This window comes from Astatotilapia calliptera, chromosome 5, assembly GCF_964374335.1.
Source record: "Astatotilapia calliptera chromosome 5, fAstCal68.1, whole genome shotgun sequence".
Classification (NCBI taxonomy): domain Eukaryota; kingdom Metazoa; phylum Chordata; class Actinopteri; order Cichliformes; family Cichlidae; genus Astatotilapia; species Astatotilapia calliptera.
In genome coordinates this window covers 20,898,541-21,042,719 of record NC_137426.1, presented here as the reverse complement: position 1 = coordinate 21,042,719, position 144,179 = coordinate 20,898,541, and the positions used below count along the sequence as shown (strand labels likewise).

General features: G+C 40.0%; 6 protein-coding genes across 8 annotated transcripts; 4 read left to right on the top strand and 2 right to left on the bottom strand.

The window, feature by feature from the left end:
* Positions 1-5,083: 5,083 nt before the first annotated feature.
* On the bottom strand, positions 5,084-14,069 carry LOC113022511 (RNA-binding protein 5-like). Of its 3 annotated transcripts, none has more exons than XR_013909271.1 (24): positions 13,961-14,069; positions 12,892-12,941; positions 12,642-12,810; positions 12,385-12,528; positions 11,249-11,318; positions 10,873-10,946; positions 10,100-10,183; positions 9,947-10,007; positions 9,783-9,848; positions 9,032-9,192; positions 8,832-8,929; positions 8,567-8,654; positions 8,151-8,268; positions 7,965-8,068; positions 7,723-7,843; positions 7,499-7,590; positions 7,196-7,390; positions 6,961-7,110; positions 6,673-6,744; positions 6,406-6,585; positions 6,145-6,219; positions 5,933-6,054; positions 5,678-5,807; positions 5,084-5,497 (listed from the first exon to the last, which is right to left on the bottom strand). XR_013909271.1 is itself a non-coding variant. In XM_026167977.2 (24 exons), the coding sequence occupies exons 2-24, from the start codon at positions 12,906-12,908 to the stop codon at positions 5,372-5,374; spliced, it is 2,496 nt and encodes an 831-aa protein (XP_026023762.1). In that variant the 5' UTR covers positions 12,909-12,941; positions 13,961-14,068; the 3' UTR covers positions 5,084-5,371. The 3 variants fall into 3 exon arrangements, 2 of the variants coding, with proteins under 2 accessions (XP_026023762.1, XP_026023768.1); XM_026167977.2 differs by having other exon boundaries at positions 5,933-6,033; positions 13,961-14,068; XM_026167983.2 differs by having other exon boundaries at positions 5,933-6,033; positions 6,673-6,741; positions 13,961-14,068.
* A 1,082-nt stretch (positions 14,070-15,151) lies between these two features.
* On the top strand, positions 15,152-22,944 carry emc3 (ER membrane protein complex subunit 3). Its single transcript, XM_026167984.2, has 9 exons — positions 15,152-15,409; positions 15,798-15,965; positions 16,057-16,114; positions 16,218-16,311; positions 21,234-21,338; positions 21,443-21,524; positions 21,640-21,719; positions 21,848-21,930; positions 22,030-22,944. The coding sequence occupies exons 2-9, from the start codon at positions 15,811-15,813 to the stop codon at positions 22,156-22,158; spliced, it is 786 nt and encodes a 261-aa protein (XP_026023769.1). The 5' UTR covers positions 15,152-15,409; positions 15,798-15,810; the 3' UTR covers positions 22,159-22,944.
* Positions 22,945-25,201: 2,257 nt separating this feature from the next.
* usp4 (ubiquitin specific peptidase 4) lies at positions 25,202-35,894 on the top strand. Its single transcript, XM_026167976.2, has 22 exons — positions 25,202-25,478; positions 26,741-26,868; positions 27,032-27,162; positions 27,247-27,373; positions 27,468-27,613; positions 27,983-28,044; positions 28,176-28,310; positions 29,191-29,305; positions 29,419-29,592; positions 29,703-29,861; positions 30,130-30,354; positions 30,541-30,624; positions 30,748-30,842; positions 30,949-31,131; positions 31,310-31,536; positions 31,646-31,843; positions 31,941-32,011; positions 32,091-32,206; positions 32,285-32,434; positions 33,811-33,914; positions 34,268-34,356; positions 34,514-35,894. The coding sequence occupies exons 1-22, from the start codon at positions 25,327-25,329 to the stop codon at positions 34,634-34,636; spliced, it is 2,994 nt and encodes a 997-aa protein (XP_026023761.1). The 5' UTR covers positions 25,202-25,326; the 3' UTR covers positions 34,637-35,894.
* A 1,217-nt stretch (positions 35,895-37,111) lies between these two features.
* On the bottom strand, positions 37,112-38,840 carry gpx1b (glutathione peroxidase 1b). Its single transcript, XM_026167985.2, has 2 exons — positions 38,411-38,840; positions 37,112-37,791 (listed from the first exon to the last, which is right to left on the bottom strand). Exons 1-2 carry the CDS (start codon positions 38,624-38,626, stop codon positions 37,441-37,443), a joined length of 567 nt encoding a protein of 188 aa, XP_026023770.1. The 5' UTR covers positions 38,627-38,840; the 3' UTR covers positions 37,112-37,440.
* Positions 38,841-39,601: 761 nt separating this feature from the next.
* fancd2 (FA complementation group D2) lies at positions 39,602-53,059 on the top strand. Its single transcript, XM_026167975.2, has 44 exons — positions 39,602-39,696; positions 39,914-39,974; positions 40,142-40,276; positions 40,364-40,431; positions 40,523-40,629; positions 40,754-40,814; positions 40,944-40,996; positions 41,105-41,183; positions 41,301-41,425; positions 41,509-41,596; positions 41,677-41,781; positions 41,872-41,972; positions 42,089-42,200; positions 42,323-42,358; positions 42,922-43,068; positions 43,168-43,302; positions 43,389-43,520; positions 43,663-43,767; positions 43,895-44,004; positions 44,112-44,166; positions 44,443-44,562; positions 45,289-45,362; positions 45,460-45,603; positions 45,706-45,806; positions 45,903-46,018; positions 46,165-46,273; positions 46,370-46,468; positions 46,573-46,667; positions 46,749-46,904; positions 47,003-47,119; positions 47,373-47,501; positions 47,585-47,703; positions 47,827-47,937; positions 48,248-48,378; positions 48,469-48,568; positions 49,648-49,770; positions 49,889-49,982; positions 50,083-50,154; positions 50,296-50,334; positions 50,423-50,497; positions 50,885-50,959; positions 51,064-51,210; positions 51,293-51,397; positions 52,695-53,059. The coding sequence occupies exons 2-44, from the start codon at positions 39,914-39,916 to the stop codon at positions 52,779-52,781; spliced, it is 4,353 nt and encodes a 1,450-aa protein (XP_026023760.2). The 5' UTR covers positions 39,602-39,696; the 3' UTR covers positions 52,782-53,059.
* Positions 53,060-54,484: 1,425 nt separating this feature from the next.
* tex264a (testis expressed 264, ER-phagy receptor a) lies at positions 54,485-129,965 on the top strand. Its single transcript, XM_026167974.2, has 4 exons — positions 54,485-54,983; positions 67,162-67,383; positions 119,534-119,705; positions 128,598-129,965. Exons 1-4 carry the CDS (start codon positions 54,726-54,728, stop codon positions 128,960-128,962), a joined length of 1,017 nt encoding a protein of 338 aa, XP_026023759.1. The 5' UTR covers positions 54,485-54,725; the 3' UTR covers positions 128,963-129,965.
* Positions 129,966-144,179: the final 14,214 nt, after the last annotated feature.

The window sequence follows — 144,179 nt, the reverse complement described above, 5'->3', positions numbered from 1 at the left end:
GACCCATCTGTCAATGTGCAGAAAGTGGAGTACACCCTGGACCAATCTGCTGAAGGGCAAAAACAAGGAGGCAACTATTCATCCCCATGATCAATTCGGAGTCTCAAACTAATCTAACCCCGTGCATTTCTTTAGACATTGGGAGGAAGCCGAAGAACCCAGAGAAACCCCACAGAGACACAGGGAGAACAAACCCCACACAGAAAGGCCCAAGACTGGACCCCACCCAGCCCAGGGCCTTCTTCCTGTGAGGTGACAGTGCTAACCAGTATGCCACCCTTGGATTAATAACATATCAGACAAACTTCAAAGAACTGGGCATATTCATAATAAAGCTTACTAATACAAAGATTTGACCTTACTGATGCAGAAAACTCTAAGAAATGTTTAATTTCCACTTACAGACTAAATCCCACAGGTACATAAAGTGAATAACTATTAATAATTTGGAGGATGACTTCTAGGTGGCTTGAAACTGGCAGAAATGGGAGAAAATGGCAGAAACACAGAGGTTGGAGAAATGTTTTCCTAATGCTGAAAAACTGTGAGTTAATAAAGTTATAGATTATATCAGGGGTGTCAAACATAGAGAAGAGGCGCCTCTTCTCTATGTTTGACACCTATCCAATGTGCATGGTTTGGAAACTTCAGAGAAAGCTGCAGTTGTGATCTTCATTTATTTTATTTATTTACTTTTTATTCCTTGAAGGCTTGCAAAGTTCATTCATGGACATTCATGCTGGTTTAATTAGTGAAATTAGATTTATTTCCCCTCATAAATATGAATGAATAGCTGAATTATATAAGAATAAATATGTATAGCTGATTGAAGGATGGTTTCCAATTTATTCAACAGAGAAGCTCATTAATACAAATAGTTTTCCTAATAAGGCGATATTTGTCTTAATAGAGATTAAATTCAATGATTAACTCTATTAATTTTACTTTTCTGGCATTTTTTTTATCCACCAGTAAAGCTTTACACAACATCAGGTCACTCCTAGAGAAGGTCTTTGCTCAGGCTGCACTCGTAAGCTTAGACTGGTTGCCAGAAATGTTTAGCCTGCATTAATACGTCTCTTGGGGTGTTTGTGAATGGACAAGTTGTTGATTCAGTGTAGTATTTTTTGCAAGCTGAGGTTTCACTGTGATAAGATCTCAATCACTTCTCAATGCAAGCCCCTGTGCTCCAGACACTACAGCCTCAGGGGACGACTGCTACACTCAGCAATTGAACAAATATTGACACCCTTACTACACATGCACATAACTTTTGCTCGTGGTGCAACATGCAGTCAACACTGGAGCATCTGTCAGCTAGAGCAAACACTGTAAACCACTAAAACGACGATAGCATCTGTGGGGACTTGGAACACAATCGGTTCAATTCTTGTTTGCTGACAACAAACAAACTGCCTCAAAGCATTCTGAAAGCATTCCCCGCTTACAACAAATTATAATATGACAATTTAGGCAAAATAAACAAGCTTCGTTCTGCAAAATAATTTAAAAAAATATCTCACGCGAGAGCTCCAAAGTTTAGGCTATATCTGTTTGTTTGCAGTCTAACAGCCACAGTTTTTAAGATATCATGTTCAAATTTTGTGTGATGGTAGATAACAATAAGAGCTTGAGCTGATTTCACTGTGGTGAACATCGGGTCACAGTCAAGGTCACACAGAATGTCAAAGTCAGTAAAAACTTCTGTTACTCACAATTTTTTATGGGCCGCCTTCAAACTTCATAACAATATACTAGGCCGTAGGGGGGCATGAGTACCTAGGCTGGCTAACCATTGTTCGTGTGTGTGTGTGTGTGTATTAACACATAACTTGTGTTCGTGGTCCAGTTAAACCCAAATCAGATTATAGAGTCACATTATGAGGACGTGACTTCTTCATCATGGGACCTAAAACCTCAAATGTAAATCTTTATATTTTACTATTAAATGTTAAATCTAGGTTTAAAGGAAGGCTCTGGGGCTTCGGTTACAGCTAAGGTTAGAACTATTTTTTATTTTACTATAAAGAATATTGCAGCACAGTTTAGGTTTACAAGATTACCAGAAGATTTCTAGAACAAAGTCCTCTGGACAGATCTGGACATAATTAATGCACAGTTCCATATCTGATCAAAATCAAGCACAAACACCTCATAGCAACTGTCAGCACGGTGATGGAGGCGGGGGGTGATTTGGGCTTTTTTTGTAGCCACTGGACATGGGCATGTCTCTGTCCCTAAGTCAATACAAACCTCTCTGTATTTTAGGGTCAGATGTGAGGCAATCTGTCTGACAGCTAAAGCTTGGCTGAAAGTGGGTCATTCAACAGAACAATGAGCCCAAGTACAGACGAAACTCTACAGCAGATTGACTGAAAAAGGAAAGAATCAAGGTGTTGTAATGGAATAGTCAAAAAATAGTCAAAGTTCAAACCTCAAGCCGACTGAAATGTTGGTACAGGATCTTAAGAGAGCTGTGCATGAGCAAATGCCCACAAATCTTACATTTCAAGGAAAGAGGGCCGAACCCCAGATTCTTCCACAACGATGTAAGCCTGAGATAGGGCCTGATACAGTCATAGTAATAATTAATAAACATAATTTTAATAAACACGAGCACAAAAGAGAAGAAGACATCCCTCAATGAGTTGAAACATTAACTTGTAATTTATTCCTGCATACACAATTTTTGTCATCTGTATTGTGTCACTTTGAAAAATATTCAGGAGGCGCCCCTGCACGAGCTTAAAATTATTTATGTCGCTTGGGAGATGAGATATGCCAGCCTTATCCTCACAATTTTATTGAGCACAAATGTGGCGACTGACTGTGTTATGCAAAACAGCTTAGTCAACTGACACAGATTCTGGTAAGCTGAGCCAAAGACATGCTGAAAACTGAGTAGGCATTCACAAGTGTCCCTGTGAGACGGTGAGCACGGTTTGCTCTGCACTGCAGTATTAATCAGCAGGGAGATCAGTGCTGTCATTCTGCTACTACAGGGTCACTTAATCTGCACTTTTTGGCTGTCAGTCAAGAGGAAACCTGGGAAGATTTGGCATCTTTCCTTTTTGTGCCACATGGTATGACACATGGAATCATCATTGTAGGGATCGTGGAAGAGGATTTAAATTTTGCCTCTAGCTGCACCATTGTGACCGCTGCATTACGAACCAACACCATCTTAATCCTCCTCTCCCATCCCACCCCGTGAACAGCAGTATGCTGAGGACAACCTCCATGTTACTGCTGAGGCAGACGTTGCTATAAACAGATATATAACTACAATTAATGCATTTCACACCAATTTCAAGTTTTCTTTTTCTGGTTGTTTAATTTATGAATGAATGAAGGAGTTGGCTCTAAAACTGATGCTGACCCCTAGTGATGGGAATGAAAGGGAAGCTTTGTGCAACAGAGCCATCTGCACAGCACATGTAAAACAGCAGTATGGTCTTCCTGTGGATTTTGATGTGGTGAATCCAAATGGTAAATGGCCTGTATTTGTATAGCGCTTTTACTAGTCCCGCCTAGGGACCCCAAAGCGCTTTACACACCCAGTCATCCACCCATTCACACACACATTCACACACTGGTGGAGGCAGCTACAGTTGTAGCCACAGCTGCCCTGGGGCGCACTGACAGAAGCGAGGCTGCCATATCGCGCCATCGGCCCTTCTGGCCAACACCAGTAGGCGGTAGGTGAAGTGTCTTGCCCAAGGACACAACGACCGAGACTGTCCGAGCCGGGGCTCGAACCGGCAACCTTCCGATCACAAGGCGAACTCCCAACTCCAAATACACATAGATGATTAGTTACTGTTTCCATGATTTTTGATATCACATCTAGGTATATTATTTTAGTAGTAGAGTTTTAATCAATTAATAATAATATGGAAGCTCGTTTTTTTCCCAACGTTTTATGGTCATGTTTGTGCCCTAAAGAGCATGCTTTACTTTACGTTACAGCTTTCCTGCTGCTATAAAGGTCAAATCAAGAATTAAAGATGGACAGACGTTAAGTCAGTCTGGAAATGACATTTACAAATTGAGGAACAGTTTCTGAATGAACACTTCCACTTTTGACTCATTGACTTTTGATCTTAGAACAGATTTGCCGGTATCATGAAAACGAGACACAACCTTTTTAAATTTTAGCATCTCATAAAGTCTCTACTACTTAATCTAATTCTGAAGCACTTTGGCTGTGGACAAAAGCTGATAAGCCACTGCTTGATGATACCCAGAGAAAATCCCAGCGTAGGAATTCAAGACATGAAACACTTTTTATCATTACAGAAGAAACACAAAGTAGCACACATCCGTTGTGGTGGAAGAGCAGCCTGTCTTTAGGAAAAAAAATTTTCTTCCTGTAAATATTAGACATTTACTGAGCCAAACGCACGTAGCAAAGCATCCTGTGAAGTATTTTAAAAAGACTGGCAAGAAGAGCAAGAGCAGGTGAAACCTGCCAGCCATAAGCCCCTCCAGGAAAGAGGATATTAAGGAAGCCAAAGAGAGTCTGGCAGAAATAATTGGCAAACTGTCCAGTGGTGGTTCAGAGAAATTCACCAGAGCCAGGGATCTGTTTAATACATGTATGCTCATTTCTTTCTCCAAGCTGACACGTTTATGGTCTCTTCTCATATGTTTATAGGAACGCAGATTGATGGTTCTTTATAGAAATGTTGAGGGGTTTTTTTAGGACGGTGTTACCCTGTGAATCACAGAGAGGATTGTAGAAATAAAAGATGAACTTTGCACAACAGGAAGATCACCATTTGTCTTGTATATACTTTGACAGCTCAATAAAGCCCCAATGCATCCAACTCCTACATAAATTCTTGAGCATGCAGGGATTTACAACACACAGTTAAAAATAAAAGTGCAGTAGCTGATGTTAAAGTGGTAAAATTAACTCCAAATCGACTAAGAGTCTGTGTCTAGCATTTAGACCTGAGCATAGTAATTGTCAAATCAATGTGGGACTAATAGGTGAGAGGAGCTGACTACACCACTGCAGATGCAAACATGACAAGAATAACCCTCATTGATCAGGAGAAAAAAGAAAAATCACACAAGAGCTTGTGCAGGTTTATTTAATCACACTGACTCTTAGAGGTTCTCACAAAACAAAGCTTCAGAGGTTCTACATCATTTTTATGTACAAACAATATACAAAATGTACATGTAAAGTGCACTGAAAACAAACAAATCTAGCTTTAAAAAGCTAAATTTTTCCTAAATGAACAAGACAAACTCCAGTTAAAAGTTTGTACAGGTGGAAAAATCTCCTGTATGTTATGTGTTCAAATCCTTTGTCCACATGATAAAGATTTCAGAGCACAGCACAATCACCTTCCTCCACAGTTCACTCCATCTCTGTGAAGCGTGCAAACATGGCTTTACGCACAGCATCCTTGTAGGTGTCAGATGGTGAGAGTTCATATGAGCTTCCTTTAATGCCCAGACCGGTGCCTTTGGTCCTCAATGAAGCCTGTTAGGAAAAGCAAAGACGATTATAAGAGATGACATATTAGACACAGGTGCCCCTCAGGCAGCAGTGCTAATTGCTATGTGGGCAGAAATTAGCACGTTGGCGCGCAGATTCCATCTGTTAAGAGGATCTGGCCAGCAGACAAGGGGTAGTTTGGAAGACAAAAAAAAGTCTGCTCACCGAGATGGGAACGGTGATGCCTTGTTGGTGACGTCCCAGACCTTTGCCTTCCTGCCAGCCCATCGCTTGCAACATCTTGCTCCCGATATTATCACTTGTTAAACCGTCTTTAGTGGGCTGCTCAAAGTTTCTGATGATGGTGAATTACAGGTGTTAAAAAGGTCCAATTCACATAAAAATAATGAGAAAAAGGAGAAGATATTACTAAAAGTTTTCATAGACTGTTTGCTGTGAGATTAAACTCCTCCCACTTACACTGTTGGGCTTGGTGCTTTGTAAAATTTCTTTTTAGGTGCAGGAGGTTCAGGAATACCATACTTCTCCCTTCTTTCTGCAGCTCTATCTCTGTATTTCAGCTGTTAAAAATCACAAGAAAACTTATGTTCTCATTCAAATTTCTTTCTTTTTTTTTTTTTTTTTTTTTTTAAATAACAGAGACAGAAAGATGACATTGTAATGCAAAATACCTCAGCCTCCTTCCTCTCCAGCTCTTCCAGCTCCATTTCTGAAAGCTTAGCTCTTCTTTCAATTTCCAAGTTTTTCTAAAAGAATTAAAAGTAATTTCATGGGCGAAACGCGAGAACAAAATAATCACTGGCACGAATAAATGCAACCTCCATTTCCTGTGAGGTACAGCATGTGAGCTCCATTTTGCTTTGAACAGATGGCGCAGCCCAGAATATTCATAGCTGCTTGCACATTAAACACCCGCTGTTTGCCATCCTCACCTTGTGTAGGTCAGAGAGCTGCTGGTGACGCAGCAGAGCGTCTTTGGTGGGGAACTGCCGCCGACACAGCAGACACACCATCCTCTTCCAGTCGGTCATTTTCCCCTCCTCATCGGCTGCTCGGTCTGAGCCGTTGTCATCTGGGTCGCTATCCCCATTGTAGGCAGCGACCAAATCACTCTAACATGAAAACAGACAAAAGGAAAAGTGTTAAAGGATTTATTTTTACTAATAAACAGGAGAAATAGCTGCAAAGTTACAACAAACCTTAGACGAAATCTCATCCTCAAGCTTGATTTGTTCAGTCATGAGGGACGGCATCTCAAAGCTTCCGATCTGCTGAAAGGAACCAAATGAAGCCCACGAGTAAAGACCCACAACATATATAATCTCATGATTAAAAGATATTCAGTGACTCGTGACGATAGAAGGAAAATGTACTTTCTAAATATAATATTCCAAATCAGTGTGCTTCTCCAGTTAGAACCTACCCGTACACCACTGCACTGATCCAAAGCACATCATATTTATTCTTAATAGTTACTGTTACACTACCTTCTTCTCGAAGAGGAAGAAACCTGCATCTGCAGCAGCAGACTCTTTTCTGTCTTCATCCTTAAAAGATCCTAACCCTTGGGCAGTACTCTTAATGCTTTCTTTTTGCTTATTTAAGCTTTTTGCCCAACGCTCCATGTCCTTTGCAATCTGCAATTTAATAATGCCAAAAACATTATTTCAAAGACGACCTAACAGCTATTAACAGGATCAACATCTTGAGAGCAGCACTTACCTGTTGTGCGGACTTGTTTTTGGGCTTTTCTTTCTTCTCTTTGGCCTCTTTACCGCCTGTGCTTAAAGAGGTGGCTGCAGAGCTCGCTGTGGACGCTTGTTCTGTGTTTGTGCCGGATTCACTCAGTGCAGGGATGTACGCCTGCTTCTCGTTGTCCCAGTAAAGGTACTGCTGAGTCTCTGAGTTGTAGTAGTACTATTGATGACAAGCAGAAGACAAAAAAATGTGAACAGTGTATTTAAAATAAATACATATGCTGCATGGCATGGGTTCTGCACATGCAATAAGATCAAGTGCACATACTTGGCTGCCAGGATCATAGTACAGGCCAGTCTGTGGATCGTAATAGTAACCTGAAGACTCATCGTATTGGTACATGGAGGTGTCAGGAACAGCTACAAAAACAAAACAAAAACATTGAAATAGAGGCAGATATGAAGCAAAACCTTTTTTCTATCTTCAGTTTTATCATCATCATCTCTATCACTCACACACAGAGGAGTATTTCTGCAGCCAACTCCTCTCACCTGTTGTGTTAGCAGTCGATCCGGCACAGATCGTTGCTGCAACAGTGGAAGATGCTGGTGTTGTGAGTGATGTGGTGCAAACACTAGCAGCCTGTTGGGCTGCAACAGCTAGTGGATGTGTCTGAGAGGTAGGAGAGGGGGGAAAAAAAAACCCTGATGAACATTTGGATTCAACACAGACAGAAATCACATTTGAGTAGCATTTTTTCACCCCAAAGACGCCACATTAATACACTTCCTACCTGAACAGCAGGCTGACTGATTATGATGGGGTGGTAGACCTGAGCTGCCTGGGATAGGACCACAGCTGTAGATGCGGGGATCACAGACGCCATTCCTGGAGCCGCTGGGGAGAGTGATGATGAAGTCAAGAATCTCAACCTCGGAATAAAACCACCCCAAATTTTTGCGAGTGATTCCTTGTTTACCTCCAAGCAATCCATCTCCAACGACAGGAACCAGTCCTTCAGGCTGCTGTGGCCACATGTTTGCATAACTCTCTGGAAAAGCGATCTGATCTGAAGTTGCACCTGAGCTTTGCTGCAACTGAAAAGACAAAACAGATATGTGACGTCAGAAACAAAATAAAGCAACCCAAAGTAGAGCAACTGTATCAGCATAATGCAAATAAATTAGTTAAGTCAATAAATCCTTTCCTGGATTTTGATGTTAGGCTCCACTAATCAAGTATTGTTTTAATTGACAATAAGATATAAGAGTCCATGTAATTTTAATCAGTTCTTAATATCGACAATATCACTGTAGCTTTTTGGTCCATTTCTTTAAATCCCTCAAGCCATAGAAGCTCACGTTTTCTACTTAGACATGGTACAGTCTATGGTACCTGACTGGATGACCACTGAGCAGCAGCAATGGCTGTGCTGGCAACAGAGAGAGCGCTGGCTCTGATCCCCTCAGGCGGCACTGAGTCTCTGGGAAAAGAATTATGTGTAAATTAAATATAAGCTAATGCAGAATGAAAATAAGACCCCGATTTGTATTTTATTATATTCTAGGATCTCAAAAGGTATGTACAGTATATGATGAATATATGACGAATATAAAACAGGCTGTCTAAATATATGTTATGTATGTGCGGAATTACACACTTTCTAGCACTTTTGGCAAAATCCACGCCGACAGTTTTCCCATCCAGTTTCAGAGGTGGCTGAAGGCTCTGGAGAATGGTGAGCAGCTGAGAAGCCTCCTGTAGAAAGACATAGAGCCACACTGTCTCGACACCTCCGCTAGAAACACACCAACGTACACTATAAAGTCATACTGACTGCTGAAAAATAAAGCTACGCACCAGCGGGGATGAGAGCTGGACAAAGGCGAAGCCTCGGTTCTGTCCCGTTTGCTTGTCTTTGATGAGGCGGACGTTGTTGGTGGACAGGTTGGCGTGCGGTGCCAGTAAGTTCAAAATTCCATCAACAGTAGAGAGAGAGGCAATGTTCCTCAAAATGATCGCTGTGAACAAAAAGAAAAGTCATCAATGTCTCTATGGGAACGTGCAATTTTTCAGTAGACCAAAAGGAAAATCAAGAATATATATATTAAAAATGCTCTTAAAAGGCATCAAAATTCATATAAAAACTACACGCAGACATTATTTCATTTATGAAATGTGACATAACTTTGTTTACTGCCTTATTGCTTCTGTATTTATTTGCCACAGTATTAATTTAGTTATTTTAATGTCTTCCCCATTCTTTAATATCTAATTATATTACTACATATTTATTACTTGATAGTATTACTTTCAGAAAGATCAGCTAAGCGCTTCAGTTTTTCAGTAATCTCCCAACTAAAAGCAGGCGTTTGCTCCTGACACTGATCAGCAAAAAGCTGACCTCATGACATCACACTCATTCACATGAAAAAGCAGAAGTTGCCTCAAAAAAGTGGAACTTAATTACTATTAATTTAAAAAGAAATACAGAGAATACATAAAACATGATTATTAAATAAAATCTAATAACATAAAGATGATTACATTTATACCAAATACATTTTTTGTTTTGCACTCTTTCTGTCATCGATGAAAAACAAACACTTACTGTCTCCACTGTATTCTCCTGGCTGTTGGCACTCGACATTTAAACCATTTACACCAGTAGAGTCACCTACAAAGAGCAATGCCAAAAAACATCAGGCAGGATATATAATGAACTGCTCGTTCTCACAGAGAGACAAAAAACTCATCTTAAGGGGGAAAACTCACCAACTTTTGACGCGCCACACCTGAAACACTTCAGCCTCTTCCGAAAATTGTACAGACCACACTGCAACAACCGTCGATTGTGTATTTTTGTTACAATAAGCAAAAAGAAAAAAAAGAGTAATATTGTGGGATAAGTTCAAAGATAACACTCACAGCATTGCAAAGCCAGTTTTCAAACTTCTGTTTCCTGTTGCTGTAATGCACTGCGATGGTTTTCCCCTGGATCACCAACTTGTTCTGTGAAATAAAATAAAGACAAACAAACAACAGTTACACCAAAATACGACACGTCTGAGCCAAAGAGGCAAGTGCTGAGATCCCAGTGCTACCCCACCCAATGAGTGAGAGCAGAGGGAACAGGAAAGAGTGGCTAGGTTTTAACTTGTTGCTTAGATGGGGGTGTCTCAAGGACAAAAAAAAGGAGCAGAGACGGGAAGAGAAGTTCAGAGAATGAGGGATTGAGTGTTTGGGACCGGAGTGCTGCCAGCCCGTCCACATCTCACTCCAGTCTTCGGATAATAAATGGAGATGAGAAACTATCAAAGTGACAGAGCTGGAGCAGAATGTGCAAAAAACCCCGGGGCAGTCGGTACTAAACAAGTCCACTTGCTAACAGGAAGCAAACTCTCCCTCTTTTGTAAGCTTTAAGAGAATAAACTTAAAATTTGTAAGAGAATAAACCAAACAAATGTGCATTTTTACAGTGGTGTTCACAGAAAACAAAAATTCAATAATGCTGCTATGAAGCATCACCAGATGTGTGATATCTGAAATACTACATCTCAGATATCACAGATCTATGATCAAGATTTTTTGGCTAAATACAAACAAATTGGGCTTTTTGTAAAGTGCCATCATTACTGTACTGGTTAATTTGGGTTCTAATCTCCAAGAATATTTCTAGACTTGGTGATTGTTGAAGCAACCTGATTGGTCTCCATCCATCGGGTAGAATCTTGCAAGTGATAAAACTCCACGAAGGCGAAACCTCGGCTTATACCTAGAGACAGCATTCAAATATAGACGGGAGGCGTGTTAGTCAAAATGCTTTGGTGCAAAATTCAAAGTTACAATGGGCTTGCATGGCGGCGGGGATGTTTACAACATCATGATGGTAGAATTTACATACCCTTAACTTCTTACCTGTTCATGTCATTAAATCAGAATTTCTATATGACACAAAGAACCCTACGACAATATTTAATTTTCTTTTTCCAGGGGTTGTAATAAAATAGGAAAGATGGGTTTAAAGATCAAGCGCGGAAAGGAACGAGGAACGTTCCTCTGAAGAGTATCGCTCACCTGTCCTTTTCTTCATCAAACGTATGTCCACAGGCTGTGGTCCCTGTAGCTGCTCCAGAGCTGTACGCATCTGCAAAACAGAAGCAGACGTGAGACTCATCAGAACACAGATCTTCTTCCTACTTACTGTTTCCTTACTTAAAACCATCTTTCTGGAAACTGGTTGTGAACCATGAGGTACATGTTCCCAATTTAGAATAACCAGTTAACCTAAGCCCAATAACTGTATGTCTTTGGACTGTGGGAGTAAAAAGTACCTGAAGTACCCATAAAGAACCCACGCAGACTCATCATGAAAATGAATATCATGGTAATTTTGGGCTTTTAAATATTTTTTGGACTCTCCTTTTTCCAGGGTCCCAACCAATATAATTTAAATAAATTTTAGCAATTCTGCCAAGAAAATCGGTCAAAAATTCAGTTGGAATTATAACAGAAGCTTGTTGATGGCTTTCAGAAGTGTCTGGTGGAAGTGACATCTAGTGAAAATCTAAAAGAAATTCAAACTTGTGCACCAAAGTCGTGTATAAAGTTATTCAAAATGTGTGCTTTACAATCATTCCACCCTGAATGTTATCGGCTCAGCCCAGCATATCCTATCACAATCCAACATCATACAGACTTTTTACTAATGAGCAGGTAGTTTACAGACTTACTAATGTCTGCGTTGGGAATGTATGTTCTCACTTTCGCCTGTGTCAAGTGATGCCTGGTAAAGTTTAGGGCAGTTTTTAATCTATTATTTGACACATTGTTGACATATTTGACACATTGTTGTACTTACCAACAAGACACTATTTTTTTTTCCTTTTCCCAGTGTATATTAATTATGACAGATGTCAATCCCCCTCTCCAAAATGCTCAGATTAACACCTGGATAATTCCATATAGGGAAGGGAAAGATGGCAAGGTGCACAGTTGTACACACACACACACACACACACACACACACAAAGGTCGTGAAGTGTTGCTGATTTCTGTGCCAAAGTTTTACACCCATCCTGTGACAGTTTACAGCTTTGAACTTCTTGCAAGAGATTCCTTACAACTCGTGAAAAAGTTATATGATATACAGTTTGGTGTGTTTTTTCCTTTAAAAAGCATGAATGCCACTGAATGGTGAACTGTGAGCTTACATCATCTTCTGTGACGTGGACAGGGAGCCCCCTCAGCATAATCGTTTTGCTCTCCTCCTCCTGCTCCATTTTGTAGTCCTGCTCTGGATATTCACCATCATATTCGTCATCAGATCTGCTGCTGCTGCGTCGTTTTCGGCTCCTCTGTAAGAGAAAAAAATATATAATAATGTGATGTTTAACTTCAAAGACAACAAATTCAGTATCACTCTGATCAAGACGTACTTCAAGCCGCAAAGGAATTCTTCTCCACTTACCTCTGGGCTGTCTTGGTCCCTGCGTTCATCACAGTAGTCTTTGTACCTATCGTGGACCCAGCGTCGATCATAATCCTTTTCCACATCTCTGCTTCGTTTTCCATAGCACTCTGAATCGTGTTTGCGCATATCAGAACCATATCTTCCAGTACGTTCACTACGACTAATCCTGCAAAAGCACCAGAGACTTAAATATATGAGCACATGTTCAACGTGTTCCTGACCATCACAAGGATTATGCGGACTTCACCTTCTATCAGTTCCCATGGTTTAGTACAGCACAAGCGTTTGTGGACAATTCTGTGGAAAGATTTGGGGGGGAAAAAATTTTTTAGTACTAACTGTTACTAACCATTTCAATCAATGTTTCGTGCAATGGTGTTCTTTACCTCTAACAGATCATGGTTCAGTGAGGATATATTACTAGTTTTTCCATTTAAAAAAGGAATATTAAAACTTTTTGTAATGTACATATAACCTACATAAAAATAATATCGTTTTTCATGACTATGATTTTCTTTTCCAATTAATTATACATTTTGATTTGTATCCCATAGAGTGTAATAACAGTTGTCAGCTTGTCTCTCTCATTTATCAAATCACATTCTGGTGAAAATATGAAGTCTCCAGAGACACTGTGGACCAAATATATGTCACTGCGTTACACAGACTGTGGATGGAGTTTGCTCACGGGAACAGAAACGTTTGCCGTCAAAAGATATAACACAACCCTCATTCTCGCACTTTACATATGCGGTCAATAGGCTAGATAGTTTGTGTGTGTCTGTTTGACATAAAATATGTCTCACAATTGCAAAGAAACACATAGCATTTGATACGTCTAACCACTTTAACGTTCACTTGTAACATAATAAAACAAACGTGTAATATGTTCATTACACGTATTACAGCTAAGCAGAAGTAGTTTCATACTTAAAAAATATATTAGGAATTATTCCACTGTAAAATGGGTCAACTGACCAGCAACATAAGAGGATTAAGTAACTGGCGTTACGTAACATGAGTTGAGCTACGCTAAAGATGAAAGGCAGCCAGAGATGTCACAGGCCTGATCTTACTCATAACTGCAGAAACACAAAGCACATAATATGGAGATTAACTGAGGACATTAATTGTGTAATTATATAAAACAGGCTGATTTTGTACTTTGCTTACAGGCGCTAACACAGCAAGGTCACTTTAGGGCTCGTTGTATGCTTGATTGATACGTCTCGTGGATGCTGTAGCAAAACGTAAGCTTTATATAAATAAATAACCGGAAGCAGATATAAAATGCAGTTTTTGTCAGTTTTACATACCGTTTTAATAAATCACCCCCCTACACACGATGACAGCTTGATACTCAAAACCTTTCTAGAAGCTTTTCCACTTGTTCCGGTCTGTAGCGACAAGAGTCTTCTTCGTTTTGACTTCACCTTTTAAGAGCACTAAAAAGCATTTAAGTGAGCATTACCGCCACCTACTGGTTATGATCCTTTACAACAAGGTGTCCCCTAATGCGGTGCATTAAAACAGTAAAATCGGTTTCTTTTTTTGTTTGTTTGGGTTTTTTGTTTTTTGCATATTTTGCATACTTACATGTTTCAGATCAGCAAAAAACAAACAAACAAAAAAAGAATCTGACAAACCAGAGTAAATACAAAATACAGTTTTTAATTGATGATTTCATTTAATGACAATGCAGAAAAAACAGACATTCTCCTTCCGGATTTTCTGGTAGAATTCATGGCTTCATAAATTACACCAAGTTGGCCTGAAGCAGCAAAGCAGCCCCTGACCAACAAACTACCACCACAAAGTTTGACTGCTGGTACGATGTCCGATGTCCTTTTTATAAAATGCTCTATGATAGGATGTAACATGACTTAAACCTTCTTTTGTCTCATCAGTCTACAAAATATTTCCCTAGAAGTCTGGGGAATCATCAAAATGGATTTGGAAAATGTGAGGTGAGCCTTTGTGTTCTTTTTGGTCAGCAGTGGTTTTCTTCTTGGAACTCTCCTGTGGATGTCGTTTTTATGCAGTCCCTCTATTATTGTTTAATTATGAACACTAACTTTACACTGAACTTACTATTTATCATTAGGCCAGGTAGACTTGGGTAACCCCTTTGCTTAAATTAACAAAACCCTAGTTTAAAGACTGAATTTTGTAATTACTCTGGTTTTATTTTTGTCTACTATTAACATTTCTTTGATGATCTGACACATTTCAATGTGACAAATATGAAAAAAAGGAAAGAAAAAGATGAATTGAGGGATTGTACAGTGCTGTGAAACAGTATTTGCACTATTGCAAGTTGTCATTGAAGACACGAAAAACATGAAACAGGAAAATCCGAAAGACATATGTTAAGCCTTAAATAATGTAATAATGTAATATAGTAAATAAAAAGGTTAACCATAACCTTTCGGATGTGGTGAAGGATGACATGCAGAGGGTTGGTGTGACAAAGAAGAAAAAGCAAAATGCAATGCGTACATCCCCGCGAGGTGGCGCTGCAGTCCCAGTGATTGCGACGCGGATGAGCTGCAGAAGCAGAAAATCTTCCTCATTCCCAGAGCCAACGCAGAGCAGTGGTCACAGTAGTGGATGCGAACCGTTAGAAATTATATAAGTTATTTAACTACCTCACACGGTGCATGGGGTGTGTCTGTCGCCGCTGGGGAACACACTAGGAGCGGCGGTTGCTGTGCTGAGACCACTGGCCAGCTCTCATCTACAGTCACCCATACATCCAGAAGCAGGTAGCCACCCGGCTAATGTTAACATTAGCACTCCGCTAGCGTCAGCTTTCTTAATCCACATAGCAGTTTTATTAAATAAAGATGTTGACGCTTTCAACATATAGTTACCACACAGCGAAGATGAACTCAAATGGTGTCGTTTAACTGGATTTTCTTAGCTCAGTGTCAGTCGCTAATGTCACGGGCGCTGGCTAGCTAACCGGAGGACCTGACAGCCCATCCCTCTAGCGTCAGTCTCAGCCCGACTTCAGCTTCTCTTTTATTTATTACAAACAAAAGCATGCTGGTGTCTTCGGTTAAGCAGCTAGACTTGTTTTCTGTTTGCCGTTCTTATTTTTGCTTTGTTGTTGTTGTTATTATTTATTTAATTATTTATTTTTCCTGTCAGGTAACCAGACAGAATGGCTGAGCCGGAGCTTCTGCTGGACTCCAATATTAGACTTTGGGTGGTGTTGCCCATTGTCTTCATCACTTTTCTGGTTGGGGTTATACGGCATTATGTATCTATTCTCCTTCAAAGTGACAAAAAGCTGACATTAGAACAAGTTTCTGACAGGTGCGTCATACATCATATCTAATTATAAACCGAATCACAAGGAGGAAAATCAATGCTGAGCTCATATGTGTGACTTTTTCTTCAAATCCAGCCAGGTACTTATTCGGAGCAGAATTCTCAGAGAAAATGGAAAATACATTCCCAAACAGGTAGGCTGCCTAAAGTGAGTTGCAAAGTTGAGTGAGAACTCCAATGTATTTGTTTACTTGTATGTGCTTTGACTATATCAGTGATTATTTCTGTGTGTTTTAGTCCTTTTTGATGAGGAAGTTCTACTTCAATAACCAAGAAGACGGATTCTTCAAGAAGACCAAGAGAAAGGTTGTCCCACCCTCTCCAATGACAGGTGAGACTTTTTTCTTTTCTTTCTTTCTTTTCTTTTTTTTTTTCTTTTTTTTAAATAAAGAGCAAGCTGTGAAATTGTAACAACTTCTAATTTCTAAAAGAAAAAGTGGTTGTTTAGTATGTGGCTGAAAGACATGGGACACGAGCAGTGTTTTCACAAATCTTTTTAATAACAGATTCTCAGAATTTCCACTTAAAGCTACGGCTGAGTCCTGGTAAAATAATTCATAAAGAGTCTTGGCTGATTACACAACTCCTTAGGTGGAAAGTGAGTTAGGAAGAAGGTTAAGAGTTTCTGAGGCAGAGGAGGAGAAAGTGCTGGAGCAAACCAGAACAGCACAATACAAATTTTTCTCTTGCCTATTATTATTATTATTATTATCATTATTATTATTATTACTACAGTCCCAATCAAAAGTTTAAGACCACTTGATAGCAGCCTGTTTCAGTTAAGCATTGTTTTCAGTTTTGCATGCTCAAAAAAAATGTTTAGTCTCACTCCCATTTCTTGCATGTTGAAGCTCTACTTGGAACCTTGCTAAGATCCAACCATACAAAATGTTTTTTTTGTTTTTGTTTTTTTTGCCTTACACATGGTCTTAACCCTTGTGTGGTGTTCATATTTTTGTTACTCAGCCAGTGTTCATGGGTCTGGTGGACCCGCTAGAGTTTTGGCTTTCCAAATTAACACTATCAAACAATTTTATGTTAAATTACTCAACAGATGTTTACTTCATCCCAATTACAAGCCATATGAACAGCAAACATGGTTAATTTTTTCCCTTTACCTTTGTTAGATCACATTTATGAATTAATGTGCTTCTCGTTTTTTGGGTTTTTTTTTATAAAATGTTATAAAAAAATAAATCAGTTATAATCAAGTGGAGTGAGTGGAAAGACACAACACATTTACACGTGAAGCAATATGTTTCACAACTAAATGGGATCAGCTGCTCATCAATGGTGACATTAGGCCCAGGGTAAAAAACAGGGGGAGGTGGTGCACACACTTATCCCACACTGTCCTGATGGCAGCTAGCTTGTCTCTCTGCCGTCGAGCTGGTCTGTCGTCTCGGTTATCAAAACGGATAATCCTGGAAATTTTGTGGAAGTTTTTTAGAGACATTGATGCACGGAAAGGTTCTTGCCAGTTTCTGCATCCCACAGGGATTCTGTGGATTCCCCTTTGGACCTGAAAACTCCTGCAAGGATAAGAACCCCAAAGTAGGCCTTTGGGGTTCTTAGATGAATTTGGTCTATCTCCTTCCACCTCTCTCCAAAAACACACCATCCTTCTAGATTACTGCAATCCAGAATAATTTTCTGGATGGAATCTGGGATGAAAAGCTCAAATGAAGACTTGATGTCCTGCACATGAGTAACTGTCAGCCGTGTTGGCCCTGGCTTATCACAGTAACAGCTCTGCAGGGTGGCTCATTTCTTGGGCAAGAAGACCATTCAATTTCACCAGTTATTGACATCCATATTTCTTCACTTGCTGTCTGGTGGGCTTGTTCTGGTCCTGGAGCTGGCTGCAGATGGGGTACTCGTCTTCGTTTTGTTACTAAATGGTGCTCAACCTCATCCTCTTCTTCAAAGTCACTGTCAGACTCTGAATTTTCAGAAATGTGTAATATTCTGAAACCTCTTTGTCAACATCATCATCCGAAGCCCCTCTCTCTTCCAAAATCAGTTGGATGGCCCTCGCAGCAGATAATCTTTTGCCATCTTGATCAGTTGTGATAAAGAACCACACTGGCAAAGTCTTATTTATAGTATTATGCCCCTAATTTGCAGGAGGGACAGGGTATGAGAAAATAAAATTTGGATCCCTCAAGAAAGAGGGTAAAATGTGCGGGAATGTAAGAGCAGACGGTGTTGATAGTTGAATTTTCAACAATGTTGCAACTTTGTGCGTGAGCAGGAGGGGAAGAAAACACTATCAGCAGCACCAGAAAGGAGGAAGACAGAGTATGGGAACATAGGACCTACACTTTCAACACTTTTATTAGGCCTGGGTCCAGTGGACCCGATCACCTTGTATGTAATGTAAATGTGTGGCGGGAGGTACAGTATGAGGTCATTGAAAATTAGTTCGGATTTATGTTCTTCACAGAAAATAAGCCAAAGCCAATGAATTTCAGGTTGAAAAAAATAATTCATTGTTTAATTTTTCTTTTGAAAAAAACTGAAAACGGGTCTCACAGACCCGAACACCATACAAGGGTTAAATTTTTTGATCGGGACTCTATTGTTGTTATTATTATTATTTATTTATTTATTTTTATTATTAGTATTAGCATCAGAGATGGGCAGTTTAGCTTAATTGTCCATCCCTGCTTTCAAGGTTCAAACATGACATCGGGGGGGGGGGGGGGCAGTAAAAGCATACTGAATGTACAAAGCTGTCATACCAATATTTAAAGTGTGTTGATTGATTCATAACATCAGATGATGTGGCTGCAAAGAGCATTACTACTTGTCTTGTAATGTAATGCAGTTATGGTAACATATTATCAGTGATTACATAACCGCAGAGCTCATTGGTGTGTTTTTGTGTGTCATCCAGTACTGAAAGAACACAACAAAGAGGAAGGAGAAGTATGAATGAAAATGTTGACCTAATGAAACGCTGCGGGTTAGATCCTGCACATTTGTGGTTGATCTCTTTAGAAGTAGCTCAAATCTCTAATCTAGTTCAATAATGCCATCGTTTTTAGGTGTGATCAATACAAAGATATGGAAAATGCAACAATGCAGTGGTGATGACTCAATTCTATGCAGCCTTCATCAGCGGGATGATCACACAAATAGCAAGAGGGTCAACTGAATGTCCTCACTGAAATAACATTTTTTAGACCCTTTTTAATCAGGCCCTGTGAGAGTTTTACTAAGTCACTATTAAACTGGGAGACAGTACTAACATTTTTTCTCGGCCAAGTGGAGAGGTCTCAGAAGATTCTCGGCTCAGGTGCATAGTTAAAAAGTCAAATAAAATTTTATTGTTATTGAGATAAATGTAAAATGTAAACCCCCAAAAAGTCTTTTTTCAGATGGCTGAAATGTGACCATGCAAAGTGTTGTCTCATAGTGTTAAACCAATCTGCATGAAAAACAAAGCACAGCCTAGAGCAGGACTCTTCAGCAGACTGACTGGGGATTCATGCAAACCCCTCTGAAACCCTACAGCACAACTTAAAATGCACTTCCCTGGAACTGTAACTACACAACACATCCACACAGCCCACAACTATTATGCTTGGCTCGTTCTGCACCGTCGATTCCTCCTGTACATTAACTTTTTCCACTGCATATTTTTTGAATTTAACAGTGAGGCAATAACAATCATCATCTAATTATAAAGAGAAGTTACCAGTATAATAGCATCAGTATAAGGACTCCCACATGTCAGCAAATTCCTGGAGGGGGAGAGTGCTGAAACTATCAGGATTGATATGGGGGAAATGTACAAAGAAGTGGAAAGACTAGAGGGACAAATAGGTTTGGCTCAGGGAAAAACTAAAACCTGGTTACCAGAAAGCATTTTCTTTTTTTCTGTTGACTTGGGACTAGGGATGGGTATCGTTTAGGTTTTATCCGATACCGGTGCCAAACCGGTACTTTTGAAACGGTGCCAGTGCTTAAACCGGTGCTTAAAGAATGGAGAACACAAAACTGGTCCAAAAACCTCTTATGTTTAGCTGTTTTTTTTGTAAAAAGATAACAATGTTAGCCTTTTCTGCAGCTATGGGGCATATATGGTATCACTCTTGGCTGGAAGCAGTGCTTAATCAATGGAAAAAACACAAACTTTGTCCAAAAACCTCTCATGTTTAACTGTTTTCCACTTTTTCTTTGGTCATTTTAGCCTTTTTGGCCAGGGTGCAGGGAGTATCTGCCATCAAACAAGAAGACAGCCGCATGTAGCTATGATGATGTTTGCTAGTTCACCTTACGTGCATTAATGTAATAACGTGGTTAGCCTACTCAACATAAATTACACACGAACAACATTAAGCTACTCACGCAGAGAAGAACGGCTGCTGCTGCATCATCATCCTCATCATTTCTGCTACACTGGCAGGGCTAGGGGCCAGGACTCTCCTCTTCGGGTTTTTGGGGGATGTTGCTAACTCCGGGTCCGATAACAGGCAACCCACCCGCAGTAGATGTGCCCGGTGTGAGGTCTCGCAGCAAGCTATCAAATACAGCGCATTTCTTGGCTTTTAAAAAAACCCGCTATGCGTCGCCAGGTGTTTCATCGGATTTGAGGTGTTACCTCCTTTGACAGTCTCACAGTATCAGCTTAAAGCACTTGTTGCAGGCTGCTGAGTTTTCATATTTTGCTGTGAAGTACAGCCAGACTTTTGACCGCTTTGCCTTGGTCATTTTTAATCTGTAGCTCTGCTCTAAAAGAATGTACGTACCTGGCCCCGCCTACTATCCTCGGAAACGTAAAATGATTGGCTAGAATCTAAAATGTATCACAGCTCAGGAAAAAAAAAGCACCGAAATGTGCGCTGCTTTTCGGTCTGGTTACTACCGTTTATGTCAGAACCGGTGCCATCAAGGCGCCAGATACCGGTACCCATCCCTACTTGGGACTGCATGTAAAACACCAGGACACGACCACACTGTAGTTAACACATAACCACACACAAGGATAAATGTCTGCAACTTACGTAGGTGACGTCATAGACTCTACAAAGGTTCCCCACAGAAGTCTACATCAGCCTTAGTTCTAGAGTACATGGTACCAGCATACATACTGCAGGTTGGCCAACCAGCAACTTAACACCTTGACACCTGTCTCTACATCAAGAGTGAAGCTGGATCTCCTACCAATGTGCAAAAAGTATTTATTAATATCTTTTCAGTTTTCTGGCGTTTAAAGTTTTTTCTTTACCCATAAAATGTTCACAGATCCGAGCATGCTGACAGATATGATGAAGGGCAACGTAACCAACGTGCTTCCCATGATCCTCATCGGTGGCTGGATCAACTGGACTTTTTCAGGATTTGTAACAAGTAATTTATCTCCCTGACCCACACAAAAGCAAGTTTGCCTTTGTCAAGATATCATTTAAATAGAAATTACATGCCGATGTTCTGCTTGTGCTTCCTTCGCACAGCTAAGGTTCCCTTCCCTCTCACGCTGCGCTTTAAGCCCATGCTGCAACAAGGAATAGAGTTGCTCTCATTGGATGCTTCTTGGTAATAAAGCAAGATACTTGGACTCATACTGCACCACTGATTATTTATTGATATGAAAATGCTTAAGCTAGTGTGTGATGACATTGTGATTTGTTTGCGCGTGTGTATTATGCAGGGTGAGCTCAGCATCCTGGTATTTCCTGAATGTGTTTGGACTTCGAAGCATGTACTCTTTAATCCTAGGCCAAGATAACGGTAAGTGGAGTCTTTCACAAAGTTGAAATTGGTTTAAATGTTAAAACGGATAATTAGATTACATCATGTGACTTTAGTGAAAATGCCCACATACTGATTGTGTTTGCTTTGTGACTGAATGCCCACAGGCGCAGACCAGTCGAGGATCATGCAGGAGCAGATGAGCGGTGCTGCCATGGCCATGCCTGCAGATACAAATAAAGCTTTCAAAGTATTTATGTCTATAATTAGTTGAATTAAGTACAGAGGGGTTGGGGTTGGTGGCATGGGGCTTTGGGAATTTCATGTGCTGTTTGTTTTTGATTTTTAGGCTGAGTGGGAGGCACTGGAACTGACTGACCATCAGTGGGCGCTTGAGAATGTAGAGGATGATCTGATGAGCCGGGAGTTGGACTTTGATGGCATGTTCAGCAAGGAGCTGCCAAGCGGAATCTTCTGAAGGCCTAATCACTTCCTTGTTGGAGAATCCAATTTGAAATTTGATTATTTCAGGGATTTGTTTTGGGGTTTTGTTTTTTTGTTTTTTTTATCTGAAACCACAAAACTGGGACAAATCCCTTCATATGCAAAGTTTACATCGTGTAATTTGTTGTAGTGGTCTTTTCACTTGTATCTACCTTCCATTCCTGTCCTTAAATGAACTGAAATGAACACAAATACACTGGTTCTACTGCTGCCTCATGCATAATAGGGAGCCCTGCTTTGTTATTTCAAAGAAAGGGCTGTTCTAGAGAAATTACATGATGGGTTTTTTTTGTTTTTTTTTAATGTGTTCTTGTTGGCTTGAAACTGAATGCAATCATAATGCCATTAAGTAATAGAATCTGAACTGCCTAGTGCTTCTTTTTCCTAATGTCGTGCACAGCTAGATTAGCTGTCTTCATTTTTTTATGTGTCATTTAAAAACAAAATAGTACATAAAACAGTTTTACAGGTCAAAATGATCTATATTTAATAATGCTTTAACCATCCATCATTGCTCATATTTTAGATTGCAGATAGAAGCAGGTCCAGAACAGGTTAGGTTTGTTTGTTTTGTGGCAGGGGAAATGTTGAGTTTTGTCATCGAGATATTGTTTTTGAAGTATGTAGACTGTTTATTTTGTAATTAACTCCCTTGTGTTTTGTACAGTATAAAGTCTGTTTTGATTCAAAATAGTTGTATTTGTTTTCCATGTACACTAACACTTTTCAAATATGAAGAAATAGATGTTTTTGTTTTGTGCTGGGTTTTTTTCTTTTTTGTTTCTTTGAATAATAGCGTTCAGTGTAAGGGAAGAAAAAGCACTACAGCTGAATATTCAAATAATACACATGGCACATTCATCCTCAGTAAAGGATTTGAATAGATACCTTGGACATTAACGTTACTCTTTTGTTGTCAGTTTTCCACAATACAGTGTCTGCTTCATTTACCTGGGTTAGGATGATTAGTAGTAAGTTGAATTTTTTTTAAATGGACAAAATGTCACTCAAAAGTAAGTTGTTGTCTTTTAATTATACTGCAATCTTGTTTTAACAGCCTGTCAGTCATGTTTACATTGCATAAAGAAATGCAGGCAAGTGAACAAATGAATTGAGGAACATGAAGGATGATCATGCTTGAACACAGGTGTAAAATGTAACGTAAGCATCCAATTATGCTCTGTGGAAAACAAAGGGGTCCGAAGTGTGCCAAGGAAATATTCCCTACACCATCAACACCAGCCTGAACTGTTGATATAAGGCAGGATGGATGTAGTCAAAATGGCACAAAAGAAGAAAAAGTGACTTGAAAGAGGCTTCAGTCACAAAGCCTGCTCAACTGGGCAGTGTCGCAGTAAGAACTGTGACCAAAGTGAAATCTGGATTTCGATCTATAGAAAAGACAAGCGATTAGAGCTGTGAAAAGGCTACATTCATGACCATGTCCCTTAGGGAAAAAAGTGCAGTGTCTATGAATGGAGTCATTTGATCTCATCACCATGAGCCTTCTGCTTGACCATTTTTGATTGCATGGTACAAAGACTGGGTATATAATGGTGGCTATGAAATATTAACTTCATATATAAAATACATTTCAAGATGTACTTTTCTCAAAAAAGAAAATCATCCATTGACCCTCTTCCAATGTTTTTTTCCACAATTTGAAATCTAAAGCAATGTTTGAACATGAATATCTCAAATACTACACAATAAATGGACTAGTTCTTATATAGCGCTTTTCTCCCCTATGTGAGGACCTAAAATGCTTTGTTCTTCACAAGCAGAGACTTATAATTGTGTCATTGTCTTCACAAATCCTTCTTTTTTCACAATTCCTTACACCTTGAGAAGATTCCACATTTCAGATGAACTGATCCCCACAGCACAATACTCCTACCACTGTGTTACATGGTGGAGATGGTGTTCTTTGGGTTGTACGCCTCTTACTTCTTCAAACACAAGCAGCATTTCTATGAGCCATGAGCACAGAGCTCTAGCTTTGTCTCATCTGACTAAAGGATACACTTCCAGTATACAGAGTCTTTCTCCAAGTTTTCTTTAGCATACTTCAGTCTAGCCTAAAGGTGTCATTCCTGCATAAGTGGAGTTTTTCTTGGTCTGCAACCTCGCAGTCCATTCCTGTGCAGGGTTCTAGTGATTGTCTTCTTTGAGACTATCATTTCTGACTTGGCTCAGTCATTGAGTAATGTCTTGGCAGTTGTTCTTTAGACACATCTCTCACTTGATTTCTTTCCACAGTGTCTGAAATCTTTTGCTTCCTATCTCTGCCAGTACAAGCTCTCACATTTCGCAAGATACATACCTTCATATGCCAGGCTTGTTCTGTACTGTGTGGCACTCTTTGAATTTCTTGACAGAAATCTAAATTGATTAATTTTGCTTTTGGTATAATGCTTTCTCTGGTGACAGCTCAAATCTTTGCTAAGGGTTTTAATACTATGTGTAAACTGAAAGACAGTCCTCAGTTTTGACCTGATTTTGCAAGCTTTGAGCATTACAAAGTTAAAACCCGTCATTGCACAACAACGGTTTGTGCTGTGGGTCAATGAAAAGACCAGTTTTTCGGGGGGTAATAATACTGACCCTGGTAATCATCCTTTTTTCTGAAATTATTTATGCTTTCTAAAGAGCAATATTATGTTTGCAAATGCTATGTTGTAAACCCCTTGCTATATTAAAAAAAACACTTGGACAAATGTTGACAAAAACTTTTAAATCATAGCGAGGATAATAATTTTGTCCTCGTCAGTAATAATAGCTCATTGTTACACAAAACATTTGCATTCGGTCCCCGTTAAAATTTACAGTCTTCGCTTTATCTAACTGCCTGGAGGATAACGAGCTCTAAAAACCTATCATGTAAGTGAAAGTTATCATCAGGTTAGCGAACACAGAGTTGAAGCACAGAATTGTAAGATCATTTTTATGGGAAACTCGCTGTCAGTCAGTTGGCATTTGAATGTCCCGTAACTTACCGGTTTAGTAGTGTTAGTGACTGAACGCTGGAGTGCAATAGCAGCTCTCCGCGGCTATGCACCACCCGTAGAGGAAGAATGAGGCAAATGAAGCCCGTCCCAGTGCGTGTGTTTCAGCGCGTTCACGTTACCGGCACACAGGCTGCATGATGGCCGAGGGAGGCGGACCCGAGTCGGGTAACGCAGCGGACTCCGACTCGGAGCCGGTAGCTGCACAAATACCGACTCCTTCAACCGAAAGTCAAAAACAGACTATTGGGTCTCTTTTGAAAACGTCTCTGAGAAAGGGTGACGAATGGTAAGCTAGCGGCCACCAATACTTGGGTCTTTAGCTATCATTAGCCGATAAACAGGAAGTGTTAGCATGCTAAGCTAGCAAGCTAATGACAGCAATGCTTGTAAGCTTGAACTCGATAGCTGCTGTGCTAATGATAGTTTGGCAGGCTAGCACGCTTGCTGCTAGTCAGCCCGACATTTGAATTTCTCTATTAGTACTAATGCCTGTATTAACAGATATTATCCTTGACGCACACAAGCAACCCAGCTGCCAAGTGACTCATTTGCACGTTAATTAGTGCCTGTTTTGTGATGAGTTGAGCGGCGTTAGCAGTCGTGGTAGCTAGTGGACTGTCAGAATAGCTAAGGCCCTGGATTCAGATTGTAGTTTCTTTTTCCAGTGAAACAGTCTCGTTGTCAGTTGCGGGATGATGATGAGGAAATGGGCCCGCTGACAGAATTAATGTGAGAAGTAGTTACCTGCTTGTCATGACATACCGGTTAAACCGTGTGACGTTCCCCTTACCGGCAAGCCAACTGTGTTAGCTAACATAGTTTCAGACCATTAACACTGCTCAGGCCTGGGCATACTGCAGCCGGTGTACTAAAGAGGCTTCACCTCAGCCAGTAAACACAACACCACAGACATGTGAGATGGGCAAGCGTGCCCGTTAATCTCATTTGTTAATAGAAGTGGGTGCCAAACGACCAGGTCACGTTCATTCTTGCAGCCACTAGCTGCAAAGCTAACCTGTTTTTCTGGAGTTATTTAAATGACTTGGCCCTTCCATTTATGGTATTGTTAAAATTGAACTACTGTCCTTTGGTATTCATTTCCAGGAGCCTTAAACACTGTCAGGCATAGCTTGGCAAAACTAATCTCGGGATAAGATCATGCAACTGTTTGTTTGACACTTTGAAGCCCGTTAATTTTACAGTGTTGACACGAAAGAGCCATAGTCCAGCTTTTTGAATTAGCATTTGAATGCGTGTTGCAGTGTGGATACAAGTTTATTAACCAAAGGAGATTCTTTAGATGAGATTAAGTCAAACTAGCTTGCAGTTACTATAAATGCCAAGGCAGTTTGGTATTGCATAATCTTCTGGGAAAGTGTAGGGCTGTGTGCCCTTTTATACCATACCTTTTAGAATCTCTTGACCCTTTTTTATGCTGGGGGAAGAAATCCATTACGAGATATAAATGTTAAAGCTTTTAAGGGGAAAAGAGGATCTTCCAACGAGTGATATGTTTTTCTTTAACTGTGACTGATCAATTTGTTTTAGGTATCTAATAGACAGTCGGTGGTTCAAACAGTGGAAGAAGTATGTGGGGTTTGACAGCTGGGATATGTACAATGTTGGAGAACGAAGCCTCTATCCAGGACCAATTGATAACTCTGGCCTGTTCTCAGGTAAAATTGTCATTTTAAAAAGAATCCCCTAATGGACTGCTGTTGATTTTGCTTGAACAATATAAGTTCCACACAGAAATAAAAAAACAAAACATTTAGTTCTTTAGCTTATACTTATGTGTGTTGTTTTTTTTGTTTTTTTTTTCCCTTTTTCTCCTTAAAGACCATGAGACTCAAGCCCTGAAAGAGCACCTTATAGATGAGCTTGATTATGTCCTAGTACCTACTGAGGCATGGAATAAGCTAGTGAGCTGGTACGGCTGCCTTGAGGGCCAGAGACCTATCGTCAGGAAGGTAAGGCTGTTAAAGATATTCTTAATTTTAGCCCTGTACCAGAGTGCGTGGACTGGGCTTCCAAATGTCTCTTTTCTTCTCTAGGTCGTTGAACATGGCATGTTTGTCAAGCACTGTAAAGTGGAGGTCTATTTGCTGGAGCTGAACTTGTGTGAGAATGACAATATGGACAATGTTGTTACACGTCATTTCAGTAAAGCTGATACTATAGGTGAGCATCCACATGTGTAATTTATACGTTGGTGTTTGCTGAATAAAACTATTTGACTCTTCATGCTTATTTATCAAACTTTTCTCATTTTTAGACACTATAGAGAAGGAGATGAGAACACTGTTCAATATCCCATCAGAGGAAGAGACCAGGCTCTGGAACAAATACATGAGCAATACGTACGAGCAGCTGAACAAGCCAGACAGCACCGTACAGGATGCTGGTCTTTTCCAGGGACAGGTAGTGCTATTCAAATAAGACTTGAGATTATTGTTTGACTACAGCTCAATAATAAACTTGTGTGTTATATTCACAATCAAGGTTAGAGAAGATGAAGGCATTAATTCAATTCTTTTTTTTTTTTTATAACAGCGGCCACTGAATTCCAGATCAGTCATAGCAGCTTTCAAGTTAGAAGAAAAATACAATGTATTAGAATAAAGAAACATTAGTTAGTCACAAAAGTGCAGGTCATAAACCTAACTATGGCTAATGTAGTTTTGGTGGCATATGGCATATGTGTAGCATTAAACTCAAGCCTGAGATGTGTAAAGTCATGCATGAAATTCAGGTGTGCCAACCTAGCTTTCATGTCGAATATTTTCCCAGGTGCTTGTGATTGAGCGCAAAAATGAGGATGGTACGTGGCCCAGACAAGCTTCACATCCCAAGTAAGCTTTTTTTTTTTTTTTTTTTTTTTTTTACTTCTTCTTCTTCTTCTCCTCTCCAGTCACGCAGGCATGTTTGTTTACATATTTAAGAATGTGCTTTTCTGAAACACGATTTCATTCTTTCTTACTAGATCAAGTACAACCCCATCCAGGAATTTCACTACCTCTCCAAAACTCTCCTCAAACGCATCCCCAACAGTAACCAATGGAGACAGCAACTGCAGCCCTGGATACACGCTGAACAACAGCACCTCATCCAGCAACAGGCAAGGCACCTTTTCTGATCTACTTTTTCTCCCCTCTCTTTTGTTGTTTATTGAAACTTTACCTCTCATGGATAAATACTGGCAAAGCTTGTAAGGCATAGGAGTGATATTTCTTTTCACTGTTTACACACAGCTTGTCACTTAATTTTAAAAAGAGGGGAAAAACAACTTTCCAATATCCAATCTAAGTTTTCAACAAGTGGAGTTTTCAAAGATATTTCAAGGAAATGTGACGACATCTTCCAACTTGTTAAAATTCTTACAAATCATTATATCACATTGTGTTCCCACAGACCACTCTGTAGTTTGTAAGACAAACAAAAATTCTTGACAGGCTGCAAAACTAGGAGTGTGATGTTTTACTTTGTCTGTAATGCCATTAGTCTTTATCTTATCCTTTTAACATCTCAGTTTTTTAATTAAATTTGTATTTATTTGTTTTAGCTCCTTGATGTCACCCAGAATAAAGCACAAAATATATTCACACCAAATTTCAGTAGTTTGCAACTGCATATGTTGTGTCGGTATAATCAGCTGCATGCATTTGCTCTTTATGTAGTCTGCTGCTTTAATGAAATTTGCAGAAATATGTAGACAGTAAATGAGAAAATATTAGTTTTTGTTACATTGAGAGAGTGATTAAAGATCTAAAGATGCCCGTTGTCTATTGTCTGACCATATTTAAGTTTAAAAAAAATGTAGATTGCATGCATGCTTTAGTGTACTAGTATGCTGAATAATAAAGAGCACGTAGTTTATAGGCTTATTTGTAGGACAACTGGGATTTTATATGCACCTAGCTTACTTGATTACCATGTGTTAACAGCTGTATCCTGAATACAATACTACAGACAAACTATCACATCCTTTCTGCCAACAGATATGGGGGCTACAATTCATACAGCTCCTACAATTACAGGGAGTCACAATCGCAGCCTGGCTTATGTGGGCTCAGTAATTTGGGAAATACGTGCTTCATGAACTCTGCCCTTCAGGTAAAAAAAACAACAAGCATTTGCAGCTTCCGCTTAGTGGAAGTGAGCTTTAATATTTCTGTGCACATAATCCTTTTTCGTGTCTTTTCTTTTTTTGGTTCCTGTTCCCTCAGTGCCTGAGCAATGCATCTCCACTCACAGAGTACTTCCTCACTGACCAGTATGAGGCAGAGATAAACAGAGAGAATCCTCTGGGAATGAGGGGGGAGATAGCTGAGGCCTATGCAGATCTAGTAAAACAAATGTGGCTCAGCCGCAGCAGTTATGTGGCCCCACGTACCTTCAAAGTAAGTTGTGTCAAATAGCTTGAACTGAAGTCGGTGTATACCGACTGAATACATTCAGGCAAACTCATCGAGGCCTATGAAGGTAATAATAATCATCCTTTGATTGTCAGACCCAGGTCGGACGCTTTGCCCCCCAGTTTTCAGGCTATCAGCAGCAGGACTCTCAGGAGCTGTTGGCCTTCCTTCTTGACGGGCTCCATGAAGATCTGAATAGGGTCAAGAAGAAGCCTTACTTGGCCCTAAGGGATGCAGAGGGCCGTCCAGATGAGGTATAGTACAGATGTAGATATCGTGTTGTTTTGTCTCTAAAGAGTAAAAGTCTGTCTGATTCTCTCATGGTGGTGCCGAAATATCAACCTTTACAGAACCTTTAAATTTGAAACAGAATGACTGCCAGTCTGCTTTATACTGACAGCTAGACATGAAATAGTTTTTCTGTATAGTAACAAGAAAGCAATATCATCGTTGAATTGATGGTTTTAAAATGCCATCTAATGGAGGTCTTCTTCCTTTTCTCCACTGCTTGGTGAACTACAGATTGTTGCCAAGGAAGCCTGGACAAACCACCGTTTGCGCAATGACTCTATTATAGTTGATATTTTCCATGGCCTCTTCAAATCCACCTTGGTATGCCCAGAGTGCTCCAAGGTATCTGTTACCTTTGACCCATTTTGCTACCTCACATTGCCTCTGCCCTTGAAGAAGGACCGTACCATGGAAGTTTTCCTGGTGCGATCAGACCCTCAGTCAAGACCCACACAGGTGAGTTGGCATTAACCTTCACTCGCTGCTCCAGACCTAAATCCACAGTCAAACTGATAAGTATCTACGATTTGGAGATTTAAAAAAAAATTTGATAGTTGATATGTCTAAGATATATTTCTATATCTCTTTAAAATAGCAGCATAGTCACTGAGAACATCATATGTTGTTTTCTTTGTCTTGCAGTATCGGGTGGTGGTCCCCAAACTGGGTACTATAACAGACCTGTGCAGCGCCTTGTCCAAACTCTGTGGAATCTCTCCAGAAAATGTTAGAATCTTATTCTTTTACATCACGAGTTTTGTCTAATTTATGATGCTCACATGTTTGTTTTTCTTACTCTTGGGAAACAGTTTATAGTTTGTTCTAAATTTGCCTCCTTTATCTTTGTAGATGGTGGTGGCAGATGTTTACAATCACAGATTCCATAAACTTTATAGACGGGATGATGGTCTCAACCAAATCATGGAAAAGGATGACATCTTTGTGTAAGTTTGTGTTATTGACCTGGTGATGATCTGAGAACTCACTCACTGTGGTTGTACAATGTGAGTGTAAGACGTGTTTCCTTTTTTGTGTCAACGCTCTCTGCAGGTATGAGGTACAGGAGGAGAACAGTGAAAGGATGAGCCTGCCTGTTTATTTCAGGGAGCGCCACTCAAAGCATGCTGGAAGCTCCACAAGCACCATGCTGTTTGGCCAGCCTTTACTTATCACCGTGCCCAGACATAACCTCATAGCAGACGTTCTTTATGATAAGATCCTAGAGAGGATTGGGTAAGAACCTACTGTATTGGTAAAAAGAAATTCAGCTATATTATGGTGTAGTAGCAGTGTGCATACAGTACATCTGGCATGAAGAAGTTTAATGGAAAGGGAGCAGAACATGCACACCCTGAATTCTTTCCAGAATTGGTTAACCATGTTAACTCGTATTCCTTGTTGTGTGTTGCAGACGCTATGTAAAACGCTCCCAGAGCCCTTCTACTGAAAGCAGGGCGTCAGCCTCAGCCACCATATCCAGCTGCAGTCAGGCCCCTGAATGTTCTACATCTTCTAGTCTCAATGCCAGCCTGGGTGGCTGTGGCAGTCCCTTATCAGATGGGGCCTCCTGCAGCGCCAGCTCCAGCAATGGCAGCAACCACTCAGGGACCTGCAATGAAACGAATGGGTTGTATGATGGTACGAAGCTGACATCAACTACTCATATCCAGCTGAGGAGTCGTCATCAAGGAGCACTCAAAAAGCATTGCAACAAGAATAATTAGATGTGGTTTATGTCACTGTTTAGGTGAAGAGGAGGCCATGGACCACCAAGTGAGTCCAGAGCCAGAAAATGGCCAATCTGAAGAGGAGGAGGAGGCCTCTGACTTACAAAATGGGTCCAAAGGAGACACGACCAAGCTCTTTACATTCAGCATAGTCAACTCTTACGGAACGGCCAACATTAGCCCGCTGCCTTGTGATGGAAATGTCCTCAAACTTAATCGTCAGTGTACATCTTTAAACTTCAATTGCATGGAAAGTTTCCTTTTTTCAGGCCACTTTACGATAACACAGCTTCTTCCACGTTCTCTCCTCTGCAGCACATTCCACAGTGGCCATCGACTGGGACACAGAGTCGAAGAAACTCTACTATGATGAACCAGAAGCAGAGGTCAGTTGATATTCGTCACACAGTTCTGTGACACAGCGCTCATACACTTTGTTTATATTTGTGTAAATATTGTGCTTAGGCTTATGAGAAGCATGAGAGCATGCTGCAGCCCCAAAAAAAGAAAACCACTGTGGCTCTAAGGGAATGCATCGAGCTCTTTACAACAATGGAAACACTGGGAGAGCATGACCCATGGTGAGGACCCTTCAGCATAACTTACTCTTAAATGTTTACACACATTATATTTTATCTAAACTGAATATGTTCTTGTAGGTATTGTCCAACATGCAAGAAACACCAACAGGCCACAAAGAAGTTTGACTTATGGTCACTTCCTCGGATTCTGGTGGTTCATCTAAAGCGTTTCTCATACAACCGATGCTGGAGGGACAAGCTGGACACAGTGGTGGACTTTCCCATCAGGTATGTACTGTCGTGGCAGAATCCTCAGTTGGTCTTTTCACCATTTGGGACTTTGATATTTTACTCAGTTTTCCCTCTTTCCTTTTATTGGCTGTGTCCAGTAGCATTAGCAAATACAGATGCAAAAAAATCCTCCTGCCTTTTATATACTCAGTCACATGCTTTTTACAAATTAACTTTTTAATATTGTACCTTTTGGTAGGAGAAATAAAAAAAACTAAAATTCTCATTGTCAGCATACTGTTGTCAAGATCAGTATCACACATTTTTGACTTCAGTACTTACAAATAGAACTTCTTGAAAAACTAAATAAGGACATGATTCTCAGTTTATTTTTAGTGTGATTTGTTTATAGATAAGAGAGCAATGGGCTAAACAATGATTTAGTTTTCCACATAGCAGCTACCCATGTAGTGAAGGTAGAAAATAATACTTCTTTACAGAACCTTCTTTGTAAAGATGGTTCCTTCCTTAGTCATGTCAGCTAAATTTCAATTTGCATTGTCAATCAAGATGACAACTCTTAACATCATTAAACCATGACTGATGTTACAGCGTTGATTGAGAGGCCTCTTGTAATATAAATGGAAAAACTGTGTGTTTTAAAAAGATTTGTCTTAAGTTAAAGTTAAAGGAAGTGTATGAAAAATGATTACAACCATTAATGCAGTTTCATGTAAAATAGTGAAAATTTAAAAATAAGGAACTGGAAAACACTGTAGTATTGGTATAGCTTTGACTCTAGAGGGAGCTGTAGTTTGAAATTCACAGAATAACCAACCAGAGCTCTGAATGAGGAAACACTTATTCAACTTACAAGAAGTGGATTATTATCTTATAAACTGGCATGACCCCAAATAGAACATTTAGACCTACTTTCTGCTCTTATCTTTTACGGTTGTGTGGATTTTTGTAATTTGTTTGCCCAGGTTGTTCATTAATCGAGGGCTTTGCAGTTTTGTTTTTTCCTCCACATGGCAACTTTGGGCTAGACACCCAAGGTTGCTCCAGAAACCTGCTGCTGTGGGTGTGTGACTGAGGAACAATGGAGTTTGTTACATGACTAAGATGTTAGGTGACAAATGCATAAGATTTCCCAACGCTGGTTAATTTGTTAACTTTTTCCCCACTCCCTCATTAGAGAGACACAAATGTTCTATTGTGTTATAAAAGGGAAGTTGCCTCACAGTTAAGCTAACGGCTACATTTCAATCTTAGAACACCGTTGAGGAACTTGATCCAACGGAAACCACAGAGCAGATTGTGTTGCTGAAATCCTTATTTTAAAACAAAAGTCTGACTCACACTTAGTAAGGATGGCTTAAACAGTGCAGTACATGTAGGGTTTCACCATCTGATGGTATTTTCTCTGCCAGGGATCTCAACATGTCTGAGTTTGTGTGTGACCCTAAGGCCGGCCCCTACGTCTACGACCTTATTGCTGTGTCAAACCACTATGGAGGAATGGGAGGGGGTCACTGTAAGTCAGCATTTAATTTATACAATGAAATTTCCCCTATGTAGTCTTTGATGCCAACTGCTGGTCGCAGTTTTTTTTAGCCTTTAAACATGAACACAGTATATGACAGTATGTGTCAGCAGATGGGGTGCTCAGAAAGTCACTCTGTCTCCAAGGACGCTGCATTTGGTTAAAATGTAATAAGGCGTAGAGCCTCGTACATCATTGTTTTCATTGTGCACTCACACTCAGTTTATTTTTCTTTGATATGCCATCTTTTGTCATAGTGAAGCAGTGTAATCAGACTTTTATGTCTTCCTGAACAAAATTCCTGAAAAGTCATGCGTTAACCTTACACCGTCTCTGTGTAACAGACACGGCTTATGGCAAGAATAAAGTGGATGGAAAGTGGTATTACTTTGATGACAGCAGCGTCTCATCTGCCACAGAGGATCAGATAGTGGTGAGTTTTCAGTGTTGTGTACTGGTGATCACTGGGTGTTTGTTTTCTTTAGTCTTTCAAGTGAAAGAATGAGTACTGACACTTGCTGGTGTGTTGACTTTGGTGTCAAGTATTCCTCTTCTAGTAATGTAATCTTACCCGTGTTGTGCCATTACAGACTAAAGCCGCCTACGTGCTGTTCTATCAGCGCATAGACGAAGAAAGCCCCTCTAAACCTCAACCTTCGGCGTCATTGGGAGGAGCCCCGGAGCCAGCCGATGACCACATGGACACAAATTAGGAAGCCCAGATGAAAAGGGACACACACTGAAGTGCATATGGCAAATAGAGACACTCGGACGCACACACAAAGCTACTTTAGTGGCAGAGGATTCCACAGACATAAAATTATTAATCCTACCTTCCCTGTATTTTGATTTGTCTCATATGTTGTCAGCTACAGCCATCAGCCTTGACATAAGAGTGAACTGTGAGACTTTCCTCCCTGCAGCGGGTGGTCTGCTGATTTCTTAAAGTAGTTTGCTAGTCTGGATTGAAGAGGAATATAAGTGAATATAGAAACTTAAGGTTAGAAGTGCCCTCAAATATATAGATAAACAAATGTTTCTGTTGCCCACAAGACCAGTCAGAAATATTTAAAACAAAAAGCCAAATGCATTTGTTTCAACCAAAGCGATCCAAGGTATTTATGATAAAATGAACAAACTGATGTGTTTCCAGGATGCTGGCTTTGTGCCTAGATTTATCTCACATATTCTTGCTGTGCTAAGGTAAATTTTAGCAGTGTGATGTGCACACATGACAGTACATGGCACCTTCTTTGTTGAAAGAATCCTGTTACCTTATGCCACCTGTTTAAAGTGAAACTATTTCTGAGGGGATCCTTCGGCTTCAGACTACCGGTAGCAGTGGATCTGTGCCGCATCTAGACCACAGAGAGGGTGTCTCATTTCAAGGTCCCTAACATCTAGATCTTGACATGAGTTGTGGCAGAAGCTGTTTTGGGGGGTTTGTTTTTTTTTGTTTTGGCCTTGCTCTAGTTCAGCCATGAGTTGTTTTTTTTTGTTTTGTTTTTTTTTCTCCCCCGAATATGTTTTGATGCACAGCACGGGCTCTGCTCTCGGGGCCCTAAACTCATGAGAGGAGTCTTACCCTGCTCACAATTTGTATTTTCTTTTTTTTCTTTTTTGTAATCATAATGAAAAAAGCGGCCTTTCAATTCCTGCAACCTGTTTAAAAAGGAGGCACTTTGAATTCTCCGTGAAAATCTACCTGCTTCTGGTGTATCTAGAAATCATGGAAGTGTATGGTTAGGCCTTTAGCATTAAAGGGTTTGGTCTGTCATATGCGTCCACATAATTTTAATGTGTCTTTTAAGCTGCCTGACCGGAACCTTAGTTCACTTGCGATAGCTTGTCCTAATTAGTCTTGTACAATAATGCAGCTCTGTATTGAAATGGCTATGATATTTGATATCTTCTAAGCACACTGAGTGAAGCGAAATAAACTAGAATAAAAGTGGTGCTTTATTCATGAAACTTGAACTTTGCTCCTTATCACAAGGAAAAATGTGTTAGATGTCAGATGGGGGTGGAGGAAAGCAGTCATTTAACAGCATTCTCACTGAATGCAGGCACTTTGAGCCAGTTTTCCTTCCAGTGATACTAATACAGCAGTTGGCTCTTAAGTAAAGTTGAAAGTGATTCTTTTATTTTATATTATTGAAGGCCAGACATACACAACAATCCCCTGGAGCACATTTGTAAGTGGTGACTGGATGTTTTGAATGTGATCAAGTAAAAACTAGAATACATTTACTTGTGACAGTTAACACTTAATATAATGTAATCCCACAAGGCTTGTTCTGGGGCATAAATCTGCACCTGGTTTTATAATGGCACGCTAACATACAGGGCCTTTGGGTGTCCTCCCTGCTGGTTGGTCCTGGCATCATCATGTTGTTCAAACTACCTAAACAATCATTCATGCCTAAAACTAGAAAAGCTTTATATCTGTAATCTAGATATGTAACTGAAAACACAGTTCAGCAGCAGAAAATCTTGTCTTCTTATCCACCCAAAATTATGTCAGCAGTTCAAACTCGATCTGTACATAATCAACACTATTTTAAATAGGTGTAAAAATGATTGTTCTCATATTTATCTTGTTGCCGATATCTGCAGTTTTGTTTTTAACTGAAAAATATTTGAATTCAAATTACAATAAAGACTGGAAGCCTCAACAAGCTCACTTGTTTGGACATGCACTGCAATATAACACAGATTGCCTCTGGTTTCAGGTGATGCGATACTTAAATGTACTTTGATACAAAGCGTAATAAAGCTCAAGTCCTCAATGAGGTGCTTTGTTTAGAATAATTGCATGCAATATAACCCTCACGCTGAAGCTGTAAGTACTGCTGTCTGTGTTAAGATAATTACCTCTGGTTGCAGGTGATGCAACCTAAATTGCCTGCCAGTAATGCTGACTGTTTGCAAAAGGAACTCTGATGTACAATTACATGTAAGCACAGGAAACACACCTGTAATCAGGTGTACTGTAGCTATATACAAAGCCAACACTTGCCTGTGGATGAATAATCTACCACTCATAACCTTTCCCCAGCCCTCCTTTACAGAAAATGTCTGAGTATTTTTAGATATGCTAATAAGATTAAGCTGACAAAATAGTCCCTCAAATATGACCTTTAAACAAGAAAATATATATAAATATATATAATTAGGAGTCAGAGAAATGTTTGCAAAAAATATATTTATTGATCCCCTTTAAACTTGACACCACAGCTGTGCTTTACATGCACCCAGCGCAGCTTTGAAGAGATAAAACAGTCCTGCCTTTTACATTTCATCAGATATCCTCCTCACAGTTTGGTTTCAGAGGATTTCTTCATTTAGTAAAAAAAAAAAGAAAGCAGGAGACAGCTACTGCGTACAGGAGAGCACAGGTGGTGAGTTTAGGTGGCATCTATTGAAGCTGTAAGCGCAGTGGTGTTTCTCTCGTTATGAAGGCTACACACACACATAGTGCTAAGCTGCAGGCTGCTTCAGCATTTAGGACGAGGTTTTAATTCGTCTGGCTGAGGAGCTTCTTGATGTCTCCCTCGATGTCGATGGTGAGGAACCTCCGGCTGTAACGCTTGAACGGCACACCGTCCGGCCCGATGAGGAACTTCTCGAAGTTCCAGGACACGTCGTTCCTGCACACCGGGCTCCAGATGATCAGCTTGGGGTCGGTCATCAGAGACGTTGCGTCGTCGCTGGGTGTTGGAAGCTTGTCCTTCAGGAACGCAAACAGGAGGTGGGCGTCCTTCCCGTTCACGTCCATCTTCTCAAAGAGCTGAAACTTGGGCTCGAAGCCATTTCCAGGACGGACATACTTCAGCGACAGGAGGATCTCTTCATTCTTGCAGTTCTCCTGCACACAGTTACACTCTTGGCTCATTCTTATCGGAAAGAACCAGAAAATACAAACTTCCCTGTTCCCTACAGCAAGTATTCAATATTATTTGAATCCCACCAATAACTATGTATCAATAAGTAACTAGTAACAATAACCTGTGTAGTCCTTCAGCGCCTTATAAAATATTAACCATTTTAAAGTATATTTCATATTGCGTAAAAACTCTTTGTTGTAAGACGAAAATCTCACACACAGCCACAACTTCCTCCTTGCTAAAAGTCACCAATGCTTTGCGCATTCAGCTAATATAATAACAGCACTAATAACCTATGGATTTAGACGTGTCTCTTGTACTTACAAGCTGACTAATATTATACTAAAGCCCGATCTAAAACTTGCCAGTAAACTTGGGAACTATACAAGATTAAACCTTTAAATAAGGGGTGGAAATAACTTCCTCTAATTTGATTAAATACAAATAAGTCAGCCATTTCCGGGAAAATAGGATAAATTAACGGTGAAAGCAGGAAATTTAGAGTAACGATACTTACAGAATGATTATTTCTAGACTGACGGGATAGAAAGGCCTTAGCCATGTGCTTCAAAGCGCAGATAGACGGGATAAATTTCTCACCTGATGGCCGAACTGGTTGCAGGGTACTCCCAAGATCACAAGCCCCTTGCTGGCGTACCGCTCGTGGAGCTCGTTCATCTGGGTGTAATCCCTGACGGTCGTACCTCAGAGAGAAGCGACATTCTCAATGAGGACGACTTTGCCCTTTAGGGACGAGAAATTAAACGTCTCCCCGGTCAACAGTTTGGCCGTGAGGTCGTAAAAACTTGTAGCCATTGTTTTCTTTTCTTTTCTTCCTCCTTTCTTCAGGTAGAGCAGATGCCTTCTTCACTACCAACACAGTGCGCTCTTCTGTTTCTTTGGACCAGCTTTATATGGTCAAAGAGCTTGTATTGCCTGCCAAGATAGTTCACTCCCTGAAATTAGTGGGCTGGTATACCACGCAGGGCGATAACCTGCTCCAAACACCCCTGAGAACCTGTGAATTGATATGTGTACATGTGAATTGATATGCACATGTACACTGTCTGTATTGATTGCACATTTGTGTCCTGCCTCTTTTCCACTGCCCCAATTTGGCTGCAGGTGCAAAGCCAGGCCTACCTTGGTGCTTCTTCAGAACTAGCCCACATTTTCTAAATTTTCTGTGGAAACAAAATCAGCTATTTGAGCTGCATCTGCATGTCATCAGTTGAGAGCAAAAAAGTAAAAAATAAAGAAAGTATACAATAAGTACAGTTAAAGCTGAATATACATGCAAATACTTTGTAGGCGGACTGTCAAAATACACACTAATGTATTGTCATGAAAATATTGTGGGGTTCCATACAGGCTCATGTATAAATATGATTATTTATTTTTAATAAAAATTTACTTATAAAAACGATATTTATTAATATATTTTTTATGTAAATAAGTAATGTATTAACTTAATAAATTTAAATATTAGCGGGACAATGTTGTCGGCAAACTAAGAGAGACGAAGAAGAAAGCAAGGGGCACTGCAATAGCTTGATCCAGTGTACTCTTTGATGGAGTTGCTCGTCCCGTAAAGCCGGTTCAGTTATTATGTATCCAGTCCCAAACGCTTAAGTATGATCACCTCATACACACCGGCTGAGTGTTTGAAAATGAAAATATTGCACATTACTGACGGACTGCAGTAAAATACAGCACACAGATCAGTAAACAGAGTGACCTATAACGGTGCAGTTATGGCTGAGCTTTTCTAGCAGCCAATAGGATGCGCGAGTGTGACGACACTGATGACGCGGAGCTGTTTGGCGCGGAAGTTTGTTTTGTAACTTCGGTGTCTGGTCGTCCGTGGCTTCGTCTGCTCAGTAAAAGTATGTCTACCATTTTTCATAAAAACATTTCTGTCAACCTTACCAGAACATTTCATATCGACATGATGTTAAAGCACGTTTGTGTTAAAGTTATTGAAATGTGTCGTTTATTATAGCGACAGTGGTTACCGTCCCCTCTTTTTTTTTTAACTCCCCTGTGTGTGTCTGGTAGCCTAATATAGCTATTAACAGCCTTCTGTCCTTCATATTTCATCAGATGATGCGCAAAAAGCGACGCTCCTCCGTGGATAAAGGAGAGGGAGCTCCTGCAGCACCTAGTAAGTTTAAAACGTGTATGTGTATAAGGCATGTTTCTCCATGTATTCCCAAAAAATTCATCAGTCTTGGGAGCTAAGTAGCACCTATGTTGACACAGTTTCCCGCGAGAGAAGCTGTATAGCTGTTTTCTGTGATATTGTTTTTTAAGGTTTATATCTGCTTTCAGAAGTGAAGAAGAGTCGCAGCGCTGGTCGCCAGTCTAAGGAAGCTGCCCCAGAGGAGATCAGTCAGTGTGTGTTTGTTGACTTTGTCAGAGTGGCCGGTGTCACATTGAGACAGGGCGGCATGCCTAACGAGATAGGTAAACGCACTCAATTCAGTTTTGAAACAAAGCAGGGCTGTAAATGAAATGAGATGCTCACCTACATCTGGTCTTATCCCTCTCCAGGTGTTGACCAAGTAGTGTTTCAGAGACGAATACAGCAGCAAATTCAGAAGAGCCCCAGGTATCCTGGTGTGAGTATAAACCGTACAACAACCCTACAGTAAACACAAAAATACAACAAAAAACACGTTTTGCCCTAAGTTCCTACTTTTCATCTCTTAGATCATTCAAGAATTCATCACAGCACTGGAGTCATATATGGAGAACACTGACAGGTTTAGGAACTGCCTTCTTCCATGCATCCCACAGTCGTCTAATCGAGACTCCAGGTAAACATCCCATAAACAACCAATGAATTATAAGGCTACTTTTGACAGCTCCATAAATTATGGAGGACACAGCTAGAAGTTGGACTAAGCTAATAAAACTGATATGTTTTCATGTGTGCTGCAGTTCTGTCAGTTCATTCCAGGAAAGCCTGCTGCGGATGTTGTTGGGGATTGAAATGTTACAGGTGAGATTTTCTGTGATCACCTCTAAATGAAAACTGCATTTTCACAAGCACAGTCAAAATGAAAAGCAGTATGTATTAGTACAAATACACTACCACAAATCCCCAATCACCTGTCCTTTTTTTTAATAGACTTCCATCATTAACACCTTGCTTGAGAAGCTCCCTGAGCATATGTTAGATAGGTCAGTATTTCCTGACATTTTGATGTACTACACATTTTTTTGGTTTAAAATTTGGAATACTTTTAATATGTCTTTAAAAAAAATCTAACTGTCTTCTCTACTCCATAGTACCAGCAATGGAGGAGTTAGTATCCCACGCATTATTATTAACCAACTCAAATGGCTAGACAGAGTTGTGGACACTAAGGTAATCATTTGTTTGATGACAGGTTTTGTTGCTTTTGTAATTGAAGGTGTGTCTGGCCTGTTGAGTTTGTCCTATAATCACATGTTTCTTCTTTTGTGCTTATTTATCTTCCTGCAGGATTTGGCGTCGAAGCTCATGGAGTTGGTGTCAGTAGCTCCGGCGGAGGTTCAGTGTGACATCATCACCAGTTTGCCAGAGATACTGGAAGACTCCCAGCACAATGATATAGCCAGGGAGCTCAAGTATGTACACTAAATCTCTAACACACATGTGCTGTGGTCAATCTGTGTTTTAAGGTTGCTGCTAATACCCCTCCTCTCTGCAGCTCTTTACTCCAGGAGAAGACTCAGTTGACCGTTCCCATCCTGGATGCCCTTTCTAGTCTTAACCTCGCATCTTCATTGCTGACAGAGGTAGTGTGGACATGCACATATAAACACACATGTGCACTGGTAGAAATGCGTTCTTACTTGTCGCTTCTCTGGCTTTTCAGGTCCGTGGAGCTGTTATGGCCACGCTGGCTGCTGTGCAGCTAGAGGACCTCCCCGTAGTGGTCAAGTTCATCCTGCACTCTGTGTCGGCCTCTGATGCATACGAGGTCAGAGTGGTCAAGCAATACAAAAAAATCCCCATACACACCATAATTTTACTAAATGAATGGATATGAGAAGTGGTTCCTTGTTTTTAGGTTGTCTGTAATCTTCGAAAAAAGCTGGAGCTTGAGCAATGCGTCCTTCCGCCTGTGCTGCAAGTCTCTCAGAGTCGTATGAATAGCAAAGCACCAGGCGGGTAAGATAACAATTAATTTATAGCCCAGTATCAAAACATGTGACACACCTGAAGTTTTGAAGTAATAAATGTGGTTTGTTGGTGATGTGATCCAGTTTTTGATGTTTTTGATGCAGGTCTGCCTCCGCGGCAGCAGCTGGCAGCAGCCAGGACAGCATCTCGTTGATACTGGACTGCATCAAGTCTGCAGTGCGATTCCAGAAAACCATTTCTGAGGCTTGGATCAAGGTATGAAATGAACTAATGTTCTTATGGCCCCTCACTTAACTGACTGAGTCAATTGCTTGTGTCAGTGACTTAAATGTACTTTCCCCCCTCTCTCTCTCTTTCTCTCTGTTTTTTTTTAATAGGCCATAGAGTCTGTGGATGAGGTGGAGGGGCATAAGGTAAGTTCAGCATATTCCCAAAGAATGCTAACTGACGGCTTGGTCCCATTCTTAGGTCTATACACTGGTTCTCAAACAGAAGGGGGCCATGGGTCACCAGGTGAAAAATTCATGGCTGTATACATAAGAAGAAGTTGAATTAATGTAATTTATGCAGTTAAGCTGCTGATTTTGTATTTAGTGACAGATTTAAAACATTCTGGGGTGACGAGTGTGATTTTAGCTTCTGTATCATCAGAGTTTGAGAACCACGGGCATCCAAAAGTCTCCACTATTAGAAAGCTATTGGATAGTTACTTTTAACATTTCAAGCACATTTCTTCATAACATCTGGATAATTTTACAGAAATTAATTTCTCTTGCTTATCATAGTGACTTGTTTGAGTCCACCACCATGTGTACATGCACCTACTAGACCATGTTGTTACTCATCTTTACTGATGTCAACTGTCACAGTTGGATTATGGGAAACATTTTGAAGGAGGACATTTAGGAAGCCTGTTTATACACCACATTAAGGTTTTTAGGCATCTCTTTGTAATATTTCTGCTTTGCCATGTTAGGTCATGGATCTCCTGGTGCTGCTCATTCTTCACTCCACCAATGCCAACCAGAGCCGACGGGGGGCAGAAAGAGTGCTGAAGGTCAAAGTGAGAAACGGACTGATCCAAGAGGCTCTGTTACAGAGAACCTTCAGGGACTACGCTCAGGTGGGTCAGCCTGTAGAAATAGAAGCTTAAATATAAGAACAGTGCAGTTTTTTTTAAATTTTTAATACTTCATTGTATTTATTATTGTTCTTCTTTTAGGTCATGCGAGGGTACTTCCCCTCCACCCTTGCTTTAGCTCAGAGTTTGGTACGCTCACCCGACCCCTGCGTGGTGCCTTTCGGAGGAAACATGTACCTACATGCCTTCACTGCGTTTGACTCTTACTGCCATCAGGTGAGTTTGAGAATAATTTGAATCATGCGTAAATGTTTCTAAATACAGATTCTTCTGAGTAATTCAACCCCGTGGTATTTTAATAGGAGGTGGTGGGCTCTCTCGTGACCCACGTGTGCAGTGGTGTGGGTGGAGAGGTGGACGTGGCTCTGGAGCTGCTCTGTGGTCTGGTTAACGAGAAACCCTCGGAAATGGCCATGTATGCTGTTTTTGTCAAGGTAACGAGGCAATCGAAACATTGTAGCTGCAAATCAAATATACAAAGCAAGCAGCGTGCGGATGATGGCTTTTCTTACCCAGCAGTGGTGTTTTTAAAATGTTTTTGGTTCTGATTGTAACCAGTCATGATATTTGACATAGGGAATCTTGGACTACATGGACAACCTCACTCCGCAGCAGATTCGAAGACTTTTCCACCTTCTGAGCAAACTGGCCTTTGGACAGAAGCAAGGATCTCACATTCAGGTGCAAAATCACGCATTCGGGGGATCCAGATATTGGACAGCCCAGCCTTGGACACTTTTTCTGCTTTTTTTTATTTTTTACTGTCCCTCATCTACTGACCTGTGTTCTTCTGTTTTATTCCAAACAGGATGATATGCACATAGTGATCCGCAAACAGCTCTCCAGCACTGTGCCCAAGTACAAGCGCATTGGCATCATTGGTGCTGTGATGATTGTAGGCAGCATGGGGGCTTTCAGGTAAAAACTTGTTTAGCAAACATTAGATAAGCATCTTGTTTACTCTGTGATTTAATTTTTCGGTGTCATCAGCAGACTCTGTCCCTAACCTCTTTTGTCTGTTCCAGGTCCAAAGCGAAGGAATCGCAGAGCAGGTCGCTGTCCCAGGAGACAATCAGACAGGTACGTATTAGCCATTAAAACAAGTGGTGCTAATGATTTTTTTTATTGATTACTCTTTAAAATCTCATTATTCTTTTATCTTTGCCACATCTTTGCCTGTTTTATTTAAGATAACAGTGTTTGATCAGCTAGTATTTAAATATATGGTGTATCTACATTGTAAAAACTTCAGAACCTTTCAAACTTTGGACCCTTTCATTTTGGTTGAACCAGTATTTTTTTTTTCCTTTGAAGTCTGTCACAGATCTTCAGTTATGTTTGTTTTTCCCGCTGCAGGTGACGGCTCTGTTGGAGCTGGTGAAGTCGAGCAGTGAAAGCTCACCTGAGGCTGCAGCTCTTTATTATGATGAACTGGCCAACCTGATTTTGAGCTCTACTCTGGACCCACAGGTCCAGGTATGTTTTAGAAACTCACAAAAACGTCTCTCTTATTCTGCAATATGTAGAATATCTCGCTCTTGCTGCTTAAGAGGCTTTCTCAAATGCAGTTTGTCATGTTGTACTGAAGGCAAACTGGAGGCTACATTTACTGTCTCATCATGAGGTCCAAAGTAGCATTATGTGAAGCTATAGGTGTTAGCTGGTCAACATTCTAGCGTTAGTGCAGCGGTCCCCAACCTTTTTTGCGCCACGGACCGGTTTATGCCCGACAATATTTTCATGGACCGGCCTTTAAGGTGTCGCGGATAAATACAACAAAATAAAACTAGTACCGGTACCGAAAAAAAGAAAATTTATTCATAACACACGTGAAAAGACCCAGGAAAACCGAGTAAACGATAAAAACGATAACAAAATAACGCTGAAAACCGATTAAAAACCCTGAAAACTACACATTTCACACCTGAGCCTCAACTCTCGTGGCCCGGTACCAAACGACTCACAGACCGGTACCGGTCCGAGGCCCGGGGGTTGGGGACTGCTGCGTTAGTGGATATGATTACAAAGATGTCTTTGCTCAGACATAACTTTTAATTATTTTCTTTCTTTGTGGTAGTTTCTATTTCTTTTTAAAACTGTTTTTATACATTAATAACTGTACGCATTAAACTTTAAAGTAAAAACTGATTGTACTGTACTTTGTAAGATGAAACCTTCCTGTTATTTTCTTTATTCTTCTAGGACATGATTGGAAAAAGTGTCCTTCAAGACTTTGAGGATGACTTTGTAGTGGACCTGGGCCCGGAAATATCAGGGTCAGTGATGATGACGTAGTAACTGTTTTCAGCATACTGAGTTATATTTTTATATAATTGGTATCACTGAGCCGCCCTGTTTTTTGTCTTTTTTCAGGTCCTTTCCCTTTCCGGCCCGTGCAATGTACAAATTGTATGAAGATGAGGAGCAGGGAGGCATTGCTATCAACCTGATGCCTCTACTGGCCAAAGACATCCAAAACAAAGGAGATTTGCAAAATCAAGTCAATAAGGCACATAAGTGAGTCGTCCCCATGATAAGAGAATGCTAAATCAATAATCTGTTTTGCTCATTGTATTTACTGTATTTGATATTTCCTGTTTGTTGTATTTGTGGGAGCAGGCGAGTGTCTTCTCTGTGTTTGTCCCCATTTTTCCGTCTCCTGAGGTTGTGTGTGGAGAAGCGGCATCAGGGAGACTTGGAGGAAATTGACGGCCTTCTGGGTGAGGAAGAAGGAGTGACGAATACTTTTTGGAAACCGGTGTGGTACTGTGGCTATAAAGCAGTTTATGCTTATGTGTTTATGTGCTTCATTACAGGGTGCCCTCTGATCCTAACAGACATGGACGTAGTAGAGAAAGTTGAGAGCTTGTCAAAAGCTGAGAGGGAGTTCCTCTGTACTTTGCTCTTTCACACCATCAATTGGTTCAGAGAGGTAACTGCATGTTAATGTCAGTTTACTTATTTGGAAAAGACAAGATGTGTGACTGAAGCCCCAGCCACACAGCAACACTTTTCCCCTAGTGGCTGGTCTCTAGGCCTGCGTGACTGTCGCCTAAAGCTGTGTGTGTTTTTCCACAGGTGGTAAATGCATTCTGTACACAAAAAGACACAGATATGAAGATGAGAGTACTGACTCGCCTGCAGAACATCACTTATTTTCAGACACTGTTGGAGAGAGCTCTGGCAGGTGTGTTTTTGATCCAACAATAAAAGGACTTAGAACCCCTCTTTTCTGCCCTGCAGTGTCAGTTTTACTAACAATTTACTTTATTTTGACTTTCAGGAACACCTGGCTATGTGCCACCTATTGCTAATTTTGATGGAGACAGTACAGATGGGATTGTACCTAATTCCACTGTTCCTGTGAATAAGATAAAGAAAGGTGAGTCCACCTGTAACAGGATATTTTAGCCTACGTTGTTTATATGCTTCTGTTATGTGTATGTTAGTTATACATAATAACATTGACCTCGTTATGCTATTTAGATGGCACAGGAAAGAAAAGGAAGGCCTCTGGTAAGAATTCTTCAGAAAGCAGCTCACAGGCTGATGAGGCGACAGAAGCAGATGAAACTCAGCAGGTAAACATCTCACAAAGTCGACCCTCTCATGTGTTTGTTTAAAGCAAAACAAACTAAAACATGAACTTGCTTGTGATCAAGGAGCAGCCAGAAAAGGAGAAGGTAAAGGAGATCCGGCCAGGTGTCAGCCTGGCGTCCTACAGACCGTTTTTTAGGGAGCTCGACATGGAGGTGCTTAGCGTTCTGCAGTGTGGGCTGCTGTCACGCTCGCTGCTGGACTCTGAGCTCCACACAAAGGTAAATAAGCGTTTTTGGAAACGTGTGCTGCTTAAATGTATTTTACAACTATACCGTATGCACCATTTGAATCAAGCTAATGTTTTTGCATTGCTAAGGTGCGAGAGGAGGTTCTGCTGGGCCCTGCTGAGCTCGTCTTCCTCCTGGAGGATATGCTTCGCAAATTAGAGTTTAGTCTAACAGCTGCCCCGGCCAAAAGAGCTCCATTCCTCAAGGTGTGGAAAAAAGCATAGCAACAGTAGTAACGAGCATTATGGAGCAATGTTAGAGAAAACAAATACTCTGTCACAATAAACACTGCTCATTTTAGGTTAACATTTCATATATTGTAGCAGGAATTCTAGTCACAGATGGAGCAATTTATTTAGACCAAATTAATTTAAGCCTGTTTGTCCTCGAAACTCAATAGTTTCATACAGTATAAATTTAATAATTTAACTGTAATTATTGAACTATGTTCCTGTGTAGGGAAGAACTGATAAGAGTGTGGGCTTCTCCCACCTCCAGCAAAGGAGCTCTAAGGATATTGCCTCTTGTTGTGTCCAACTTATGCCTGCTCTCTGCTCACACCTGGAGAACTGCCACAACCACTTCCAGGTATCGAATCATTAAATGTCTTGACTTCAGATGGGAAATCACGTTTTTAAGAAATTCTCACACATGCTTTCGCTCTTTCACAGATTATGCTATCTGAAAACAACGGCGTTGTTGATGGACCTGCAACAGATGTGGAGGAATACCAGTTAATGTCTTCAGCCTATCAGCTGCTCCTGCAGGTCCTGAACACTACCTTCAGCTGGTAAGGAGAAACAGCAGCACTGATGTTTACCTCAGAAGACATCTAGAGCAGTGTGCCTTGAGAAGTGTTTGCCTCAGTCTGACTGGTGTTGGGTTTTATGTGATATATATGTGCATCTCTCAGGTCTGGGTTTAGTCAACCAGCACAGAAGAGCTTACTGAAGAAGGCTCTGGGATTTTTTGCTGGACGACTCAAAGAGGGAGGTGCTGAGCTGACTCTGGAGCAGCTTGTGAAGTGAGTGGTTAAGTTTTAAGACTCTGCTAGAGGACACTTCTCTAAATAGTTTGATTTGTTTTTTTCATCTCTCACTAAGAAGTCTTATTTCTGCGGTAGATTGTTACATGCACATGCTTACATGTTACACGCTTACATGTAAAAAAAAAAAAAAAGATTTGATATCCAGGGACCAAGCTATTGTTGACAGAATGCTCCCCACGAAACTCTTTCTCTCTCTTCTTCTTCCTCTGTTTTTATTTTAGACATTTCTGATATTTGTGTTTCATAACATAATAAATGCATTTGTTTTCTCTGTTTTGTTTTTTAGACACAGTTTTGAATATCTGCTCAACTTCCGCAGCACAGTGCCAAATCTCAGCATAGCTCTGTGTCTCTCTCAGCTTCTCTCCACTGTGTCAGAGAAAGGAGGAAATCCTGCCGCTTACAGAGAGCAGACTGGTTGGGCTAATACGATGCCTCATTTTAATTCACTTGAATTATTTTCAAAGAGTGTGTGAGGACCTGATTTATTTATTTTTCTTGGTTTAGCGTCCCTTGCACGGCGTTTCTTGAACCAGGACTGGGTGACGGCCAGTGGCGAGAAGGAGCGAGGCACCAAATTCAATGAAGCACTTCACACTCTCCTGAGGTACGTCTGCATTTTTTGTGGCCCTCTAGTGCAAATGTAAACTCAAATGAAAGCAGCTAAAAGTCTTGAGTATACACTGACTGGTCACTTTATTAGGTACACCGTGCTAGTACTGGGTTAGACGTCATTCAAGCACAGATTCACCAAGGTTGCTGGAAACATTCCTCAGAGATTTTGGTCTATATTGACACAATATATCACACAGCTCCTGCAGATTTGTTGGCTACAATCTCCTGTTCCATCACATCCCAGAGATGCACTTTTGGATGGGATCTGGTGATTGTGGAAGCCAGGTCATGTTAAAGAAACCACTTTGACTGGTCATTTACTTCATGTCTTCCCCCTGATCTTTCTTCCAGCTTTCTTGTTTTCTCTCCACTGTAAAACCCCAAAAATATATTTTAAGAAAAGAAACCACATTCATGTTGTTCCAGCTTTGATTGCTTACAGTATGGGAAGGGCTCGGATAGACTGTGGTGTTTAAAGATGCTAATTTGGTACTAAGGGACCCCCCAAAAATGTCTCCCACTCCATAACAACACAACCATAACCCTGAAACATTGACGCAAAACAGGATGGATCCATGCGTTCATGTTGTTTACACCAGATTCTGACTCTGCTATCCAAATGTTGCAGTAAAAATCTTGAAACATCAGATGAGGGAATATTCTTCCAATCTTCTGTTTCCTAATTTTGCTGATCCTGTGCAAATTGCTGATCTGCCTCATACCTTGATTGTAACAAGTGGTTATTTGATTTATTGTTGACTTCCTTCAAACTCATAGAGAGCTTGCTGTTTTCTGTTGACTGGTGACATCTAGAAAGTTGTTTCGACCATGTCTGCAAGCCTAAACGCGTTTAGTTGCCATGCTTTGGGCTGATTGGATATTTGCACTAACCAGCAGTTGAGCCGGTGTACCTAACAAAGCAGCCGGTGAGTGCATATAAATATATCACCAGTAGGCGATAAAAAATTAAGTACATCACACATCAGTGTCAAATTTAGTCTAAGGTAATTCAGAAATCAGAATCACGATCTTTTTATCTTGCAATATCTTTTTCTTCGGCCGCCTCTGTAGCATCTATCTGGAACATGTTGATGATATTCTAAAGGCAGTGGAGGAAATAGCTGCTCAAGGAATCCCAGAGCTCATCAATGCATCAAAAGATGAGAGCTCTGCTTCCTGGCCCACTCTCAGCAGGTAGGTCTCTACCATGAGCTCTTGATTCTCAGTCATACTGGAGTCAACTCTGGTGATTGTACTGTTGGTTAAGCTGTTAGATTAAGATCTGAGTCTTTGGTTTCCTCTCTTTCATCAGGCAGACATTCCTGGTGTTCTACAAAGTCTTGATGGCAGAGCTTGAGAAAGCTGTTCGCAAGATTCCTGCTAGCAAAATGAGTGACAACACTGAGGTCAGCCACTAGGTGTCACACTGTCCAGCATGTTCTCCTTTATGTAAATCACAGTAGTCAGACCCATAAACTCAGAAAGTCATGTATGCCTTTCTTCTAGGCTCAGAGTGAGAAACTGCTGACATGGAATCTGGCTGTCAGGGACTTTCACATCCTGGTCAACCTGGTTAAGGTATAACATATAACTGACTGACTGCTGACCTTTAGCTAAGTATATGGTCACGGTACTGTTGGAAAAGTGATTAGAATGAATGATATTTAAAAAGGGAGTTAATATCCATTCCATGTCACGTGTGTGTTTTTGTCCTTGCAGGTTTTTGATTCTCGGCCCGTTCTCAACGTGTGCTTAAAGGTGAGTGGGTTCTGCATGCTGACTATGATCTCACCTTCACTAACTGTTCAACGTTTTCCTTAACTGGTTTGAATCTTGTATTTGATAGTATGGCCGCCTTTTCCTGGAGTCTTTCCTGAAGTTGGGAATGCCGCTATTGGACTACAGTTTCAAAAGGCACAAGGTAGTTATGAAGCCACTTCACAGCTGTCGGTGTACTTCCATGTCAGATCTCCCACCCCCGTCACATGCACACTACACAGTGTCATGTTTACTAAAACTCTCAATGGTTCTGTAGGAGAGTATACCCTAACCATGATTTTATATACTGGCAAAATAATAAAAACACCATCAGCGTAGTAATCTAATTAACTTTACCCCACCGTCAGCTTGAGGATTGCATACAATGAACCTGAGCGGCTCTGCTGGCTAGCTATATGATAAGACCATTTTAAGCCAAGGATCTTTCCCTATGTTATTTTCTGCAAAGAAAAGTTTATATATCAGCACATATTGGAAAATATTTGTCCATGAACCTGTAATAGACATGGCGATGCTTGTATCTTTCAAGGAGGACGTCCAGAGTTTGCTGAAGACCTTCCAGCTCAGCACTCGGCAGCTTCATCACATGTGTGGACATTCTAAGGTAATTTGATTATTTCTGTTAAATTCAAGAAAGAACCGAGTCTGTGTAGTGTTCACCTTTATCCTCGGGATTTCTTTAACTGATTATAATACATTGGTGCTCAGATGCATCAGGATACCAGCTTGACCAACCACGTGCCAGCCTTGAAGAAGAGCCTCGAGCTGTTTGTATACAGAGTGAAGGCCATGCTGACGCTCAACAACTGTCAGGAGGCCTTTTGGATGGGTAATCTGAAGAATCGCAACCTGAAGGTAAAATATTATTTAACATTATTGTTTTAATTCCTAATACATTTTAAATCATTAACTTAAAAGAATATGATTTACCCTGCAGGGGGAAGAGATTCTTTCTCAGAGGTCACAAGAAGAAGATGATGATGAGGAGGAGGAGGAGCAGCCAGAGCGTTCACCACCTCCACAGGAGCAGTCAGAAGATGAGGTAATTGTAATTTCTTGTAAAAGATAAAACATGAATTGGGCCGACACTCCAAAGGCTTTTTGCAGTTTAGACGTTTGTTGCCTATACACTCACACCCTTTGTTAGGTACACCAGTTTCACGGGCTCAGTTAAATTGAACAATGGAAGATTGGAAAAACATTGCTGATGAGTCTTGATTTCAAATGCAACATTTAGATGGTAGGGTCTCTCTTTGGTGTCGACAAAATGAAAAGTATGGATCCATTTTGCCTTATATTAGCAGTTCAGGCTGCTCGTGGTGTTTTAAGCATCTTAGTACCAACTGAACGTTGTTTAAAAATCACAGCCTGCTTGACTATTACTGCTGATCATAAAGAGATGGACATGGTCAACAGCAATACTCGAGCAGGATAATGTGCCAAATCACAAAACTGATTTCCTGAACCATAATAATGAAGTCACTGCACCCAAATAGTCTCCACAGACACCAAATCTCAGTTCAATAGAGCACCTTTAAAAGAGAAATAGATTTTTGTATCATGGATGTGCAGCCAACAAATCTGCAGCAGCTGTGTGATGCTGTCATGCCAATATGGACCACAATCTCTGAGAAATGTGCAGCACCTTGAGTTCAATGTATTAGTAAGGTGTACCTAATAAAGTGGGCAGTGGTATATATATATTACAATTTGTTGTTTGTTTTTGAATAGTTATTAAACAAAAAAAAAAGTTTTTGGCATCTGAAAACTGGTTAAAATAAAATACAAAATAAGCCCCTCCCCCCTCCAATGCACTATACTTACTTTTAGAAGTATTAACTGGTCGGTTCAACAGCTTCAACAGACAGTTGAAGCTGTAGAGCAGTGGGGCCGATAAGATAACTGTCATTCTCTAGCAGGCTAAAAATTAGTGGCTGAGACAGTCAAAGGAGCTTGCAAAGAAAAGCGTCTGGACTTCTTTAAGTTGCTTGAAGACGTTTCACCTCTCATCCGAGAAGCTTCTTCAGTTCTAAGGTCAAATGGTGGTCAAATGGTTAGAACTGAAGAAGCTTCTCGGATGAGAGGTGAAACGTCTTCAAGCAACTTAAAGAAGTCCAGACGCTTTTCTTTGCAAGCTCCTTTGACTACGATGACCTGGATGACTGAGAACCTTCACAGACAGTGGCTGAGACAGTTAACAGGGAAGCGGTGTACTGTATAACTATGTAACTCTTTCTTACATATAGTCACTGTATTTATTCTCTACCATTAATGCTGTTTCATGCATGCGTGTTCACAAATAGTCATGTTTACCATGTGTGTGCTGTTATTGTGTGCAGGCCCAGGAGAGTGACTCTGAGGGAATTAAAAAGGTTAACAGGGTGGAGAATGTGGACCAGGAGGATACTTCAGATGACTCTGAGTAATACGTCTTTACTGACATAATAATAAATGTTTGAATCTTCCTATTTTCATTTTGTTTCTATTTACAGGTGAACACATCTCATTACTGTTAATCCTATTAAATAAGTTATCACACTAGGGCACAGTGTTAAAAAAAGTTTTACATTTGAAAGTGGTGGATGAATATGTCATTCATATGTTATATTTTAAAATGCTTACCAATTTAACGATTCCGATAAAATACCTTGTTTATCAGCTTTGAAACTGTAAAAAAAAAATAAAAATGATTTTGATTGTTTCATTTAATTTTCAAGACCTCTCTTTTCCAGATCTTGTATAAAATGGTATGTCCTGTCATTAGTTTAATATCACCATAATAATGTAGTGTTTTGACACGCTCTGTCATTTGAGGCAATGTTAGAGAACTTGCGTTTTTTTCTTTGTATTGTAAGCCTGGGAAAATCACATCAAGTTTCACCTCACAAAGAACAGATGCTGCTTTGAATGAATGTATAAGAGTTTTCTGCTCCTGAAACTTAAAGTATTGGATTTTCTTTTTTGCAGGGTTATTATAGAGTTTTTATTGATAATACATTATGGCTTGAATGCTGTTAAAATACCTGAGGAGGAGAGAAATCCTCTACAGGTCCAATGCACAATTTATTATTTAACACATCACCAAGGAAATTGAAATAGTGCCTTTGTGCTAGTTTTATTGTGTCTATTCCGTGTAGTTTAAAACTAACATTTTTATTTCAGTAGATAGTAGCACACATTTCTATGTAGCAGCCTTTATTTCAGCAATGTTGATCATATATCGTAATGCACTATATCACAAAATTTCCATCAGCAGCACTTGAAAACAGCATGAGACAGGTACACAAAATATGTTTGCTGAAATATAATCAGCATTTCTCTGCTTATAATCATGAATCTAGTAAATTAATAAAATTAGGAACAAAAAGAGTTAGCAAACAGGATGTGATGTGAACAGTACGTGATAAATTAGATGCTTTCCAAAATGCAGCTGACTGACATGGAACAATACACCAAAACTGGCTGCAGCAGATTGATCTGCCAAACAATGATAACTTGTCACACTTCATACTCATGATCTAAGTGGTTTAGAGCTGATAGCACTGAGGAGATTAAACATGGTTTGTGTCTCTGGTCCCAGGAACTAAATAAGCATTGAGGACCTCTAATCTGATGGTGAGTGTACACATCATCTTGTGTTGTTTCTGGTAGTTTTCTGTGAAAAGCAGGAAAATAGTGCATCTGTTTTTTTTTTGTTTTTGTTTTCTGCCACGCCGCTCCTGTCCCAAATAGTACTCCAGACTTGTTCTGGTATGCCTGCGCATACTGTAATGATAATATCCACCAAATTCTGCTTACATGTATTTTTTATATGAGTATTTTTGAATTTACACCGTTACCTGAACGTTGTCACACTATAAAGCAGTAATGTTTGATTTCAGTTTTTTATTTATCAATTTATTTATTTATTTTTAGACTTGTTCATATTAATGGAAAGGGGGTGCTATTGAAAATAATGAGTATTTCTTTGCGTCCAAGCCGGATTTTCGAAGCTCAGTAGGAGTAATATTCATTTAGTATTACGTGTTATACGGTTATTTGCTATTTTACCGACGTAATTTACAAAAAACCAACAAGTCCTTTAAATAAAACATAAACGCCTCCCCCCGAGGTGAATAAGCTTGGTCTGACCGGGAAGCGTGTACCTTTGTTTGGGGAAATAACTAGCTTTCCGCTGTGCTTGGACTTTGTGTAGCTATTTCGGCTTAAAAAACAACAACAATTCAGCACTGACTTTTGAATAGTCCCGATTCTTGTGCCGTGTTATTTGAGCCATTAGGACGACAGCGTCGGTGCGAGAGTGACCCGAAGGAGGACGTTTAGCACCAGATTTTGCAGTGTCTGCAGCTATTGTACCGCCTTGAGAGACCATGTCCGATTTGTTTCTGCTGCTGCTGATAATTGTCCTTCTGCTGTGTTTGGTTGTGACGGTGGGGAGCTTACTGCTGTACGCGGGGGTCCTGTCAGACATTGTCATTAAGACTGGACCGCCGCCAATTAGAAATGTCACCATTGCTTATAAGTTTAAAGAGGGACCATACAAGGACTGCGGTGCAGCCTACACTGAGAGCTGCAGCATTGGGCCAAAGCTGAACGCCATCGGTGTCTTCTACGATGACCCCAAGCAGGTGAGACCGTGAGACGTAGCACCTGTTACCGTAATGTTTAACTACACAGCACTGAAGGTGTATTTACATTTGACCCCGTGACATAACATCGAAATCCAATGTACTCTGTTAGCAGATAAGATATTGCAGCCAGTAAGATATACTGACCTGCAGAGTGTCCTAAAGGTCACTCAAAGGCTCACAATGTATATTGAAAACTTAGACTGTTGCATCATTTAACATTGAGCTGTGATTGTCTGTGTAGTGGACTTAACAATACCCCTGAAAAAAAAAAAAGTAAAATATGACCATGGCTTCAATAAGTGCTGGTTATTTTCTTGATAAATTGTCTTTTTTATAATGTGTTAGTAAGTAAAACATTTCGCACGCAAAACAAAGCAGCACAGATCAGATATATAGCATCCATGCAGTATAAGAGACTCCTCTAAGGCTGACTAAAACCTGTGTTACAAAACTTTCCAGTAAGAAAGTCTTCTAAGTTTAATTTTATCACACAAAAAACTCCTTCCTTTAATGAACAAATATACATGTTAGCATTTGATAAAGATTGCCTTTATATTTAAAAGTATTGTCAGTATGTGTAGCATTATTGTATTGTCTCTAAAATCACCTCACAATTTCCCAGCAGCTACAGTTACATCTTTAATTGAATTCTTTTCTCCATGCAGTATCCTGTCATTGGAAAGTGCTTATGTTGGCATTTTTTGCTTTAAATGTAAATGCATTTGTATTTAAATATAAATACATGTATTTTACTAAAGCTACGAAACATCGGCTAAGTTGTTAAGTGGCCACTGATCCCTTTTGGATAATAAAAAAATCTTTTTGCTCTAAATACTGTTTATTCATATTTTTTCATGGCACTGAACTGCATGAGCAGATTTATTTCAGTGTCATTTACTGTGTGTAGCTCAGTGGCTTTTATATACAAGCTGTCTTTTAAAGTAACTGAGCTTGAATGATGAAACCAGTCGGCTATTCATTGCCACGTTGCACTGTTGATATTGTTTCCCCACTCATCTGTGGCTCCAAGGCACTTTGGCATTTGCCTGTTTCTGACTCAGAAATGGTAACCAGACTCCTGACTATAAGGGCAAACACAGCCTCTTCACATGTGTCTAGGAAAAGCTGACCGATGTCTGAAAATGTAGCGGGTTCTGCTGTAGCCTAAATGAATTATATTACAGTCACAATCCAGATAAAAGAAGCAATGAATATCCTTTTGTCAGATGGATCCAGATCCAAATTTTGCATAACCGGGTCATTCCTCAGCTGAGAACTGCGGTTATTTCCTGCTTTCATTCTACATACTGCTGGGCATCACGAGTTGTGTTTTTAGTCAACAAAAAGAGTCTGTTCAATAGCTGATGGGAGTGTTCATTGAGTTCCCAGCTGGTATGGGAGCAGCACAAACACTGTGCAGTTTGATGAAATTTCACAGTTGCAAGTTATTTTCTATATATAGCTTAGTCGTTGACTTAAAAAAAAACCTAACACTTAGGCTCTGTTTGCTTATATTGCATCAGTCCTTCTGACACAGGGTAAGGAAGGTGAGTGTACATTGTTGGACGAGCTGACCTAGCTGACAAACAGTGTGGCAAAATAGAGGCATTTGACACAACTTCAGTCTATGTGGTGGTCAAGGAGCAGTGTCATGTGTGTAAGAGTTTCAGAATTTCTATATGGCCAGATCACAATTCAGTTCCCTTTATAGAATAAAGAATGTGACACAACAGCATAACTGTCTGTATTTCTGCTTACACCCACTGTTTTCTCTGTCTTTTTTTAACTGAAGTCTTTTAGTAGAAGCTCTGACTGTGAGTCATGCCAGTGGAAAGTTCTGGGTAAAGACTAATTGAAGAGCTTTTAAAACTTTTTTGCTGGTGCTGGAGTTTGTGGAGAGTCTGGCTCATAGGGTGTCTACAGAACACACAGATTACTATATAGATCGCATGACTCTTGCAACTGGAAAAAAGCAGTGTGATGAGGAATTAGGCTTTACTGGGGTAAAGTAAGTAGGCAAGTATTTGAACTTAACTGACAGGTTTGAGGTTCTTAGTGCAAATTTTCAATCCCTTTTTGACCTGACTCTTTGTCAACCCACGGCTCTTCACTGTTTTCAAAGTGACATGACATTCTGATTACTCCCCACCATCCGCAGGAGTAAGCATAAATTGCAAAAGTGCCACATGGCTTAACTTTTGCTGAAAATTTTACTTAACACTAATGTTAAAAAAAAGTTTTTCAAACAGGACTCTAAATTGTAATGCAGTAAATCTGCATGAAGAGATACAGTTTTTATGTGATCAGATTTGTTTTACTGCTTTTTTATTGCATGAGTTTTATTAGCTGTTACAGCTAGCTGTTTAGACTTTACTTAAGGAAACTATTTACGCCTGCAGTCATGTGAAAAGAAAATGTTCACAGGACTCTGCAGTCACCCTTAATTCTTCCTAAGGAATTAAGATGGTAAATTAGCAGCCAGGTGATGCTCATTAAAAGCAATGGATTAACTGATCATCAGGAAGTGCGAGCACCTCCAAAAAAAGCAGGACTTTTGACAGTTTGCCGCTGTGGAGTCTCCAGGTGTGTGTTAGCACCGTGCCAAAGAGGAAAAACATGAGCAATGACCTTAGAGAAGCAGTTGTTGCTGTCCATCAACCTGGAAACAATTAAAAGGCTATTTCCAAATAATTTGAAGTCCATCATTTTACATTGAGAAATATTATTCACTAGTGGAGAACATTCAACTCTTCACAGGAGTTGACACCAGTGTCAGACCATGCAATGCTCACAGAAATTCTAAAAACAAATCCAAGAGCTACAGGCTTCAGTGAGCATGTTAAATATTAAAGATCATGACAACACAATTAGAAAAAGACTGAACAAGTATGGCCTGTTCGGGAGGGGGAAAAGACTCTTCTCTTTAAAAAGAGCATGTCAGCGCAGTTTAAGTTCAGAACAAATCACACGACTTCTTAATGTCCTTTGGAAAGACCAGAGTGGAGATGTTTGGCCATGTTTGGGGAAAACCAAAAATAGCATATAAGCTCAAATAAACTTTTAAGAATGCTTTACCAAAGTATTCTTAAAAGTGTCAAATGTGAGAACACTGGTCCAGCAGCTTGGCCAAAACTGAGTCGTGTAGCAGGACAATGATCCTGAGCACAGCAGAATACTGAAAATAAAAGAATCAAGGTCCTGCAATGACCAGATCAAAGTCCAGATGCTCCAGATTTAAGACTCACAAACCTCAATTAACTAAAGAAGAATTAACTTGATTAGCTTTAACGAATATTGAGCTAAAATTCCTCCACAACAATGTGAGTGACTGGTAAAGTCATACAGAAAACGATTACTTTAAATTATTGCTGCTAAAAGTGGTTCTACAAGCTACAGGACTTATTTTTTGACAGGGCTGCACTTCCTGTGCAAACTTTCTCTTTCACTTGACTACAACTCTTATTTTCCTTTTGATAGCATGGCCTTACATTATAAGTTATAATAAGTTGGCTTTAAAACAAATGTGCTTGAACACATTCTCATTATGAGTATGCTATACCTAAATTACTAGTAATATAAAGTCAAAAAACATACTGTGCAAAAGGAACAGTATGTTAAGTTTACTTATTTTTATATTTAATACAGATTATTATTTGTTTAACTAGCTTGAAATTTTTTTTTGTTGTAATTTGTGTGTGTCGTGTACTGCATAGCTGCCATAACAGTGCTTTAATGAATATTTCAATAGTAATGTTGAGCGTGAAAACAGGCTGGAAGTCATCAGTGGCTAATGTCTTGGGTTTAGCTTTTGCTAACAGCAAGCCACCACGAGCTTAAGACACACAGACCTTAAAAGCCACCGCACGCATTCGCAAGAATGAAACTATGTACTTATCTGTGTGAAACTGTCAAGGCTCTAAGGGGTTTTCCTGACTCAGAATGGATCTTTGGGCGTTAAGCATAACTGGCCCGCATTCAGAGAAGGCAGTGAATCTGTTACCTTATTCAAAATATGCTGTTTCATAGTTTCGTGTTATATCAGGCCATTAGATTAAAAAATGTCTATCATGCTTGAGTTAATTAAAATCACATTTAATATAACTTGTTAAATGATTAAAGTGCTGGTAAGTAAACTTCACTTCCCCCATCCGCCACCATCAAAAAGAACAATACATAAAGCTCAATGCACTAATTAATATTAAGTCATTTTGGGGTTTTACAGTAGAGGTAGTCCAAAGTGTTGGACTACCTTTGACAATGGCATAAGTCAAAATTGCATACTGCAGAACAAGTAAAAGGCAAGTCATTATTTTAAGGAAAAATGAATACCTGAATTTCTTTATTCAGCAAAGCTGTTTAATATACATTTAAATTGTGCAATAAATGTATGTTTACATGTAAAAAACAGGAGAAGACCACATCTGGAATATGATAATAAAGAGGATAGTCTGGAGCACAGCTGAGATGCAGAATCTTATAATGTTATGCAGTTACCTGACACTCCTTAGTTAAATCAGTAAGAAGGTATTTTAAACTATGCAGTATTTACTTTGATTGTTATCTCCTATCTACTATGTACTAAACGTGCTAAGCTGCACACTGACGGACTCTAGATGGCACTATTAGCGTTGAAATTGAGTTTGTGTGGGAGGAAGGTGCTTCCTCAAAACCACAATTGATCTTTATACTCAATTTATTATAATGGCATAAGTAGTGTGACTCAGCCCAGCCTCTTAGTATTCATTCAGTCAAAATGAGTTTCATCAAATTAAAATAAAATTGGATTTCATACCTGCTTGAGTGGCTGGTCACCATGACACATTACTCCAGTGGTTTTCACTCCTGGCTCTCTATTCCAGGGCATGGCTGGTTTTTCGATGATTCTTCTGCATTCACCTTGCATTCAGATTGAAATACGGTGGCTGTTTAATGACGATGATGAAAGCTAGAAGGGGTCTGTGCCCTGAAAATGTGGATTCAAAACTGACTACGTAAAATAGAGGGCTTCTGTTATAGCAGTGGAATATATTCAGTTGTATATGTGGCAAGTCAGAAGGCTCTTTGACTGTATATTAAAGACATCTCTGTTGCTTATTTATGTCTATACAGTTGTTTGCTTGGTCTTATAATTACCTTAACTTATTATTGCAACAAACCTGAAGGATTGAACCTCAAATTTCAAAATAATCGTTTGGCTCTCAGGTGTCAGTCAGCTGCACAGTGACCCTACACGGCTTGACAATCGAAGGCAGAGAGCTCCCTCGGGATCTCCTGTAATAGAGCTTTGACATAAGCTCCATGACGCGATCCCAGATTGGATAAGTACAGACTAAATCACTGGATTTTGTAGTTGTAGCCCTTTCTTGTGTTGTAGCATGAAAGCGAGTAAAGAATCTACAAGCAGGCTGCCTGTCTGCAAGAAATCTCCAGAGCAGAATTCATTAACAAGAGTGGGCAGCAGTGAGTGCTCCGAGGCCAACGTGTCATGAAGGATAAAGCAGTAAACTACCGGAGGTACTTACAGTTACCAGAAGTAGTTTACTGAGGGACAACTGCGTGCAATTTCACTCCTTCAGTCAAATTAGTGTACAGTACAAATTTACGTCTCACTTTAAATATAATGGCATCTGACTATATGTAAAGGAGCTACATAGCAAATGCAACTGTCTGTGACACTCATAGCATGTTGTGTAAGCATTGAATCTCAAGTAGAGCTGCTATTTGGTTCATCCTCTGATCTGTTGAATTCCCACATTGTTTTAGCTCTCCGAAGCAAACCAACTCATGGCTCCCCATGACAAGGAGGAGAAAATGAAATGTCATGTGTAGACATATATGGGAGTGGCAGTGAGAGGTGTGGAAGTGCCTTGGAAGAGGGGTATAAATTGGTAGTCTGACTCACCTTGAGAGCATTGCATTGCTCCAATTCATCAATCGGAATTTCAGATCAGAGCGCCGAGCATCGCTTCACTCCCAGTCAGATTTATTAGCATTTTAGTGCTGCTTGTCTGTCTGTCAACAGCAACAACATGAAAGAGGGGCTTCTGGCAAGGGGTTGCCACTTTTAAAGGTGGATATGAAACGAGAAATAAATACACTCATACCCTGGAGTCTGGTCCCACAGGTCTTCAAGCCAATATTATGCAAGGATATGGACATGCCAACTCTCCCTGTAGTAAAACACCCCATTAATTTTTATGGACTGAGAAAGACACTGAAAATCGAGAACGGGAGCAATCCAGATGGAATCGGTTTAATGGAGAACCGCTTGTGCCCCCCCCCAATTCGGCTGTCTTCACAAACTGCTTTACTCTTTTTTTTACTCTATAAACTGACATGTTCAGATTAGTCAGTGAAACAAGAGGGTGAAAAATGTCTTTGAATCTTCTGCACCATCCATCTCGTCGTTTCACGCATCTGCTTTTTTTAGGCCGGGATACACAGGATATTGGATTACAGAGCTGAATATTTATTAGACAAGACATGGAGAATGTCTGGAGATGGTGGAGGAATACAGTTGAACATTTTTTAGAGAAAGAGCTAAGCATGTTTGGGGATGAGGGGGTGGATTCATTCATATTTCCTATTAGGGAAGATTAATTCTGTTACATCTCGCTTGATGAGTGCCACGCAGTGTCCAGCTGGCCTTGGAGTGGTAAACCAGCTCCACAACTGTGTGAGGGAAAACTGTGTCCTGCCTCCAGCAGGGTGCTTATCCTCACCAGTAATTATACATGCCAGTGCTCCCAGGATGCCATGTGTAATTACAAACCAAGTCTGAGCACAGCCTAAAGGGACAGAGCTGCACTCGGTGAAAGCAAGAGAGACAAAAAAATGGATTTCCTTTGGCTCCTGACTTAAAGGGCCACTGGGGCCCACACAACATCACATCACTGGATGTATAATCTGATTTGGATGCTTTAGGGCTCACTTAAATTTGAGGACATTTTTATATTTTGAGCTTTCAGTTCAAAAAGTGATTTTGATCCAATATTAAAGTCTAATGCTAAATCACTCAGTTTTCTCAATGATGGTTGATTTTTGCTTTGTGCCTAAATTGTAAAATGAATGGCACAGTTCTTTGTTTTTTTTTTTTAGTTGGATACATGTGCTTCCTTTACTTTTGCGATAATTAAGCTGCAAACAGCCCATCACAGCATACCTGTGGTCCCGGTGCTGTGCAGCCTTGCAAGTTTCAATTTCCTTCCTGGTGACTTTGTCTTTGCCGTCTCATCTGCCTGTGGGGGGCGAATGGCTTCCACTCAGCTGAGACAGGTTATTGCTCTGCCACACTGAGGTGAAAGACAGCTCTTGTTGAGAAATTGCTTATCCTGTAGTCTCCTGTTCTTGTTTCTCCCCATGTGTCAAGTTCTTTGCTTGGTCTTTGAAGTGCCCTAAACAACCATCTGGCTCAGTGTTCCAGATATATGGGAAGAAAATGATCCCGTGAACCACTGAGCGGAAAGAGAGAGCTCCCCAGCAAAACCCGCCATACATTTATCCGATCCAGTTGAACCGTAGATGAAATATGATTGTGGTTGTTATCCGCTTTACACAGACTTGGGGTTTTCTTTATGAATGCTGCATTTCCTCCTTGTCATACTTCACTGGGGACACTGATCTGAAGATGGCATAGTGCTTTAAAGAGGGTCTAAATTTGCAGATTTGTTGGCTGCAGTGCAATGAAAGGACCTTGTACTATCACAGCCTCTTTAACTCCAGTCTGTCACGATGGCAAAGCCCAGTTTGCCAACAAGAGCATGAAGGGCAAACATGTCGCATTTGGCTCTAAGTCTTATCATTTTTCAGCACTAATTTCAGTGACACTACTTAGTTTTGTGCTGTAGCAAACTTGACATGAAATAAGAATGATGTATTTATTTATTTAAATCATTGTTTCACAGCTCATAGCTGTGCTGCTATGTTGCCTTTACAGGGTTTACATGGTTTATTTAAAAACCGAGCAATATTAGTCACTCCTTCCCTCCTAGTTTACATTTTAGATTTACTTTTTGGTGAGTGGAAGTTTTCCAGTTTTGTCTTGACTGTGGTGATAATCCTGGATTAAGCAGAGCATGGCATGCTTATTGTGATCCTTTGTTTTATGCTGCGGCAAGGTAGAGAGTTGTCTCCTTGGTGTGTTTGTCCCCAGTCCTCCCTAACCTGCTGACACTTCAGAAATGACCAGTTACAAAGCGCCCCACACTGGAAACAGTGCATACAAAGCACTGAAGGCCAGGAGGCTAGAGATACGGGGCTAAGAGCAAGCAAGATGAAGAAAGTAAATCCTCATTACGTGTCTGCTAATAAAAAATTACCTCTCTCAGCTGCGCTTTTGTATTGTTGGAGAGCACTCATCCATCAAAAAAGAACCCTTGTAGCCTCAAGCAAAGAATTGCTTTTGAAATTACTTTGTCTCTCAACTGGTCCTTAGAGAGCTGGCTTATATGTACAAAACAACTGGCAAATTAAAGGAAAAACCTGAAACTTGACCTCTACCTCGAAGTGATCCAATAGCTCTTTTACCCCTTAGAGGACATTTTCTCATTGGGAGAGTTTAGCCACACTCATCCCCTTAGCAAGAAAATCAGTGAAAATCAATAAAAAGTAGTTATGGCTGATAATGCTAATGTTATGCTGAAAGATCTATATCTATCTATAAGCCTGTATCTATAGCTGCACACACATAAAACACACACATTTACAAGCCACTTTTAAGGAAATTGGGTTTCTACAGCTCGGTACCGAAATATAATATATCTGTGTTCAGTTTCCAAGGTAAAAGCACCACAGTCTTGCCATTATCTATCGCTTTGCTTTTTACTCCCGCCAATCAAAAAGCCACAGTCGGCGTTTCCTCTGCTACCTGTGAGAAATGGTCTTTCAAAATCACAGCTTTGGCAGTGTGGACAGAGGTGAAGAATTTCTGCCTTTCGGACATTTGAACAACTGTGGCGGAGAAGCCAGTACAAGTCAAGTACATGGAGTGTTGTTACTCTCCCTCTCCTAATTGCCTGTAGTTTCTGGGGTGTGTTATCTGAAGGGAAGCAGAGATGAGATGCAGTCAGAGCTGCTGTTTGTTCCTGTTGCTGTGTGGGATGTGAATGATAGCTAGAGCCCTGAATGATATCATTAGTGAACTACTGGTTTGGCTACCACTCTAGTCTATCAGTGCAGAGAGCATGAGAGATGGCGAGATATAAGACGCTGAAGAAAGGCCGTACGTGGGAGGGGTGTTGTTATCCCTTCTGTGTTTGAATGGCTATTGTTTTGTCTTATCATAAACCACCAGTGTTGACAGGGAGTAGCTTTGTACAGAAGCCATGCTGACAGCCCATACATTTGATGCATCCATGTAGGACAGAGGGCGATGCAGGCCAATCCCTGCACATAAATCCATTTGGATAGAGGGGAGAGGCTAAAGAAGAAATCATGTTACTAATGCTGTTTTATTCATCTAAATTTAAATTTAATATATTTTTTAAGCTATAATTAATGTTTTACTTATCTGAAGAGTTTAATTTACTGCACCACATAAAATTGGAAAAAAAAGGTTGTTTGCACTTTTCATTATCTCACCTTGTTGGTGTTATTTTTGTAGTTTATGTGCATGTCTGTTTCTTTTTTGCTTACATTTGGCATCTTCATAAATCGTTTGTGGCGGTGGACAAGAGTACTTCTGCACACGGACAATCTTATGTGCACTTCCATGTGCCTATGAAAAGCAGTTTTTTTGTATCGTGTTTATGGTGCAAAGATTTACTGAATGATTTTAAAAACTAAGTGAAGATAAGGTTCTTGGAAAATCACCCAACGGTTAGAATCACCTTATATTTCAAGACAAACTGACAACAGTTAAAAGGATTTTTACTAAAAGCCACGAAGAGAAATTCACATGGTCACACTTGATAGATACGCTAAGAATTCCACCTGCTGTCTGCAGTTACTAAAGGGAGAGCATGGTTCCTAGCGTCAGTGTTTTTGCTTTAGTACCAGTAATAGTTAGTAACTAGTAATTACATTCCTTTATATGTTACTAGGCTTTTAAATAGAGATGTGTACATGGTTACATTGTTGCGACAATTCACTGTGACACTGCTAACGCAGCCATTGTGACTCCCTGTGTTTGCAGTGACTCATTGCTTCGTTGTAAATAGATCTAGTGTATCTCACGCTGCCATGTATGAATAATTCCCTGTCAAAAGCAGGTGATCTATGTTCTCTGAATCACCACTGAACATGGTGTCATGTGACAGTTAAGATTATCTGCTCATCCCAAACAGACACTGTCAGTCATTATTATTACCCACATGGTACATGCATGCGAGCGGCACCCATGGTTGAGGGGTCTGTGTGTTGAAATATATTTATCTCACCCAACCACAAATGCTGAAATACAACACAAAAGCTGCTGCATGAACAAAGTAAGACAGCAGCGATGGCACAGTGTAGTAGCAGTGTGGTCAAAAAATAGCTCCGAATGTGAGAAGTGAAATGGAAAAGAAGAGGACGTTGTGGTGTTGAGTCGTGATAATTATGCAAGGATGCCAGGGACATGAAGATGAGCGTCTTCCATCTGTGCCCCCTCGGTGCCAGCCCTCCACAGACATCCACTGTCACAGAGCAGAAACCAGCAGCAGGTCTTAAACACTACACTGTTTTTTGCATGTTTTAACCCATTTGACAGGAGTCACTTAAACTTACTTGTGAAACTTGAACTTACTTGCAAATCCTGCTTTTCTCATCAGCTTTCTGGATTTCACTGTGTTATGAAAATCTCATGGCAGCAATTTAAAATGCCCTTGAATTGGGTAATTTCCCACAGTGAATATTCTATTTTGTATCCAGTTGTTTTGACATAACATTATTTATGTGTCTCTGCAAGTTCTTTTTATACTGTACAGGAATTAATGGGAACCATTAGAATTGCACTCATTCTAAAGAGCCTGTTTGTTGTTCTGCATAAAATTTCCTGCAGTAAGGCAGCATCATCATTATTGGCAGTTTCCTCATGTCTAGGAATTTTAATCTAAGCTACAACTTATTTTACACACGGCTGAAAACTTAGACTCGGGCATCTAAAATACAGTGACAACGCTCATCAAGAAAGGGCAGTTAATATAAAATGTACTGGGGACAAAAACCCAAACTGGTATGGCCCTTTAACCACAGCTCCCACTCTCCTTCTGCAGCAGACAGACTGCAAACAAGCGGATGTGAGTGGGAGATCCGTTGTCAGATCCTTTTCTGACTGACAGCTCACTCAGTGTTTGTTCCTGTGCTTATCTCACATCTGCATGCAGACATGTGGGCACATTAAGAGACATAATGTTGGCAGAAAGGCCTTTAAGTGAGGGAGATCATACCATCCTGTCAGTTTGTGTCTGCTCTCCTCAAATGTCATAAGACAAGACAGACAGTCTCTGCCAGTTCTAGGGGTGATGTTCTGTAGCTGAACCTAGAAATATTACAATATTACTCATCAAATTGATTGTATAATACCTCCAGAATTCAGAGGAAGTAAATTAACTGTGTGGAGAGCCCTGTTATTAATAAATGCTTTTCATGTAAGACAAAACATCCTATTTAGTTATCACTTGAAATGTTTCAAATCATTTTTGCATAAAAATAAGATATTTTGCCCACGGTACGGGCATCGTTTTTAGCACATATACAATTTGGACTACCGTGTATGTGATCTGGCTTTTGGATATCTGGGGTAAGATGTTCACCAGAGCTGGCAGCCCTCTGTCCAGAGACACTTCGGGCTATATGAAGGTGCAACGTCTCAACATGTTTCAGTCAAATGGCTTCTATTTTTACTTGCACACGTGTGTAGTTTTGTGTTGATGCAGCATTAATCCCAACATACAGATTGCATCCTCCAACTCGCTCCCTTTCACTGTACTGAGCCTCTTCATATGCTTTAAAGCACTGCTTGTAATAATCGTAATATATCATAAAATATTGACCTTTTGTTTTTTACTCTGCAAAGAAAAAGTTGTCTATGTGAGCGTGGCTGATTAATAACAACCCTGTGATCAGTTATTTTTTTGTCTTTCGTCCAGCTGAAACCTCACGACTTCTTACTCCTTCTACATTAAAGGGCTTGAAATGGGGTTGAACATGCATCATATGCTGTATATTCACTTTTTCTCTCTCTCTGCGCGCTCAGAGGCCACCAGAGAAGTGCCGCTACGTGGTGGGCAGCATCCTGTGTGAGGGTGAAGAGAAGCCAGATGAAGATCTGCAGAAGCTGTATGAGAAGTTTGGCTTCAAGGTGTTTTCTATGCCAGATGTGAGCCATGCTGTGACCACCAGCTTTCCTTGCACCACCCCTCTGTCCCACGTGCTCGGGCCTTACAGAGTGTACCCCAGAATTGCTTCCTACATTGAGGTACATACTCTTTTAAACTTTTTAAACAGTAGTATTGGGTCGAGCTCGCTACTATATTTAGCTACTATATTTAGCTAGCATTCTTAGTGAGCCTTGTTTTCTCATTGGATCTAAACAGTGTGAATATGTTTACAGGTCGTTTATATTCATTCATGCACTCTTCCACATATAGTGTATATCATCATATGAACAAGAGAAGCAGGAGTTTTCTTCCATTTTTCTCTTGTGGTTTTGTCTCTCATTCTTTTCTGCTTGCTGCTTGTAAAAAGTTCCCAGCCTATGTGTCGTTTAATTCATCACATGAGCAGATGAGGTCTTCAAATCATATTTAGACTAGATGAAATAGTAGAAAATGAAGGTGCATATGAGTCCTCCAAGCCCGTATGCTTGGCTCCATTTCCTCAGGACAGGCCTCAAAAAGCTATTGACATTTGCTTATGACATTTACACACATGGTTTCATTTAGGTGCGTCCCGTTGCATGAATAATGCTCCTCGTGTAATTTTGTGTGTAGGGGGACTCGCATGCATGTGCCTGCTTCCGTGTCTGATCATCTGTTTATTTAATATCTGTCTTTTCACAGGAGTTGAAAACACCCCATTATTTTTTAGACAGAAAATGCATTATTATATTTGAAAAAAAAAAAAAAAGCTCGATCTTTGTGACATTTAGTGTTTCAGAGTGGAACAAACCACCTTTCTCAAATTCGTGACAATGTGTGACAGAAAACTAGTTCACAAAAAAGCTGATTTAGTGTAAGAGGCCTCACATTTGAGTGCAGAAATTCAGTGGTTTGGCTCTAATTCTGTGAACCTTTTATGCTTTATCTGTAAACTGCAGTTTTTCAATTGACAACACAAAGCCATTAAATGATCAGCATGTAGAAGTAAATGGTACCATTATGCCATCACAGTAGTGCCTTACTGCATTTAGTCCTTCATCTGTTATTGTGTTCAGGAAAATGGGTGCAAGGACTGTCCACTGGCTATATCAGCTCAGCCACCACATCAAAGCTGTCGTGTAGGCACAGCTATTTCTCACTTTTTATATTGTTCTCTGTCATCCTGGCCTTCTCTTTAATGCTTCAATTATTGGTACTGAAATAATTGGATTTCTTTTTTCTTAGCTGTCCACTATATCAGGTGGAATGTGAAAATTTGCCTGTATACAATGTCTACATCAATTTGTAGTTTTGTCTTGCCATTTAACTCCTCTGATGCATGCAGTATAGTCTCCTGCTCTTTCTTTTTACCTGCTCTGTCACAGCACAGCTGAACTAAGTGTTAGGGGTTGCAAGAGTAATGACAGAAAAATGAGGGGGGGGAGTTAAAAATGACACAAAATATATATTTTAATATGTCATATTTTCCAAGTATGTAGTTTGAAGCTGCCTCTGGTTGGGATAACTAGGACCAACTTTAGCCATTATACTAATACACAGTCTAACCTTATGATCTTTGAAGTATGTGGCGCTCTATGAGCTGTAACACCCGATTTTTAGAGGCAGGACAAACTGTAATATGTGCACTGACACAGAATAAATGGTCTAAAGTCAAAGCCACTGCATCCCTAAATGTTAAGATCTAGTAGTAGTTATATAATCATAGCTAGTGTCAGTGTGCGTTTCTTGTGAGCTTGCAGCTGTGTCTTTTATGCTGGGATCCGTTTTCACTCACACACTTGTGTGTGTGTGTGTGTGTGCGAGACAGAAATGCTTAGTCCGTCAGTTGACCTGAGTGCTGCGACAGGTTGTTTCACTCAGGGTTTAGGAGCTTCCTCTGTGGGCTAATAACACCCACTGACAAGAGCACTATGCATACTAGCTGCAGCACGGCTCATGAATAATGGAATATGGTTTAGTGTGGCTTGGTCTAAGGGGAAGGTATGTGAATGTATTAGAAATGTATACATACATGTATGATTAATGGAGTAGATGTGTAGTTTGAGGGAGTTTGAAAGGAGCGTAAGACTTGTGTGACAGTTTTGCACAAACTGTACATATTCTTTCTACTAAATTTTTGTGCTAGTCTGTGTATAAATGATTAAAAGAACTTTTCTCCAACTGCATCTAAACACAAGCCTGGAGAGAATGGCTAAACAGAAAGTGGGCCATGAAATCCTCACATGTGTATAATAATAATTATATACTCTTTTTCTTAAATTACTCAAAGCAGCGACACTGTTGGGATTGTGGAGCAGAGACGGGTGACGTACAATCAGTTTCTGAGAGTGTTTGGAGAGCGTGAGAGTGTTTTCTCAGGGATTTTAGTAAACCTACTGGCTTCTTGTAATGCTTCTGCTATCTGTGAGCAGGTTAAGTGCCTAACTGCCCTTTTGGACCTCAGCACTTTCTTTGTGTGTCCAGCCATGGGGCAGACTGAAACAATAACTCAGGCTGGGAATTTGGCTCCATTCCACTTAGGCTGTGTGTTATTTAGGGCTGTCACCACAACAGATTGGCTCTATCTGGTTAAAAGAATTCACTTTAATCGTGTTAGTGGATGTGTAGTGTAGATTATTAAAAAGAACAGTGCTGTTGATGTGCTTTGTCTCACTCTCAAAATAAGGCGTGTAACCATAATAATACAAAAGCTGTACAAGAACTGGGCAATGAGACAATTGGGAGGATTATTCATTCTCATTCTCCTTCTCTTTCTCTCACCTCCACTCTTAACTTGACCATCTATTGTGCTATTGCTGCAGAAGAAAAGAGCGAGAACATACAGCCTATAGGAAAACACGAGAGAGCTACAGCTGATGTGTGGACTCTGAGAGGTCAGGCAGATCATTCCTGCTTTTGTAATATTGCTGCTCACATTCACGGCAGGATAAAACAACCCTTAGGCCACCGTGAAATTTCCCTGGTGCTCCTGACTGCGAGTCAGCCACTTGTCTTTTATCCACAAAGCATAACAGTATTTAAACTATAATATCTTCAGCATGTGTTGGTTTGACTATTAAAAGCAAATTAAAATGTCAGTGAATTTGTCATATTAGATTAATGCCTGAGGTCTTGGCCATTTATGTTTAATATCACTTCAAATGAAAGCAATGATTGAACAGGTAAGACAGCAGGACTGGTATCTTCTCTGAGTTGTAAAAATGCCAGTGTTGAAAGAAAAGGAAAAATTAGAGGACAAAGGAGTAGCTGTCACGCTACATTAAAGGACTGAGCAAGCCCAGGACCTACAGAATCAAAGCAAACAATCAGTGTGCTGTTATTTTGGTGTTCGCCCCAGAAAAAAAACGGCAATAGTCCCCGTGAGCAGAAGCAAGATGAGATGCTGATAGCCCCCGTCCATTTACCAATCCATTTATCTGAATCAAGCTTAAACATCATAAAAGCATCTTTCCCCTCATTTCCCTCTATACTGTGTCATAGGATGATGTTGTATGCCCTGCAGGTGCCTCAACAATTAAAAGAATTATATTTATAAACCTCCTGAAATATCCTGCATTTGTATCATCCGAGGTTTGTGACTGTATACGAATGCAGTCTATCGTAACCCATAAGAACCCACGTTTTTATGGGTGTCGCCGTCCTTTTACAGATTGAAGAAAGTTTCTGTTTCAGCAATTATATAGTTTTCTTGACAGTGAAAGTGTGTCTGGGCTTTTATGGGTTAATTTTGCTTCATAGGTTACTTAGATCATATTTAAAGATAAGATATGTTTTATATAGAGAAGAGGGGAAATCGTAAACAGTGCAGACTAACAAATCATTGCCCACAAAAATACTGTAAGCGGAACTGGGAAAGCTTAAATCTTTATCAGCATTAAAGCTCAATTTCCTTGGTTTTCACAGTAGTGCCTGGAAGGAAAGTCTAAGCAATTTAGCACTGTCACAAAGATAAATAACTGGAATATTGTTTTGAGCTCAGCCTGAATTAGAATTGTGCATCAAAGCCCACAGCCCACAGTTTGAGGAGTATGGGTCTGTTGCGATGACAGGTCGGCAACAGTTGAAGCTAATAACTTGAGTGGCCAGCTTTGTGTGTCACGGGGGCACGAGCTGTCCAGAAGCAGCTGTGAAGACGTGCTAAGTGCGATCTAATATGAAGCCTGCTCCCATTTCTTCATTTTCTGTATGACTTCAGATACTCACTCTGCAGTGGACGGTGGAAGTCCACACAATGCAGAACTGACCAGGAATGTTTAAAAGAAGAAGCCGATTGCAAGTTCAGACAATCTAATATGATCTTAAAAAAAGATAAACGCTTTGTAGCTTGATGGATCAGAAAACTGCAGTCTGCAAACTTCTAACTGGACAGTGGTCAGTAGTGGATATTTGATTCAGGACTTCCTGTTCCACATCCCAGTTATTGTTTATGAATGCAAACACATTTTAAAACCTTTTAAAATGTCTGTGAGGGTTCTCAGTCATCCAGGTCATCGTAGTCAAAGGAGCTTGCAAAGAAAAGCGTCTGGACTTCTTTAAGTTGCTTGAAGACGTTTCACCTCTCATCCGAGAAGCTTCTTCAGTTCTGAGGTCAAATGGTGGAGAGTCCCAGATTTAAAACCTAGTGGGAGTATCCCCCCACAGAGGGACAAAAGGACCCCCTGATGATCCTCTAATCGCCTGAGTCAAGGTGTGAAACTGGGTGTGGGTCCCAATCAGCCAGGGTTTCGGGTGAGTTCATTGTGAAACCTGGCCCCACCTTATCATGCGAATTCCTGAGATCAGATGGCCCAGGATGTGAGTGGGCGTTAAGGCGTCTGGGGAGGGAACTCAAAACTGGATTATAGATGGCAGAGAGTTGGTGTCGTAAACCACCGCCTCTGTTCAAAGATGGTCGCTCACAGTGGACATATATGGCTTCTTTCACTCCTCTTTCGTAGTGGGGGGTCACTCCCACTAGGTTTAATTCTGGGACTCCACCATTTGACCTTAGAACTGAAGAAGCTTCTCGGATGCGAGGTGAAACGTCTTCAAGCAACTTAAAGAAGTCCAGACGCTTTTCTTTGCAAGCTCCTTTGAAAACCTAAATGAACTAATTAACCTAAATTTAAGAAACCTAAATTAAACGTATATTAGGAGAAATCCTCATCCTTCATTATTTGTCATGAAAGTAAAAAAAAAAAATACTGAATATTCCCGCCCTGATCAATTTTAAAGTACACCAAGTCCATCACTGATGTCATTAGTTTAAAATTGTAAAAGTAAAATAAAAATATTTGCAATGTAAAGTATTTATCCCTTTTTTTAAAAATCTTTTCTTCCTTAAAAATAACATGTAAACTACAGGCAATATGTAAATCTTCTCAAAGGAGATGAGCTGCTTCTCTATATCATGATACTCAGATTGTTGTTCACAAAACATCTGATAATGTCACCCAAGGTTCTGCAGTGTTGTCTTCTTAAGTATGAATAATTGATCTATGAATAATGAAATGAGTTGCAGCCCAGACTGTGTCTTCCACTGCACTGATGCCGAAGTGTTGCTGTTAATCGCTGGTAAAATCCTCACTGTTTTCACCTTTTTAAGTTAGTGACACCCTTCATGCTCCGCCACCGCACAGTGTTGATTCCTCACCTTCATTCTGCTCATGGTTTATTCACCAGCCACTCTTCCTCATCCTCTTTGATCTTATTATTTGCTGAATTAAATATAGAAATTTTGTTTTGGTTGTCCACAACATCTATATTTCATGCAATGGCTTGATTAGAGGTTATCCAGAGGAACTGTGCTGATTTCAGGTGTATCCACAGAGTAAACAACTGAAGTGCCCTTCGCTCTGGTTAGATGGTTCTGTGGTTGAATATAAATGTGTCTGTTCAGTCACAGCCAGCCATTGTTTTTGCAACCACTTTATGCTTTAGAAGTATGCTTTTGCTTTGAGGTTTTTCTGTCATCAAAGTCAGAATTGTTTTGGCTTCTAGAAAACTCAGAGATATCTGTTCTTAACATATCTTTCTTGTCTGTTTGTCTGTAGTCAGTGTTTGTGCCTTGTACCAGCCATGTACCCCTCGCGTGCAGCTGAAAAACTACATGCTGTCTGTCAGGCAGCATGATGGTGAATGGGAATTGAACACAGTTAGAGAATGAGTGGCTGTTGCTTCTACATTACTGTTTTGCCTCATGTTGTTGTTGTTGTGTGTGAGTTATTTTCTACAAAGTCAGGTAGAGGAATCCTCCCACTTACTGCCCCCATCCCAGCTTGTCTGAATATCAAGCTTTGTAGTAGAGCCTTTTTTTCTCCCGGTACTTGGATGAGAAAGCTGTGTTCAGGTACATGTTTAAGGGCTGAATTGTTATGCAGATACCTACTCGTTTTTGCTTTGTTCTACAGTATATTGTATACAGCCCAGACCCCCTGGGAATGTAGGCACTATAGCTTTTCAAAGGTGCTTTGGTTGTTTGCATATAAGGATATCTGATTAGTGCTGTTTTGTTTTTTTTTTGCTTTGCCCAACACTCCCCATTTGTGTCACTGTGTAAAGTATGTGATATGCAGTGAGTGCAATATACTAATATGCTTTCCTTGGTTTGTGTGTGATCGATCTGTCTGTCTGTCTGTCTGTATCTATATACAGAGTATTTGCCATAAGAAAAGAAAGGAACTGCGCATACTGCATGAAAATTAAGCGAGCAGAGAAATACTATATTAGGAGTTTGGCAATTTGAAATTACTTTTCCTACATACCCAAGTGAGGTAAATGTACAGATGTCTTATGAAAGTAAGTACCTTTACCCACTTTATGAATTTATCTGGGATCAAAAAACAGCTCTTCAGCATATGGCGATTTAAAACTGCAGGCCAGGAAATAAAAACAAAACAAAACAACCAAAAACATACCAGAGTTTGATCCACTGAGAGAAACCCTTATTAGAAAGACTATAGTTTTTTTTCCCTCTTATATTACAGTGTACAAGGGTGTAAGGTGTAAGTGGGACCTACAACCACAGTTTGACATTAAACCTTTCACTGGAATTTGTCCTTTAAATATCCCACATTGTATTTTTTTTCTTTGGGCTTATTCCTACAGTGATTATTAACTCAGGAGTCTGTATTGTTTACAAATCAGGTTGATTAGTTTAATTATTTTAAATAGCGCTAATATGTGTCTCTGTGTAAAGATGATTTACCTAATTAAAGATATATGTGTTAGTTTGAGTTAGGAAAATGGGTGTGGCAGTATTGGTGGGGCATGACCATCTAGAGTCACTCCCTATGACAGATTTATACTTTTATTTATAATTATCCATCCATCCATTCGCTGGGAAAGGCGCTGGAGCCTTTCCCAGCTTTCTTAGGGCGAGAGGCAGGGTAGACCCTGGACAGGTCCCAGTCTGTCGCAGAGCTAATACATACACAGAAACAACCATTCACACTCACACCTATGGGCAATTTAGTGTTTCCAGTTAACCTAACCCCACTAACTGCATGTCTTTGGACGGTGGGAGGAAGCTGGAGTACCCGGAGTGAACCCACACAAACATGGGGAGAACATGCAAACTCCACACTGAAAGCCCATGGTGCATGGTGGCATAGTGGCTTTATATTTTTTAAAAACACACAAATGCAGTTGTTGCAATCGATTAGCAATATTTTGTTTCTGCACTATCACCAGACATCACAAGCCTTAACACAGTTTTAAAGTGAACCTCTCTTTGCTCTTTTTGTTTGGCACTGAGAACTTTGCACCAGCCCAAAGGGAAATAGAGGCGGGGAGAAGGCGTGGCAGCATCGCCCCTACTTTGATCCTCTTCAGCCCCTTTACATCTTTAATGCCTCGGAGGCTCAAGGCGTAGACTCCCTTAACTGCTCTCTGTCCAACGATTTCTGCGTGGGATGGTGCAGAAAAACAGGGGTTGTGGCAGCGATGCCATCAAAGTGCAGAAAGCAAGAGTGAGAGTCAATAAGTAATGTGTGAGTTTGCGAGCACGCATTTGTCTCAGTGACTGATTGCTGGGGAGCTTGGTGAAAATCTTGTTGGCGGAGGAATATGCCTGTCTGCTTTTCCTGTGAATGTGTCTGTGTGCTTTAAGATGCAGGTCGTGGTGAGAGCAAGATAAAGCTCCTTCATTATTAAGGCTTTCATTCCTCAGCAGTTCTCTGCATTACATTTTATTGGCTAACACCAGGTTCTCGATTCTTGAGGGCTCTCAGAAATAATAACCTTGGAAGAACAGAAAGCATCGAGCCAAGAGGTGGAGGCCTGACCTGCAAGGCTACATATTATATGTTTACAATTAATATGGCTGTTATTCCTTCAGTCCGCCATTTGACAGTCTGCAGAGGGAACACTTGGCTGTAGATGCACAAAGCTATATTTAGACTCCAATGACGCCGATGGCAGTTTCATCAGCCCCCCCCCCCCCCCCCCTTCTTTCCTACAAAGTCTGGGCATGATGCTCTGAAGCCCAGTGTACACACTGGGCTCTGCCTAAAATTTCATATAATGCCTGCTTTCTTGTTTGCTCTGCCGAGCTTTCAGAGAATAACAGCACTTCTGTAATTCACTTATTTTCTGTTTTTCACACAGAGCCGTGCACTTGTTTACATCTACGGTAAATCACAGCTAATGCTTAACCTATTTACGCCTAAGCAAAATTGTTGCATTTTTCTAAGGTTTGTGCAATTAAGCCTCACTAGGCTGAATGTCAACTTCTAGGCATCTGATTATCAAAGTGTGATTGGGAATGGGAATGTACTTTTTTGTACTAATTTGCCGTGTAGGTCATATTTGCTCATTTGTATCAGAAGGCTTTAAAAATGTAACTCATCCTTGTTACCGCTCACTTGGAAGGGGAGAAAAAATTACACACACACACACACACACACACACACACACACACACACACACACACACACACACACACACACACACACACACACACACACACACAAAATTGAGGAACGACAGAAAAGGTCTTCATGTTTCAGGACACAGACATGTATAAATAACATAACATACAATACCATACTATACTTTATTTATAAAGCACTTCATAGCTGACACAAAATGGTATTTATTGTAACTAAATAATAAAAATACATAAGACATAAATAAAACCAATTTAAAAAGTCAAATAACTAAAAGAAAAACTAAAAGGAAAATTAAGTCTCTTTGGTTGAAAGCCAAAGAATAAATGGGTTTTAAGACGTGTTTTAAAAGTGGACAGTGAAGGGGCCTCTCTAACGTGCAAGGGCACAAAGTTATTCCATTATTTAAGAGCAACAATAGAGAAGGCTCTGTCCCCTCTGAGCTTCCTCCTGGATCTCGGTGCTTCCAGAAGAGACTGACAAGGTGAGGAGGGGCGAAGAAGCTCAGAACTACACAAAATTACAGGTATTGCAATTAAAAGACAATATGACATTGGTATGCTGGCTATAACCTCATGCTTTAAAACACTATGTCTCCATCTACTCGATCTCAGTAAAATCATTTCCTTTACGTCTGTTATCTGTCTGCACATTTTGAGAAAACGTTGTAAACATTTAAGCATTTCCAGGGTTTAATCATCCTGGTACGTGAGGAACCTATTCTTAGCGACAGCCCAGTGATGCAGTAAGTAAAGGTGATAAGAGGCAGAAGTGTTTGTGGTGCACTTATCGATTCCTTCTTCCCCTCGGCTCTTGGATACTCTTCGTTCTGCAGCACCTGCAGGACATCACGCACCATGCTGCCAATTAGGCTTTTTCCTTGTAAGTGTACTCGGGTAGTTTGTACATTTATCTGTCTTCTCCACTAATCACAGGTTTGCTGTTTGGGTGAGAGGTAAGTTGGCCACACTTTTTTTTTTTTTTTTTTAACCTACTACATTTCACCTGAGTCGATATATGCATTATTGTTGTCACTAAGTAATGACAGGGTTTTTTTTCCTTTATACAAAAACTTCAGATTTAGTCATTTTCAGTCTGGGACGACGGCTTGTTCTCTCATTAGCCTTTTAATAAAGGTCTCTTTGAATGTGTGAGCCTGCCCTCTTTCATCTGCTTTGAGAATGGCAGCCTGGATGTGAGACTGAGGCAGCGGGAGAGTTTACTTTAGATAGAAGGTTTGTGCAGCCACACAGTGTCCGGTCATTTCCCACAATGAGCCACGATCCCTGTTTGGAAGCACTGTTTCCTTCCTCACATTCACATTCGCACACAAAATCTTATTAGTGTGTGTCAAGTAACTTGTTCGTCAGATAGCCCAGTGAGGTTTATTGACTCGGTTTCAACTTATTACATCTCGCCAAGTCGGCGAGGACACCTTGGCCTTTAAACAGAAGTTCATGGCCTTTAGGAAACAATTCTCTGCTGGAACTTTTGGCTCACTCAGAATCTGTCATTTTGTAAAGAACATTTAAACACTGACACACATTTTCATACCAGGATGTTTGAAAAATACACAGACACATGATTTCTGTGTATTTTTTGTGTTTGCACTGTTAATTTGATTTCAGTCAGAAATACTTGTTAATAATAACTTGAAGATTTTTACTTGGTTTGCTTGGTTTGGGCTGCTAAACAGTTTATATAGCTTTCATTCACAAAGCAGCTAGTATGTTTGCAGTTTTCTTATACTTCAGCAGTGACCCGCTAATTTCTTCAGTTTAGCAGTAAGACTTTATTTTTGCTCGGTTGAATGTGGGCCGAAGAGGTGCACTTTACACCTCTGCATCTGAGCCTGAGTTGGACCACTTTTCTTGTCTTGTACTCATATTTACACCAATATTCATGCAAGTTTGTTCACTTAATTAAGTCCAGTGCACTTTGTACAATTAAGAGCATGCCATTTCTTTTAGCCAAATTTTGAATAGAGCATGCAAATCTAGTCAGTGTCAACAATGTGGGCGGTCAGTTGGTTGATATATTTTAAGAAGACATCTTGTTCCTGCAAATTCAGGCTGTAACATAATACAGTAATCTCTGTTTGCTGTTAAAGTGAGCAGATACTCATTTGTTTTCATAAGAAGCCACTTTATTCAAAAAACAAAACAAAACACAAACACTTGTTTGAGTGATGACAGTATCTGTGTTTGTGTGTGTGTGTGTGTTGTTTTATCCCTGCTTTATCACTCGTGCCTGGTTAACAGAGCAGCGTTTTGTAAATACTCCAATGCCATCTCTGAATAATGTACTCAGCCTATGTAGTTTTGTTATTAAGTAGAGAATGAAATATGCCTCACTGTATTTTAATTAGGCCTCACTCACTGAAACCAAAGCAAAGGTCTCTATTTTTGCCAAGAACTGATTTTCAAATCGTAATCTTCATGTCATATGTAGCTCTGACCTTCAGTGGACCACATGAATGCAATCTGCTATATTAGTGGTGACTGTCCCTCAGCGAAAAGGCCACACTGCCTTACCACTGGGGGTGAGCAAATATTAAACAGATCCCAGATAACTTAGAAAGACCCCTATGGTTGGCACATACGGCTGTTAATCCACAACCCTCTGGCTGTTGTGACACAGGAGAGGAGCAGGAGCAGAAGTGTCAAAAGAGATCAGCTGTTGACATTTCCTAAAATATATTTTGAGTTCTTTTTTTCCCCCTGTCACTTGATTTTTGTAGCTGCTGCTATGCTGCAGAATTATTTCTTTCTGTGTTTGTGCGTTTGTTTTCTACTGGATGCGCAATAAGATACTAGAATTATGTAAAGAAGCTGCACAGACATGCGATGGCCTTTGGGCATTTCCGTACCAACAGCAGGGGAAAGAAATAATATTATGAGGGGAGACGGGACATGCTCTGTTTATGCTGAAAAAGTGGTAATATTCTGGTTACGCTATGCTAGACGCTGTGTAAATGCAACACTGATAGTGTGGTTCTGTCTCCTTTGTTTTGTCTCCATGTTTTCTTTTTGTAAAGCACAGTACTCGCAAAAGAAGACAAATGCTTTGCTATAATTACTGTCGGAGAATAACTTACATTGTCCCCCCCTCCCCTTTTCCCTTTTTTTCTTCCTTTTTCTAAATTTCCACAGCTGAGATCATAACATAAAACCTTTATTTTAGGAGTATCTTGGTTTCAGCTTGTGGTGCAAACAGCACTTTCATGTGCAAATAATGAAGTGTCAGTGGAGTGTCTACATGCATTTATGACTAAAGACAGGATTGTAAATGAGGTCTTTGCAGATGCCTAAAATGTAGGCGATGATTCAAATCTATAAGAGGACCCTGCATTACCACAGCTAGAAATGAGATGCACATTTCCCTCACTGTGCATAGACACTCAGTGTTTTGAATCAGACCCCTAGTTTGACAACGCTGCTTCCAGTTAACCTTGGTTAATTTCATTAGCCTTAGAGTAATGTCCTTGTTACATAGCATATTATGCTAAATATCAGCATAATGTTAACATATAAGCTTTTTATCTTTAGAACTCCTGGGCACACTTGCACATACTTTACAAAAAACATAGCTATTGCCTGGGGATACAAACATGTCTTGCTGTAGGCACATTTAGGACTGCTTTATCTGAGGCTACAGCAAAAATATATCAGAGGTGGATATGTATATTAAATAACTCTCACTTTATATGTAAAATATTGGCTCCATTGCTCTCTGAAGCTAAATCTCCAACACTAATAAACAGAGCTGGAACATATACAGTGGTGCAAGTCAGACAGAGACCACACTATGCACAGTGAGACTGCAAAAGTTTAAAATTCCCCCAAGTTGGCCTTTTTTTTTTACATTTAGTGTTTTAATCTAGTATTATAATTATGCATATTTAAAGAGGTGCTCTTAGAAAGTTATATTTGAATTCAGGAAAGTGTGAAATCAAAATCGAGCAAGCGGAGGATAAATATTCTGTCCTCTATCAGGAGGAAGCCGTGAGATGGAGAGATGCTGTGTTATCTCATGCGAGAGTAATTGTCAGACACCTTTTCTGCTGCTGCGTCCTTCTTCTCTTGGTCCCAGGTGGCCTTACAGTCCATTTTACTTTTGAACCTTTGATCAATTATGTAGCCTTTATGAAAAACGAAATGTCACTGTTTTTATAAAAAATGTGATTCGCAGAAGTCCTCGAGGAAATAAAAAACAGCAAAGGATAGTAAGGATGATAAGGAAAGAAAATCAATTACAAAAACAGAAGTCACTTCAAAGCTAATCTATAAAGATTAAGCACTGGATTAATCTTACACACAGACAGTTAGTTGATGTTGTGGTAGAAGGACACATATTTTTGTTCGGTTTCTGTTTTGCCTCCTTATGGTGTGTGTTGATCTTTGTGAACACAGTGTGTGTCTTTGAACTGTTGTTTCATCTCACACAAATTATTTTCCAAAGCAGCTGCCCTGCTGCAACAACACCTGACTTTAAAAAAAGCACTGGCCTAAGTACTTTTGATTCTTCTATGATGACTTGAGGATAGGCATCCCAATGTGTATTTGTAATTTCAGCCCTTAATGAATTCACCGGGAGCCTTCTTTAGAAGCCATCTGTTACCAGTTTGTCCAATACAGCATCTTTTAATTAGGCAAGGATTTACTTAGGACTCTCATTCTGTCTTGTACTCTGTGTATAAACTGTGTGTTTTTGTCTGTGTTTCTGTGAACTTGCATACACCACTTCCTGTTTGTGGCTTATTCCCATAGGGAAGAAGTGGCGATATGTAAAAGTGACAAGATAAGCACAGGGGATTGCTGTTGTGAAAAATGAAGCTGAAGCTCCGGCTTAGGTGAGAGGCTCGATGCATCCTGTCCAGGTCACTAGTCAGTGTCGCAGTTACCACAGATGTAAACAAACACATTTACACTTGCATTCACGCCTACAGACAAGTTTCCAGTTCACCCAACTTTAATGTGTTTGTGCAAGTTTCAGAGGAAACTCGAGCACTCAGGGGAAACCTGTGAGGACTCAAGGCGAACCTACAAATTTCACACTGAGAGGCCCCAGCCAGAGCGGTCACGGTTATCCCGTTATTACTGGTTTTAATCTTTAAGAGATTTGTACAGATGCTGAAACTTATTTCGTCTTATGCAGCAATGCAAACACGGGCTGATGCTGACCACATTTGCCCAATTTCTATGTTTGCTAGCATGCAAAGCTTGTTTGCGGTTAAAAGTTGCAGGAAAAATTGCCCATCAGCAGCCTGGATATGTAAAAGCGTAACCATATGTCATTTTACCACCATTGGATGTGCAGCTAAAACTCTGCTTTCAATAAATGTTTTATTATCTTATCTTTATATCCCGATGCTGATTAAATTAAATGATGCAAACCAAGAGACAATGAATCTGTAGTTGCCATTTTTTAATATCCAGGATAAAAATACTAGCTGATACTGGATGTGTGATCACACAACAGTCTGTAAAGTGTTGACGAAATTTTGTCTCCCTGCATTAATTTTCCTGGGCGCAAATTTAGCTTTTTATAGATAGAAAAATCTTGACCATATAGTCTGAAGGTAGTGCATAAAAAAATAAAAGAACAGAAGAGCTAGGCTAGACCTGTGAGACTAAAGTGCAAATGTAACAGGGGACCAGTGCCTTTACACTTTACTATTTCTACTCTCAGGTCAAAACTCTATTTTCTTATGTGTTTTTTTTAAAGCATGCCTTGGGCTAAAATACATATTTCATTTGTAGCTTGCCAAAAGAGTAACTGAAACCAAACATTCTTCCAATTGAAAGAGATTACTTTCAAATATACACCTTTGAAAATAATCTAGTTCAAATCCAGACTCTTTCTTGCTTCTTTAGTACATGTGTACTAACTCCATGTGTATAAACAGTCTTGGTTTCTGCTGCAAAATTCAGATGGTAGGATCATAATTTGGCAAAAATATCATGAGAGCATGGATCCATCCTGCCTTGTGTCATCAGTTCAGGCTGCTGGTGGTGTAATGGTGTGGGGGATATTTTCTTGGCACACTTTGGGCTCCTTAGGACCAACTCAGCATTTTTTTAAACACTGCAGCCTACCTGAATATTGTTATTTACCACGTCCATCCCTTTGTGACCACAGTGCACCCATCCTCTGATGGCTGCTTCCAAATAACAAAATTATAGATCAACATCTATGATGTGCAGCTTATTAATCTGTGGCAACTGTGTCATGATGCTGCCATGTCAGCAAGGATGAAAATCACCTTGTTGAATCTGTGCTGTGAAGAATTAAGGCATAAGGGGGTGATGCTAGCAAATTGTACCTAATAAAGTGGCTGGTAGCACCACTGTTCTGAAGAGTAATGCTGCCAACCCCTTCTTGCATAGCTTCATGGTGGGCACACTTACAGCATTGTACGTCACATTCTAACTAGCAGCAGCCTGAAGCTGCAGTGGGAACAGTCAGTGTGTTAAAGAGGCCTGGTGAGCAATCCCTCATTAAAAGAGATGAGACATCAGTGGTTTGTAGTGTGGAGCCTGGAGAAATGCTTCACGGGTGCAAATATTGATTTTATTTATTCTCTCCCCGTGGGAAGAATGTTGTAGATCCGTGGGGTTGAATTCTTTCTTTATTTAATGATCAAAGTCTGAAGTCATTAAGATTTTGCACTGACATGTCACTAGCAGTCACGGAGCTTATTGTCTTTCACAGACTTATCTGTGTTAATCTTAAACATTAGAACGTAATTAGAAAGCACTGAATATCTGGGTGAATGTATGGACCAAACTGTTGAGATACAAAGTGTTTCACAAACTTTTAATATCAAGAAATTAAGCAGGAAATCTCATTTATGCTTTAAATGCCTGTTAGTTTACTACAGTGGGCTTTGTCTTTTTAATTGCACTAGAAAGGAAACTTTTTGATGTGTGAAAACAAAAGCTTGTCTTAATCTGATCTTGGAATTTTATTGAGGATATTTTATGTTTTTAGGATATTTTCTGTGAAACTGGTAAAAAACAAAACAGCAACATAAAGCATGCGGATTAATTGCTAAATAATAATATATACACTAACATACATTCATATGCATTTTAAAGCCTTTGCATTCACCAGATACCTTTTATGCTTTCCAACTGAAATAACGCTGCTGTGTCTAAAATGTGAAGCGGAGCTTATTTAAATAAAGTCAGCAGTACTGTTTTCACTTTCTTGTGACAGTGACGTGTCTGACTGTGGCGCTCCTCTTGTCACCTACCTGTGAGGCTGCTTAAAGCATGCTTTGGAGATTATTTGCGATGATTAAGAGAAAGTGTGAACACCAACTCACAGCGCTACATCTCCACCGACCTCTAACAAGGAGGCAGCAAGCTCCTGGGAAGGGCTTGCATCAAATTTGTTTGTAGATGCAGTGAAGCATCCACGAGGATATCTGGATTCGAATGTTGGGAAACGGGTTATACATATGCTCGCATGAATTTATGTCAGTGTATGTGGGCGAATGCGTGCCTGTGGATGCTTGCGTGTGTCATTGTCCAGCTGTAGAAATCATGTTTTCCGTGTCACCAATTGTGCAAGAAATGAAGCAGGCCGGAGTGCTGCGTGCGAGCTGCTCGATTAGATTAGGGCAGCAAATTGAATGTAAGCGTGTAGTTGTCTCCATCGGAAAGTGCCAATGATAGAGGAGGCGGTCGAGTGCGCTGGCGCCTAATTTGATCGCTCAGTAGCTAATGCAATCGGCATTACGGCAGCTATTGCAGATTAGGATTAATGTGCCAATAGGCTAAGCAGGAATTGGGTGTTGGAGGAAAGTTAGAAGGCTGGGGATCACACACTGGCTTGTGATCAATAGAAGTTAGAGAATGACACAGGTTCAGACATTCTCCATTTAGCCTTCCCAGTCTATACACTCTCAGGAAACATTAGAGAGCTTAATTCCAGTAGAGCAGTGGGAGCAGTTTTCATTAATTTGAACTCAGTTGACTGAACAGCAATGAAAGCAACATCCTCTAGTTATAAGCTCAACATTTGACCATTATTAAACCAGAATATTAGTATAATGGTTTGCAAAAGTACATTTTTGATAGATAATTATCTTCTCTAAACGGCATGTCTTGTGTCCCATTAAAAAAAAAAGTAGTTTGGATCTCAATGTATCGTTGAATGCCCATCTGTGTAGCTTGAGAACTTATTTGCATATTGTAACTCAACATGTTGGAACAGCATTTGCATAAAGCATCGCGTGTCAGTGTCTTAATATCAGAGTGATTGAAGCCAGACAAACAGGCACAGACATTTCTAGCATGCCACTAACATTTTACTCATGACCATAAACTGTATGTTAGTGTTCGTGGGGCGTAGTTTTTGGTGTATTACTACGTCTGTATAGCACATTATTACATTAGTATGCAGCACATTTCTCAGTAAGTCTCATATCACACCTGTGCTTTTGTTTTTTTTGTTTTTTGCACTTGAAGAAATTGAAATGTTCTTTAAAAACAAAACAGGATGCCTTAAAAATTCGCATACTTTGAATCTTCTGCTTCCATGTATCCATTCTACATCAGGGACTACTTACACTAAATAAGTTAGGCATGAGCGGACTAATAGTCTGCATTCGGATTGACCTCCTATGAAATTAAGAGAAAGGAAGAGCTGCTTATCATAGTGATAATAGGGGTTCTGCCTGTCCTCTGCCCACTCCCATCATCTCCTGTCACATTCACTCATGAACCCAAATGCCACATTAGCATGCCTGAGACCCAGGCCCACAGGCATCACACAGACAGCTCTCAAAACGGCTTTGCCTATAGATCCCCTATTCAGACAAAGCAGCAGCTTCCATCATGGTTTATGTATTTCCTTAGCCTTCGTGGATCTTTAAGAGCATCCACACAGGCAGCAAATGGGATATAGTAAAAAAAAAAAAATTGTGTGGGGTGTAAAATTGATCGAAAAGTGATATACTTGGTTCTGTTTAGCTCTTTCAGCTCAAACAAACACGATGAATAACTGCAGAACAAATGTAAAATCAAACATTAAGACAGAGCTTATTATCAGCAGTATTTGAAAGTATTAATATAGGATGGGGAGGACTATATATTGTTTTTGCTTATTATCAACAAGAAATGAGAGATAGTTATGCTATTTAGTGCTATATAAAGTGTCCATATTGATGCACAGTGCCTTTTAAAAATATGTTAGAACTGGCAAAGAAGGCCTTTGTTCCTGAGTGGACAATGAAAGCTGTGGTTCATCTGTCACCTTTCACTGCAACAGCTCCACTATCAAAGCCCAGGCATGTTGTGGTCAGCAGTATTGTCCAGCTGGAGAACAGGTCTCGGGCACAAGGGCTTCAGAGGGTGTATCAAACAATGTGGTATTTTTTGTGATACATTTTTATTCATACAGCTTTAGCAATACAGCTTTAATAGTGACACATCCCTCTGTAAGTTAATATATAGTCTCAGGTGGTCATTTTAAATCAGCAGTTGACCTTTCCTACCAGAAAAAAAAGCTGACCACCCTTGATAAATGAATCAGATTTGGAAGATGTCTAATTCCCCCATGTACAGAATCAAATTCAGTTTTGTTTTATTAACAAATAATATTACAAGTGTAATTAATCCAGTCTCTCATTAGTGCGTGCAGTGCCTGCCGTGGTTTCTTTCAGCAAATGGGAGAGAATTCTATTAAATGTGCTCAGCAGGAATATTTAACAACACTTAAGGATAAATGGCTTTTATGCTGTTGTTTTACACATATTTTGACAGCACTCGCTTGATGAAATAGTTTTTATTTTGAACAGCTAAAGAATTATAGACTGACATTGACTCTGAGTGACAGTCAAATAAATCAGGGCTAAATAAACCAACATTAGCATCCTCTTCCAGAGCACAGCAGCACAAAAGTAAATACCAATTTAAGCAATTCAGGGTTATTATTTCTGTTTTTTGCTGACACATTCAAGTGCTCGTAGCTTGTTAACCTTTTTTTTTACAAAACCAATTTTCCCGCATTTGCTAAATATTCTATTTTGAGCCATTTTTACCTTGTCATGCATTAAATGGTTAGTGATTCAGGCAGTTACCTATGCACCACTTTTCTTTTGTCTTAAAAACATATTAAAGGTAATTTTCAGATGTCTGTTAAATGTGACACATAGTGAGTGGTACAGTAACTAGTATTAAGTGTTACATAAACTACTTCTGTATTCTGTTACACAAACATGTAAACAAGTATTTTTTTTCTTTCTTATTGCGCCCCTCATTTATTCATGATTTACTTACAAGAACCTGGGTTTCCCTGTAATTGGCTGACATTGACTGTGTTTTCATTAATTTTCCACTTTTTTTCCTAGCCTAGACACACATAAATGGCCTGCATTTGTTTAGCGCTTTACTCAGTCCCTAAGGACCCCAAAGCGCTTTACACTACATTCAGTCATTCACCCATTCACACACACATTCACACACTGGCAATGGTAAGCTACGTTGTAGCCACAGCTGCCCTGGGGCGCACTGACAGAGGCGAGGCTGCCGGACACTGGCGCCACCGGGCCCTCTGACCACCACCAGTAGGCAAACATGGGGTTAGTATCTTGCCCCATGTTGTTAACAGACAACTTAACAAAAAGCCAATTTTAAATTGTATCTTTAGGCACTTTTTTACTAGTAGCTTGTCAGGAAAACACATAATAAAGGTTTTTTTTAGTTTGATCTAAATAAATGCCAACGATAACACAGATTGACATGCCTAAAATTGTACTTTTGCAGCAACAAGGTGACTCCCAGAGAGCCAAAACTGTGAAGTGTGTGCTTTGAAATTTTCAAGGAAACTGGACAATTTAGGGAAAAAAGAAGAAGCTGAAAAAACTATCTACAGCAAATGAGCAGTATCTAAAAGTTGTGTCCTTAACAAATAGGAAAAAATCCAACAAAGGCTTGACCTGAGAAATGCATCCATCTCGTCAGTAGTTCCAACAATGGCCTGGAAATGTGGCTGTTAAGAAGCAATTCTTAAGAGGGGAAAGAGGGAGAAAAGGCTGAGGTATAGCAAATTACACAAGAACTGGGGCGGAAATCACTGGCAACAGGTCTGATGGAGTGATGAATACAAATTCATCGTCAGTATGTACAAAGGAGATCAGGTACGACAGTGAGTGCCTACAGCCATCTGTGACACACGGTGGAGACTGTCATGGTTTGGCGCTGCATTTCAGTCAGTGGCGTTGGAGATCTCGTCAAAGTCTTTGGAATTTTTAATGCAGATTTTGATCCACAATGCAGTGTCATAGAAAACATCTGATTGGCAATGGCTCAGCATGACAATGCTCCCAAACACACTGCCAATGCAATACTTGGATAAAAATACACTCAGTGGAACAATATCAGTCATGGATTGGCCTCCCAGAGCCCGGACCTCAGCATTAGTGAAGCTGTGTGAACTCATATTGAGAGAGAACATCCAAAGAAGAGCTTTGAATATCTTTCAAGACACCTGGAGAAATATTCTTAAAGACTACTAAAAGAAAATTATAAGAAAGCTTGCATTTTTCCCCATCTTGTTATATTTTTTGTTCATTTTGATTTTCTCATTCAAAATCACCATCAGGTATTGTTTCTGAAGTGTGTGCAAAATGAGCTAAATTACACTTACTTAAGTGGTTTGTGTATTTTTTGCCCTTTCCCTGTTTATTGACTGTTCACAGAGGTACGATTCGTTTGGATAAATAACTAATATGACTAAAGTGATGACTCAAAATAAATCAAGTGAGCCATGCAACAGAAATTAGCCCAGGGATAACATCCAATTAATATATTAATATTATGTGCCAAATTGAAGATAAACACTTATCTATATTGCTTAAAGTAGCACCCTTCCCTGGCGCAGATGTTAAATCATTTTGCTGTGGGAAGGGAAGGAAGGGATTTTTATCTCAGGGGCAGATTCAACAAGCTGCAGGCTATGGATCAGTATTCTAAGGCACATCCCTTTGCACAACTCACCTCTAAAACCACCGTGTCTGTCTCTGTATCAGCCAGTCTTACCACTCTAATTTTGCTGTTTTCCCACAGAGGCTGCAAACAGTAGCAGCACAACGAAAGGTTAATATTACACAGAAATCATGTCAAAGTGTGAGGTTGAGTCAAACAGGCCTGTGAGTCCACTGAGAAACAAATGATTAAAAATTATATTTCACAGACAGGCGTACCTATGATAGTAACAAAGGTGGGTTTAAAGATGTTTACCTGTAGTTAGATTTTAGGGACATGGACGATCAAAAAGTATCAAAGTATGTGTGAGTGAATACATTTATTGAACATTGCTGTACACAAACAGGTGATTATATCCTGGCGGTATCTTAAAAGCACAGTTCTGTGAACTGTTACTACAGCAGGGTAATGAGAAATTAATGTAGTGTACAAGTTTGTGCCACACAGTGGACATTTTACTTTTTTTATTTGATAAAATGGTACAGACAAACCTAGCCTTTTGACCTGGATCTCTTATAACTGCCAAATGAGTGCTTGTTCCCCTGTGAACCGAAGTGGAGACGCCTAACAGTGCAGCTCAATTTATTAATGCCATTCAGGAAGCTGTCGCTCAGAGGAATGAGGCGGCGCAGGGCAGGGTGTGAAATACCATAAACATCTTCATGGCACTGAGCGGTTTACTGAGCAGGATGGCAGAAGGTGATGGGATGCGCCCGAGTGCAGTGATGAGTACTGCACGAGCAAAGGAGTGAAGATTACATATTACTCTGAAGACCACTAGGCTGCTTGAAACCTCCTCCCCTCTGGTCTCCTATGTGTAAATCTATGGCTTCTTATATGTATGGCTCATGGCATGCACCTCGCCTACTGACTTCAAGCTTGGAGGAGTAGACACGCTTAACAGCAGGACACCAGTCAGCTGTGCTGCAGATCACAGAGGATGACAGCAAGGCAGATCTGAAATGAAGTGGATGACATACAGACGAGCTTCAAAATATGTCAGGGCTGGTGAATGATATTCTGCTGACTGAGAGGCAGGTTTGTGTTTTCTCAGGTGAAAACAATATACACATGACTATGTGCTCTTTAATTGATTGCTGCATTTGTTTTCCTGCTCATAAGGCTGATAAGATTTCTCTTCTAAACTAAATTCCTTCATTCCAGGCCATATTTATACCTGATTATTAATTATTAATTAATGACATCTGATCCACAGGCAGTCACATTTACACATGATTTCAATTGTTCCAACCAGTCGATCTTAACTCCATTCTGACATGGGGATTATAGACTACTATAGTAGGTTTAATGTCACAGGTCAAGGACGTGTTGCCTGTGATAGCTGTGACATCATTTTAAATCACTATGACACTTGGCAGCTACTTCTTCTATCTCAGCTGACAGTTAATGTTTATTTTCTGGTGAATGTTGTTATATTTATATCTGCTTGAAGTCCAGTGTCAATGTATTTGGCTTTACTTTTAATTTAAAATAAAGTGTTTTTACCTGTGTGGAGGTAATTATTTCTATTAAAAAGTTACATTTTTAACATGTGATATCAGTAACATTATATTAGTTTCCATTAAAGTCCAGAATATCTTTCCAGCTCATATACTTTAGTCATACTAGAACTCAGTCACAGAGGCCTAGAGACTGTCAGCAACCACCGGTCGTTAGGAAGAAACCAGTGGTGGAGTGGTTGTTGGAGGTTGCTGGCTGTCCTTGTGAAGTTGGTTGCTAAAGACCCAGTCATGCAGGCTGCTCACACCGGTCAGTGACCCTTTAGTTTTCAAGTATCAACAGCAAGTTAGCCTCCAGTAACCGCTTGCCAACTGGTTGGGGAATTTCTACCACAATGACATTTCTCCTTAGTGAATGGCAGTTGCCAAGGGGTTGCCAATGAGTCAAAAGGCCCATAGGAAGGTAGAATATTGCTTTGTGTAAACAGTGGACAAAGGACTCCAGTGGCCAGTAACTATTTTAACATATGTGCCAGAAAGACAGTATATAAGAACTGAATACACTCATAAAAACTTCCTTAAACCTTTATTCAGTAGTTTAGACCTAAATGTTAATTAATGTAGCCACTGTAGGCTTGATGTACAAAAAGTTGGAATACCATACAAAATATAAATACAAAATGTAACAATTAGCACTATTTAAACCCTGTATTTAACTAAACAAGTACACACTTACATCAAGTGTTCACGCTAAGAAATGTCAGTATTTTTTGAAAACCATTTGCCATTTTTAAAATTTATGCCAGCAGAAGCTTCTAAAACGGTTCAAGTCTGGAAATAAAGTTCAGCAGACATATATTTAATTATGGACACTGTATTATGTAATGTCTTTGTTTTTTCAGTTTTATCGAGTTTTACCAGAAACTTATGAACTGATAGTATCAGCAGCAGAAAGATCTTGAATTTATGCTGGGTGTGGGCGTACTGCTTTGCTTTTGCACAAGTCTGCTAATTGGAGTGGATGCACCATAAATAGAATTTTCCTGGAACACTTTACACGTTGAGTGGGAAGTCAGATTTGTTGCAGACGTGTTTCTCGCACTGCAAGTGTGTCTGTGTGTGCAGGTATGCACGTGTATGTTTTTATTCCTTGTAACTGCTTGTGGGTTTCAATCAGCTGCTGATCAGCAATCCACGATGATGTCTGTTTTCTGTACAATAATAATGTGACATAATGGCATCACTCTGCCACCGTTGAAAATTTGCGGTGCCTTCATTCGTCTTAATGCTGTCACTAGCACAGTATGAGAAATGCTTTCGTATGGATCTGCTGTCCCTTGAGACTTGAAGGCAGCTTATTGTTTTTCATATCGTTATGTCTGGGGATTTTTTATATATTTCTCTGAAAATGAAGATAAATTGTTTCTCAGTTTTGTATGGAGAGGACAAACCAGATTTACATTTTCCTTTTCCCCTCGCTCATTTGCATATATGCTCATTTTCTGTGTGTCTCTGCCCATGGGCAACAGGAATATATGTTTCATCGTTTGCTCTTCTAGTGGTGCAGTGTAATGGTGTAATGATTCAAATGAGAACTTTTGCTTATACCTTGCACTGGAGTATGCAATGTCACCTGATGATTTAGCATTTGCTCTTATATCTCATACTTAGCGATTTCACCAGAATTTCTGTCTACTGTAACGGTACTGGCAGTATAAAATGTGCTGCACATTGATTGAAATTTTTTGAAACAAGGAAAATCACTAGAAATTCATTTTTCATGGGGTTTTCTGTGTTTTTGATCCTTATTTGATTTTGATTTTGGCAGCAGTATACAAGGCTTGTGAATCATCTCTAAAATGTTTCATCATTTCACCAGCATATTTAACATAATTTTCATCACTATCACAAATCCAATTAACATGATGAAGCTGTCTTGGGGGCAAACCTTTTTTGAGAGATTGAGGATGAAAATGACTAGCTAGAAGAATAGTGTTCTTGTAAGTTATTTTAATAGATGGCCTGAAACTAAACTGTTTCTCTTTTGAAAGAAACACCAGTGTAGAGATCTGCTCTTTGGTAAAGGAACAATGAGACTGGAAAATTCAGAAAGAAGGTCCTCTGAGCCTCTGAAAGCCATTGTACTAAAGATGGTGTTATAATGACTACAAAGCTTAAGGTATTTAAAAGTTGATCTTGATATGGGCTACAGACAGCTTCTCACAGTCCCTCTTGACAGTGTGGTAGACATAGCTATGTTGTTCAACTCTTGCTTATTTTATTAAATGTATATAAATGTTCAAATATTATAACAGAGTTAAAAAGAAATTGTTGAAGTTTGTGTGGTTAATACGCAGAATCTCTCAGCTTCTGTGTATTAGTGTTTCCAGGTAACACGGCAGTGCATTAAATATATAAATTTAGTTACACTGACTCAAAAAGGAGTGCACTTTAAGCACAACAATTATGCTGTTACCAATTTTTACTTCACAGAAATACACTTACCTGCTACATGTTACATATACACCTATTCAAATTGCAAATCTAATCAGTGAATGACATGGTAGCATCTTAATGAATTTCGGCATACAGCATCAGCATCAGAATGGGGAAGAAAGGTGATTTAAGTGACTTTGATCATGGAGTGGTTGTTGCCAGACAGGGACATCCAAGTGTTCTAGGAACTGCTGATTTCCTGGGATTTTCTCAGACAATAACCTCGAGGGTGTACAGTGAATGGTCTGTAAAAGAGAAAATATCCAATAAGCAGCAGTTCTCTTGTCGAAAATGTTTAGTGATGCCTGAGGCCAGAGGAGAATGGTCAAACTGCTTTGTGCCAATGATAAATCAACAGTAACTTAAATAACCACTTATTACAACCAAAGTCGGCAGAGGAACATCTCTGAATACACAACATGTCAAGCCTTGAAGCTGATAGGCTACAGCAGCAAAAGACCACAAGGGGCTTTCACTCCAGTCAGCTAAGAACAGGAAACTGAGGCTACAGTTCGCATGGGATCACTAAAAATTGCCGTAGTTCAGAATTTAGTGTAAACAGCATGAAAGCATGGATCCATCCTGCCTTGTATCAACAGTTCAGGCTGGTGGTGGTGTAATGCAGTCTTTAAGTCTGACGTCATTAGCCGTGCCTGGGCCCAAACTCCGCTGCAGGTCCCTAAGTCACACGATCACTGTGGCATCACTGAGAGTTAAAAACTGTCTAAATCCTTTCATCTGTAATAAAATTATCAGTGTTGCTGCTCTACCGGGTGTAACAATTACGTTTAATATCCAGGCATCCATGAAAAACAAATATATGAAACTTAACGGAGTTAAAAGTTAGCAGGGAGTTAGCTCGCTAGTTTCCATCTAAATATAATATACCATGTTTTGACTGAGAGATTTCCAAAAGAAATTAAGATGTACAGCTCTGCTATCACTTCCAACATAAGTGAAGACAGGAAACTAAACAGCAGTGACATTTGTAGGGTTACTGAAGTTTGGCTAGCTGGTATATAATGATGTGCTATGTGATTGCTAGCGACTCAGCTATGTTAGCATAATATAAATAGTGAAGCTGGAGGATGAACCCTTACCTTTTTCCACTCGATAAAAGTTAACGTGAGGGTTCCTGAAGGTTAGGGACAAATGCAATCGCATGGCAGGATGCTGTAAACAGACCAAACTTAAGTCAGGAGAACAACTGAGATAATCCATCCACAATACGAGGTTAGTCATTAATGCACTGCTGCATGGGCTGGGCTGTAGTTACATCGTAAGGTTTTAAAAACTGAGCTTTAAAATGAACAGTGGTAATAAAAACCGAGAGATCATCTTATCATGCGAATTCCTGAGGTCAGATGGCCTTCACAATGAGCTCACCCGAAACCCTGGCTGATTGGGACCCACACCCAGTTTCACACCTTGGCTCAGACGATTAGAGGATCATCAGGGGGTCCTTTTGTCCCTCTGTGGGGGGATACTCCCACTAGGTTTAAATCTGGGACTCCCCACCATTTGACCTTAGAACTGAAGAAGCTTCTCGGATGAGAGGTGAAACGTCTTCAAGCAACTTAAAGAAGTCCAGACACATTTCTTTGCAAGCTCCTTTGACCATGTTAAATACACAACAGCCTTATTAAGCGCAGAGTAGTTTGGGCCCGGAAGCAGGATTCATCACATCATCACTTAAAGACCGGATCATTTGGACGATACTCACCATAATACCTTTTTATTGTTAGCTTGTTACTATATTACTACAAAAATATAACTGACTAATATTACTGATATCTTTAAATATGTTTCCTCTTCATGAATTAATTGTTCCAAGCCATTTATGACCATGCTGAATGCATTTCATCCTAAATTAAATTCAAATTCAAATTCAAATTTTATTTGTCACGTACACAGTCATACACAGTACGATATGTAGTGAAATGCTTGGACAACTGCTCGTGACCTAAAGAAAACAAAAAAGGAAAAGGCTATGAATAAGATAGGAAATAAATATGAAAAATTAGAATGAAGGGTAAATTTAACTGGGAGAATAAGATAAAATATATAAATTAAAGTTGAAAATAAAATAACTGTACAACAAAATACACAATATAGAACTATATAAGAATGTATGAAGAAATATAAATAAATATATACACAATAACAGCAGCATATACACAATAACAGCAGCGTGATTTAAGTAATGAAGTGTGTGTAAGAACTGTATGTGTGGGTCAGTACTGTGTGGTGGTGTGATTGAGAGACCGTATCGCCTGCGGGAAGAAGCTCCTCCTCAGTCTCTCTGTGTTGGTCTTCAGGGAGCGGAATCGCTTTCCTGACTTCAACAGAGAGAACAGTCTGTTGTTGGGATGGCTGAGGTCCTTCACGATCTTCCTGGCCTTGGTCCGGCACCGCCTGCTGTAGATTGAGTGCAGGTCAGGGAGCTCGGAGCGGATGGTGCGCTCAGCTGACCGCACAACCCTCTGTAGAGCTCGTCTGTCCTGCATGGTGCTGTTCCCGAACCAGGTTAAGATGTTTCCCGTCAGGATGCTCTCTATGGTGCAGGAGTAAAAGTTCCTGAGCACCTTGGAGGGCAGTTGGAAGTCTCTCAAGCGTCTGAGGTGGTAGAGACGCTGTCGGGCCTTTTTCACCACGGTGTTGATGTGACAGGACCATGACAGGTCCTGCGTGATGTGAACTCCGAGGTATTTGAAGCTGTCCACTCTCTCCACTGGGCACTCGTTGATGACAGGGGTCTGGTAGTTCCTCTCCTGCTTAGTGCTGAAGTCCACTATCAGCTCCTTTGTCTTACTGACGTTTAGAAGGAGGTTGTTCCTCTGGCACCAGTTCTCCAGATTCCTAATCTCCTTCAGGTAGGCCGTCTCGTTGTTATCAGAGATCAGGCCCACCACGACGGTGTCGTCAGCAAACTTGATGATGGTGGTGGAGCTGGTAGTGGCCACACAGTCATATGTGTACAAAGAGTACAGCAGGGGGCTCAGAACACACCCCTGGGGGGCTCCAGTGCTGAGAGTGGTGGAGGCTGAGACATGTCCGCCCATCCTTACTGCCTGTGGTCTGCCAGTTAGGAAGTTGGAGATCCACAGACACATAGATGAGCTGAGTCCCAGATGCTCCAGCTTGGTGGTGAGCGTGGAGGGAATTATTGTGTTAAATGCAGAGCTGTAGTCTATGAAGAGCATTTTAACATAATTCCCCCTTCTAGTGTCCAAGTGAGTGAAATTACCACATAAACTTAATTAAATGTTATGACTTATTAACTCAATTCAATTTTATGTATATAGCACCAAATCACAGCAATAGTAATTGCCTTTATAGTTTTATATTTGTGAGTTAAAAACTCTAAAATAATACAGAGCAAATCCCAACAATCAGATGACCCCTTTGAGCAAGCACTTGGTGACAGTGGGAGAGAAAAACGTCCTTTTAACAGAAAAAAGCCTCTGAAAAAAACAGGCTCAGGTAGGGCCAGCTATCTGCAATGACTAGTTGGGGGTGATGGAAGGTAAACGGGAAAAACGTCTTTGTTACCCAATGGCTACTATTATACAGTAATAAAGGTGTAATGTAAAGTGCTACTGAAATTATAAGGCAAAAACTGTTCATGGCTTACAAAGATTGAGTGATAGAAGCGAACATCTCAAGAACACAGTATTTCTGTTGGCATTTCTACTTCTTTTCTCATTTTGCTCTTTTGAGAAAACTCACATTCTTCACAAGACGTTTGCCAGCCACTCGGCACTTCCCCCACGTCTTTTGTAATCCCTCACATTATCAAAGTATCCAGTCTCCATGGAAAACACAAAGGGAAACCTTTGGGAGAGGTGGTTGCCCCTAGCAACAAACTCAGTCAACTCAGCTGCCCAGAGCGGCGGTAAAACACAAATGACTAAACCACATACCTGAAAGTGGGCAGCTGACAACCTGTCCCGTCTGAGTAAGACAATGGGGGTGAAGACAGTGTGGGGAAAAACAGTTTGTTTAGAGGACAAAATAGCACTGCTAGATGTTTGCACTGCCTTATGAGATGTCTCAGAGCTGCTTCTTAAACAGAGAAAAACTCTCTAAATCAGATAGTGAGATGGTCCAGTCGTCTGATAGGTGAGCCACAGTCTTGTTTAGCCTCCCTGTACTCTAAGCAGGTACAGAGGATGGCTTTATCAATCCTTAATAATGGTTCCCATCCTCTAAGGGGTGAATTTCAGCTTCTTCCCTCAGGACGGAGGTTTCTATTTCCGAGATGCAGGACAAAGCGTTATAAAAATAGCTTTGTCCCCGTTGCTGTCACTGAATTAAATAAGAACTGTTTTTGATTCGAAATATTAAAGTATGTGTCACAGTGAGTTTTATATATTTACTAGGTATGTGTGTTTTTAAAGGGATGTCAAATGCTGTCATTTTTCTGTAAAGCAAATTTACCTTGCCTTTAGGTATAAATAAAGTTACCTTACCTTACCTTACCTTACCTTAAACAATTATAAAATTATATATTTATTCTTAAAGAATTATTCAGCTTTCCAAAAGTTTCTCACTGGAAAAAAATGTGCGTACTGTAGCGCTATGATAATGACTTGCTCACTGGAAGAATTAAGAGTGCTGATAAATTCACCCGCACTTTTGACACTAGCAGTCAAGCAGACTTCAGTAGTGGGTTGCCTTGTCTTGCACGTGTACTTGGTTGGATTTTTAGAACATGCACTTCCCTGCTGCTGTCATTCAAATCATATTGTGTCGGTGATTGTTAGGCAGAGCTGCTGCTGCTGAGCGTTTCCATTTCCTCCACATTCCTGTGCAAAAGTGTCTTTTAAGAAAGACTGCCAGACTGAAGTGAGTGTCATGTGTTTCATTTTGAGAAGCAGTCAGTGTTGACATTTTCCATCTTCTATGTTGCTGTCAGCTCCAGTAGAAAATCAGAAAATCTCTACCTGACAAACTCCAGCTATTGCTTTGAAACTACAGGTTATTTGAAGCCTCTTCTGAAAGAGTTTAGATGTGCTACAGTAAAATGAACAAATGTTCCAATATATTAAGTTTGAAGGGCTTTGCTTTCAGAGTCCGACACCATTGTGCAATACAGCTGAATGTACTATGTCAGACAGAGAAAATGTATTGATTTACTTTTGTTTAGAGCAGCATCCAAAATCAGGAATACTAAATAATGTATATCTTATTGATGTGGCCTGACAGTTACCTGTGGTTTTGACATGAACAGACATACCGAAGCCTCAGGGCTGTTGAAGTTTGAGTTTGACTATAAGCAGCTCTTCTGCCGTCATAGTCTAGTTTCCAGAGGGACCGTACAATCCAATTAGTAATTTGTTGACAAGTTGGGAATGCAAACCTAAGGTAGGAAAGAAAAAAAGTCAAAGTCCAAAATGAAATGTCAGCGATATTAAATGTAGCAGCACACCAATTAATGGACAAACATCCACAATGCCGATGTGTCTGGAGTATACTCTCCTGGGTGCTTTGAGTTTTAGGAAACTGGAAATTTTATGCAGCATCAACAATGTAGGACAAAGAAAATACAATACTGCAAATAAACTTTGCCCTTTTCAAATATATTTCCTCAAGAAAGAATGTATATATGTGTGTGTGTGTGTGTGTGTGTGTGTGTGTGTGTGTGTGTGTGTAAAACTTTTCAAAAACTTTTAAGAAGGAACCCCCCACACACACACACACACACACAAAGGAGTAAAGTGTCTTTGAAGAGTAGTTTTACTCTCACAAAGCCAGCAGGTATTTAAAAGTATAAGGCTCAGTGAATTTCAAGAGAGACAGACAGTGGAACAATATTGGAAGTTCACGTTTTACCTTCGGGGACGGCACATAATAAAAACCTATCAGAGGTGGAGTGACACAAGTTAGACTGATGGACAGAAATAGTGATGGAAAGCATTGAAACAGACATGCTAATGGAAGGTTTTTGCTCTAACACAAGGCTTTTCTGATGAGGATTTTCTTAGCTTTTTATATAGTAATTTAGATTCAGTGAGGTGTGGCCAAATTGAATGAGCTTAAGGGGGGAGGATGGGTCAGAGTTAAGTGCCCTCTAAAGCAAAGTGGTATTTTTTTAGGGAAAAGTGAGAGAAAGTCTGAGTAAAGTAATGTGATAAGGCAAGAACGTTTTCAAGTCTTTCTGGATTATAATTTGGATGAATTATAACAAGAAAGATACAGTGTACAAGTAGCTTGAAAATGAACTTTTGGGTCGGCAACATTTTCATTGGCTTTATTGTTTTTGTTATTAATGTTAAAAAGATCCAACACAGATTAATAATGATACTAAATGTAACAAATTTATTTTGAAGCCCTTTTTGCCAGTTAATTATTCAGAATTCTTAAGGAAAGAAGGTATTATAGTATCTGGAGGCATAGCTGTAAAGAAGCAGCTAGCCAGACATACCTGTAGTAAGCAGCAAAAGTGGAGGGGGGAGGTTTGCTGTCCTTATCTGTTGCAAGAAGCCCAGATGGTGTCAGGCTGTTGTAGTTAGGGATGACATGCTTTTTGGACCAGTTTGTCTGTGATGTGCATCCCAAGGATTCCAATATGGTGCCAAAGTTAGCAGTGATCTCTTTCATTTTGTTGTCATTCGAGGATAGATTGCTAGTCTTTCTCCGGCTCACAAGTTGTTTGACCTCCTCCCTATAAGCTGGTTCTTTGACGCCAAAAAGTGGGCCGACTACTGTTGTCTTGTCCGCAATTCAGTCCTTGACACTACAATTGATGGTTATCAGTGTAAACTGTTGTGGGCTAAGGACACAGCTCTGAGAGGAACGCTGAGATTGTTTTTGAAGTGTGTCCAAGTCCATCAATTATATAGATGGGTGCTTAAACTCATTGGGTACAGTTTGCTTACCAAGCCCCAGTGATTGTTTTGAAATTGTATTAGTGTAGGGAGGTTGTGCAGTTGGAAATCGCAGCTTCTCTCACTTTGCAAATATATTGGAACAGGACAAATTGAACACTGTAATTGTTTTCTGTATGGGTGAAGATTTTCCAGGCTAACAAATATCCATGTTGTTAAGGAAAAAACACAAATTGGCTTGTGTTTTAAACATGTATTAATTTAAACTATACTCATGCGTGTAATTGAGTTTATATTAGTGATGTAACATGTTACATATTTAACTTAAAATGACTTCTGCAGAGATTTTGTAATTGGTCCTGGGAAATATGTAAAGCATATGGCATGGTGTAGCAGTAATGCTGTGAAAAGAAAGAATGAAAGGATTCAGTAGCTTGTAGCAATGAAAAGTGAAATAACTGTTAGACATGAAGTGGGCATGTATCATATTAAACAATATGAATGGATTAGTGATTGAAGTTAACAGTGCTAAAAACTACAGATATAACAAGGTTACCTATGCAACCAGAGCCTGAATTGTCGGCAAGTGATTAACTAAGGCGTCAGTTTGGAGACCTAGAGGCCAGTAGGCGACTCCCTGGTCACAAGGGAAATATGTATGTTCATCGACCGTTTGGTGAATGGTTGCCGCAGGTTAATACAAAATTTTGCTTTGCAAGTGATTGTTGCCAGGTGGTCACACGCCAGGCTCTAGGCCAGGGGTGCCAAACTCAAATACACAGTGAGCCAAAATTCAAAACTGGAACAAAGTCGCGGGCTAACATTAATATATATTGAAATATATTTATTCCTCCAGATATAAGAATGAATCTTTTCTTATGGACTCAAACACGTTTTGCTGAAAAACTGAATATGGAACAAGCAAAGCTTAATACTAAACAATATATATATTAGCTGTATAATACCAGTAGGCCAGCTCTAATAGTAATTTGGTATGGCTTCGCAGGGCCAGAGTTTGACACCTATGCTCTAGGCTTGTGTAACTGAGGTCGTAGATACCGTCCAAACAGGAAGGAACTAGCAGTGACACATTGACCAGAGAAAATCACTTATATTCACTGAGCGATCAGTGGTGAAACTGGTGGTTCCTTAGTTAACCAGTTAGTAATTTTTAGGCAAGTGATTGAAGTGACTACAAGTGAGAATGAAGGATACCAAACTCATGGACACTCTCATTCAATCACATGGTGGTACATACATTAGAGCATCACCTAGGCAACAGAGCCTAAAATGTTTGCTGGCAGCCACTTGTCATCAAGCGTACAACAAGCGTATCACCCTGAACAGGTACATCAGAATGGTTGTTCAGCAAAACCCTTTATATTTGGTGCGTTAGCACTCTCTGCTACCATAATCAAACCAAATGAGAGGATGTCTTTTGAAAGAATCATGTACAGAGTTCCAGAAACCCAATGGATTGAAGCTCTTCTGGCTCATGAACATTTTTTACTTCAATTTCAACATAATAACTTGAATATAAATTAAGGACACTGCAACTCCATAGTAAACTTGGCAGGAGGGGAAAAAACTGTCAAATGCTAATTTAAACACTGCCAGACTAACATCTGTATGGAGTCAATTGGTCAGGAGGATCAAACAACATGAGAATTTTCCAATCTCATTTCATATTTGGTGTTGTTAGACTCATGACCAGCTCACCGCTCCACCGCTCCACGAGGAAAACTCTCACACTTCCAGATGGCCTGTTTTCTTGTGACTGCCAATAACCATCTGAACTTTATTCTGAATAACTAAATAACTAAAGAAGTGGTATTTTAAAATGAGCAGTTTGCTCTTTATTTAGATGGCAACATTAAAACAGCTAAAAACGAACTGACATTAATAAAGCAATAAATTTGCTTTCAAAACGTGATGGAAAAAAACGGCTTTGTTTATCCACAGAATATGCTACGATTGAAGGAAATAGAATTGGGATAAAACAGATGGTTAGACAAATGAAACCACCACGTTGAAGCTTTTATTTATAGGACTTCTCAGCTCTTCCCCAATCTCAGGGTTGACTCCAGCAAACAACAGCCAACATAATTTTACAGATCAGTGTAAAACTATCTTTGTCCTCTCCCTGCCCTGTATGTTGTTTCAATGTAATAGACATGGAAAATGTAGCAATAGAACACATATGTGCTTCTTAAAATTGTAACTGAAAATTGTGTCTCCAGTATGAAGATGGTTTATATTGGCGTTTGTGTTTATCATTGCAGCAACCCAATAAAACCAAACCTATAAGAAAAAATGTTTTTCTTTCATTTTTTTATTATACTGTTATATGATAGTGCTTTTCTCCAACCAATAACTACAGTATATCTCAGCACTGCATACTATTCCTTGTCTAAACCCAAGAGCCACATTCTGTGTTATTTTCTCAAAGCTCCATTCATGATTAGATTTATCTGAAACTTCTGTCCCATTTTAGCGCTGTTCTTTATTTCTAAACCTCCTCTTTCTCTATTCTTCATCTTCTGGCTCCATCTTTTAGCTCAGGTTTCTTTTTCACTGCACCCATAAAACACAATCATTAGAACAGGATCAGGCTGCAAGTATCACACAGGGGGCATTCTGATAGGGGCTCTGTCAGCAGTAGGGATTGTTAATTGTAACCATTAGGCTGCCGTTGTGCCATGCTGACAGAGCCTTAATAAAGGGTGGCCTGTGGCTTAAACATGGTTCTTGCCCTGTGGACAGCGGTAGGGCAATGGCGACTTTAACCCAGACCCAACAGTTCCTGTCTTGTGTCTGACATAAGACCATCCCTCCCTGTGATTTTTGTTATCTTTAAGGATGGAGGCGTGATGCGAAAACAAATTGTTATCCTTGGTACCACTTAAAACATGTCTTTAGTCAAAAGATTAGTTTGAGTTTCCTGTTTTGTTCTCTCTCCTCCACTCACACTGATTGTGGCTGTGAAACTGAAGTTTGTTTTCCTTCTTTATTATAATTTTGTTGGCTCTATGTGTAGTTTATTGGAGTTAATTAAAGTCCTATTAGCCACTACGTGCTGCAACAGATTTTGTATGTACTGGCATAATAATGCTGAGGGTGTTAGTATGTCGCCTTTGTGTTGGCTCATTTAAACTTGATAGCACTGTGTACAACTGGAAAATGTAAAAAACAATGTGGGAAGGCTCCAGTTGGTAGTCGTAGAATAAGAAAGGTTGGAGTGTGGCAGGCGGTTGGGGAGGCAACGGAGAAGAACTTTGGCTTGGCCTCAACTCAGGAAAGGAAATCAGGGCTTGGTTCCAGGGAGCTTTGGTCGGGGCAGAGAAATGCTGATCCTAGCTGGGTTTATTCTCGTGCAGCCGAAGGAGCGCTTAAATGAGAGACGTCTACATGTGCTTTGGGGAAGCAACTGGGTTCCCCAGGGTTTAGCTGAGAAGGGGTACTGTGGAAGTACAGGGTCTAGGGCCATAGTTACATGCCTGGTACAAAGTCAAGCAGTGTTTCTTGGCATAAGTTGCCCCTCATCTCTGTTCATGGACAGGACCTTAAAGCATAGCTGGGGATAGGAGAACTTCTGTTTTGGAAATCCCTGCTTTTTCAGACAATGTGGTTGTGGTAACTTGATTATAATATGGCCTCAAGCATGATGTGCAGCTGATTGTACAGTGGCTGGGATGAGAGTCAGGGAGAGACTGCCGGTATCTTCGGAAATAGAGCTTCAGGTTCGTCAGGGGACATCTGCAGTTACGTGGGCATTGTGCCTGCCTGTAGTGGTGACGTGAGAGCTGAGCTGGAAGGCAAAACTGTCAATTTACCAATCAGTCTGTGCTAAAGCCAAACCTATGGTAATTAGTTCTGGGTAGTAATCGAAAGAAAGAGCTTGCAGATACATATACCTTTTTCTCTACAGAGTGCTGAGCCCATCCTTAAAGAAAGGATTCATATATGGATTTAGATTCTAGATTATTTGAGTGCCACGTTTCTCTCATAATCTTGCTTAGACTGTTTCTTTTATAATGTCTTCAGTTCCATCAGCTGTAATTGTTTGTTTGCTGTGAACTTTGAATGCCAGGGGATGAGGGGTGTAGTCAACGAAACTTAAGAAATTTTGTTTGTGAAAGGAAAGCAGCATCTCTAGCCACAGAACTGTAGAGAATATACAGTAAGTGTGGGTGTTTTTAACTTCAAGGCAAACATGAGAATTGTAAAAATGTTGTAAGTCCTGTTTGTGATTTGTGATTTATTAAGATTGATGTGTGCACTCTCTTCATTTGTTAATGCCAAGGATGGGTAGCCACGGTTTATTCAAAGAGACGATGTTGAATGCCTTATGGCTGATTTCTAAAGCTACAAGGCCAGGTTGTTGTGGACTTAATAGGAGACACTGCACTAAGTAAATCCTGGCCAACAGAATTCTGTGTCTCTCTGCTGATTATGAAATTTTAGGTGTGGAAGGAATAATTTTCATCACCCCTTACTTCCTTTTTATCCTGTGCAGGTCTTTAACTCACAGCTCTTTGTTATAATGTGCCCTGTCTGTCATTTCATTCTTTGGCCAAATCTCACAAAATACTTGGCAGAACTCATTACCGCCACATTAAACACATCGCTGCTACATTAATCACACCTTTTTCTATCTTTGGACAATACTTTTCTTCTGCTGCTGCCTTTCAGAACTTTTAAATTATGTCTGGGCAGGATTTGTGTATATAAGTTGATTGGCTGTGTGTGGCTCTCTATAAGAATGCCACTGAGACGTAGACACAATTCAAGTTTTTTGCCCTAGGTTTTGTAGAGCTTCATTATACTGCTGAAACTTAGCAAAATGCCATTTCCGTAGAATTGAGCCCTCTTCACTTGACAGGTCAAAAATTATTTGCTAATAATTTCTTGGGCCCTCTAAATGCCTCCGGGTTTGCTTGTGCAAAGAAGCTGCAGCACTTTGTAGAGACTTTCATTGTGGCAAATATTTAAGGTGCTCTGCAGATGAGATCCTGGCAGAAGCAAAAAATGGATAGATTCTTTCTCCGTGTCACAGTCACTGTCCTCATCCCCTTATCCTAATTGTATCTCATTAGAACAGATATGTGGATATCTCAAACATTAGATTCTCAGATTAATATCCCAAATAAAGGAGGGAATCTTTCTGCCTATTTAAAACGAGTCACGATTTATATTCATGCATTTCTGTTTCCTGCTTTCCATGTAGTGCTTCACTGATTCCTGAAGCTTTAATGTTCAGGACTAATTGACTGCAAACCTCTCCGATGGTTTTCTTAATGGCCTCGTGCTTACTCTTAAATCTGTTTTCAGAGGGAAATTTCGCTGCCACAATAAAAGCTACTGTTTACTTTAGGTCTTAAAGGCATATTAAGTATCCTTCTTAGAGGATGTGTTTAGAGCTGAACTCTGCAGTTCACTTAGCTTGTTTACAGGCTTGGTAAGAGTTTAGGAGAGACCCTTTTAACACTGCCCCCTTTTTTAGAACATATAAATACTTTGCTGGTAACCAGGCTGATCTTTAAATGTGAATAATTCAGTGCAAAACCTTCAGGCATATAAATCATGATAGTGTAAGTGAATGCTTATGCTGGATTAAAAAAAAACTGCAATAGCTAATTTAAAATAAGATATTTTCACATAAATGGCAGCACGGTGGCACGGTGGTTAGCACTGTTGCCGCACAGCAAGAAGGTCCTGAGTTCAATTCCACCATCAGGCCGGGGTCTTTCTGTGTGGAGTTTGCATGTTCTCCCCGTGTTTGTGTGGGTTCTCTCCGGGTACTCCGGCTTCCTCCCACCGTCCAAAGACATGCAGCTTGTGGGGATAGGTTAATTGGATAATCCAAATTGCCACTAGGTGTGAATAATGTGAGTGTGAATGGTTGTCTGTCCCTATGTGTTAGCCCTGCGACAGACTGGCGACCTGTCCAGGGTGTACCCCGCCTTTCGCCCTATGACAGCTGGGATAGGCTCCAGCGCCCCCCGCGACCCTGAAAAGGATAAGTGGAAGCGAATGGATGGATGGATGTTTTAGCATGCTGTAGGCTTTCTGACTTTATGTATATGGGATGGGGCCTTAAGCCCAATATAAACCTCAGCATGTAGCTGTACTAACTGTTGATATCATAGAAATCCTTACTTGTGTTTTTATTGTTTCGCACTTCCCCTCCTGCTTCCCTGTCAGTGGTTTCAGTCTCTGTGTGCATATTTTCTTTTTTCATTTACTTCCAGTCACATTTTGAAGTTACCTAGTTTGTCTCTAGTTTGTTCTTTTTGAACGATTTTCCTACCCTCATTGGGTTCACCTGTGTCTTAATACCCAAGACACTCATCTGCTTCCTGTTGTCAATGCATCTTCCTCTGATTGTCCATTCCTGTGTGCTCCTGTGTTTTCCTTTGAGCCGTTGCCGTCTAGTTTTCGGTTACTCTTTTAGATCGTCTTTTGTTGGATCCTGTTTGTACTCAGCCTTCCTGCGCTCCGTTGATGCTTTCTGTTAAATTTTGTTTTCTGTCTGCATTTGTTTACCTGTAGTAAACGTTGTCAGAAGAACCTTTTGTTCATTCAGCCTGTCTGTGTCATTGCGTATTGTGTGAGGCATTCTCTGCCTTGAAGTGAAACCTCAAGGCCCGGACTATTTCAACATCCTGATGTTTAGCTGATATATTTTATTTGGAAATCCAAACATTTTATCTGGAAAGCCATCTTATGGTTGTGGAGACATTTCACTTAAAACCGCAACTGTCAGTCTTATAGTGGAATTAGGGGAAAGGTTACAAGTTCACACATGGATCTCAGAAGATGTCTGCAGGATGAGGAACAGACATGTATGTGGGGCAGAGAAAAGATAGATAAGTTTTCCTTAATGGAGGTACCGTGGTTTGTGTGAGCAAGCAGCCTAAATAGAGTGAACATGAGGCAGGACACACATGACACAGTACTGCCTCTGGTATTCTCACATGTGTACTTCTGGACACTACAATTATTTTGTGGTGTCAGGCTAAAGCCTGTTTAATGTCAGATTCAATTTCATCAGATATTTGCATTCTCATATGCCCCCCCTTGGTGGAAACATCTAGAAATGTTCAGGGCTGCATTGCATATGTGCAGAACTGTTTAGCATGGTAGTTATTTGTGGTGGTTATTATATTTGTTGCAATTTATCCAGGGCTTTGCTGCATATTGTATCTGAAACTCGAACTTGCTTGTGGCATTAACAAAGTGAACTGACTTTATTTATTTATTTTTGGTTTGTGGATGTCTGTACCAGGTTGCACTGCATTCCATTTGATATTTTCAAGACATACCCTCAGAAATCAAAAATGTCAGTTAAACCTGTTGGAAGTAAGAATTCCTGCAAATATTGCTTAAATATTTCAGCGTGGACCATAGTAGTGCTTCAACTGCTCAGATAGCACTAAAGAAAGAAATGGGAATAAATCTAAAAGACATAAAAAGTCTAAGCTAATGTTGAATGTTTCATTCGTCAGCAGTGATCTAGACACTGCATACATTATAATATGGTGGAACAGATCATCAGTGGTACCTTTTCCTAGTTTCATATTAACTAGCCTGTTCTTTTACTTTGATTTCATGTTGTATGTCCTACAGCAAGCAAGTAAGATGTGGTTTATAATGAACATTTTGGGAATTAGCCACTCTCACTGTTTTTTACCTCTTGCCAGCTCATCAGATCAATTGGGAGACCTCTGGAGGCCACAGCAGCTGCTGACTGAGTCGCTATACTTGTAGCTCATGAAGGCTGTGTACTTATTGATTGCACAGGTGCACAGAGAGGTTGCCACAAACCCATCGCCCTGCCTTCTGCAGCAATGCAATTTTCAGTCGTCAGATCTCTGCCACCTCCAGCCAGCCATGTCTGCACACTTCCACTGGGGCATGGAAGCATGGAGGTGATAGAGGTGATGGAGAAGGCCTGGGCTTGCTGAGAGGGATGCAGAAAATAGCCTTATTGGAGGCAGAATGAAAATGCTCTGTTCCGGAGAAGTGTGTGACCATAAGGGACAATCTGAATTGGACACCTCTGCAGAGGTGTGAAGTAGAGTTTTTGTCTCTTTCCACAGATAGGAAGGGGTGAGGAGGTTATGAAGGGTGTGAGGAGGGTGGATTGTGGCTGTAATAGTGCAGTGGGAGTAAATAGACCAGGGGATAGAGGGAACTCGGGAGACTGTCACCAATTATCACCAGAAGTCACCTACCTTTTGTATTAATTTTCATTTTTGTGTGCCTCTGGGCCGGGGTGAGAAATCATCCATCTATAAATAAATGTGCCCAAGTGTGTCCATATGTTCATGTGTGTATGAATGGGTTTGTTTTCTTTACATACCCTATTATGATGAAGTGACCTACACCCATAGCTAGAGGCAAGCTTCTTTTACCAGCTTGCACTGGGCTAGCAGTTTACTACATGGCTGAATGAACATTGTCTTCCTTTCATTATTCACTGCTGCTACACAGCTCACATGTTTCCTGCGACACGGAGGTAGGCTGTCAGTGTGTCTTACTCCTGACAACACTATAGCTTCAGCCTTTTAGGATCGCTAGTTTATTTAACGATAGTTAGCTGTGTTTAAAGAAGAGATCTACTATTAGCTGGGCAGATTAGGTGATTTACTCTGCTAAGTTAACACCAGAAATTAAACTGAAATATTGCAGTATGGGTTATTCAGACATGTCCTATATTAGAAATTACTTTAAACAGTTTAGAGAGACCATTGTTTATAGGATGAGCAATTATACTTACCAAAGTACCATAATTGAGGTACAGTGAATCTTAACATGTTAATATTTCAGAAGTCTGGGAATTATCGAGGTCAGTGTGCTAAATCCTTCAGGGACAGTACACAGTTGTAACACTTGTAGAAACTTTTTGAGTGTGGACCAAGGTAGTGGAAAAAAAAACTTTAAAGCCACACAGCTAGCATGTTTTCAACAAATATACAATTAAAAAAGTCCAAAAATAACCCACAAGGTAACATAACTATATCAGGTGTGATGGTGTTCTTTAACAGTGAGTAAGTGTGAGGGTGGATTTTTACCTACTGCACTGTAATCTGCCTTCATGGGCTACCTGTCACAAATTGCGTTCAGTCATGTGGGACAGTCAATTATAGGCTTCCCTGGTGGCTACTCACGTATGGAATATACACTTAACTCACCGATAGGATCGGCACATTTTAAAGTCCTAAATAACATCTTAGTGATTTACACGGAGTAAAAGGAGCTGTAATGAAGGGCGATAATTTGCTTTTTATTTGTTTGGCCATATTAGTCTGCCTTGTCTACCTATATTTAAAGCGGCAAGTTTCTAACATCTGCAACTCTGCACGACAACGAACGTCAAGCTGAGACATGGTGTTTGAGCTGGGAGTAATGATTCTAGCAGGAGTTTGAAAAGTGAGAATTGCCATTTCTTTAAGAGTTAATCAAATCTGAGCACAGGTTTTTTGACAAATTGATCTATTTCTTTGTGTGATTGTTGACAATTGTGTAAACTATGTAGTGTGTTAAAAAAAGAATAGAAAACAAGCTAAAACAACAAAATACAGCTTGAGGTGAACAGCTCTCGTTATTAGGGATTATTAAGCTAGATCACAGGAATAGTCCCCAAATAAATCAAACTGTAGTTGCGGTAAGGCGTAAAGTCACACATCTTATTGCTCCTAAAACAAAATTCACCATGTAGTATTGGTCTCGGAAAAGGATGCTGGGTAAATTATCCACTGCTCACAGTTTAAATTTTATCCATGGGACCTGACAAACAACACACTGCATCCCTGAAAATATAAAGAACACAGTGAGGTGAGGATGACCCCCGTGTCTTGGTCAATCTAGAGTCAGACCTCCTGATATTTGCTGTGGGTTGTTCCTCGACTTTGTGAGTCTTCTGCGTTTTCAAAGTGAGATTCTCCTGTGTCTTCTGTCTCTTCTTTTTCTGGCCAACAGCCAGAACAGCTCCTGAGCTGAACACAAACCCGGAGATGAGAGCTGAGACATGAAAGGAAGAACCAACCTAATGCTCAGATCTTTGAAAATCTCCTTTTTTTTGATATCACATCTTTCAAGACACGTCTGCAAGTCTGCAAGTGAATGATTGTTTGTGTTAGTGTTATTCATCAGACCTAAGAGGATAGAATACATTTAATATGTGAAAGGCTAAAATACTTCTGCTGTATTTATGGCCTCGTTACTCTGGGGGGGGGTTAGTTCAGAGTTAGTTAAGCAAGGCAGTAAATGAAGCTCTAGGGGTGTTATTATCCATGTTCACCTTCCTGTTATTGCTGTTTCTGTTGAAGGAGGGGATACTGTGTGTTCACTGAGCTGCTGCCAGAGAGGTCAAAGACTATAAAACCCCAGGAGACTCTCCCCTATATCTTTATCTTTGTCTTGTAGTTCTCCCTACACACACACACACACACACACACACACACACACACACACACACACACACACACACACACACACACACACACACACACACACACACACACACTTTTTGTCCCAGTCAGTCCTGAGTAACCCACATGTGTAGTTAAATCACCATAAACTACTAACTTGGCACTGTAATGCCACTTGTTCCATATTCGATGCATGGGTTTTTGTGAGTTTTTGAAACCTCCTCATCCTCAGTACGATTTCTTTTTCCTGAAAAACATGAATAAATTGCACAACAATGCATATGTGCAAAATAATATTTAATTTATTATTTAATTTTAATATGCCATTTCTTTTTCAATCTGTCAGAAGGTTCAATTAAATCTCCAGTTTCAAAACATTGTAACTTTTTGGAAATTATTAGGGTTCAAGTCATTCGCTTTTGTGGTCTAGAAATCCTGTCAGACTTGGGTAATAATAGAAAATTGACTGTTGTCTTCGTTCAATCATTTGAGCAGCTGCTATCATTTCTCATATTTTCTTATAAGTGACAGAAAACCAGTTGCTTTTAAATTAATGTGAAAAAGTATGTATTTCAATCTCACCTGAGAAGACTTTTTATGAGACCCATCTGACTGATATACCGATCTTGAGTGTTGCAGTAGCAATTATATTCCTCCTGGAAGGCTGCTTTATGAGCAGTAATTAAAAGTGGGGGCATTTCTATTGATTCAGTGGGGGAATTACTGCCTATATCTTGAAGTGAGTATTAATAAAAGGTCAGTCAGAGTACTATCCTGGGGATAAGACTGTGTTCAAGGGCACATCCACAGAACTGATGCTTCAACCTGTGTCCTTTGTTCTGTTTAATCATCTCGTTCTCCTTCAAACTGACTTGTTCTATGTTTGTTCACGTCACACCTCTTCTTCCACGGACATTTTGTGAGATCCTGTAAATATCACAGTACTTGTCTTGTTCTAAGGATAGAGCCTGATTAATTACTCATTACCTAATGAGGTATGTGATACAAGAAGCATTCCTAAGCCAAGATGATACTATTCTTTTCTGGTTAAAAATCCTGTACACTACATCGGCCAAGCAGCTGATATTAATTAATACTTTTCTTTACAGAGGAAATCCCGACATGGTTACACACAAGATAAAATATCCTGTGTAGGCATGAAATGCTGTATTGTAGTAACAATACATGCAGCAAATAACATATTTTTCTAACATTTTATGTTTTCTTTGCTTTTGAACTTCTGCCATGTGCCAGAGATTGTGATGTGTATTTTGAAGGTAGAGTACTACAGTACCCATGATTTCTTTATATTTTGCAGGGAATGTGGGAAATAGGTGCAGCAATGTATTGAACTATATGCAAACATTACATGGAAATACAGCTTATAAGGCAAAATCTCTTGAAAGTCTATGTTTGGTCGGACTGTCTTTACTTTTCAACACAGCCTGAACTCTCTTTGGCACTTTTCTTGTCATTTCTTGTAAGTAGTTTTCAGGAATAGTTCTCCAGGCTTCTTGTGGGACATTCAAAGCTCTTCTTTGGATTTTGGTCGACTGTTGTTTTGTTCTAAGTCAAGATGATCCCACACTGTGTGGTGGATCAAAATCGGATAGTACTTTTCTGCGCTCACAATTCTGTCAATTTTGACAAGATCCCCAACATCACTGGCTGAAATTCAGCCCCAAACCATGGCAGAGCCTCCACTGTGTTTTACAGGCGCAGGCTCTGGCTGTAGATACCCGTTGTACCTCTCTCCTGGCTTCCTGCATACATATTTGACGATTTGAACCACACCTGTTGCCGCACATTTTTCGTCCAGTTCTTGTTTAATCTGACATACCTCAACCTTCCCTTCCTTAAGAATGGCTTCTTGACAGCCAACTTCTACTGGGACCATTTCCAGTGAGGCGTCCGTGAACAGTAGATGGATCAACTGAAGGGCCAGATGCATGTTTTAGACCCTGTGTCAGGCTTTTGGTGGATTTCTTAAGGATGACTTTCAGATACTGTTCATCTGTTGTTGATAGTTTATAAGTTTGTCACTTGTTCGTTTGTCGTCCACTTGTCCAGTTTCCTAAATTTTTAGGACTCACTCCTCATACTAAGATATGCCTAAAACTGCGATATTTGCCAGTTTTCATAGATTCAACTGAAAACATGGTAACTAATACAGTAATGCATTATATTTGGCTCCTCTGAAGCAAAACATTAAAAAATGAGGGGTGGCTGGTGGATATATGATGGATATCACCCACTTCTGTGTCTTACACTTTGCCGCAACGCCTACATATACGTTTTTTCTACTGTTGTCAGCAAACAGCAGGCCCCAGAGTTTTGAGCTATCAGGCAAATCAAACTCCAGATTGTCTGATTTCTCTAATTAAAATGTGTTTTTTTCATAGACAAAATGTAACCAAATACAGTAGTGACTTTAGCAGGTGTATTTTTATTGAAATTCAAACTTCTGTGCCTTTAGCACTTGACTGCACATAATTATAAATGGATTTCACACCTCCACTATATTCTGATTTGTTTACATCACCAACTTGGGGATTATCTTCTGTTTATTTGCAAGCACAAGAGCTTTTCCTTCAGATGTATTATTAATGAAAAATTAAGAAAAGGCTATTTTGTATAGTAAATATTAATCATTAAATTGTATCCGCTGTCAATTTAAATGTAGTCAATTTAGTCTTTAGTCATCAGTAATCATTAAGAGGTGAGATTTCCTAATGTGATGAGGAATTTTGGAAAGTGTGGCCATGACGATGATAACCATTGAGTCTGCTAGGAGGCGACGGGCAAGGAAGCAGTGACCTGTTTTTCGATGGTTCAGCCATCTGCCTCTGTATCCTGCAGCAGAGCACATTTCATTCCCAGCAGCTTCAAGACACAGGTTAAGTGGAAGCTTGTTGACTCCATGATAAGCTTTCGGGAAATAGATGGCACCCAATCAGAGAGCAGACAGGCAGAAACCACAAAAGGCCACTGGGTGGAAAGAGAACATCTTGCTTGTCGTATAATTAAGACGTTCAAGCCGGGAGCGAGTTTTGATTATGACAGTTAATCTGTCTGCTATTTCTTTATTTATTTCCTCCGTGACAGTAAGTATAGATTACTGGTCAGTGAAACATACCCCCCACAGATCAGACCCCTTTGCTGTACATATCGTTGTTTAATAATAGATGTTAGTTGTTGCTGTTTTTTTCCTTTTGCTGGCTGTCAGATGAAATGGCTGTAATCATTTAAACAGGTAAGACAAATGAAACACACTGTGTATAACATGTAATATGGAACAAGCCTATTTCAGTGAAACTTATGTAACATCCATCCATCCATCTTCATCCGCTTTATCCGGGGCCGGGTCGCGGGGGCAGCAGCCTAAGCAAAGAGGCCCAGACCTCCCTCTCCCCAGCCACCTCCTCCAGCTTATCCGGGGGAATACCAAGGCGTTCCCAGGCCAGCCGAGAGATATAATCTCTCCAGCGTGTCCTGGATCTGCCCCGGGGCCTCCTCCCGGTGGGACATGCCTGGAACACCTCACCCAGGAGGCGCCCAGGGGGCATCCTTGTCAGATGCCCGAACCACCTCAGCTGGCTCCTTTCGATGTGGAGCAGCAGCTGCTCTACTCTGAGCCCCTCCCGGATGGCCGAACTTCTCACCCTATCTCTAAGGGAGAGGCCAGCCACCCTTCGGACGAAGCTCATTTCTGCCGCTTGTATCCGCGATCTCGTAACATATGATAGTGAATTATGCTCCAATCAGTACCAGTAATAATGCCTTGTGAAATAAACTAATGTATGTTAGACCTCCTGCTTTTTATATTAGCTGAGGAGGATTTACCACAAGAAAAAATACTTTGATTAAAAAAAGGTGGTGGTGGTGTGTGTGTGCGTGGGGGGGGGACCCAACAATGTTGGAGTAAACAAAAGCAGGTTAGTAAGAAGTTATGATGAGAGATTTTCTTCATGCAGAAATAATCAAGGGACCCAGAAGAATAGTATAAAATATGAATATATTTATTATGAAAATGACTGAATATCAAGGAGAGGAGAAATGAAAACACATTACAGCAGGTATCATCATCCCTGTTCTGATGTTCTAATCTCACACAGAGTTTCATATACCCCCTTCTATGTCTGCTCTCCAGATAAGGAAACAAATTGTGCCTCTGCACTATCAAAAAGCAACTAGTCTGTCCTTGAGGCCTATCCTAGAGCCAAAACAAACAGCACCAAACACAACGTGGGTCATTGTTCTCCAAAAGGTTCCATCAGGCCTCCTGAAAAAGAAGTGCAATCCCCCTAAAATACAGGTGTTAACTTCATAAAAATCTATCACAGAAGTCACTGTCAGGTGTAAAGATTAATGCTGCCAGAAGACTTGAGCAGCTATAACATAGGCCTACCAGCTATAACAGGTAGGCTTATGTTTGAAAACTCTGCTTCCGTATATATTTTAGTATTTTTTGTCTCTGTTTAGTTTTCATTAAATATCATCAAAGACAGAAAAAAGCTAATTATGTTAATGTTACTTTGGGTACTTCAGTTTAGAGATTGCCTTTTGATTGTGCACTGTTCATAAAGGCAAGTACAGTTAAAGTGAAGAATCAATTACTGTGTAATTAGAAGTAGTTGTTTGTGTCGACAGCAAAAGGAGTAATTAAAAAAACTGTCACTGAGGTCTTTGAAATACCTTAAAGAGCAACAGAAGATACAATAGAAATGAATCTTATAACCACAGATTAAGTGTAGTGAAATGCCTGCAGCAGGGAAGATGATTGAATAAACAAACCTATGTGAAGATTTTATAATCGGAAAATTAGAATAAAAACTTTCAAAAAATCAACTTCGTATTGGAAAATATGTTAATGGAAGTGAAAAACACACCACTCGTAATTTTTAGGATGATTTTCAAAATAAATATATTCAACAACGTAACACTGTTAATGCGTTAGCAGGAGTGCAGTAATGATATTCACTGTTTCTGTTAAAGCAAATTACATTTATTTTGAAGAACAGCTCTAGAGTGGTGTGTTTGTGAATTAAGTAAGTGCCCAATGATTTGCCACAACAACTGAATGCCCTGCTGGAAAACTGTGTACATTTATATTGATGTCACTTTGGCATCTACGTACTTTAACACTGCTGCATTTTAAGCAACCACACCGCCAGCCCAAAGAACACAGAAGCTCCACCCACATGACCCAGCGGACCGTGCCCTAATGTTTTGGATGAGATAAGATGTTATAGAAACATTCCTCCTCAGGACTGAGATGGGCTAATATATGTGTCAGTAAATCACTATATAGTATTAATTGGTAATTAATTGGTAATATGCATGACATGATTTACAAAATTAAAAGGTCCAGAATCCCGTGCTGTCTAATAAGCTGTCTTTATAACACACTGGCATCCTGCAAAGTGGATTATTGAAAATGTGCATCATCTTGTGCCTCTTGTAGCTTCACATGCTGTTGTGTTGCTTTATTTGTTCATTTATTTTTTTATTCAGGTATGAGACTTTTGCAAAAGAAAGTACTTTGCATTTCCTGTGTTAAAGGCAAAATTTTTTATTTGTACCAAAGATAATAGAAGTTCTATCCTGTCTCCCTGATGTTGTGGTAACCATTAATTCATCAGATTCAGCCAAGTGTTTAAATAACATCTTGCAGTCACTGCTGGAAGAATCTTTTATGGAAAGAAATGGAAAATTATTAACAAATGACTGTTTTAAAGTAACTCTTACTGTCTGTAATGCAGATATATTGGTTTACACCTTTCTTATATGTGCTTTTCTTTCTTTTATCTGTTACCGTATCCCTTGGAGATACATGTATGCCTACAGTATAGTGAACTGTCTTTGTCTCAAATTCCCTGCTCATTATCGGAGTAGGTTCAAGGAGATGGGCACTCATTTGCATAAGGAGCCCCAAGGCTGGAGCCTCTGTGTGTAGCAGCCAGGTGATTCATACCAGCTCCTACAGTCTTATTTTGCAAGGATTAGATTAAAACCCATCAGTCAACCTAGATCACCCTGACCCATAGGAAATGGAGCCAGGTTACCGCAGTTAGGCCATCCAACTTGTTTCTTTCATTATTTCCCCCTCAGAGCTCAGAATAGCTTGTTTTGTAACATAACCATGACAACACAGCAAGTCTATACATTCACTTAAATTTATAGACGAGACCTTTATGAACATTTGCGTGGTGAGATGAAGAGCAGCGCGAGCATAAAAATTCAAACAGTGGAGTTATACTGTGTAATATAAAGAGAGCGAGTGCGCGAAGGTTTCCACGTGGGAACGAATATGTGCGCTAAGGAGAAATCAGCAGTGCGGTTTAACATAACAACACATTTATCCAGCAGCAGATTTAAAGAAATAAACCTCGCAACATTTTCAAAGAGCAAAAAGAAGTTTTGAAAAGTGCACCAGGTTTAAGGGCTTTTTTGTTTTTTGGGGAGAAACTGCTTTTTTTTTAAAAGTCGAAGTGGTCACTTCAGTTCTGAGAGGTTTAACTAACGAGCTGAACCAAAAGCACTTCTTATAAATGTCATTCTCGCTTATTTGCTAGTCGAAGAAAAAAAAGTGAATAGAATAAGAATATTTAAATCTATATAATGGTGCAAAGTCACATTTTTAGAGTTATACTTCCCTGGAGCTTTCCCTGCATGTTTCCTTCTATTCGAAGTCTCCTGTTTTTAATAGAAAAATATCAAGTATCTTCAAAGCTATTTCACAACTTCTACTTTACAGTTACTTTCTACTTTGTGTGGCAATAATTTGAAAAGATATATATAAACTTGGTGATAAAAGCTATGTTTACAAGGTTCAGTAGCTCAAATTAGCACCGGCTTGCTCAGTTTCAGCAGGAGATACCGAGACATCAGTTATAACATAACAATCATGAGGCAATTTTTCTGTTTTGTGTGCTTTTAATACTTCAAGGGCATTTTGTTCTAATGCTTTTATAGTTTTACTTGCAGTTAGCATTGCATATTTTTTTACTTTTTCATTCTATTGATTTTTTGTAATTTTAGCTAAAAATAAGTTATCACTTAAATATGTTGTTATTAAGTTTAAAGACATGTACATAAAAAATAAATTACATTAATGAAATTGTTTGTGAATGCCATTAATGATGATAATGGAATGTTGTCTTATACAGACGCTCATAGCAAAGCGCACTCCTGTGTGTCAATGGCACGTTTTGCTCTCTAATGCAAGCGAAATCCTAACTGATCATTAAAAACTCCTTTTCCTGTCATCACGGCTGAAATCTGAAACACTTCTTTATTCAGTTAATGTTGAATTCTTTGCAGGTTTTATTCAAGTCTTAAAAGGGGCCCCCCATAAAGCTGTAAACATTCCTATTCTTGCTCTTGTTCTAAGAAATGAAAGCTGTGGGAAACTGACAAACACTGAAGATCGCATGCAGTGCTGGCAAGTTCTCCCTCCACAGAACAGTGCGGTCTTGCTCTAACAAGAATAGAAAGAGATGTGTGAGGCCCTGGAGCGCAACTGAGCAAGAAGACAAGTAGTTTGATGTATTTGTCGCCTCACAGGTCTTCAACTGGCAGCTTCATTAAATGGCACCCACCAAACACCATTATCAACACACAGTCAAGAGGCGACTCTTGGAAGCTGGCCTTCTAGGCATAGTTGCAACAAAAAAAAGCCAAATATGAGGCTGGCCAGTAAAAAGGAGATGATTAAGAGTGGTTAAAAAAAAAACCCTCAAAGACACTGGACAGAGACAGTTTTGGGGGAAAGAAGTGTCGTGTATAGACACATGTGTGTTTGAGCTCTTAGATGTGGAGCAAATGGAAAGATGCTGAAGGAGTGCTTGAAGCCATCTTTCAAGCATGGTGGAGAAATGTTATGGTTAAAGGTTGCTTTGGTGTTGGTAAAGGGCATATTTGTAGCGATTTAATGCCCCAAAGCACAGCTCAAAACTATGAAATCTTTTGAGTGTTTTGGAGCCATTTGCTGATATCAGTTGTCCACATAATGCTTATGTCCTAAAATGTCAGGAATGTGGCTCCCAAAAATATACAAAAACAACAATATAGTTAGACCCAAAAAGGTCGGGTTTTCCTGGACTCCTTGCAAAACTTTTGCACCACCTTTTAATCATTTTCACCAATGGAGAAAATCTCATAGGTATGCATTAATCTGTGCAATGTAAAGGCAGGCCGGTGCAGCCTCAGTGTGGCTGCGCAGTGAAAGAAAACTGGAAGAGGGGGGTCAGTTCTCAGTGACCACTGCCAAAGCTGATTGAGGCAGAGGCTGTAATTGCTGTGATTGTGAGGGCAGCCTTGGTATGACAAAGCGGTCACTGTACCCATGGCTGTAGTTGGGCTGTTGCAGTTCTGACTGTGACACATCTGTTAATGAGAAGAACACTGACTGCACATGTGTGTGTGAAGTGATGAATGTGCTGTAATGGGGTTGGCGGTTTAACACATTTGTCACAGAAGCAAATAGTACAGCCGTACATATTCACAGCACCACAGAGTCAACCTTCGAATGCAGCTGTCTGAAGGCTGAGTGATAACTGTATCCAGCCACAGCTTCACCTATAAGAGCCAGACAGAGCAGCTGCAGCTGTGCTCACAGCCAGCAGCTGTATACAGTCATAAATTTGCCTTTAATATGAGGAACGAGAAAGAATTATGTAAAACAACCCATCATACTGAGCTCTCTTCTCTTTAGTAGCTACAGAGTGTTACCCTTAGCCGGATCTCTATTATAAGTGAACAACTAGGCAACTTTTTTTATGAATCATAAGGAATAAAAAAATAAAATCAAGGGCAAAAACACTGCGTGGGATTTTTATTGACTTGTGTTCATGTCTGTGCATTCCAGCATTCATATGTCACTTTGCAGCCGATCACAGCTGAGACCAGCCTGTGCAGCTCACCTCTGCTTCTGCCGCGCTCTGATGGCTCATCACACAGCTCATTCCTCTGCAGTCCCTTGAGAACTATATGAAAGCATAAAGAAAAATTATGAAAGGCTAATGTCCACTTTAGAGGAAAATATAGTATAATATTTATAAACTCTCCACTCACTGCATATACTTCTTGCGGAGAGTGTAGACGCACTGATGTAGATGGTAATGCAACTTTAATGAACTCACATGGAAGGGGATACAGTATATACATATTAATGTGTGAAAGACATAGTGTTATATCAGCAAAGGCACTTTTGAACTGCATATTTGAAATGTTTTCTGCTTGTTTGAGGTGTTCATCACACTCCTTCAGCACGGGTCCTCGGTCCCTACGCTCTTTGTCGTGTTTTATGTGAGAAGCATTGAAAGAAAGGATTTAACCAGCAGTTTTATGAGGCCTTTGGGTGTTTTAAATTTGTGTTTAGCTTTTGTAGTGCAAAATAATAACTTGGAAAAACATGATGGGTACAGTGAGAACTGAAGATGTCCTTTACTCTCAGTGTTGAAGTTAATTGAGTCTGCTCAGACCTTTTTCATGCAAATGAAACACGAGGGCCTTTGCATCACTGCTTCCTAAACACTTTTTCAGGCATGTCTGACAACATAAGGCAGAAAAGTTCATATCCTACCACCAAAGATAAAAAACAGAATCACAGTTCTGTTTTTTTAGTTAGTTAGCTCGACTCCATCAGAAATCTGTAGTTTTCCCCTGGCCGTGTACGCCACAGCTGCAGTGGCTCTATTCCCCACCAGTGGGGATCACATTTTGAGAACCAGTGACCCCGGTGCCACTGGCACTGTGAAGAAAAGGGCATGTTATTTGTTTAAAGAGATTGTGCATCACTTGAACTTGATCATTGTGAAGATGATTATGTAGAATTCTGTTATCTTGTGTGAGTCGTTTAAGCAGATAGTCTGCTCTCTGTTGATCTGATCTTTCTCATAACTCAAAGCTAGTCAGACTTCATGCTGTCTGTGTGCTTGTTTTCCTTCTTTTTCCTCTTCCAGCTCAGTGTAATTATGAAAGGTTATCACTTTCTCAATTAGAGACACAAGCACAAGTTTACACAAATATTAAGGTGAAATTCGACAGTGTCTTTGTGGTTTTTACAGAACGAACGCGCCTATCTTTGCAAGGGTAATAGGATATTATAAGGTAAATCTCACTTCCTGTTTTGTGTCTTTTTTCTTTTTCCATTTTAATAGGAGAGGAAGCTTTGTGCATTCCCAACTATTGAGATCTACAGTTCGGATGTCATCAACTATATGGTTCCGCTGTCTCGTCAGACGGACTTCTTTGTACCAGAAATGAAAGAGGAGGTCAGAACAGATGTGAAGGAAGAGGACTCGGACGACGATAGAGGAACCGACATTACAGGTAAAGATTTTACACATCCTCGGATACTGTCAGCCTCCCCGGAGGCAATTAGTGACAGCATCAAAAAGATTTCTCAAACAAGAAGAAAGAGCTGTCAATTTGTCTGATTCAAAATTAAGTTTTCAGAGCGGAACAACTTTAGTTTAGATTTTTTGTGTGATTTATTTATTTATCTTTTTTAAAATCTAGCCGTCAAAGAATTGATGCTTTCGGTTTTCACCTGCTGTTCTCAATTACAAAATGTATATCAGTAAAGATTTTCAACTTTTAATGTGTCATTCATTGAGATCTGATATGTGATTCAGGTGTTTTCTTAATTCGTTTGATGCGTACATTTTATAAGGAGTTTGTAGTTGAGCGTAAGAGAGTAGTAAGGTAACTAAACATAACTTAACCGATTCCTGTGGTTTAAAGTATCACCGGACTGCGCTGATGTGCAGCTATATTCTGCTATTCTCGGATTATGTGACAATAGAGCAAACCTCACCATGTGGCCAGTGGTTTTAGCCACAATGAGGTGGTTAGCCTGATGAGTCAATGATGTGTGAAAGCAGCTTTAAAAAAAATCAGGGACAACCAAATGCCACGTGAAAAAGGAGCCATCATGTGGTTATACTGCTGTCGTCCAATTTCAGTCTTACCAAGCATTCATTTTTACTCTGTTGATCCTACAGCTTGTGTCAGTTAAAAACAAACAAAGAGAAAATGTGTAACAACTTTTATTTTGTCTGCCACTGCGCTGACTCCTCTCTCGCCCTGGATCACAGAGGACGGGTGATATCTGAGACTCTGTAATTGCTCTGTCATTACAAGTATGTGCCTTCAAGCGCGATGTCTTCCATGCTGCCATTACTCTTTGAATCACAGCTGACCTGTGGGCTGGTCTCAGAGCCGTATTGACTTAATCAGCGTACAAATCTCCGGAGAACAAAAATGGTGTTGCTCTGTGGGGACAGAGTGAGTGGGGATGGGTTGATTTAAATCAGGTGCCTTAAGAATAGATCATGTGACATCCCTTGTAAGCACAGCTTAAATTTCAGAGACGTATATGGAAGAAGGCCTAACATGTTCTGACCATGGTTAGTTGGCAGCCACCTTTAAAATAAAGCGTCATTACATGACAGAGGTGAAGACCACTCTCCATACACAGCAGCTTTATCCGCTGTGGAGACTCTCACATTCTGAGAGGCAAGAGCAAACTGAGTCAGAGCTATTCACAACTTTAAATGAGTTTGTCAGCATCATCAGACCGAGACAAAGTTTTGATTATTGCTTCCCTAACAAATGAGAAAGTAAATAAGAAAGAACTAAAGTGCCAGAAAGCATTTAAATACGTTAATTCAGATCAAATTAATTCGATCTGCCACTTGTCTTAATCACATGAGGAGAAAGTGATTTTGCAACGTTGCACACTCTTACTTTTTATGCATTCACTCACTGGTCTCCAAATCTTTTGTTAATTCGTCGTGCCGCCGTGTCTGCGTTAATCCAGCAGACCATTGTGGCTGTGTGCTCGGTCTGGAGCCGTAGCCAAGAGTTAATTAGTTTGGCTTACCATGAAGACTAGAAGTAGGGAATAGACAGCTAGCCTTGCTCTTTCCAAAGATGTCCCCATCATAACTAATATTACTAATGAACATGTCTCCAAATAGAAATGTAAAAGTTTCCTTTTTTTAAGTAGAGATGACACAGCTATAATACAATGTCAATGAAAGGACACATCTACATGTGAATTTACTTAAAGATGTGTCTGTATAAAAATATTTTAGCTTAAGCTTAAAAAAATCAAAGAGAGAGGCTGGAGCAAAATAAAAGATATTATGAGTCTCTGTTAGGCTCTAAGATCAGAAGACAAACAGACTCACTCCACACAGACGAGTGGTGTGTCCATTGTGCAAAGCTCAAAGCTAGCCAACAGCAAGGTGGTCAGTGCAATGGCTGTTTTTGGGTGAATAAACACAAAAGGGTAGATTTTAGGGAGAATTATTGCCTCTAACCGTTTCCTTATACAGTGACTTACTGGATTCTCCTCTGGCTGCCTGCAAACATTACATTATTGAAAACAAAAGCGTTTGTCGAAGTTTCAAATAGAGCAGGGCGATATGGCCAAAAATATTTATCACGATATACATTTGAAAATTTGCGATAACGATATAACTGACGATATAATTGATGTGAGACAAAATACTCCACAACATTACTAGCGCAAAAAGACAACCTTCCATTAATTTTCACTTAAACAAGAAGCTGGTTTTTATGTACATTAAAGCTTTATAAAAATGTAACAGTGCAAATGCAAATTCCTTGCTGAAAGTTTAACCAAAAGGCATTTCCAGTAGAAATGGGCTGACATATCCTGAGCATAACCATATATAATATCCACTGAAGTTAAAAAGAGGTGCTTTGCAACATTAAACTGTAGTGTGCAGTACGTATTTTTTGGACCATAAGGCACATTGAGCTAAACAAAGCAGTTAGATAAATCAAACTTTATTAAACTCATTCTTCTTGCTTCCTCCACTTCTGTACCATTGATTCATTGATGTTGAATTCTCTGGCAGCTGCTCTATTCCCATGTTGTTGCAGTATATTAATGACTAGCCTTGTATTGTGGATGGATTATCTCAGTTGTTCTCCTGACTGACGTTTGGTCCATTTACAGCATCCTGCCATGCGATTGCATTTGTCTCTAACCATGAGGAACCTTAGTGTTCATCCTCCAGCTTCACTGTTTATGTTATGCTAACATAGCTGTGTCGCTAGCGATCACGTAGCACATCATTATATACCAGCTAGCCCAACTTCAGTAACCCTACAAACGTCACTGCTGTTTAGTTTCCTGCCTTCATTTATGTTGGAAGTGATAGCAGAGCTGTACGTTTGATTTTTTTCAGAAATCTCTCAGTCAGAACATGCTATATCATGCTTAGGTAACTAGCAAAACTAGCGAGCTAACTTCCGCTAGCTTCCTGCTAACTTCTAACTCCGTTAAATGTAATAAATTTTGTTTTCATGGATGCCTGGAAGTTAAACTGAATTGTTACACCTGGTAAAGCAGCAATGCTGATCGTTTTATTAAAGATGAAAGAATTTAGACAGTTAACTCTCAGTGATGCTGCAGTGTTTGTTTGACCTGAAGTGTACTGAGTTTAGGACCCAGATTACTCCCAGATTTAAGAGCATCTTAGTCCGACAAATACGACAATAACGACGGCCGCTTGCATGTTCTGCAAAAAAATGTGCTTTGTTGTGTATCTGACGGACAAACACCAAACCAGTTCCACATCACTGAAGTCGCACCATTTTTACAAACCAATTCTGGTTCATCTGTTTCACTCAACAATCGCCCATGTGCGTATGAAAACAAAGGCACTGCGCATGCGCGTTTTACTCATATTCTATCGCGATATTTCATTTTCCTATCGTTGCCTAACATTATACCGGTATTACCGTGAACGGTATAATATGGCCCAGCCCTAGTTTCAAACTATTCTTTTGTTGTAGTATTTCAACTGCTGTGGTACCAGTCTAACGATGATTTATCACATCAGTTTATACTGTTCACAAACTATTCAAAGACAGTTCGATAAACATTGGTCTTACTAAGTGGTACAACAGAAGATTGTGTATAAACATTTGTCACATTCACTTTAAACACTTTTTTTTGGAAAGATGTGATATTTCTTTTTATGCTCCACATTTAACACGCAGAGCCTTTTTAATCATTCAGAACAATGCTGACACTGCTAACAATGCTTAGCTACTGTGTGTAGTAGAAACGAAACGATAAGTGGAGTTTGCAGAGAGGTGGATTTTTTATTTATTTATTTTATTTTGAAGAGTTTCTTTTATCAGAGAGTTGTGTGTTCTGCTTTTTCATACTTGTGAAAATTGGCTTGGAAATCAGTTTCTGTGGAAATATTTGTTGAATGCCTTTGAATACCGTTTCTTCCGTCAGAGAAATGTTTTTTTACCCACTTCTTGGCAGTTTTCCTTCTTGGCTGTGATCTGTGGTTTTGAATTAGCGTCCATAAATCGTCACTGTGAAAAACAGAATCTATCTTTATTAAATGTCCATTACTCAGAATGCCAAGACGTGCCCAGTGCTTAAAACATTTTAGAGCATCATTTGGATATCACAAAAGGCTATTTATAGGTAGATCATGAGGAATCTCCAACACTGAGGTCAAATCAGTTTTCTTTAGATAACAGATAAATGAAAAGTCCCCCAAATATTCTGAATGAGTGAGTATTTGCCTTTGATTAAAGAAGTCCTTTTTCTATTGGCAGGGTTGTAGTTAAGGTGGCAGGGTCAGAATTTTGTATCTGTAGTTCAGCATGCTCCTGGTGATGCAGTGCTATGGGGAGTATTTTCTTTTCACACTTTGAACCCTGCAGTACCAACTGAGAATCATTTAAACACCACAGCCTACCTGAGTATTGTTGCAGAGCATGTCCATTGCTTTATGACCACAGTGTACCCACCTTCTGATGGTTGCTTCCAGCAGGATAACACGCCAAAGCTCATCTAACTGTAGTTAGATGACCTCAACAGTCACCACATCTCAGTCTAGTAGAGCACCTTTGGGATGTGGTTAAACAGGGGATTTGTCACATGCCAAAAAAGGGTTCAAACCAGTGCAACTCATGAAATGGCTGGGGAGTGTGTCTTGAGTGGCAATTAGAGCAGACACACTATATGTAAGCCGATACCAATTTAATGGCGATTGACCATCTGTAATATATATTATATATGCGGCCCAGCTCTGCTCATTAATATATTTGACAACATTAACTGTACATCAGGGCTGTACACTGTTTACTTTAAGAATGAAAAGACATTTTACTATGATATTACTGCACACTGAAGCAAACAACAAATACAACCAAACAATCCAAATTAAGAAGTTTCATTAAACACAGTGTAAGTGTGTTTTTTATGATGAGCTTCCTTAAAACGCTTGTTCTCTTTGGCTCTCATCTGTAAATATGATGATCCATTAAGTGTATCACTTCTTAATGTATGTTTATGCATTCCTTTTCGCACTCTTCTCGCAATCCACTCTGCTTATCCAAGCACTAAGGAAGCCCTGTCTGTGTCTAATTACCTCCTTAAAAATCCTCTTCTCTTTTTCAAACAGTTTGAAGAACAAGACCTTGATTCTCTGCTAATAATCCCAATGGGCCCAATTTAACAACTAATTTAGGCAAATGTTACCTAAAAGACTTTCACAGGCTTCAACCACACTAGCAATTTCAGGACTTGCTTGCAGTTGTAGTGAAGGGTGAAAGTTGTCCAGTATGTTGAGGTTTTTCCTTGGGGGGCTGTCCACCCAATTACCCTAAATAGACCCATTATTTCCTGTAAAACCTTATATTGTAAAATGAATCTTTGGAACAATCTTTTCACTGCAACACACAAATGAAATAGACTATGGATCACTACATTAACCCGTTTATATGCATTTTGAAGCAGCACCACCGTGTCAAATAACCACTTTCTGTGCCACCCAAGACTGTTCCCATCGGGTGTGTTTGGACATGCTAGCTAATCAACAGGCTCATAAATAGTTATTATAATGACCTAAATGGACTTCCATATGTAATATTTTACACTCCAGACAAGATCAGATCTGCTGGATGTGATAATTAGATTGTTGGGATTCAAATAAAAAGAAATGGTGAACCTCACAGAGCAGCTTGGAGACTCCCTGTTTATTGTGTTTGGGTCCCTGATGATAGATTTAGTGCAGACACACTTAGATGTGTGGATGAGATTCATTTGGAGTGTGAAGGCAGAAAGACAATGATGTGGATAAAAGTGTTTTAGTGTCTAATGGGATAGTCAAGTCAGATTCGGTTTTATTTGTCAAACACATTTCATTTTAAGGCTGTCCTTCTACTTTGCAGAAACAATTTAAGTCTGTGAAGGCAGTCATCCAGGTCATTGTAGTCTAAGGAGCTTGGAAAGAAAAGCATTTGGACATCTTTAAGTTGCTTGAAGACGTTTCATCTCTCATCTGAGAAGCTTCTTCAGTTCAGAACTGAGAAGCTTCTCAGATGAGACGTCTTCAAGCAACTTAAAGAAGTCCAGACGCAAAAATAGACAAGCTTGAGAGTCAAACTTGGTGTGACCACCTATATTCTTTAAGACAGTCTGAACACCTTTAGGCAAGATTTCTTATCATTTCTTTAAGTAGTCTTCAGGAATAGCTCACCAGGCTCCAGGAGGACATTCAAAGCTTTTCTTTGGATGTTGCCTGCATTTTATTCCGTTCTCTGTCAAGATGATCCCACACTGCTTCAATAATGTTGCGGTCTGAGCTCTGGGGAGGCCAATCCATGACTGCTAGTGTACCACTCTTTGCTTTTCTACCCAGGTCTGATTTTACTGTACTGATAGTGTGTTTGGAATCAATTAAATGCTGAAAAATGAAACCTTTTAAGATAGTATCACAATATGTTTGTAAGTCCACCAGTTTTAACTAGATCCCCAACACCACTGACTGAAATGCAGCTTAAGCCATGACAGAGTCTCCACTGTGTTCTACAGATGGCTGTAGAAACACACTGTTTTACCTCTCCACTTATCTGAACCAAAACAATTAGATTTGGATACATCACTCCATAAAACCTCGTGCCACTGATTTTCAGTCGAATTCTTGTATAATTTGTCATACCTCAACCTTTTCTCCCCGTATCCCTTCCTTAAGAATCCTCATCAGAATTTGAGAGGAGCTTCAGCGAGTAGCAGATGGATCAGCTGAATCTCTTCTGTCAGGTCTTTGCAGGATTTCTTCCTGTTTCGTAAGGACATTACTTTCAGGTGTTATTCATCTGCTGTAGGTTTTAAACCTGCTCTTTTTTCTTTTGCCCTCCAACTGTTTACTTTTCTCAACGTTTTAAAAGACACACTGCACACCGTGCTGAAATATGCCAAGTTTTTTAGTTAAAAATTATTTGTGAATTACCTTGTTGGTGCAAAAGTCTAATTTTATACCTATCAAACGGATTTATCTTTGGAAATTTTGTTGATTCAACCAAAGAAATGAAATCAAATGAACTGTTTTTGTGACAAGCTGTTAGTTGCCTAACAATGTATTTTTTTTCTTTTCTTTGCCAAGATGTCTGTTATGTGTAGACACAACAGTGGTTCATCCCTTTAGTTTGGCACTTTTATGGTTAATGATTCATAGATCAAGTGGGTTAACAAACAAAAAAGCATCCTCTTTGATACTGGTCAGGTACAAGGACTGAACTGAAAACAAGCGAACAAGCATCCAACGTCCAAAGAAAAACTTTCAAAGACCTTCAGAAAGCCTGGAGAACCTTTTCTCAACACTACTTTAAAATAATTAAAATGAAGTCTGGCTCCTTAGAAGGAAAATATAAAGAAATGAGGAGTGGCTCAAGACTTTTGCGCAGTAATGCATATATGTATAAAATCAAACTTCAACACATTAATTCAGCATGTGATCACAGCTTTATACAGGGAGCCTTTTTAAAAGTTATCGTCACATGGGCTTTTCCTCCACTTCTTTGAAGTATCTTCGAGAAGACCAACTGCGGAAAGATCACTGAGTAATATTTCTTCTGTAGGTGGGAGGTGTGATGTTCTTCTCACATTTCTTGCCCTAATGCCAGTTTTCATTTGTAATTTTAGGGAGGCTAAGCAGAAAAAGCTTTATATCTTTCATGTGTCTCTGCTTACATCTTTGGCCCATGCAGAGTATTTTTCTTTCCGTGAACCTTGAACATGTTGTATTTAAACCTTCCTGTAAGTTTTAGTTTTTAAATTTCTCCTAAATAATGCAGATTTTTTTTGGTCCACCTACACAGTACAGCAATAACCTTCCAAATCGCTCGCACAAAAACTCCAATGAATAACATTCATCAGGGACAATAAGTGGTTATTGGGTCACAGTGAATCATAGATCAAAGGGCAATTAGAATCAGGTTTGGACAGAGAGCATTAGTAAGCTGATCATGTGGGTGAGAAAATCTCCATCAATCAGGTTAATGGACATTCTTTGTGATTACAGATATGCAATATGCACAGCAAGAATATCCCTCTCTGCAAATTATAGTCCATTACACAATTTCATGCAAGTAATGCCAACATGTAAATGGCTGGTCTGTGACTTTTGTATAAATAATGTCTCTCAATAATATTTTGGTCCCTCTGAGCTCATCTGATTAGTTAAAGTTGACTGAGCTACATCTGCTGAATTTTAAGCGGTGAGCACTTTTAGGTTTCATGAAGCCAACGTTACATTTCTAATCTGTGATCAAAGGATGGAGGAGTATGTAAGTGCATATACCCATATCTTCACATCCTTGCATCATTTTTGATGAGCTTCAATACTAAGCATATTGTTAATGTTAATTACCCAACCAACATTGAGAAGATGATGCTTTTTAACCATATTCGCAGTGTTGCCATGGATCATAAAGTCACGAGATATGACAACCGATTGTGAAGTTGGCTACAGATATATACATGCAGTAACTTCTATTTTCCGTAGCTGTTCCCATTGTTTCTTTCTTGCGTGCTTTGTGTAAGTAATAGTCTCTGCCTTGCCACCATTATTTGAATATCTGCAGCAATGTCCCGGAGGATGAATCCTAATGACTTTGTTCAGCCACTGAAGTTTTCACATCGCTACAGAGTATCAGAACACCACCTTGCTGAATTAACAAAATATTTAGTACAGACTTCCTCTGTTCACCTGTAAAATCAATCTTTCAGTTTTAGTCTACGTGAGCTTTCCTGCCTTTCCTCCAATGATTTTATTTTGTTAATTAGTTGTGCATGACCCATTTTCTCACAGCCAATTTGATCAATTTCTTCTGTTTTTTTTTGTTTTGTTTTGTTTTTTTGCATTGATGCAGGTGCAGATTCCCACAGTGATGTGAGCTCAGTAAGCGGTGGCGTGCCCTGGGACAGCAGAGAGACGTCCCTGGCTGTTTCCACAGCCGCTTCCATGGCTTCCTCACTGCCCCTGAGAGACGTTTTAGATGCCAGCGAAGACCTTAAATACAGGGACCATAGCGACAGAGGCTCTAATGACTCAGTGGGCAGTGGCTCCTCCTTTGAAGAGCTTGACATGGATCAGGAGGAGCTGGGGGAAGGTGAAGAGAGGGTGAAGAAGGAATATGGGGAAGAGGAGGACACTCCTGAAGGTGAAGGCGGAGCTAGAGAAGGAGCTGAACTTGCGGCTGAGAAGAAGGAGCACTTAGGGGAAGGAGAGGAGTAGGGAGGATGCTGAGGAGATAAGGGGTGTAGCCACGTAACACTGGCATGCTGGAGAGCTTCTCAGCTGTGCTGTTGCTGGTTATCTGTCATGTAATCTTGTTGATGGATCTAAAGCCGTTAATGTAATGACCAACATGCCGTATTTCCGCGCCTTCTAAATCTCTTTTTGAAGCCTGTACTTTCTGTTATGCTCTAATCTCAGTTCAAAAGAAAAAAGAAAAAAAAATCCCGATCCTGTATCTCTGCCTATACAAACATACACACAACAAATGGGAGATTTAATTAGATATTTCATTTTAATTGTAATCCTGTTTGGATCACTTTAATTCCCTTTCAGATTAGAAGTAACCTTTCAGTTTAAGATTAAGGATTAAAAGCAAGGGGGAAACAGAGTTACCAACTATCATGGATCATCAGAAAGTATATGTTGTTTTGCCCATATGTGACAGGTGATATTGCAACCCCACTCTCAAGGTCAAGTCCTGAGGAAATTTGTGTCACGCGTTTGTGCGCATTACCCGACTTTGGTGTTGTGATGTAACGACTGGGTGAAAAAGTGCAGGCGTTGCCGCTGCTGTAGAGATGTTCATGGTGCTGTTTCATTGTGTTATTTTATACGAGGGGAAATTCTAAAAGCTGAGGTGGAGAAAAAGATTATTAAAGTAACATCATCAATGCCTCCGGGTCACCAGGACTAAGATTTAGATTAAAGTTCAAACATATTTGTAAGCTTTCCCCCTGAAAGGTGTACAGAATATTTTATTGTCACTCTGCAAAAAAAGGTTAATTGAATTATTTTAACGTATTGTTCATTTTCTGTGGGCAGTTTGTTCTGCCACATTTCATTTACATTTATGTTGTTGTAGACAAAATTCACCTATTATCTGAAACTAGATGTAACATGTTTGTAGGTTGACGTCGGATATGATGTATGATGCATTGTATGTCTTCCTGTGTGTAATAAAATTTTCAAAGAAATGTTAGTTTGAGAAGAACAGCAAAAATGGCCTCCGCTCTGCTGCTTTTATCTATATTTTTTTGTGCGTTTCCCAACAGGGATGCAGGAAGGTAACAAAGTGTGTGTGGCAGTCAAAGCTTTCTCTGAAGTTTCACGACTTTATGATGTAACGATTGCTTTGTGGGGATTACATGTGAATTCATAAGAAGCATAAAAGAGAAATGGTACAAAATAGCCCATAACATCAGTTTTTCAGTGCTGGGTGAGTTAAACAATGCACTGCTTTAAGGGTTGTTTTTTTTAAGTGAGCAATTTCCCCAGCACCCTTAGGACTGGGAAACTGGGAAACTGTTTAATCAGAATGCATAAAATAATACAAATGTAGATACATTTGGAAAGCATAAACACTTAAGATTAGTCTCACAAAATGTTGTTTATCCAAATGCCGGCGCTGCATCGATCGGGTCAACATTTGACTGAGTGGTTTGGCATTTGTTCTACAATTTATTTAATCAGCTGTGTGCACAAAACAACAGGAAGAATAGGCTCCAGCTGACTACTGAAGTTTGATGGACATACTTGTTCTTTAGCCTGCGGTTCTTAATGAGCATCATGACCTATAAGTGTTAATGTTTTGTTTCCAATCCAGCGCCATTGTAACCATGGTAATTTTACTGAGTAATACGCCATTAACCAGAGAGAGAGAGAGAAAAGCCTTTCATGTGCCTGGTCGTGCTGTTAGTGTTGAGGATATTGACTTAATTGAATAAAGAAAAATGTATTTAGGGCTTGTTAGGAATGCAAGCCAAATTAGATGTGTAGACACCAAAGTCCACTGAAGAAGGATTTCACAGCTACACTCTTCTTTGCATTTGACTTGCAGTTGGAGTATTTGGACAGTGATACGTATTTTGGGAGCAGGTGGAAGAGGCTATGGAAAGGTGGAGGTATGCTCTGGAGAGAAGAATAAAAGCCAGTAGAAGCAAGGTGAGATGGTTTGCCAGCAGGAGGAAGAGAAGTGAAGGAGGACGTGCATGGGGTTGGTGCCACAGAGGAGGATGCAGATGATCTGCCGTGTCGACCCCTAAAGGGAACGGCCAAAGAAGAAGAAGCCCCCATACACCACCACCGACAGTGGGTTGGATATAAAACAATCCAGACTGACTGCAATACAGTCCTTCAGCTTCACTTCAAAGAGTTTTACAAAGTATTATTTAGGAATTACAGCCATTTTTGTACATAACCTCTATATTTGCATGTTCAAAAGTAACTGTACAGTTGTCTGACAAGCATTTTCATGGCCAGGCGAGGTCTGTTTCTACAGTATTTCACAACAAATTAAGCAGATAAAAGATCTAGAGTTGCTTCCATGTGTTGATCTTAAACTGTTAACCCTTCTGGTACACTAACCTGGCAATGAAACTGTCATTCAATCTTTAAATGACTTCTGAGCCTCTGAAAATAGAGGATTATTTATAAAAATGGCTGCAAATCCTAAATAATACTTTTGTTAAACCCAATGAATTACAACTCAGTCTGCACGTCAGTCACATGATTACCACAGTAACACAGCAGAGTATGTGCTAGCAGCAATACTTCAATAGCATATTTGCAGTTTCAAAAATATTCCACATGCTTTGACGTCACCATAGCAGACAGAAAGAGACTTGAGAAATTTCAAATGGGTACACATGGGTACCCTGATGTACCAAAATAGCCAGTTCTTCTAAAAACTCTGCTTCACATTTGGCATATCTAATGTTCAGATGCGCTTTGGCTTTTTAGAGATATGGAGCTCCACAATGGTGTTAGGCAGAAATGAAATCTTTTATTTAAGCTGCCTTCCATGTTTATTGGACCCTTAACATCTATACTGATACTCTGCAAAAATCTCATAAGTGTTAACTTTATTATGACATCAGTGTTATTTCTAAACCCTGTTGTTGCAGAAATGTACTGTGTTCATTTTTAACAGATCTTTAAATAATAAAAAGTGACTCTAAGAATGCGCAACAGCTAATCTATTAAAGTTATTCTATTACAAATGTTATCCCCAAAATGTAATATTGGTCTGGCTCCTTAAACTCTCAGGAAATCCTAATAAATGAACAGTAGATGATGGCAGAAGATGAAGATGTGACACCTGAGTGTTACTGAACAACCACCATCAACACAGCGCTGATCTTTTGGTCTGATACAGTGATTCCCACAAATCAAGCACGCAATCTAACCAAGGGCCACTTTTGTTGGAGGGTTCATTATAACCGTGTTTTTTCCTTCACTTTGTCCTCGATTGCCTTGCAAGTCTCAAGCAGAAATATAACCTTATCTATTGACCAGAAAACGCACAAACCACGCCAGCCTTTAGTAATATTATCTTTTTCTGACGAGAAAAAAAAATGAGATCGGTGTCTTGTGCGTGACCAGTCTGCGGGGACAGATGCCCTCACCACATGTGTGTTGCACTTTCAGGATCAACTCTGGCACCCCAGCCGTGGTCCAAAGGCAAAAATAAAAATCGGTGAGGAAAAGAGTGCGATGACACACTGGGTCAACAACTGATTTAATTAATTGTGAAACCCACATGGGTGTCACACAGCGTTCGAGGGCGCGGAGATTATTGCCTGTCCATGAAGTTAATTATTAATCTCATTACACTGAAAGAGAGAAAGAGAGAGACGATGTGAAGTCTCAACATACAAATTTAGAAGCCCACGACTGCGTGTGCGAAGCTGCTTTTGACAGGAAGGAGGGGGGGTCCCAGCACATCCCCTCTCCAAGCGCACGTCCCTTGAAACGCATCGGCCTGCCATCTGGGACTGACCTCACACTCATCTCGCGCCGTGTCACAACTTGTTTGCCGATCCCAAATTAAAATGATCACATCTGGAGATAATCAACCCCCCCCCCCCCCCCCCCCCCCCCCCCGCACATTTGAACTAAACAGCGGGCGATTCTTTAAAGCTTCTCTCCACTGACATCCACAGTCCGTCAGTTCGCGTCTGCAGGAAGCCACGCAGTCGGTTCATTGGGCTCTAAATGACATAATTTGGCACAGAGTTGCGACGAGGCAGACTGCTATATCCAAGACTGCTCCTGCGTGGAGCAACTGCGTCTTTGTTCAAGTGCGAAAAACCTTCTGAGAGTTCTCCCAGGTTGCTGTGGTCATATCCGCAGCGAGCGCGTTCATCAGCTGATGTAAAAAACAACGAAAACAACATATATATATATATATATATACACATATGTGTCTCGTTGCCAGCTATGGGGGATTTTGCCAGTCGAGTAACAGGTAGAATTTAAACTTTGTGTCGGTTCTCAGGGCGCCAAGTCGATAAACTGGCATCCCACCAGGATAAACAACACCTTTAATGCACGCCGTCTTATTAATCTCTCTCACACTTGACGCTCAAACAGAGAGAGAACCCTCTCTCGCTCAACGCAGTGATGTGGGCTTCACTTGCATTTATTTCAAGCGCGTTTAGGAGCTGTGACTTTTGAACCGCTGTTTGCAGGAATCGCTCCTCCAGGAATCCGGCGACTCTTTGTGCTGTGTGTGTGGCGTTATTATTATTATTTTCAGCACCACGGACAGCTGCCTGGCACGCGGCTCAAACTTCAGGCAGCTACGCTCACCTCCTTCATCCACCCTGCTCCCCAGCTCCTCTGTAGTTTGCAAACACACTTGCTTTAGGCTTTAAAAAGAAAAACTCCAACAGTGGCGCGAAGGATATGCGTTTAGTCTGCACCGAGGATCCACTGCACGGTAGCGCTGGAAACTGAGGAACCGTTGGCAGGTAAGAAAATGTGTTTCTTTTCCCCCCTTTCTTATTTTCTGGGATTTTTTTGTGCGTTGAAAGCCTCCAAAGTGCATTTTTCTGAAGTTAAACGAGTTGTTTTGTAAGGAAGGCGCTTAAGTCGCGTTTTGACTTTGTATGGTTGACAAAATTATTCTTATGATGCTGACAAGACTGTGGTTTTACACCCTTTAATGCAGCAGGCTACACATGTGGATAGGCATTCATTTCTGGAGATATTATCTCGATGCTTATCATCATTTTGACCTGATTTTTGTTTGCATCTCTGGCTCCGGGCATAACCATAAGCAGTAAAAGAATGATAAATGAGCGAGGCTGCTGAAAAAATTACTAAACAGGCGATGCAGTAACTACTACACGGCAACATCCACCATCTCCCTCACTGGGTTGATCTCCCGTGTGACTTCAAAGTGAGACAAAAACTTGATTGACATTAGTTACATGTAAGAAGAATATGATCTGCACAAAGGAGCTGTTTCTTTTGTTTCCAGGCAAAGGCTTTTACTTGACTCTGGCTCTCTTCCACGGGAAAATGGATTGCTATCTCAAATGTTTCACTTTGGAACTAAATTGGGCATTTTCATATTAATTCTTCAGCAGCCGAGACTTGTGATGCCCTGTGTGTGTCTAGAAATGGGGTGTCTGTGTAATTATTTGTTCCACAAGCGTCTAAAAAGCATTTTCAAAACTCATGGGGAATATGAAGAAATGCAAAAGCCGTGCAAACAGTTTGAGGCTGCATCCTTAATACTGGAGAAAGGTATTAAAGCAGGCAAAATGCACTGTGGATTATTCCCAGGGGGCATCTGTGTGGCTGCACGTTCAGCAGATAAAACACAAGAAAGAAAGAAAAAAAATGGCTCATTTTTAATGCCTCAGTTTAGTCAAACCCCAGATTTAGATTAAACCAAAAGGTATACTTATTAGGCTGCTTGATCAACTGTTAATATATCAGATGCATGTATCTGAATTTCTTACATAACAGAATTACAGCAGGCACGCTCCTCTAAGACTAAAAAACTGGAATAATATGTGAGCTCATGCTCTCATGGCTGAAGATGTTGATTACTGTAAATTATTCAGGTCATGGCTGACTGGAGAGGAACACGCTCTGCTGCCATCATCTGAATCCAGAAACAAAAAGTGGCAGAAAGGGGCAAGGCTGTCTAACCTAGTGATCCCTCCACACAGCTCACTCCTGTGTGCGGCCAGGTTCACCTGTTACTCTTCACTTGATGACAACGGGGACTCACTGCCAGTGCGGCACAGGGATAGGGATCCCTAATTACCTTCATTTCTCAGAGCAGTGCAGATAGCAGCGTGAACAAAGACGATACAAAAAAAGACTCAAATGCACAGAGAACCCAAAACTCTGTGCACGAACCAGCTTACTCTTATGTAAACATTAGTACCAATGTGTGGTTGACTACCAAGTTATTAATAATGGTGCGTGACTAAACTTTACCCCTCCTGCTTTCTAGATTTCAGTTTCATGTTAAGAGACATCGGTCTTGTTACTTCATCATCATCATTCAAACCTTTTACAATACACACGAGTTGCATTTGCTACCAGCCACAAGTGATTAAATTCAAGCATGACGACACGCCTGTGCTATTGAAAGGACAGCTTAATAGCTCACCCTTCCATCTGATCACGCAAATACGCACATACATGCAGGTGGGATCCACAGACTGATCATGTTATGTCTCTACAATACATCTGTTTAGTTAAATATTTAATTTCTCACTGCACCAGTGTTAACATAGGAGTTCATCTGCTGATTTAGATTTGGTAATCAGATGGTACGTCTGCACCAGTTTTAATAAGGTGCAGTTGCGTTGCACACAGTGAAGACAGAGTAAGCGTGAAAGATAGGAAATGACGGAAATGCGGTCTTGGCTCCAATTTTTACAATAAATGGGGAAACCTACAGTTTCATTTCTGTGTGACATAAATTAAAATGAAGCTCAAGTCACTATATGATAATGCAAAATACACGAAACCCTGAACTCTCACTTATGACAAGGACAAAGAGCATTAAGTAAAAAACAAAAAAACAAAGCATTGTTCCATCAGCTGATTTCTGATGAAGTAGAAATATTTAAACATGGATTCCAGTGAAAGCATACAGGAGCTTCCAGGTAATTAATGATGCGCGTGACTCAGATTAAAAGTGACTGCTGGAGTGATGCTGGGCATATGTGAGAGGTTCCTAGGTGAGTCCTAGGTTAGCTGCACCAATAATTTCCATTGTGAGTCATAATGAACAGCTGTTCAGTCCTTTTACTTCCAACTCGTGCTAAAATAAATTCTGACTTCTGCTTGAACAGGATTATACTTTGTATTTGAGGATTAAGCAATAGGAGTCTGGTTTCTGCTGTGGTCTAAGAGAGACCTCTGTATGTGTCTGTGGGAAAAACGTCAGTGTGGAAAGGGGTCAGCCCAATGACCTTGCTCTGCTTCTAATACTGCACATTTACTATAAAAAGAAAGTGTCTTAAAGCGTCAAGTGGTGACACCTGGTTTCTGCTGATGAAAGCATGTCCTAACATTATGGCTGATTAGTGTTTGCAGACCCAGTGTTAATGTTAATTAAAACAGCCAACCTTCATTTGCTTTTAGTAACTTAATGTAAAGCAGCAGCTCCGCGGGACCAGTTGTTCTCAGACTGATTGTAAAATGTTGGTAATCTATGTTAATAAATTAGATGACAGCTATTTGTAGATTTTGGCAACCAGTCTGACAGTCGGTCCAAGTTGCACTGTGATTGTCTGGCGACAGTCTCCCACCAGATCAATCAATCAATCAATCAATCAATCAATCAATCAATCAATCAATCAATCAATCAATCAATCAATCAATCAATCAATCAATCAATCACCTTTATTTATAAAGCACTTTAAAACAACCACAGCGGACACAAAGTGCTGTACATTGGAACCATAAAATAAAATTACATAAGATATAAATAAAAGCCAAATAAAAGAAAGAAAAAATAAAATAATTAATTAAATAACTAATTTCATGTCAACGGAAAACTAAGTCTCACTGAGGTTAAAAGCCAAAGAATAAAAGTAGGTTTTAAGACGTGATTTAAAAGTGGACAGTGAAGGGGCCTCTCTAACGTGCAAGGGCAAATTATTCCCATAATTTTGGAGCCATGATAGAGAAGGCCCTGTCCCCACCTGGATCTCGGTACCTCCAGGAGCAGCTGGTCAGCTGACCTGAGAGACCGACAGGGTGTGTGGAGATGAAGAAACTCAGAGAGGGCAAGACTGTGAAAGCATTTAAAAACAAACACAAGAATTTTAAAATGAACTCTAAAAGACACAGGCAGCCAATGCAGTGAGGCCAGGACAGGGGTTATATGCTCTCTTTTACGAGTTCCTGTTAGGAGTCGTGCAGCAGCATTTTGAATCAGCTGCAGACGTGAGAGCAATGACTGACTGACCCCCACATAAAGTGCATTACAGTAGTCCAGGCGGGAAGAAATAAAAGCATGGATCACTACTTCAAGGTGCTGCCTCGAAAGAAAAGATTTTACTCTTGCCAGTCGCCTTAAATGATAAAAACTGGACTTCACCACTGCTCTGATTTGGTTGTCCAATCTAAAATCACTGTCCAACTTAAAACCAAGATCAGTAACAACAGGTTTAAAATAAACTTTCATGGGTCCCAAATCTACAGAGGAGGACTCACAGGGACCACTGGGTCCAAACACCAACAACTCTGTTTTCTTTTCATTAAAATTTAAAAAGTTCAGAGCCAACCAAGCTTTAATGTCATCTAGGCAGGAGAGGTTTTATGGAGATGCCATCCTTCTGCTTCAGTGGCAACTAAATTTGAAATGCGACCCCATGCCTTCTAAGGATAGAACCCAGAGGCAGTAAATACAGTAAAAACAGTAGTGGCCCTAAAATTGAGACCTGTGGGACGCCGCATGACAGAGGAGCAGAAGATGATTCGGAACCGAGAAGGCTGACAGAGAAAGTTCGATCTGACAAATAAGACTTCAACCAATTAAGTGCAGTGCCACCAATATCTACTACATTACTTAATCGAGAAATTAGAATATTGTGGTCTACGGTGTCAAAAGCAGCAGTTAGGTCAAGCAGGACAAGGACAACATGGTTACCAGAATCAAATGCCAGAAGGATGTCATTAAAAACCCTTAATAATGCAGATCTGTGCTATGAAGGGTTTTAAAACCTGACTGAGAAACCTCAGAGATGCCATTATCATCTAGAAAATCTTTCAGTTGACTAAAAACAATTTTCTCTAAAACCTTGGAAAGTAAAGGCAGCTTGGAAACAGGCCTATAGTTCGCTAAAACTGTGTGATCAAGGCCAGGTTTATTAAACAGTAGCTGCAGTACTGCATGTTTGAAATTTGCAGGAACCACACCAGAAGACAGACTGCTGTTAATAATTGATGACCTGCACAATCACCTTTTCATGACAATAGATTCCCAGAAGTTGAGGATGTTGAACAGTTGATCTCTTAGTGACGAGCTGGTCAATGCAACTACTTGCAATCAGCCGCTGAATGCAAAAGAATTCAGTGTGATCACCCGGTAACTAAAAGTTTTTATGAGTTGCAAAAAAGTTGCCATCCTACTTTTAGTCTAGTGCGCCTGAGTCCTTGGGCCTGTGTTGGTTGTTTCACATAAAGGATTTCATCATTCCTGTCACAGAGTGTACATAAAATATGGATTAAGCTTCGGAGTCTAAAGTCAAGGCAGAAGTACCTTAGATGTGCATGTAATGTCCAAAATGACTGATTGTATAAAAGTGTATGCGAAAACAGCTGTTCACTAGTTTGCCACTTGATTTATGACCTCTGAAAAAAGTCTCACAATAAGTTCATGGTTTCAATCACTAGTTTGATGCCTTTTTAATACTAAACTTTGTGTTCATTATGTAAAGTGTGGACAGCTAATAGAGCAGTTTTGTTCAGTATCCTTGATTTCAAATACACTCCTTCCTTTTCAAAAACCAAGATAGTGATGACCAAAATGCTCAAGTCAAGGCTTTTAAAAATGGGACTTGATGAACAAACCCCCAAATCATTGTACCAAAATGATTTAGGGGTTGATTTGTGACTGTTGCCTTTGCATTCTTCTTGCCAGCTTGAATTGGGTGGTGCTTAGTTGACTAAAATAAGATGACATGTACGAAGCACCAATCACGAAGCTGTATTTGAATCAAAGTGTGATGAAAGTTGTTAATTTTCTGTTTTGTTACCAGGCTACTGACAATTTCATTGCATGATACTACACTGAGAAACAGGAAACTCTGAATGCTGAATAATTGAGTAATTATTTAGTCCTAATCATTAAAAAACAAAAACAAAACTTGGATTACCATTTCAGTTTAAGCTTGAAAGAGTTGCTAAATCAAGCCAAATAAAATGTTGAGGTTCACGTTCAGGATTTATTAGTAAAACAAGGAACCAAGAAGGAAACATAATAACCCTCTGAAATAAACCACTGCTTAATCTTGCAACCTAGCCTGAATACAATAACACTTTCATATAGTTGAAGAAAAAGCTAACTGAGAAATCCTGCTGTGGGATCTGGATTTGTAGTTACATAAGATCCCAAAATTGCTAAATGTGACTTCTCATTTTGTCACATTTCATGTAAAATAATGATTAAAACTTAAAATTCCCCCAGTAGCACCAGTCTCCAGTCCAGTTGCTGGAAAACAGACATCGATCTGTTGTGTTTGTAAAAAACGCAAATCTCTGAAACAACACCAAGCGCCGCACATCTATCACCGTGCTCGGACCAGCCATAAACCTGGCAGTAATGATCTCTGAGAGACAAGGGAGTGGATGAATGTTTGATGATGGAAGCAGGACGAGGCTGCTGGGAGTCAAAGAACCATTCAACACATGCGAGGGATTCCCCCTTTGCAGGTAGAAAGAGGATGAAGAGGAGGCGAAGTCAAGTGCGAAAGACAAAGCAAGCTGCTGAAAACAAAACAGGAAGCATACACAGAGGTTTTCCATTTGCAGACTGAGAAAAACTGAAGGAATCAATCTGCAGGTAAAAGTGGAGGCCCACAGTATCCAAGCGGTTAGCTTTTTTCCCTTTTGTTTCTGTTGCCTGATTTATTTCAGCCCACCAGTTCCATCCCTGTTTTGGAATGGATGTGCCTGCATTTTTCCAGCTTTTATACTTAAAATAATTCATCAAAAAATTGTTTGGTGAAGAATGATTGCCTTAGAAAAGCTTCTGGTTGCAAAAGCAACACATTGTACTGGGAAATAAGATACGACATTTAGTGTTACACTACAGGACGCGTCAGTGATGCCTAAAGGCAACCTGGGCACTGTGTGGTGTCAGTGGTGCAATTTCAGAGGGAAATTTGAAATGACAGAATAATATTCATCCATTCATCTGGCAGCAAAATGATGCACTCGAGATTAACGCCCCTCCAGACATCCTGGAACACCGTGAAGCTAAAGAGTTAAGTAATGTCAGATTGGGTTTGGGCCATAAGAGTTTCCTTGACAATAAGCAATAGAATATTAAGAAGCTGATATAGAATTTCAGGTTCTTCCAGCCTGATCTTCCATCTATGATTGGCAATATGTGCATGTATATGTTTTGCACTCTTGAGCCCTCTTTCCCATTTACAGACCACCTCCAGCTCGGCCCGTCCCACCCCCAGCCCAGGACCACTCTCTTTGTCAGCAGGAAATGTGATTTTAGGGAAGCCTGACTTCCATTTCCTGTGCTTCCTCTTAGCAAGACTCCAAGTCATTCCACTGGGGATCTCCAACCTGCTCATCCAGACTCATGGCAGCATGTACAGAAAATGACCTCCAGTCTTCAACACTTTCTGTTGCCTGCGGGGGATATTACCATATTAATGCTGCACTCCTGGGGCAAATGAGTGTCATAAAAAAAAAAATCACTCTGGATACCGTCTTCCTCAAACCTAGCCCCCCCTCTTTATTTCCCTCCGCTTTTTTTCCCTGCCTCTCACATCTGCTATCTTTTGTTGTATTTTCTGCAGCCCCCATTGGCTACCCCCCCCCCCCCCCCCCACACACACACACACCCCCCTAACCAATTCCTTCGCACAGTCTGGTTTGAAGTGTGTAAGAGGCTGGCAGGCTTTACACTTCAGAATTAAAAAGGCCATCTGGTGGAGACAGAAACGTAGATGGCTGGATAGGAGGGGAGAGGAAAAAATGAGAGGAACAGTTTGTCTTTGAAGTTAACATGTAGACAGAATCCTGGGTGGGGTATTACATCTAAAGTGTAAATATCGCTCTTAGCGTCTGTCATTTAAGTATACACGCAGCAGTTTGGAATGGCACCACACTGATCTACAATACAACAAACTGCAAAGCTTAACTGTGAAAATCTTATTAATTTGAGGAAACTAAAAGTATATGAACAGATAACGAACTTCATATTTGCTGTATAATGTCAAACCTTTCCTTTGACTGTCAATTTCACATAGAATTTGCCTAATTTATTTCGCCCTAAAATAACAGCATTTTGATGGGATCGGGAATCCCAACTTGTATTCCACATGGACATACTGGAATTTTTAAAAGATTGGTTTTCCAACAGGAGTCTGTCTGTCTGCTACCATGATAGGTTGCACACCGGAGTGTTCTGAACAGAGAATTGGAGTCCACTGGTAACACGCAAGCTCCCAGTGGGAATGCAGGCTCAGAAAAGAGACTGACAATGTGTCTGTCAGAAATCCTTTTGTCACCCTTCTCCCTTGAGACTATGCGCTTAAGTGCTTTGCCAGAGCCATGGCAGACAATTTTTCCCCCCTGCAGAACCTCCAGTAAATACATTTAGTCAGCTTACATCTCAGACATTCGATGAAAACTTGTGCATCGGTGTTTTAATGTGGCAGAGAGCTACACTTAATCCGGAATACACTCTTCAAACATTAGAATGTTCTTATTGTACAGAGTCATATTCCTTCGCTTGTTGTGGTTGCCTTTGTACGTGCGGCAAGTAGCGCAGGCGATTGCACTGGAGTTTCACTTGTTGACAAGCTGCTGAGGGAGCAAATGGAAAGTCTGACACCTACACAATTATTTTGTGCGGAAGAAAAAGAACCTTTTAGGTTTCACTGATGGTTCCTGAAGTGTAACGCTACATGTCACATCTTGTTTCCCAGTAAAGTATGTCGCGCATACACCAGAAGCATCTCCTAGGCGATAATTCTTCATCAAACCATTTTTAAACAACTAAGAATCTGTCAAAGATAACATATTAAAACAATAGCGGTGTTAGCTGCGTCTTTCTGCTGTTTTATTTCAGTCGCGGTTGAGGGTGGGCTGCTGTTTAGAAGGCAAAACATGAAACGCTCTGGCAGGAATTTGATAAGTTTGGTCAGTGAACAGTGCAGGCTTCCCAGTTCTCCCATAAGACCAGGCACCACGCATGATCAGACTGGCCCACTTGTCCTGGTCTGTCTTCCACTTTCCCTTCACCCTCTCCATCTACTGGCAAGTTTCCATGGAAACAACAGAGAAAAAGACAGAAAAAAAGAGAGAGTGTAGACAGAGAAACAGAGAAAAACCCCAAAGAACGTGGTCTGCAGCCTGATCCCATTGAGAGCTTTATGTTGTTTTAATAGGTAAGTCAGTATTTTTAAATGGATTTGAAGACATATGCGCATTAATATCCCCCTGCTCTGTTTTCATAATCTCTCATCAATACAGATAATTACTGCTTGTCAGCCTACTTGACTTGGTGAGACAATGGATTTGAGGCAGATCATTCTAGCTCAATAATTTACTCCGATAAACTTGTCCCACACTCAACACGCTGCTTAATTAAGCCTCTGGGATTTGTGGGAACTGACACCAGGGAACAGGCGCATAAAACTCTACGTAGATGAACAACTAAAAGGCTGTGTATGCACAGAGAGCAGAAATATGCATGCACAATCTTTTCAGCAGATTTATATAGCCACAAGTACGCCTGGCTCTGTTTTGCTGTCACTGTGGAGCTGGGCGCACATTTATAAGCCCCATTTGCTCTCCTGCAGTTCACCACACATCGAACACTGATACATGCACAGTCACTGGACATTAGTTGCGCTGGTAAGGTTTTCCATCAGCGGCAGAACAGATGTCATTATGCATAATTGTTATTGCTGTGGACCTTTATTGGATCCATCCATAGTGTGTCATTAATGAATTTATAGCTTTCAAAGAGAAACAGACAAAGTTCTACAGAGCTGAGGATAACATTTAGAGATAACTAATCGCTCAAATGTCAAGAAAAAGAAAAGAATTCGCTTAGTCAGTGACACTATGCTCACCAGACACTTTATTTGGTACACCTGTTCAACTCCAATTTAATGCAAATATCTAATCAGCTAATCACATGGCAGCAACTCATTGTACTTAGGCATGTAGACATTGTCAAGATGCCCTGCTGAAGTTCAAACCGAGCATCAGAATGGGGAAGGAAGGTGATTTTAATGTGGTGTGGTTATTGGTGCCAAATATGCTAGGAATGATCTGCTAGGATTTTCCCACACAATCATCTCTGCTTACAACCAAGGTACGCAGAAGATAGGAAGTAGATAGGCTACAGCAGCAGAAGAGCTGGGTGTCGCTCTTCTCAGCTATGAACAGGAAACTGAAGCTCACCAAAACTGGATAATAGAACAGTGGTTTGATAAATCTTGATTTCTGGTGCGACAATCAGACGGTAGGCTCAGATATTTGGTGTAAACAACATGCAAGCATAGCTCCATCGTGCCTTGCATCAACGGTTATTTCTTGGTACACTTCAGGCCCCATATTACCAAGTGAGCATCATTTAAACACCAGAGTGTTGTTGCTGATGATGTCTGAATCTGTATGAAGAATTTAGCCGGTTCAGAAGGCAAAACATGGTCCAATCTAGTACTAGAAAGATGTACCTAATAAAATGTCTGGTGAGTGTATACTTTGATAATTTCAAAAGTCACAAAGGAACCAGAACCAGCAACTATGCCACGCTCACATTGACTAATGCTCACGTTTGTAAAAACCACCATCAGGAGAACACTAAACAATCATATTATTATGTAAGAATAAGTTTCTGAACTTATACTCAATCTTATATTTAATGTCCATGATATCACATCATTTAGCCGTGTGACAGACTGGCAAACTGTCCAGGGTATACTCCGCCTCTTGCCTTACGGCAGGTGGGATAGGCTCCAGCCCCCTCGCGACCCTGAATTGGATAAGCAGAAGAGAATGGATGGATAGATGGATATCACATCATATCACACAAGACTGACTGCAGAAGACTCAGTGTGCTTTGTGAGTGAGGAGTGACCTTTAGCACACCTTCCTCAGTAAGGCTGTCCAATTATACCAGTTAACGAATGTTAAATTTATAGTTAAAAACAGGTTTTTAGAAGGCATATATGTATTAACAATGGAATTATACTTG

Bases quoted from the DNA above. Each gene is read 5' to 3' on its own strand.
- fancd2 (XM_026167975.2), top strand. From the start codon at position 39,914: ATGATGCGCAAAAAGCGACGCTCCTCCGTGGATAAAGGAGAGGGAGCT. The intron at 40,432-40,522 runs GTGAGTATAAAC...TTCATCTCTTAG, and splicing joins AGAGCCCCAGGTATCCTGGT to ATCATTCAAGAATTCATCAC. The intron at 41,973-42,088 runs GTAAGATAACAA...TTTTTGATGCAG, and splicing joins AATAGCAAAGCACCAGGCGG to GTCTGCCTCCGCGGCAGCAG.
- tex264a (XM_026167974.2), top strand. From the start codon at position 54,726: ATGTCCGATTTGTTTCTGCTGCTGCTGATAATTGTCCTTCTGCTGTGT. The intron at 67,384-119,533 runs GTACATACTCTT...CCATTTTAATAG, and splicing joins GAATTGCTTCCTACATTGAG to GAGAGGAAGCTTTGTGCATT. The intron at 119,706-128,597 runs GTAAAGATTTTA...GCATTGATGCAG, and splicing joins TAGAGGAACCGACATTACAG to GTGCAGATTCCCACAGTGAT.
- LOC113022511 (XM_026167977.2), bottom strand. The intron at 10,184-10,872 runs GTTGCTTCAACA...TTTATTTCACAG, and splicing joins GATGGATGGAGACCAATCAG to AACAAGTTGGTGATCCAGGG. The intron at 7,111-7,195 runs GTAAGTGCTGCT...ATTAAATTGCAG, and splicing joins AAAACAAGTCCGCACAACAG to ATTGCAAAGGACATGGAGCG.
- emc3 (XM_026167984.2), top strand. From the start codon at position 15,811: ATGGCTGAGCCGGAGCTTCTGCTGGACTCCAATATTAGACTTTGGGTG. The intron at 16,115-16,217 runs GTAGGCTGCCTA...TGTGTGTTTTAG, and splicing joins GAAAATACATTCCCAAACAG to TCCTTTTTGATGAGGAAGTT. The intron at 21,339-21,442 runs GTAATTTATCTC...TCCTTCGCACAG, and splicing joins TTTTTCAGGATTTGTAACAA to CTAAGGTTCCCTTCCCTCTC.
- usp4 (XM_026167976.2), top strand. From the start codon at position 25,327: ATGATGGCCGAGGGAGGCGGACCCGAGTCGGGTAACGCAGCGGACTCC. The intron at 28,045-28,175 runs GTAAGCTTTTTT...CTTTCTTACTAG, and splicing joins AGACAAGCTTCACATCCCAA to ATCAAGTACAACCCCATCCA. The intron at 31,844-31,940 runs GTCAGTGTACAT...TCTCCTCTGCAG, and splicing joins AAATGTCCTCAAACTTAATC to CACATTCCACAGTGGCCATC.